This window comes from Callorhinus ursinus, unplaced genomic scaffold (genome assembly GCF_003265705.2).
Source record: "Callorhinus ursinus isolate GAN/ISIS: 27379988/994484 unplaced genomic scaffold, GSC_fseal_2.0 scaffold67, whole genome shotgun sequence".
Lineage (NCBI taxonomy): Eukaryota > Metazoa > Chordata > Mammalia > Carnivora > Otariidae > Callorhinus > Callorhinus ursinus.
This window is the reverse complement of record NW_027397129.1, coordinates 6,279,350-6,401,245: the sequence shown is the minus strand read 5'-3', so window position 1 is coordinate 6,401,245 and position 121,896 is coordinate 6,279,350. Positions and strand designations below refer to the sequence as shown.

Sequence of the window (121,896 nt, the reverse complement as noted above, 5' to 3'; positions counted from 1 at the left end):
TTATGCACATGTATATAGCATGCCCTATACAATTGTAGTTATGTCTAAATTTCTGTACTTTGGCTTATAAATTTTGGGTGTCTTATTTTTCTTTGGAAATAAGGAGTATACCTTCTACTTCATTTGTACCCCACAGAACGTAGTATATATAGTACAATGTAGACCACATAAAATTGCATGTCTTTGGAATTTAAAACTATTGGCTGATCTTAAAAACCATTGTTAAAAATGAATAATTTATTTAAAAATAATAATAGAGAACATCATCAAGTCTACACAACCTCAAATTAATCTCATTTTTTTGCATTTTTATATTTCAGCTATAAATTAATGTTTATTATGATAATTGAAGTATTCCAAAATTCTCAGTTGTCTTCTAAATCATTAATAAAAAAGAAAGTATTTTCAGTGATGCTGCATTTTTAGATTTGTGAAATTGCTCATTCTGTGAAAACTGGTAATCCAAGTATGGCATGTATGCTAATTATCAATTAATGACTGGCTAATTTTAACTCAGTCTTGGGCAAATCTGTTTGTATTTGCTTCCTCAACTATTAAAAAGGGGGAAATGACTCCTGGCCCGCAGGCATCTTGGTAAAGATTTTGCTCTTTGAAAATGCTTTTCTGATGGAAAGTGCCAGACAGATATGCTCATGACCCATTAACTTTGAAGTTGAGCAAGAAGGGGCTAGAGTCAAATGACAGTAGAAGGTGTGACAGATTGGTAGACAGAAATTTTGAAACTAGAACTGGCTGGGACATCAAGGTTAACATTACCCTCTGGCCACTGCTTTTTCTCTCTCCTTTGCCCCTTTTCTCTTTCCCAAGCAAAGTATTGGGGGATGGGAAACGAGGCCTTACCCTTCCTTTAAAAAAGTGGCATACTGCTAGATCCTTGTGGTTTTGGAGGGGGGAAAAATTCCATTTGATTCCTCAGCTTGGTGAGTTCCTATGGTGCCTGTTTTTGTGAATGATATTTATGGATCCCCCTTTCCAGACAATTGCCTTGGAAAGTTATGTAACCAGATACTGATCTGAAGAGAAGACAGACCTGAAGGTTATAAAGTGTTGAATTTGTCCAAAGTTGAGTTCTTGTATACAGGAGGAGAGCCTGGGACCCTTTTTGCTAGGTTAGCTTTCTCCTTTGCTGAGTCTGAGCACTTGGAATATTTTAGTGCTGGCCTGCTGTGACTCACTGCCTGTCCGGCAGCTTAACAGCTGCTTGAGCAAGACCACAATATGTCTCTCAGATAATTTAACATTGGGGCTACGCACAAAAGGACACGTTTTTATGCATCATTTATGGGGACAATTTATCATCAGTCCCTCATTTCCACTTTCTCAATACAGCATAGTAAACTATGGTATTTGAGAATCCTTATGCTTTGTCCTTTCCCACTCCCCAAACCTGATACAATGCCAGTTTCCATCATTGTCATCCATGTTAGACAGATCTGCTCCATTTCATTTGCAGGAAACATTCTTAGCAAACACTTACCCAGTGTGTTCAGCAGCAATCAGGCCATTGATGATGATGTAGAAGTTTATTAGAACATGAAGAGAGGAATTACCTACAAGTAATTCTGGAGTGCTGGCTACTAGGAGCCAAATGCCTCATAGGCAGAAATTCATTGAATAGCATGCATTTATTATATGTTGGCTGCCAGAAGTTTAAGCACTTGAGCTCAAACTTGCTATTAGACCCTCCCCAGCATGCGGGCCACCCACCAGTTGCAAGGCATGATGACACGACAGATAACCCGCCCTCCTTGGTAGCAGTATGGATACGGGTAGTAACCTAGTAAGGGTTCACAGACGCGGCGGCAGTAGCGGTTGCCTCGACGGCAGTAAATACAACAATAACCTCTCTCATCCAGCATGGGGTCAAATTCTATTCCATTTTCAGTCTGAAAGAAGAAGAAACCAGGGTTGGAGGGGAAGGTTCACCAAGAAGAGGCCCACCAAGCAGGGAAGGACTACAAGACTACATGAGTTGGGGACTGATGAGAAGTTAAATTCCTTAGTCTGATCAAAATCTTGATCAAGATTGATTATGAATGAACCTTTTAGGGATTCCATGTTTCTTAAATATTTTTTTTGTTAAAACAATGAACATTCTCCATTTAGTGACTTTGATCTAAAGGGTAGTGAGTTTTTTGAGGGCTCTTTGCTATCCCTCTAACAAGAGTAACATGAACGTAACTCACATAGTCATTTATTGGAAGTTCTTCCTCACTTGCTTGTCTGGCATGGCGGGTCTTTTCCACCTTCACTTGAGGGACCACCCACTGCTCGTTTTGTTCAATGCCTTTTTTTTCATTGGTAGGAAAGTGAAGATCTTCACCATCCTCCTCAAAGTCTTGTAACTCTGAAACTAAGGTAATAAACACAAAGTTGTGATTCACCTGCTTTGCAAATGGTTCTTGAAAGAAGTGCTTGGGGTTATGGTGTTGGGAATAGAGTTTTTCATTGTGTCTTCTCACTGCCATCATTTAGGCAAGCGTGAACCACTTTTCCAAACTCCTACAGCTGCAATTTTAAAGAGATTTCCTAAAACAAATCTGACTATTCTAATGTACACGAACCTATTCTTTGCTCATTTGGCATCAAACACTTACTGCTTTGCCTTACTAGCATCCTAATTTTAAAGATGAGGATGGCACCTGGGTGACTCAGTCAGTTGGGCATTGGACTCTTGGTTTTGGTTGGGATCATAATCTCAGGATCTTGGGATTGAGCCCCGTGTGGGACTCCATGCTGGGGTGTGGAGTCTGCTTGGGATTCTCTCTCTCTCTCCCTTTGCCCCTCCCCCTGCTCACATTCTCTCTCTCTCTTAAATAAATAAATAAATAAATAAATAAATAAATAAATAAAATCTTTTAAAAAATGAGGACAGGGAAACTAGGTGTCTCCCATGATGATTTTACCTATAATAGGTGCTCAGTAAATATTTTTTAGTTCCTGGATTTGATTCGGTGCCCCCTGTCTTCCTCCCTTTCCCCTTCTCTTTCCTGTCTTAAATTAAAAAAAAAAATCTTTCTATTTAGAAATAACCTTACATTTACAGAAGAGTTGCAAAGGTAGTACAGAGTTCCTATATACCCTTTATGTAGTTTCCCCTAATATTATCATCTCACATAACCATGGTACAATTATGAAAACTAAGAAATTAACATTGGTACAATACTATTAAGTAAACTCTAGACTTTATTCAGATTTCATCACTGTTTCCACTAATGTCTTTTAGAAAAAGAATGCTGAAGCAGAAGTTCTAGCATCCAGTCCAGAATATCACATTGTATTTAGTCACCTTTTTTTAAGCTGCCAAAGCTTACCGGTAGATGCCTGCATTGGTTAGAGTGGTCTCTCTTGAGTAATACAGTAATCTAGGCTGTCTAGAATGAGGGAGGCCAGACTCTCTGTTAGCTGGGCAAAATAAGATGTCCAGAGACCTTTGCCTACTTTATGAGCTGACTGGAAGTTGAGAGCTGGACTCTTCTACTCTAGAGCTGTAGCACTCAATCACTTTTATAGTGATTCCTAAAACAGCCACAAAGAAATTTGTATTATAGTGACTGTCCCATCTTCTTGGGGGGAATGCCGCCATTTGACACACAGAATCATTCTTGAGACAACAGGACATTGTTTTGGCTCTTCTCTCCTCTGTTCTTGGGTTGGGTACATAGTGGTTTGAGGAATAGTTTGGTATCCTGACTGCAATGAATATAGATGTGCAAAGAAAGATTAGTTTTTTGCTATCACTAGTCGCATTAGGGTGACATTACCTTTGCTGGGATATTTAAAAGCTGGTCAGCATTAATTTATCTGATATATAACTTGGCTGTAAAAAAATTCCTTCTTCCCTTGGCAGTCAGCATATACAGTTTCATCTAACAAGATATAAGCTGATCATTTGTTTTCTTAGAAATGTAGTCTCTAAATGATGGGAACATTAACCTGTTATTGACTTTAGAAGAAGGAGGAGAAAGAGGAGGAGAAGAAGGCATACCTGCTATTAGAGTGGGATTGATCCAATACATGGTCACATTATCACAAATTTCCAGAATTTTGGAATTCTTCAGAAAGTCTCGGTTTTCAATAGGCTTTTCTGCTGGGACCCAAATCACAGACTGTTCAAAAAAAGTTGTGGTAATTTCTTCATTCTGAGAGAAGTAAGTTCAAGGTAGGGATAGGAGGAGAAATTAATAAAATGAGTGAGACATTATGGGATACTGGAAAACACTCTATTTTGAGCCTGAATAACAATTCCAATCCCAGGGCTGCCAGTGAACTAGCTCTGTTATGTGCATACAGTAGGTGCCCTTGGGAGAGTTAACAACCGATCCCTCTCTGGGGTCTAACAGTAAGGCTGCTTACTGTAACAGGAGTTTTCTCTGCTACCATTTCACTCACAAATAGGAAGGCTATCCATCATTTTCTGGGCCTCCCACTGGGCCATGTATGTTTTAATTGGGTTTCTGGAACCCTGAGTGATTTACATTTGTTTTTGCCCTTTTAAATGGATGTTGTGAGTGCCAGCATGTTTTAGGTTTGCAACTAGGATTACAAACAGGATTTGATCTCAAGCTGAAAAAACTCTCATAGTCCAAGCTCCTGAGATCAATTAAATAACAGCTAAACCTAATATTTGGGTTTTACAAGATTTGCCTGTTAATGGTGGCTAGTTGTAGTACAAAAGATGTCTTTTTTGTCTTAAAGTCAAGTCTCCAGCTTGTGATTTCACTGGCCTTACCATTATTTTACTCCTTTCACTCTAGATGTTTACAGTTTGTCTTACAGTGTTTTTTTCTCATATTATCAAGAACACGGCCTTCTCTTTGGTTTCTTGTATACCTACTTCTTACTCACTTGTTTTTTGGGCCTTGACATTTCCCCCTGCTCTTAATAAGGCTTTTACTTTTCTCTTTGGTTTCTTTCTAGCTTTATGATTTCAGTGTTTTTATTTGTTCTCTGAAATATGGCTTTGTATAATTTTTCCCCTAGTCATTTAAAACTATCAAGTCTTAGCTCCCTTGCCCTTGAGTCTGTAAAGACCTTGGGATGCATTGAAAGGGACTGTAGAAAAAAGGAGGTTGGTATGCTGACTAGCTTTGTTAGCAAAATCAAGGCTATTTATATAACCGCTCTGCATGTTTAGCATGCACAAACCATAGATACAGTGGTGAAAAGTATAGAATAAGAGGGGTTTTGTCATCCAGAACCGCAAACTTATTTCATAAAAAAGTCTGTAGCTTGAATATATATATACATATATGGATTTTCTGAAGGTAAAGTAATCTCATTATCACGAGATAAATACTTATGTTATTTAAAAGATATGGCAAAATTGAGGAATAAATTAGGGCCAAAATGAGACATTAGGGGCCTCTGCCTTTATCTTTTTCAGAAAAATTAATCTTGTTTTAGTTTAGGGCTTTAATTGCTGGCTGGCCCTACTCAAATGTTTACATTATTTTCTGTAAAACGCAGCATATAGTACCTTTTTATCCTCTTGATTTTCCTTTCATCTTACCCTTGTCTCCTGCAGTAATTTCTAATATCCTGGAAGTTGTTCTGTTCCTCAGATGCATTGAATTTATGCTTATTTAAAAAAAATCTCCAAAATTTTTCACTACCATAGGCCTTGAGAGCAGAGCATCATCTTTGGGAAAGCTTCTTCTTTTTCTTGGAAATTCTAGTAACTAGGGCCTGTAATTTTTCTGGCCATAAGGAGACCAGTGGCATGTCTGGGAGAACCAATGATAGCTCTGAGACTTGGGTAAAAGAAAGGATAAAGTGCTCCCTATCCCACCTCATCCCCCACCTGCCCCCAAAATAAGAAAAGGGAAAGCAAAAGATAAATGGGTAGACGAGAATTAAAATGGAAAGAGCTATGTAAGAAGATAGTGAAAAAAAATGAGGGAGAGAGAGAAGAAAGAGGTCTTTACAGTATATAGAGAGACCACTGTGCCATTGCCATAATTTCATTTTAGATTTGCCAGTTAAACACTAAAACAAAGCCAAACAAACCAAACATTTGTTTCTTCTGGCTACAGTGGGAATGTGTTGCCACAAGGTGGCCTTAGTTAGCTAAGGTTTGCCTTATTGCTTCACTGATAGCAACACACTTTAGTTACAGACAGAATATCAGGGAAACATTAAGAGCTTGAAGGGCTTTAGTAATGGCTGTGTTTTAGGCCATAATCCTCCATCTCCCACTAGGCTTTCGGGGGCCATTTAGTCATTGCGCCAGTATCTTAGGTTACCTTACCCTGGCCTGGCATTATGTTTTCAGAGAATTTGTATTACACTGTAGTTCTCACCTTCTTTGCTTTTGCCTTTCCAAGTGAGGTTAAATGCAGATTATTCCATTAGCAGCCCAGCATACAATGGTAAGGTGAATGACCTAAAATTTTTTAAAATAAGTGAATGCCACAGTGTGATAAAGTGGCAAGGATCTCAGGTGGTCTTGGGAGTTTTGTTTTTTAAGACTTTATCTTTAAGCAGGATTGTTTTTGTTCCTCCAACTTACCCCTCTTAACTAGAACTTTGGTTTGGAAGCAAATGTACATAATGTTAAAGGCTACCCACGTATAAAAGTATAGTTGTGCACCTAACAGCATGAACTTTAGTTTTTTGAAATGCCCGAGTTCAAGATCCCAATCTGCTCGTCACTGTGTGACCTTGGGCAAGTCACTTTTTGGTTCTGAACCAAGTTTCTGCACAGGAAAATGGGGATAATGACAGCACCGACCTATAGGGTCATTGTGAGAATCAAATCAGTGTACAGCATTTAGTACAAGATCTGGCACATAGTTAACACCCAATAAATGATGGCTTTTCCTACCACTATTAATATTCTTACATACCTCATCTATTTCCTCCTCTGGTTCAGAAAATTCAGGAATCACTTTAATCTGAGTTTTGATGAAGCATTTTTGAAGACCTACAAAGTAGATGCCAGTGTAACCCTATAAACAGACAAAACAAAACAAAACAAAACAAAACTTCCTGAAATAGCCAAAGTTAATGAGTTCCCTGATCTGTTAAGGCCCCAGGATGGCAAAATCTGAATTCAAAGGAAAGCTTTGTCTTATAAATTAAGTGGAGCCTTAAGGCTATTTTTAACTTGACTAAAATGTTCTAAAATTTTAAGTGTGAACCCTTGAGAGGGGGAATATCCAGCTTACATTTTTAAAGTCATGTACTTCCAATGTTTCATCAGTGCCATTTCCACTTCTGAATATTTCAGTTCTGGTCACAGGATCAATTTCCATGTAAATCTTCTTCTTCTCTCCATTGCTGTAGAAAGTGTGCTCCATGTCATATGTCTGGAATAACAGAGGAAAACAAGCTCTAAGATACTCAGTGTGTCCCTTCATAAGATACTTTAATTGCATAATATTTGGGGCACCTTCTCTTTCTGGAGCCTTTGTGATGAGGTGCCATCTCAGCAGCTTACCATTGGGATTTCTCTGAGACTCAAGATTAAAGTGAGGTGTTTTTGGCACTGGAGCTGATATGGGGATCCCTTCAGAGCCGGTATTTTGTATTCAACCCAAGTTGCTGAACTAATCACTAAAATTCCAACAGTTTTCTTGGCAGCCTGGACTAAATAGCAAATGATATTTTTGCAAACCAGCCTGTAAAGTATTTTCCCCTTATGTTAAACTGATGCTGCTTCTTTAAGTTACCACTTCCTTTCCAAGTGCTCACCCCCTCTCTCCCCCTGAAATTCACTGGGGCTGAGAAAGAGATTTGAACACATTTAGAATGCTTAGGTATTGCTCTTTATCTCCTTATCTATCCAGGGCTTTAATATTGCCCCAATAGTCTTGGTTCTGTCTTTTTTAGAATCTGAAGACCATTCCCCTTGGCCAATATTAGGTAATAGTCTTACCCTGACCTCAATTGCATCCTTTTTCCCTTTCAACTCCAGGAAACATTTATTGCCTTCCCCTGACCTTCTCTTTTAAGGGCTAATCAAGCCCACTCAGTTTATTCCTGAGTTCTGTTTTCCAAACCTAATTCATTTGGCTTCAAGTTCTCCTGTATATAGAATTCAGCAACTGTGTCAAGTGCCCTGCACTAAGTAATATGGTATCTTCCAAGAACAGTGCCTTGGAAAGGCTTCTTATCAGGTCATTCTTGAGTGGTTGCAGCAAAACCCCAGACCCTCTCCGGCCCTCTAAAAGTGACATTTTTTTTTCTTAGGACCAAGAGGACCAGTCCCATCAAGTGTCCCAGTTTAGGAGTAAGCCCATTACCTATAACTGATGACACATTTGTAGCTAGAAACAAACAACACACCTAAAGTAATTCACTACTTATCATAAACCAAGCCAAACCTGATGGGGCCATGTGGAAATCTGTCTTATCCCTGTTGTTAGGATGCCATCTGCTATCATACTCATTTTTCCTTAGGAAAAAAAAATGGGTAAACTAAAATCCTCCTAAAACAAGTCATCTATAGAGCCAAAGTTGCTTTTTAATAATATGGTTCCCAGTGATAGCATTTTAGAGCTTGTACTGGATTGGGTTGTTTTTTGATGTCTGCCAGTGTCTGTGACTAAATGTTAGTTTAACCTGGTCAAATTTTCCCCAACTCAAGTAGAGAAACGAGTTGGAAGGGTTTGTAGAAACAATGTTATATCAAGTGTGAAAAGTCTATGTAGTTGCTGAATAGGAAGAGACAATGTCATTTACCTCCTTGTCTCTACAGTGCCTTGGACAGGGCCAATGCTTAAGTATTGAGTGTACTCAATTAAGTATTAAGTATTCAACATAAGTTTTTCCTACCAATGACAAATTCTCATCTTCATAAAGAGACATTTTGAACATTGGCAATGTCTTTTAAGAAACCATACTTTAAAAGGGGAAAGAAAATGGTATTTACAACCTTCCAGCCACTGCAGAGTTAACTCAGGAAGTCTGACCTGGTTTGTGACAGGTAGCAAACAAATTCCTTTAGGCTTGTTATTTGCTTCTAGTTATAAATATGTCCTCAATTCCAGCTCTGCAGCCAGCTTGAGAAACTTCTACCTATGGCAACAAATTGAACTCTCAGTCGGCCTGACCTAAGTAGAGGACAGAGGCATCTACTTCAGATCTGGTCTTGTCAGATCTCCCAACAGAAGGGAATTTCTTCAGAAATACTATCCACTGTTGAGACAAATATCGACACTACTAGTCACTGGGGGTGGGGTGGGGTGTTTGTTTCATCAGTAACACTACTGATGGATTATTGCATGGAAAAATGAGGTTAGAGACTAGGGGATGTTGGAATGCTGCCTACCTGGGCAAAAGAAAAATACAGGCTGTATTTTCAATCATTAGTAGAAGACTATGGAACCATACTGGTGACATTTAGAATTTCAGTGTACTTCTGTGGAATGAGTTTTCCTGCACTGTTGGCAATGCACTTCATTTGGACACCTTGCTAGATGAAAACTATTGGAAACTGCCAAGCTCAGCAGATCTTGATTACTTTCAACATTCCTTCAAAAAGGTTTTTTGTTTTTTTTTGTTTTGTTTAGTCTTGTTTTTTATTTTGATGGGGGAGAAGGGGTCTATTCTGATTGTATCCACTAACCAGCTTCTTGGCTTTTTTTTTTTTTAAGCAGTGATAGATTGCTAAATGGAGTGAGATCAGAAAGACTTCATTTATATGTGAATCCTGGATAAGGGGTGGGGGTGGAAAGCTATATATTCACCCAGATGGAATTCTACTATCAAAGGTGTCCTTTTGGAACAGACTGTCCTTGTCTAGGAAGATGATGCCTGTGGCCCACTTTGGACTGTTGGGGATGGGTTTGAACAAATCCAGACATACTGTCTCGCCCAGGTCCCTGCGGAGCACATTGCCTGGGTAATGGCTATGCAAGTTCCACTGGCCCACATGAAGACTGAGCTCATGACTTTGGCCTCAGAAATACTTTTCTCTCTACTAAGCTCACTGGCTCAGGGGTTGAGGGTCTTTCTGGAGATGAAGGAATAAATGGTTTTGTCCTTTCCGGGCACTAACTAAAGCAGAGACAGGATGACTGGCCTGAGAGAGGTATGACTGGGCTCTCAGTAGCTCATCTCACACTGCCCCCCAACTCAGCTTTACTTCAGGAAGGACAGAGCAAGGACAGAGTGTGATGAAGAGTACACTTCTGTCAAATTGGCAAATAGGGAAAGTTAATCATTGGTGTTTCTAGGGAACCTAGTTCTTTCCATATCCTGTTCACTTTGTACCTTCTTAGTCCTTCCCCTTCTTCCCATCTCCCTCTATCCCTTTGTCTCCTGTCTAGACATCTAGGAATCTCATGGTGTGCCAGGTCCTTTATGTCAAAGAAGAAATCAATTTGACAAATGATTTCACACTAAGATGATAGGGATGGGTATTTGTCTCTTAAAAAATGAATGCAATAGTTAATTCTAAGGAATGAATTACTAATGATGGATTTTAAGAAGAATGACACCAGGAATAAGAGATATTTTGGAGGCAAGGACATCCTTCCAGCACAACTCCAATAAGTTCCTGTTTTACCCACATGTAGGGCTGCTCTTAACTATAAGGACCAGAACACTGGAGTGGGACAGGGAAACCTATGGAGTGGAATATGACTCAGATGTGAAATGAAATAGATATGTGATTCAGTTCAGGCAGTGAGAGATGTAAGAAGAGCACACTGAGAAAACATGGAGCAAAAACAAACTCATTTCTCTTCCCTGCCCAGGAATTCTTTCCTCAATCCAGTTAAAGCCTCCACTCAGGTAGCAAATGAGCCCTAACATCCCCCTTTCACAATTTTCCCTGTTTCTTGCCTCAGTCTGTGGCAATCTCTGAGAGTAGAAAAGAAAGCTTTTTATAAAAAGTAATGTTGCCAGAGACCTCAGTGTGATGGATCTGTTTTGGGGGCAAGTACCTTTAGCCTTTCCTAAAAGGGATTTGAGGACATTTGGCTTAGGTTTGCCTCTTGAAGTCTGTGATTAATCTAGCTGCTCTTCTGTCCACCTTCATCCTTTACTGTCTGTTTATGAGGTACACTCTCCAAAGGTGAAATACATGCTCAGAATAGCTGGCTAGCAGGTGTTAGGCTGGAAGGAAGGGAAGAGAATGCATTGTACCATTTTATTACCAACCTAGCCTGTGGGAATTAAAGGGCCTCTGGGTATTTCTTTACCAACACAGAGCAGACAGATTGTTTCTTATGCAAAGTTGGACTTCTGCATCTTCAATCACCAGTTCTCAGCCCTGAAAAAAATTGGCATAAGCAGCACAGACATTCCTCTTTTTCAACAAGAAAAAACCATTTCTTTCACCTACAGACTCAAGTTGGCTGGGAAATTTTCCCATACCCACTGTCCCCACCACCCCTTATTCTTAAATGCAACGTAAGAACAGTAGAAAGAATCCTTAGACCATGTTTTAGTCCTAGCTTCAACTCTGCCACTTAAAAGCTGTGTGACCTTGGGCAAATCATCAAGTTTCTCTGGAGTTTCAGTTCCCATCTTTATCTCCCGTGCCTTGCCAGATGCAATGTTGAGTAGTTGGATTTTAATCTGCTGTTATTTCTTGCTCAGATTTGGGCTAACACCTGTTAGGTTGATGATTGGACTGCTACTACCTGTTAATCACCTGGCTGCTTTCCCTATGCAGCCCCAATCCCACTCTCAGTCGCTGAAAGACAGCTCCCTTTGAGGACCCAGATTTCCCTTGCTGGTGCCATGTAAGTTGCTCAGCAAATGCTGCCTTAGAAGAATGAAGGGACTGAATAAGAATGTGCCCACAGTAGCCAGAGTCATGGTACACATAATTGGGGCTGCCTCTCAATAGCTCAGAGCAAAAGTTGGCCCAATGAGAGTTGCTGTTTGTGTGAGGATGGACTTTGCTCCTGCAATGGTTTGCAAGGAAAATGAAATGAAGAGAAGTCTTTTTTAAAATGCCGATGTGGCACCATCTGGAGAAGCTCAGTCCCTCTGCTAAAGAGATTTCAGCTGCAACTCCAACTTTTTCCTTGAGGGTATGAATGCTTCTCCAGACCCACATTTTATCCACCAAACTGCTGTGTAGGAAAGCCCAGGGAAGTCAAGAAGGAGAGTTGTATCAATTGTGTGCTAAGAAGAGGAGTAGAAGAAGAAGAAAGTGGGTCTCTGGCCAATGCTAGCATTAGAGAAACAGGCCCAGGAAAGCTGGATCTAGACTTAGCAAGGAAGTGTTTTTTCTAAGCAAAGGATTTCCAGCCTACAATGATAATTGGGCTTGCAAACCTGGGTAAGATGTCTTAATGATTATTTGTAGTTGAGGTTGGGGGGAGAGGGCAGAAGGCTGCCCACCTATCCCTACCACTTCTCTTCTCATCCTGATAGTATGTAGGAGTTATGAGGATGCTCCCAGTAATCTGTTGATTGCTGTGTGGGCCTTAGGACTTATGGTTTCTAAAGAGCCCTAAAGTCACCAGGCAGTTCCTAGATATGGCAGGAAGGACAGAATTTCATTTATTTAAATTATCATCTTTCTGCCTCATTCTTCAAAGGATTAGAGGGGATAGGTCATAAGGTCTGTGCTGCATCTATAAATTGTTGGTTTAAAGGCTGGGATTTTTATGACTTGTTTTCTCCATGTTGGATTATTTAGCTGGGGAGTTGGCTTCTAATTGTTTCTAGTTAAATGTGTAATGCAGGGAGGTTTAAGGAAGAATGTTCCTCTAGGGAATTGGCTTCAAATATCCCTGAGCAGTCACTGCCTGGAAGTGGAGCCTCATTGTGATGTGCTCTCAAAATCTCTGGGACTGAATAGGTCCCTTCTTCTTGGTTGAGAAAACTGAATACAGAGTTTGATGGTCTGGCTTTCATTCAGCTCAAGTGGCTCCTGTATGTGGTTGTGGGTTAGGGATCTGTAGCCTGTAAGGGAGTGCAGAAGTTACCCCAGAGTTAATCCCTTTTGTTTCACTTCATTTTGATGCCTTTCTGTTTCTGGAGTGTGTGTGTGTATGTATGTATGTGTGTGTGTGTGTGTGTGTGTGTGTGTATGCATGCGTGCACATGTGCTCATGCCTGAGGTGAGGAAAGGTAATCAAGCATGTCTTACTCCCACTTTGGGATCAGGAATCTGGATCTTTTGTATACACCAAGGTGGGAGGTAATAGAAGGAGAGGAACGACTTACTGGCATGGAAATGTCAACACCAGATGTAAGACGTTAAGTAAATGCTGTTTATTTTAAACAGATGTCAAAAACACGAAATAAAAAGGAGATATGATGGAGGCTAGAGGAGCAAACACTAAGAGCTTAGAGGAAGCCCCAGGAGAGCAAACAAATCTCTCTATCCATAAGCACAACAGCATCAACAATTCTGTCCACCAAGGGCCCCATGGTCCCCACAGGTCCCATAGGTTGTAAAGGAAAGTCCAGAAGAGCCTGGATTTTAATCTGCTGTTATTTCTTGCTAGGCCATACTCTTAAGGGGAGAGTCTAATTTGTGCAAGATGCCTGGATCCTTTTCTTTTGCAAATCTTTTTCCAAGACTAATCTGACTACTTTTCTCTTCCCAGGATTCATAAGTCAGCTCTGAGGCAGACTTATTGGCAGTCTTAGCCACTGGAAACATAGATGGTCTCTTGGACTCTTTGGGAATTGAAGGTAGTGGTAGACTGAGGGAAGCATTCACATCTCCAGCTGGTTCTTTAGTTTTCAATGGACCCAGCCTGGTCTTGTGGTGAAGGCCAGGACTTAAATATCAAAGACAATAAATTGCAACTCCCCAATTGGAATGGAGAACAAATAACCTTTGTTCATGGTGGAAAAAGTTGACCTAGGAGACACCTATTGTCTTTTACCAGATTACTTTGCAATAATTTTGTTCATTTCTGAGAATCCCTTTGCTGAAAAGCACATCCCAAGATGGATTACTTCGTGAGAGGTTTGATTCTTGATAAACTTTATTTGGTAGCATACCCACCTCTTCTGTGCATGCACTGACTAGGTTTTACTTTTGGTTTGAGGAATCACAGAATTGTTCCTTATAATGCATTAAAAAGGGAACTGACGTGAGAAGCAAAGATGATATAATATGGAAGCAGAGGGAACCATGGGCCCTGTTAGTGAGTTTGGCACCTTGCAAGATAAAAGCAAGGTCCTACTTAGTCATTTATAGTTGCACTGAGGCAAATAACACTGAAAGTTTATAAAAACACATAAACTTCAAAATAGCATTTGCAGTACCAACAGCTACAATAAAACAAGAAAGGCCATCTGGCCCCATGTTTAGTCATGCTTGTACAGGGGGTCAAAAGGGCTAGCTACCTACCACACTCAGTTAAGTACATTATGACCATGGAGAACAAAAGGGTTTATTGTCCTCTAACTCACCTATAATTGTCTAAAGGATCCAACAATATTCAGTTTGTGGGGCAGCACATTACCTAGGGAATTGGCTAAGTGGTAGCCGAATTGGATTGGAATGCATTTTGGCACTTTTATTCATTTGTTGTTTCCTTCCTGATCTATTTCTTTGTCCACCTTGATAGCCTGAATATAGGTGGATTCTCTAGAAAGAAATGTGAACAGAAAGTAGTTCAGAAGCAGGGCACAGTGCAAGAGATGAGAGAGAGAGAGAGAGAGAGAGAGAGAGAGAGAGAGAAGGAAGGAGAGAGAGAGAATGAGAGAAATGGATAACTATAGGCATTGGGTGATGCCTGAAATCCTTTCTGGGACAAGGTGTAAATAAAAAGGTGAACCAACAAGATGGGCTGCTTTGCTTTTCATTCTCCCTCCTGTTTAAACTTGATGAGCTAGCCTCTGGGACTAAATGAAAGTGGGTGTGGCAATAGCGGTGAAGAATCCAAGGGTAGCTATGCCTTATTTCTCTGTTTTCTTTTGGACACTTGTTCAGTTAATTTTCTATTTTCTCTCCTTTGCCTCTCCTTTTTCATTTATCCATATTCTTTCCTTTCTGCTCCTATCACTCCTTTGGCTCTCAGTAGTCCATGCTAACCCATTTTCTTCTTGTCTCTCATTCTTCCTCCTGGATATATGCCCTTCTCTTCCTACATCTGTTATGAAATAGAAATGAGCATCTCATGATAACAATTTAATAGCAAAAGTAACAACAACCCACATGCAGAGAGAAAATTGTGGCAAAGACAGAAAACCATCTACATACCTTGTAGCTTGTACATTTATTACTTATCTCTTAAATGGAAATTGTTAGCATGAAGGAACTATGATTTTCTTTGGGTCACATCTAAACTTGCCCATCGCATGTGAGTCTGGGAGTAATCATAACATTAAGGTACACTAATATCAACTACAGTGGCCACCTAGGTATACCAAATGATCTTGATATCAGAAGCTTTCTGAGGTACCTGTGATTATTGACTTGTTTCTACCTTGTGGCATTACTATCTCAGTGGGTCAGTGACAATTGTGGCTGGTGAGGAGCCAAAAAGCTCTAGGTTTTTTTTTTTTTAAGTCATAAATACATGTGAAGTCAGGTATGAGAATTGCTTCTTCTGAAGAGGAGTTTGCCGCCTGTCCTCAGAGCAGATGCATTAAGTCAGAAACATAATCCCTGAAAATCCTTTGCTGCCATTTCTGGTGATTTCTTCTTATGTGGTGGTATAATTACTTTCCATCAGTTTCTGCCCAGATAATTGAAAGAAAGATGAAAAGTATTTTTTTCTTACAGTAAAAATTTTGCTTCTAGGAGGAGTCTTAACTTCTTAAAGCCAAGCATTATAAAAAAGTAGGTAATTCTACTCCTATCACTACTAACTGAAATACAGAAAACATATTTTTCCCTTACCAAAATAATTAGGCAAATAAAAGAAAGCAAAATCTTGATTCAGTTTTTCATACCACCAGAAAATATATGCAAAAGGGACTTAATGATTTTCATTTCAGACTAATATACATGTCAAGCACTAATTAAATTCAATCAAACTTAAAACAGAAGCATTAGATATTAATGTGCATTTACTTACTTTTTTGGGTGTCTCCGGCCAGAAGTGCTTGCCCCCCCAAAACAGGACAATTAGAGTTAGGGCCAGGATACCAAACACCAATCCACAAATCTTAAGTGATTTACATATCTTCTTGGATTTAAAAGCTTCTGCCTAAGCAAAGAACAGAGAGAATAAAACAATACACTATAGCTCTTAAAATAGCAAGCCATACTTCAAAGTCACCTTTGATTTCACTTTCTAATGTTCACATTGCGATACGATAAATCTGTGAAACCATGCTTCTGCTCAAAAGGGAAAAAATATGAATCAACTTACATTTAGAATGTGACAGTCCTCACAGTTCTCTGGAGGATTCTTTGCCATGCTCTCTCAGCACACAGTACTCTTTTCCTGCTTTGAGAGGACTGAGAGACCACTGCTGAGGTGGAGTTGCAAGTGAGTCAGCTAACAGATGCCAGAGGAGAAGCTGAATTTATATGGCTCAAATATGTCATACCAGAGCCTGAGGGAGCCCGGGGGGCTCCTGTGCTGCGATTTGTTACAAAGATATACCCATATATGTATATAACTTCTGTGCACAGAATTCCATCCAGAATGGCAAAGACAGAAGGTTATAATGAAAACTATTGTCCTGGGGGTTGGCTTGGAAGGGGACCAAACCTAGGACACATTGAAATGATTTTTCACTATGAACTTAAAATATCAGTGGCAACACATGCTGCACACTCCAGAAATAAGCAAACAAAACAAAAAAGGAATGAAGTCCTGATTTCAATTCCACTTGTTTTAACAAATATTTATTGCAGGGATATTAAATGTCAGGCACTGTACTTGGTGTTGGAGATTCAGAAATGAATAAGGTACTGCCTCCTCTATTATGATAAAGCTCTTTGAGGACTGAGATTAATATGTACTCAACTAATTACAATTAAAAACCGGATTAAAAGACTAATGATAAATTTTTTTCTCTCTCTCTTCATCCTCTCTCTCTGATTATTTTCCTTCCCTGAATTCTCTTCCTCAGTCTGTTCTTTAATGTTAATATTCCGTATGGTTTTATCCTTGATTATATTCTAACTCTATATACTCTTCTTAGATGATCTCACACACTCCTATAAAGTGTCAGTTGCATATCAGTGATTTCTAAATCTGTATCTATAACCCCTTTCTATCTCCTGAATTTCAAAGCATTTGAATATCTTTACCTGGATGTACCTCAGAAACCTCAAACTCAACATGTCCCACATAAAACTCTTCTTTTTTTGAAACCCCCTTTTCCCAACCTACTCTCCTCCATATTCTTAATCTTGCTTGGTGGTTATATTAGTTTTCTGGAGGTACCATAACAAAGTACCACAGATTGCATGGCATAAACAACAGAAATTTATATTCTCACAGCTCTAGAGGCCGGAAGTCCAAGATCAAAGTGTCAGCAGAGTTGCTTTATACTGAGACCTCTCTCCTTGCTTTGTAGATGGTCTTCTTCATGTTCACATGGCATTCTCTCTCTATGCATGTCCTAATTTCTTCTTATGAGGACAACAGTCTTATCGGGCTGTTGTCCTCATAAGAAGACAACATGGACTGTTTCATGTCCAATTGGACATGAAAATGGACTCCATTTTCATGCTTCCGTGCATATGACCTTATTTTTCCTTAATTACCTCTTTAAAAGCCCTATCTCCAAATACAGTTACATTCTAAGATAATGAGTATTAGGGCTTCAACATATGAGTTTAGTAGGGTGAAGGGCACAATTCAGTCCATAACAGTGGAACCATCACCCAACCAGGCTCCAAAACCAGAAAACTGAGGTTTGTCCCTGACTACCCTCTCTTTTTCACATTCCCTTGATCTAATCAGTCACCAAATCTTATGGATTCTAAATTCTTACATCCTTCAAAGCCATTCTTTCCTCCCTATGTTTACCGTTAAAGCTTAGTTTAGGTCTCTAAGGGGTCTCAGATCCAGGCTGTTCTCTTAGGGCCCTAGACCCATGTGTTTCTCTAACCTGTTGGATCTCTTCACTTGGATATTTCATAAGCACTTCTAATATCACACGTCTCAAACTGAATTAATTATCTTCCCTTCCAAACATACTTTTCTTTCTGTATTATCTCCCTCATTAAATGACACGATGATTAGTCTTTAGAATGGAAATCTCCAAATGATCCTTCGTTTTTTCTTTCTTGTTCATCCCCATGCTTAATCAATTATTAAATCCAGTCAATTTTGCCTCTGAATTATGTCTCCAATTCTGTTCTCTCCATTCTCAATTGCCACTGCCTTAGTTGCAACAACTTTTACTGTTGCATTAGAATTCTAACTGGTTTCTTTGCCTCCAATTCATTGCCTTCAAGGTACTCTTTCTAAGATGCAAATCTGAGGATAATCTTTCCCCTGCTTAAAATCCTTTCATGTCTATTCATTGTCTAAAAAATCAAAGCTACTTATGGTGACTACACAGACATTTCATGGTCTTGACTCTGCCTACCTCTCCAGCTTTGATTTTGGACAATTTCTTTCATAGAGATGGAGGAAACTGGGGTTCTCTACTGGGCAGGGCAATGAAGCATGTACATGTGACTTCATCCACATCTTAATGTCTCAAAGAAAAATAATTTTCCAACTGCTGCAGGCATAATTATGCATGAAATTGATTATGTAATTTATGAAATATGTCATGGTTCTATTTGTTTTACAATTCTTAACCAAGTTTAGAAAAAAAGAGAAAGTCATGAGAGTAGTCTCATGGAGAAACCTATGTTTACTATGTTAGATGATTTCCCCCTCCACAATGTTACACTCTGCCTCCAATGCCTTCCTTATACTTTACCCTTTATTGATACTGAGCACCCTCTGCTTTTTCACACTATGGGGCATTTGCACATGCCATATGCTTTGCTTGGATTTCCCTTCCTTGTTCTTTCTTTGTGTCTTACTCATACTTTAAATCTTGCACTTATACTGCATTATAGTTCACTTATAGGTGTTTTTCTCCTGAACAGATTTTGAGATCTTTAAAAACATGCCTTATTTGTTAAAAGTATTTAATTAAAATAGAAGTCAAAGCAATATGCCATGGAAGGATGGAGGCAATGATTAATTCTGATTCAGTAGAGCAGGGAAAATGGCACAAAACACATGGAATTGCAGTAAATTGTTCATTTATTAGCACTGTTTACTCAGTGCCCTAATGTGGTAGGCACTGTTATAGGGGCTGGACATATATTTAGACAAGACAAACACAGTCCCTGACATTATAAAACTCTGAGTCTAGCTGGGGAGACAGACGTTAAACTAAAAGGAAAAAGATCTTGTAAATAAAGAAAAAAATATAAATTATGAAACATGCTAAGAAATAAAAGTTCAGGGTGCTATGAAATCACCTAATTTCAATTGGAGGTGTCAGGGAAGTCCATGCTGAGATGTGTCTTAAGCTCAGACTTGAAAAATGAGTAGAAGTTAGCTGATAAAGAGTGAGGAAAAGATTATTCTAGGCAGAAGGAACAGCACATGCAAATACCCTGGAGCAGAAGAGATCTTGTATTTGAAGAGTAAAAGGAAAATCAGTGTGGTTGTAAAACAGTGAAGGAAGAGGAAAGTTGTCTAAGACAAGGCTGAGGAGATAGACAAGGACCATACCATACAAGATTGTGTCTATTAGGACTGTTTTCGGCTGCATGTAAAAGAAAACAAGATATGGTGGCTTAACAAAATAAGAGGTTTATTTTTCTGACATGACAGCCTCAGTATCAACAGTCCAGGGCTTGTGCAAGTTCTAGGACCCAAGCTTCCATATTTTTATTCTGTGATCCTTTGAGCATGACTTCCATTTTCATGCTTCCAAGATGACTGTTTCACACCCAGCCAGGAAAAGGGAGACAATGCAAAAGGACAAAAGACATGTGACAGCTGAATCTGTCTCTTTCCATCAGGAAAATAGGAGTTTCTCTGGAAGCCCTATCTTGTAGATTTCTGCTTATCTTATTGGCTAGAACTGGGTTGGATGGCCAATTCTAGCTATAGTGGAGTCTGGGGGGGGTGTTTATTTTCAACTCAGCCTATTACTACCCCTAACAAAATGCTGGTTTTGTTATAGAATGAGGCGACATATTGGACAGGCAATTCATAGTTTCTGCCACAAGGGCCATAGTAAGGGTTTGAAGTTTATTCTAAGAGCAGTGGGGTGCACGTACCCCTTTGGATCCCTACATTTGTATCTTTGGGGTAAATACCCAGTAGTGCAATTGCTGGATCGTATGGTAGCTCTATTTTCAACTTTTTGAGCAATGGGAATTCATTGAAGTATTTTAAGCAAGGGAGATGCACAATTCCTTTTTCATTTATTAGCATCTCTCTGACTGCTATGAGAAGAATGAATTGTAAGGAAGCAAGAACTTGATTTTATTTTTTAATTTTTTAAAGATTTTATTTATTTATTTGAAAGAGAGAGTGAGCAAGAGAGAGAACACAAGTGGGGAGGGGCAGAGGGAGAGGGAGAAACAGACTCCCCGCTGAGCAGGGAGCCCAACATGGGGATTGATCCCAGGATTCCAGGATCATGACCTGAGCTGAAGGCAGACTCTTAACCAACTGAGCCACCCAGGGCCCCTGGAAGCAAGAATTTTAAAATGTTTATCAGTCAGGAGATGATATTGGTCTGGACTAAGGAAGTGATAATAATGATGGTAGATAGATTTGGGATATATTTTAGAGGTAGCACATGTATGGTGATAGATTGGACATACAAGGTGAGAAAAAAAGGAGGAATAAAAAATGATTCATGTATTTTTGGTTTGTGCATTTGGGTGGAGTGTGGTGCAACTCACTGGGGTCAAGAAACATGGAGGAGGACCAGTTTGGGATAATGAGTATGGTTTTGGACATGTTGAATTTGAGGTGTGTATGAAGCATACAAAAGATGTATGGTTGGCAGTTGGGCATATGTGTTTGGAGCTCCGAAGACAGTCCCTGGAGTGGAAATATACAGGCGCACTTCATTTTTGTGCTTTGCTTTCCTGAGCTTCACAGATAATGCATGTTTTACAAATTGAAGTTTTGTGGCAACCCTGCATTGACCAAGTTTGTTGGGGCCATTGTTTTCCAATAGCATTTGTTTACTTTGTGTCTCTGTGTCACATTTTGCTAATACTCATAATATTTCAAACTTTTCAATATTATATTTCTTATGGTGATCTGTGATCAGTGATTATGATTCACAAAAGCTCAGATGATGGTTAACATTTTTTAGCAATAAAGTATTTTTTAATTAAGTTATGTACATTTAGACATAATGCTATTGCACACTTAATAAACTATAGCATAGTGTATACATAACTTTTATATGTCCTGGGAAACCAAAAATTACATTTCATTCACTTTATTGTGACTTTTGTTTTATTGCTGTGATCTGGAACTGAACCCACAATATCTCTGAGGTATGACTATAGATTTGCGAGCCATTTGCCTGTGGATGGTATTCAAAGCTATGGGGGTTGATGACATAGTATAGCGAAAGAGTGCAGAATAGAAAGAGAAAAAGGCTCAAGACTAAGCCCCAGGGAATTTTCAGTTATTTATTTAAAAATGTACTTTTAGAATGGTTTTTACATTTTTATAAAAAAGATACTTGCTCATAAAATATGCAAGCAATATAGAAAAGCACAAGAAAGGGGAAAAAAATCCTTCCAAATCTGCAGCAACCAAGAATAACCATTACTGAGCCTCAGTTTCTTTATCTGAATAAAGGAGTACAAAAATAGTACTTATTTATAAGATTGCTGTGATAATTTAATGAGAGAACCCATTTAAAATGCTTATTCTGTTACTTGGAAGATAGTAAACACTTCATAAGCATTAGCTGCTAAGATTAATGAATGTTATTCTGGGCATCCATTTTATTATATAGGATTAATAAATGAATAGAAAAAATTAAATAGAAGTAATATAATGCTATTTTAAAAAGTATGAAATTTTAAAAATTGCTTGAATTGAACAAAAGAAAAATAAATTGAAGTGAAAGGGATTGATATACTTCAGATAAATGTTTCTTCCCTCTCAAAAAATTGAAGTGTCTGAAAGATTATTTTAAAGTTAATATCAAAGATTTGAAAAATATAAAGAGGTTGTAGTCATTATATTTTTATTTCCATTTCAATTTTTGATAGTGTTGACTATTCCCTGGGTGGTTGGTTAAGAGCATGGGTTCTAGAAATAGTCTGCTTAGGTTCAAATCAGTTCTGCAACTTAACTAGCTATAAGGTGGACAAATTATTTAATCCCTATGTGCCTCAGTTTTCTTATTTCTAGAATGGGAATTAAAAAGTGCCTATTTCATTGAGTTGTGAGTAGTAAGAGTTAATACATATAAAATACTTGGTATAGTGACTGGTACATAATAAACCATTATTATAAATATGAGGACGAGCTATCATTATGAAATGTAACAAAATGAGACCCTTTGCATTTCTCCTCCCATCTCTTAATTTTTGTTAGTTATTTTATTAGTTTTACTTTCTGCTCCCCCCCAAATTCTTTAAGTTATTTGGTCTTGGTTCTGTGTTTAAATGAATTCAATGCTTACCTTTAGTCCTCTTATCACAGCTTCTTTATGCCTGAGTTATTTGTTTTGATATATCTCTTGGTTGTCTCTATTTTCTCATTTACTAGTTTTTTTAAAAAGGAGCACTCATAAATGTTGCATTTCTTGAACTTTTGCATGCTTGAGAATATGTTTGTTGAAGGGATAGCATATAAAATTTTTGGGTCACACTTTGGTTCTCTCAAGAGTTTGATATTTGCTCCACTGCCTTTTGGCATTGTGGGTTACATTGGTCCTTTATTTATTCTTTGGCTGGCCAGATTTCACTGTAGAAATACTAGCATTAGAAGTCAGATGATGGGGCACCTGGGTGTCTCAGTCAGTTAAGTGTCTGACTCTTGGTTTCTGCTCAGATCATGATCTTGCCATCGAGGGATTGAGCCCCATGTCCAGTTCTGTGCTCAGCCCGGAACACAGAGTCTGCTTTGGATTCTCTCTCCCTCTTACTCTCCCTCCCAGCTCTCTCTCTCTCAAATAAAAAAATAAAATCTTAAAAAAAAAGAAGTCAGATGATAGAGGAGGAGGAGCTGGCAAATGAGACCAAAGTAGGGTGGCCAAGATAATAGAAGGAAAATACCGAGGTGTGACAAAAACCAAGAAAAGAGTCTTTGACAAAGAAGGTAGTGTTGAACTCTATCAAAAGCCTCTGCAAGGTTGAAAGACTGAAAAATAGGACTTTTTTTTTCATGGGGGGAATGTGAAAGAGCATTGTGGACTGCAAGAATAACATGAGCAAAATTATATAGGTGTATAAGTATGTGTTTGGGGTATGGTAGTACTGAGTAATCCATTGTGGGTAGAATATTGATTGTATGGGAGAAATGAAGTTATAACAGATCAAGTTACCCAGATCTTTTTTTCTTTTAGATTGCCTTCTTTTTCCTTCTACCTCTCCACATAGCTCTTCATCTGGACAAAAGAAAAATGCCCGAGTTACGTTTCTTTTGCTCCATCCTTTAATGTCTGCCACATTTCTCTATTTTTTCTTTAGAATAAAAGGAATTGGATTTTCAGTAATGTTTTGTTCATAAATCAATAAATTCAATAGATCTTGAATATCAATTGGGATTACTGCAGTACATGAAAGTGTAGTGAGGAAGGTGTAAACCAATAATTATAGGCCAGTGTGTGGTGTTATCTTAAAACAGTATAGCATGCTTGGGAACATAGAGGAGGGCACCTAACTCAGCTTTGCAAGGTTATAGGGAGAGGAAGGGGTACTCAGGGCAGGCTTCTAGGAGAAAGTGATGAAGAAATTGAGACTTGCAAGATGAACAGCCAGGTAAAAGTGTCAGTGTAGACAGCGTTCCAGGCAGTGGAAAATCATGGCCAAAATCTTGAAAATGTGAAAAAGAATGAAATTTTTGAGCAACTGAAAGAATTTTAGTGTGGAAGGAGTATTTAATTTTTTTTCTATTATAGAAGAAGTACATCCTCACTGGCAAATAATCTATCCAAAGTAGGAAGTAAAAAAAATCAAAGTCCTCTCCCCACAAGTTCTCAGAAAGAACCACTGGTAAGTTTAATGAGTATTATTCCATAGCCTTTGCTATTCAAGTGAAAATACATGTTCACATATATATTTGTGTGTATGTATATGATATTAGTTTTAAAATATATATATATATGTAATCTTACAAAAAAGTTTATATGTTTGTCAGCTACTTGATCTTGCCACTTAGAAATATATCATAGACAAAGGGGAAGATGGCAATGGAGTAGGAGGACCCTAGGCTCACCTTGTCCCATGAATACAACTATATAACTATCAAATCATCCTAAATACCCCAGAAATTGACCTGAAGGCTAGCAGAACAAACTCCACAGCTAACGGTAGACAAGAGGTCGGTCACAATGAAGAAGGTAGTAGGTGCAGAGATAAGGTTTGAGAGAGAAATGGATCATGGCACTATAGTGGGGAAGGAGCTGAGGTTGCAGAGAAGGGCAAGAGATAGACTAGCAGACAGGGGAGTGCACAAGGAAAACTAATCCCCATAGCAATTGGCTTGGAAATTGAGAGGGGTCAAATTTTGTGAATTCTTGCAACCAGTGGGGCTTAACGCCTGGGTTTAAAGGTCAGCAGGCTTGGCTTCAGGAGAGCACAGAGACATTGGGTCTGCTCTTTGAAAGAAGGCAAGGGAAACAGCCCGTGGTTATAAAGTGTGGAAACAGCAATCTGAAGAATGCCTAAGGCACAGAAGTTATTTGCTTATCTCAGAGCAAGTCCCAGAGAGGCAGCATTCACAGAACGACCCCTACAGGAAAAAAACTGCTGGCAGTCATCATTTCCCTCCCCTACTCCTCAGCATAAATACAGGACCCCCTGTGGGAACAAGCATAGCACTTGCGTGTGCTAACTTGCTGACACCAAGCCCGGTCCCACCTGCTCCAGTGGAACAGCCCTTCCCAGTCACATTTGCCTTAGTCCCAGCAAGGTGGGCCCCTTCCACCAGAAGACTGGCCAAAACCCCTGCCCACACCCTGTCTCCTAACCCAGAAGTTTTGCAGAGCCTCGGATCTGGTAGCAGTGGCAACAGGTTTCAATTCACAAGCAGACCAGAGCACACCTAGTTAAAGCTTGCCACAATCAGGCCAGGGACCCACACACAACAGGCAAAGAGAGCCTCTGCAAATGAGTAGCCTAGAGGATAAAGCAGCCAGGACACAACAGCAGGGCCCATGCAGCACACATTGGAGACATTCCTGGAGTACCAGGCCCTGGGAAACAGGGAATATAATATTATAGGGCACTATAAGACCTCTTCTTCCTAAGGCCATTGCCCTCAAGAACAGAAGTAGCTGACTTTCCTAACACAGAGACTTAGACAAAATGAGAAGACAGAGGAATTTGTCACAAATGAAAGAACAGGACAAGGCCACAGCCAGAGATCTAAGTGAAACAGATATAAGTAATATGCCCTATAAAGAACTTGAAGTAATTATCATAACGATACTCATGGGACTTGAGAAAAGAGTTGAAGTCATGAGTGAGACCCTTAACAGAGAGAGAAGGAATAATACAGCAGAAATAAAAGGCTCAATAAAAGAAATGAGAAACATGCTTGATAGAATGAACAGCAGGCTGAAAGAAACAGAGGAATGAATTAATCACCTAGAAGACAGAATAATGGAAAGTAATCAAGCTGAAAAAGAGAGAAAAAATTATGTAAAATGAGAATAGACTTAAGGAATACAATGACACCATCATCAAATGTAATAACATTCACATAGGAGTCCCAGAAGAAGAGAGAGAGTAAGTAATAATAGCTGGAAACTTCCCTAATCTGGAGAAGGAAACAGATATCCAGATCCAGGATGCATAGAGAACTTCCAACAAGATCAACAAAAGCAGATCCACACCAAGACATATTATAATTAAAATGGCAAAATATACTGATAAAGAAAAAAAAGTTTAAAAGCATCAGGACAAAACAGTTACATACAGGAGATTTTTCGGCAGAAACTTTCCAAGCCAGAATGGAGTGGCTTGATATTCAAAGTGCTGAATGGGAAAAATCTGCAGCCAAAATACTCCATCCAGCAAGGCTATAATTCAGAATAGAAGGAGAGATAGAGTTTCCCAGACAAAGAAAGGTAAAAGAAGTTCATTACCATTGAACTAGTCTTGCAAGAAATGTTAGAGGGGATTCTTTGAGTGGAAAGGAAAAACCATAAGTAAGAATAGGAAAGTAGGAAGCACAAAAGCAATAAAAATAAGTAAATCTGTAAAAATCAGTCAAGAGACTCACAAAATAAAAAAAAAGTAAAGTGTGACACCATATACTTAAAACATTGGGGAGGAGAGGAATAACAAATGGTTTCAAACTTAAATGACCATCAACTTAATATAGACTGTGATATACAGAAGATGTTATATACAAACCTAATGGTAACCACAAATTAAAACCACTAATAAATATGCAAAGAATAAAGAGAAAGAAATCCAAATATATCACTAAAGAAAGCCAGCAAAACATGAAAAAGAGAAGGACAAGAAAGGACCAGAGAAAATCTTTAGACACAACCAAAAAACAGGTAATAAAATGGCAATAAATATATATCTATCAACGATTACTTTGAATGTAAATGGACTAAATGCTCAAATCAAAAGACATAGGGTGAGAATGGATAAAAAATCAAGACCCATCTATATGCTGCCTACAAGTGACTCATTTTAGATCTAAAGACACCTGCAGATTGAAAGTGAGGGGATGGAGAAACATCTGTCACACAAATGGATGTCAAAAGAAAGCTGGAGTAGCAATACTTACATCAGACAAACTAGACTTTAAGACAAAGACAGTAACAACAGCCAAAGAGGGCACTGTATAATCATAAAGGGGACAATTGAACAAGAAGATATAGCAATTGCAAATATTTATGCACCCAACAAAGGAGCACCCAAATACATTAAAAATGGTAATAACAAAATAAAGGAACTAATTGATAATAATATAATAATATTAGGGGACTTTAACACCCTATTTATACCAATGGACAGATCATTTAAACAGAAAATCAACAAGGAAACAATGGCTTTGAATGACACACTGAACCAGATGGCTTTTTTTTAAATAATTTTTTTATTGTTATGTTAATCGTGATACATTACATCATTAGTTTTTGATGTAGTGTTCCATGATTCATTGTTTGTGCATAACACCCAGTGCTCCACGCAGAATGTGCCCTCTTTAATACCCATCACCAGGCTAACCCATCCCCCCACCCCCTCCCCTCTAGAACCCTCAGTTTGTTTTTCAGAGTCCATCATCTCTCATGGTTCGTCTCCCCCTCCAACTTACTCCCCTTCATTCTTCCCCTCCTGCTATCTTCTTCTTCTTTTTTTTCTTAACATATATTGCATTATTTGTTTCAGAAGTACAGATCCGTGATTCATCAGTCTTGTACAATTCACAGTGCTCACCATAGTACATAACCTCCCCAATGTCTATCACCCAGCCAACCAATCCCTCCCACCCCCCACAACTCCAGCAACCCTCAGTTTGTTTCCTGAGATTAAGAATTCCTCATATCAGTGAGGTCATATGGTACATGTCTTTCTCTGATTGACTTATTTCACTAAGCATAACACCCTCCAGTTCCATCCATGTCGTTGCAAATGGCAAGATCTCATTCCTTTTGATGGCTGCATAATATTCCATTGTGTATATATACCACACCTTCTTTATCCATTCATCTGTCGATGGACATCTTGGCTCTTCCCACAGTTTGGCTATTGTGGACATTGCTGCTATAAACATTGGGGTGCACGTACCCCTTCGGATCCCTACATTTGTATCTTTGTGGTAAATACCCAGTAGTGCAATTGCTGGATCAAATGGTAGCTCTATTTTCAACTGTTTGAGGAACATCCATACTGTTTTCCAGAGTGGTTGCACCAGCTTGCATTCCCACAAACAGTGTAGGAGGGTTCCCCTTTCTCCACATCCCCGCCAACATCTGTCGTTCCCTGACTTGTTAATTTTAGCCATTCTGACGGGTGTGAGGTGGTATCTCATTGAGGTTTTGATTTGGATTTCCCTGATGCCGAGCGATGTTGAGAGCTTCTTCATGTGCCTGTTGGCCATTTGGATGTCTTCTTTGGAAAAATGTCTGTTCATGTCTTCTGCCCATTTCTTGATTGGATTATTTGTTTTTGGGTGTTGAGTTGGATAAGTTCTTTATAGATTTTGGATACTAGCCCTTTATCTGATATGTCATTTGCAAATATTTTCTCCCATTCTGTCGGTTGTCTTTTGGTTTTGTGGACTGTTTCTTTTGCTCTGCAAAAGCTTTTTATCTTGATGAAAGGCCAATAGTTCATTTTTGCCCTGGCTTCCCTTGCCTTTGGTGATGTTTCTAGGAAGAAGTTGCTGTGGCTGAGGTGGAAGAGGTTGCTGCCTGTGTTCTCCCTTAGGATGTTGATGGACTCCTGTCTCACGTTTAGGTCTTTCAACCATTTGGAGTCTATTTTTGTGTGTGGTGTAAGGAAATGGTCCAGTTTCATTCTTCTGCATGTGGCTGTCCAATTTCCCCAACACCATTTGTTGAAGAGACTGTCTTTTTTCCATTGGACATTCTTTCCTGCTTTGTCAAAGATGAGTTGACCATAGAGTTGAGGGTCCATTTCTGGGCTCTCGATTCTGTTCCATTGATCGATGTGTCTGTTTTTGTGCCAGTACCATACTCTCTTGATGATGACAGCTTTGTAATAGAGCTGGAAGTCCGGAATTGTGATGCCGCCAGCTTTGCTTTTCTTTTTCAGTATTCCTCTGGCTATTCTGGGTCTCTTCTGGTTCCATACAAATTTTAGGATTATTTGTTCCATTTCTTTGAAGAAAGTGGATGGTATTTTGATGGGGATTGCATTGAATGTGTAGATTGCTTTAGGTAGCACTGACATCTTCACAATGTTTGTTCTTCCAATCCATGAGCATGGAAAGTTTTTCCATTTCTTTGTGTCTTCTCCAATTTCTTTCATGAGTATTTTATAGTTTTCTGAGTACAGATCCTTGGCCTCTTTGGTCAAATTTATTCCTAGGTATCTTATGGTTTTGGGTGCAGTTGTGAATGGGATCGACTCCTGGATTTGTCTCTCTTCTGTCTTGTTGTTGGTGTATAGGAATGCCACTGATTTCTGTGCATTGATTTTATAGCCTGCTACTTGACTGAATTCCTGTATGAGTTCTAGCAGTTTTGGGATGGAGTCTTTTGGGTTTTCCACATACAGTATCATAACTCCTGCAAAGAGTGAGAGTTTGACTTCCTCTTTGCCGATTTGGATGCCTTTGATTTCTCTTTGTTGTCTGATTGCTATGGCTAGGACTTCTAATACTATGTTGAATAGCAGTGGTGAGAGTGGACATCCCTGCCGCGTTCCTGACCTTAGGGGAAAAGCTCTCAGCTTTTCCCCATTGAGAATGATATTCGCTGTAGGTTTTTCATAGATGGCTTTTATGATATTGAAGTATGTACCCTCTATCCCTATACTCTGAAGAGTTTTGATCAAGAAAGGATGCTGTACTTTGTCATATGCTTTTTCTGCATCTATTGAGAGGATCATATGTTTCTTGTTCTTTCTTTTGTTAATGTATTGTATCACGTTGATTGATTTGCGGATGTTGAACCAGCCTTGCAGCCCAGGGATAAATCCCACTTGGTCGTGGTGAATAATCCTTTTAATGGACTGTTGGATCCTATTGGCTAGTAGTTTGGTGAGAATCTTCGCATCCATGTTCATCAAGGATATTGGTCTGTAAATCTCCTTTTGGATGGGGTCTTTGTCTGGTTTTGAGATCAAGGTAATGGTGGCCTCATAAAGTGAGTTTGGAAGTTTTCGTTCCATTTCTATTTTTTGGAACAGTTTCAGGAGAATAGGTATTAATTCTTCTTGAAATGTCTGATAGAATTCCCCTGGGAAGCCATCTGGCCCTGGGCTTTTGTGTCTTGGGAGATTTTTGATGACTGCTTCAATTTCCTTAGTGGTTATAGGTCTGTTCAGGTTTTCTATTTCTTCCTGGTTCAATTTTGGTAGTTGATACATCTCTAGGAATGCACCCATTTCTTCCAGGTTATCTAATTTGCTGGCATAGAGTTGCTCATAATATGTTCTTATAATTGTTTGTATTTCTTGGGTGTTGGTTGTGATCTCTCCTCTTTCATTCACGATTTTGTTGATTTGGGTCATTTCTCTTTTCTTTTTGATCAGTCTGGCCAGGGGTTTATCAATCTTGTTAATTCTTTCAAAGAACCAGCTCCTACTTTCGTTGATCTGTTCTACTGTTCTTTTGGTTTCTAGTTCATTGATATCTGCTCTGATCTTTATTATTTCTCTTCTTCTGCTGGGTTTAGGCTTTATTTGCTGTTCTTTCTCCAGCTCCTTTAGGTGTAGGGTTAGGTTGTGTATTTGAGACCTTTCTTGTTTCTTGAGAAAGGCTTGTATTGCTATATACCTTCCTCTCAGGACTGCCTTTGCTGTATCCCAAAGATTTTGAACAGTTGTGTTTTCATTTTCATTGGTTTCCATGAATTTTTTAAATTCTTCTTTAATTTCCTGGTTGACCCATTCATTCTTTACTAGGATGCTCTTTAGCCTCCATGTATTTGAGTTCTTTCTGATTTTCCTCTTGTGATTGAGTTCTAGTTTCAAAGCATTGTGGTCTGAAAATATGCAGGGAATGATCCCAATCTTTTGGTACCGGTTGAGACCTGATTTGTGACCTAGGATGTGATCAATTCTGGAGAATGTTCCATGGGCACTAGAGAAGAATGTGTATTCTGTTGCTTTGGGATGGAATGTTCTGAATATGTCTGTAAAGTCCATTTGGTCCCGTGTTTCATTTAAAGTCTTTATTTCCTTGTTGATCTTTTGCTTAGATGATCTGTCCATTTCAGTTAGGGGGGTGTTAATGTCCCCCACTATTATTGTATTGTTGTCAATGTCTTTCTTCGCTTTTCTTATTAATTGCCTTATATAATTGGCTGCTCCCACGTTAGGGGCATAGATATTTACTATTGTTAGATCTTCTTGTTGGATAGACCCTTTAAGTAGGATATAGTGTCCTTCTTCATCTCTTATTACAGTCTTTGTTTTAAAATCTAATTTGTCTGATATAAGGATTGCCACCCCAGCTTTCTTTTGGTGTCCATTAGCATGGTAAATGGTTTTCCACCCCCTCACTTTGAATCTGCGGATGTCTTTGGGTCTAAAATGAGTCTCTTGCAGACAGCATATTGATGGGTGTTGTTTTTTAATCCAATCTGATAGCCTGTGTCTTTTGATTGGGGCATTGAGCCCATTTACATTCAGGGTAACTATTAAAGGGTATGAATTTAGTGCCATTGTGTTGCCTGTAAGGTGACTGTTACTGTATATTGTCTGTGTTCCTTTCTGATCTATGCAGCTTTTAGGGTCTCTTTTTGTTTGGACTTCTTTCAATATTTCTTGTAGGGCTGGTTTTGTGTTTGCAAATTCCTTTAGTTTTTGTTTGTCCTGGAAGCTTTTTATCTGTCCTTCTATTTTCAATGATAGCCTAGCTGGATATAGTATTGGCTGCATATTTTTCTCGTTAAGTGCTCTGAAGATATCATGCCAGTCCTTTCTGGCCTGCCAGGTCTCTGTGGATAGGTCTGTTGCCAATCTAATGTTTCCACCGTTGTAGGTTATATATCTCTTCTCCCGAGCTGCTTTCAGGATTTTCTCTTCATCTCTGAGACTCATAAGTTTTACTATTACATGTCAGGGGGTTGACCTATTTTTATTGATTTTGAGAGGGGTTCTCTGTGCCTCCTGGATTTTGATGCCTGTTTCCTTCCCCACATTAGGGATGTTCTCTGCTATTATATGCTCCAATATACCTTCTGCCCCTCTCTCTCTTTCTTCTTCTGGGATCCCAATTATTCTAAGGTTGTTTCATCTTATCCTCTCGCTTATCTCTTGAATTCTGCCCTCGTGATCCTGTAGTTGTTTATCTCTCTTTTTCTCAGCCTCTTTATTTTCCATCATTTAGTCTTCTATATCACTGATTCTTTCTTCTGCCTCATTATCCTAGCAGTTAGTGCCCCCATTTTTTATTGCACCTCAGTAATAGCCTTTTTGATTTCGACTTGGTTAGATTTTAGTTCTTTTATTTCTCCAGAAAGGGTTTCTCTAATAACTTCCACGCTTTTTTTCAAGCCCAGCTAGTATCTTTAAAGTCATGATTCTGAACTCTAGGTCCGACATCGTACTAATGTCAGTATTGAGTAGGTCCCTGGCAGACGGTAGTACTCTTGTTCTTTTAGCTGAGGTGATTTTTTTCATCTTGTCATTTTGTCCAGAGGAGAACAGATGAATGAGAGAACAGAATGCTAACAGGTTAACAACGTCTCCAGCAAATATACTCTATACAAATCAGAAAAGACCTGAAACCAGGGGACAAGAAAGGGAAAGAAAGAAGAGAAAAAAAAAAGGAAAAAGAAAAAGATAAAAACAAACAAAAGCAGAACAAAACAAAAAAAAAACAGAATATGATCAAATATGATCAGACTATTGCATAGATCAGTGCCACACACTAGCTTTTGGGCATATTTTGGTCTGTTAGAAGAAAGTGCCTGCTAAAATTTTAAAGGAAGAAAGACTTATATATGTACAAAATAAGGGTTGATAAAATGAAGGGATGGCAGATGACTGTAAAGATGAAAATTATAAAAGATTTTATAAAAGGAATTGGTAAGATAAGAAGTTGTTTTTAAAAAGAAAGAAGAAGATTTAAAAAGAAAAGGAAAAAAGAAAAAAAAGAAAAAAAAAAGGGAGAGAATGTGATCAGGCAGGAGAATAGAACAAAGCCGTACACTAGTGATTTAAGGTATATTTTCATCTGTTAGAAGAAATTGTATCTCAAAATTTTAAAGAGAGAACAACTTATATATATATGCCAAAAATAAGGGTAACTACTATGAAGGGAAAAAAATATGACTCTAAAAATGAAAAATAAAAAAATATTTTTAAAAAGTGATTGATAAGATGTTGTTTGAAAAAGGGAAAAAGAAAAATTAAAAAAAAAGTTAAAAAATTAACTTTGAAAAACTAATGAATTATGGTAAAAAAGCCATGAATTCTATGTGCAGTATTCCCCTAGCGCTGGAGTTCTCCCATTCTCCTTGATCGGTAAACTTGGTCTTGGCTTGCTGGCTGTTCGTGCTGATCTTCTGGGGGAGGGGCCTGTTGCCGTGGTTCCCAAATGTCTTTGCCCAAGGTGGAATTGCCCCGCCCTTGTGAGTCCGGGCTAAACAAGCTGCTCAGGTTTGCTCTCAGGAGCTTTTGTTCCCTGCAACCTCTCGGTATAGCTTTGGAGGACCAGGGTGAAAATGGTGGCCTCCCAATCTCTGCCCAGAGGAGCTGAGAACTCAGGGCCCCACTCCTCAGTGTGCCCCCAGAGAAAAGCAGTCACTCCCGTCTCCCCGGTCTCCGGCCGCACTCCGTGCTCACCCGGCCTGTGATCGAGCGTTTCTATGTCTGGCACCCAACCCCGTGTGGAGTCTCCAAACCCAGCAGATTCCTCCAGTGTGCTTCCATGCCACTCCTCCCAGGGGAGGAAGGGGAGTCTCCCCGGCTCTGCCGCTTGTTGGGTCCCTGCTGGAGGAGCAGTGACCCGACTGGGCCGCGGATCACAGTCTATGGCAACCCCGAGCTGAGAGCCCGCGCCTGGCTCCGTCTCTGCAGCCGGCTTCCCCGCTCCGATACCTGGGAGCTCTGCCGCACTCAGGCACTCCCGGTCTTTCTGTGACCCCCAGGGTTCTGAGACCACACTGTCCTGCGAGGGTTCCACCCCCCCGCTTAGCCACTGGAGCGACGTCCCTCAGCGGAGCCAGCTTCTAAAAGTTCCAATTTTGTGCTCTGCGGCTCTATCACTTGCCAGAAGCAGCTGACGGAGGCCCCCTCCCCCGCCGTCTATCCTCCCAAATATCGCCTCAGATTCACTTCTCCGCACGTCCTACCTTCTAGAAAGTGGTCGCTTTTCTGTTCAGAGTGTTGTTACTCTTCTTATCTTGGATCTCCTGTTGAGTTCGTAGGTGTTCAGAATGGTTTGATCCCTATTCAGCTGAATTCCTGAGACCAGACGAAATCCAGGTCTCCTACTCCTCCGCCATCTTGCTCCGCCCTGAACCAGATGGCTTTAACAGATATATTTAGTACATTCCATCCTAAAATAGCAGAATACACATTCTTTTCAAGTGCATATGGAGCATTCTCCAGAATAGATCACATATTAGCCCACAAAATAAACCTCAACAAATTAGAAAAGATTGAAGTCATACCATGCATCTTTTCTGACCACAATGCCATGAGACTAGAAGTCAACCACAAGAGAAAATCTGGAAAGACCACAAATACACGGAAGTTAAACAACATGGTACTAAACAGTGAACAGGTCAACCAGGAAATCAAAGAAAAAGTTAAAAAGTACATAGAAACAAATGAAAATGAAAACATAATGCTCTAATACCTTTGAGATGAAGCAAAATTGGTTCTAAGAGGGAAGTTTATAGCAATACAGGTCTACATCAATAAGCAAGAAAAATCTCAAGTCAGAAAACAAACAATAAACAAAACCTAAAACCAGCAGAAGGAAGGAAATAATGAGTAGAGCAGAAATAAATGATATAGAAACTGAAAAAAACAATAGAACAGATTGATGAAACTAGGAGCTGGTTCTTTGAAAAAAATGAATAAAATTGATAAACCTCTAACTAGATTTATTAAGAAAAAAGAGAGAAAGGACTCAAATAAAATCACAAATGAGAGAGGACAAATAACAACACCACAGAAATACAAACAATTATAAGAGATTATTATGAAAAACTATATGCTAACACATTGGACAACCTGGAATAAATGGATAAATTCTTAGAAACATAAATTACCCAAACTAAAACAGGAAGAAATAGAAAATTTGAACAGACTGATAACTAGCAAAGAAATTGAATCAGTAATTAAAAACTCTCAACAAACAAAAGTCCAGAACCAGAGGGCTTCACAGGAGAATTCTACCAAACATTTAAAGAGGAGTTAATATCTATTCTTCTCAAACTATCCCAAAAAATAGAAAAGGAAGGAAAACTTCCAAATTCATTCTAGGAGGCCACCATTACCAATACCGAAACTGGATAAAGACACCACTAAAAAACAGAACTTCAGGCCAATATCCCTGATGAACACAGATGCAAAAATCCTCAACAAAATACTAGCAAATCAAATCCAATAATATATTAAAAAAATCATCTCACCATGATCAAGTGGGATTTATTTCTGGGTTGCAAGGTGGTTCAGTATTCACAAATCAATCAATGTGATACATCATCACATCAATTAGAGAAAAGATAAGAACCAAATGATCATTTCAAAAGATGAAGAAAATGCACTTGACAAAATACAACATCCCTTCATGATAAAAACCCTCAACAAAGAAGGTTTAGAGGGCACATACCTCAACATAATAAAGGCCATCTATGAAAACCTGCCAGCTAACATCATCCTCAATGGGGAAAAACAGAGCTTTTCCCTATGGTCAGGAACAAGACAAAGATGTCCACTCTCATCACTTTTCTTCAACATAGTGCTAGAAGTCCTAGCCACAGCAATCAGACAACAAAAAGAAATAAAAGGCATCTGAATCAGTAAGGAAGAAGTAGAATGTTCACTTTGTAGATGACATGATACTATTTATAGAAAATCCTAAAGACTTCACAAAAAAACTGCTAGAACTGATAAAAGAATTCAGTAAAGCTGCAGGATACAAAATCAATGTAGAGAAGTCTGTTTTATTTCTGTACACCAATAAAGAAGCAGCAGAAAGAGAAACAAAGAAAACCATCCCATTTACAATTGCACCCAAAATAATAAGCTACCTAGGGATAAATCTAATCAAAGAGGTGAAAGACCTGTACTCTGAAAACTATGAAACATTAATGAAAGAAATCAAAGATGACACAAAGAAATGGAAAGACATTCCAGGTTCTTGGATTGGAAGAACAAATATTGTTAAAATGTCCACACTACCCAAAGCACTCAACACAGTTAATGCAATCTCTACCGAGAATACCAACAGCATTTTTTACAGAACTAGAAGAAACAATTCTAAAATTTGCATGGAACCACAAAAGACCTCAAATAGCCAAAGCAATTGTGAAAAGGAAATGCAAAGCTGGAGGCATCACAATTCCAGATTCCTAGTTTTATTACAAAGCTGTAGTAATCAAAATAGTATGGTACTGGCACAAAAACAGACACATAGATCAATAGAACAGAATAGAAGACCCAGAAATAAACCTACAACTGTATGGTCAATTAATCTTCAACAATGCAAGAAAGAATATCCAATTGGAAAAAGACAGTTTCTTCAACAAATGGTGGTTGGGAAAACTGGACAGCAACAAGCAGAAGAATGGAATAGGATCACTTTATTGCACTATACACAAAAATGGATTCAAAATGGTTTAAAGACCTAAATATGAAACCTAAAACCATAAAAATCCTAGAAGGGAACACAGGCAATAACCTCTTTGATGTCAGCCATAGCAACCTTTTTCTAGATATGTCTCCTGAGGCAAGGGAAACAAAAAGCAAAAATAAACTATTGAGACTACATCAAAATAAAAAAAACCAAACTTCTGCACAGTGAAAGAAAGAATCAACAAAACTGAAATATAACCTACAGAATGGGAGAAGATATTTGCAAATGACATATCTGATAAAGGGTTAGTATCAAAAATACGTAAAAAGTTATAAAACTCAAGACCCAAAAAAATCCAATTAAAAAATGGGCAGAAGACATAAGTAGAGATTTCTCCAAGAAGCCATACAGATGGCCAAAAGACACATGAAAAGATGCTCAACATCATTTATCATCAGGAAAATGTAAATCAAAACTACAGTGAACTATCACCTCGCACCTGTCAAAATGGCTAAAATCAACACAAGAAACAACAGGTGTTGGTGAGGATGCAGAGAAAAAGGAACTCTCTTGCCCTGTTGGTGGAAATGCAAACCGGTGCAGCCACTGTGAAACCAGTATGGAGGTTCTTCAAAAAGTTAAAAATAGAATTATCTTATGATCCAGTAATTACACTACCAAGTAGTTACTCAAAGTATGCAAAACACTAATTCAAAGGATACATGCACCCCTATGTTTATAGCAGCACTATTTACAATAGCCAAATTATGGGAGCAGCCCAAGTTTCTACTGACTGATGAATGGATAAACAAGAGGTGGTATATATATAATAGAATATTATTCAGCCATACAAAAGAATGAAATTCATTTGCAACTATATGGATGGAACTGGAAAGTATAATCCTAAGTGAAATAAGTCAGAGAAAGACAAATGCCATATGATTTCACTCATATGTGGAATTTAAGAAACAAAACAAATAAGCAAAGTGGTGGGGGGAAGAGAGGAAAAAAACCAAGAAACAGACTCTTAATTATAGAGAACAGACTGATGGTTGCTGGGGGGAGGTGGGTAGGGGAATGTGTGAAATAGGTGATAAGCACTGGCTGATGCACGGTATTGTTGAATCATCATATTGTACATCTGAGACTAATATAACACTGTGTGTTAACTAAGTGGAATTAAAATAAAAAGTTAAAAATGAAAAGTATATCATAGACATCCTTCCCTATCCGTACAGGAACTCATTCTTAATAGCTGAATGACAATTCATATACAGTGGAATGTATTGTAATTTATTTACAGATTACCTATTGACAGACATTTAGGTTACCTCTATTTTTTTTTAGATTATAAAGAATGTTGCAATGAGCCCACTAGTACATTATAAGTATCTTTGCCCACTTCTAGAAGTATTTCTGTAGGTTAGATTCTTAGTAGGGTATATTATTGTCCTAGGGCTGCCATAAATAACCACAAACTTGGTGGCTTAAAAACAACAGAAATTTATTCTCTCACAGGTCTTTTTTGCCATTTCTTAACTTCTCATGGCTCTGGGCAATCATTGGCATTCCTTGGCTTGTAGATGCATTACTGTAATCTTTGCTTCTGTCTTCAAATGGCCTTCTTCCCTCTGTGTGTGGATCTGTGTATCTCCAAATTTCCCTTTCCTCGTGAGGATGGCAGCCCCTATATTTAGGCTGAGAAAATTACATATCATTTTAATTGTAGTCCTGTTAGTATTTCTTCTGTGAATTGACTCTTAATATCCATAAAAACACACCATTTATAATTGTACAATTCAGTGGTTTTTAGTATATTCGAGAGTTGTGCAACCATCATCACTATTTAATTCCAGAACATCTTCATCACTCCCAAAAGAAACCCTGTACCCATTACTATCACTCACCATTTCGCCCTTCCTCCAAGGCCTGAAAACCACTAATCTATTTCTTGTCTCTATGGATTTGCCTATTCTGGACATTTCATATAAATGGGATTATTTGTTATATGACCTTTTGTGTTTGATTTCTTTCATTTAGCATAATCTTTTCAGGCTTTGTTCATATTGTAGCAGGTACAGCATTTCATCCTTCTTTATTGCCTAACAATATTCCATTGCATGAACATACTATATTTTGTTTATTCATTCATTAGTAGATGGACATTTAGTTTGTTTCCACTTTTGAGTTATTATGAATAATATTGTGATGTACATTTATGTACGAATTTTTGTGTGAACATATGTTTTTAAATCCTTCTGGGTATATACCTAGGAGTAGAATTGCTGAGTCATCTGATATCTCTCAATATAGATATTTAACTTTTTGAGAAACACCAAACTGTTTTCCACAGTGGCTGCACCATTTGCATTCCCACCAGCAATGTATGAGTGGTCAATTTGTCCACATCCTTGCCAGAAATTGTTATTGTTCTTTTTAAAAATTATAGCCATCCAGGTAGATGTGAAGTGGTATTTCATTGTGCTTTTGATTTACATTTTCCTAATCATTAATGATTTTGAGCATTTTCTTCATGTGCCTTATTAGCCATTGTATATCCTTTTCAGTTTCTATTCAAATCCCTCTCTCATTTTTAAATTTAGGTTATTTGTATTTTTATTATTGAGTTGTAAGAGATTTTGTTATATATTCTGAATACAAATCCCTGATTGGACATGTGATTTGCAAATATTTTCACCCATTCTATGAGTGGCCTTATTATTTTTTGATAATGTTCTTTGATGCATAAAAGTTTTAATTTTGATGAATTCCAACTTATTTTTTCTTTTGTTGCTTGTGCTTTTGGTGTCATATCTGACTCTATTGTCAATTCTAAGGTCATGAAGATTTATCCCTATGTTTTCTTCTAAGAGTTTTATAGCTTTAGCTCTTAACATTTAAGTCTTTGATCCATTTGAATTAGTTTTTGTATATGGTATGAGGTAGGGATCCAAATTCATTCTTTTGAATGTGGAAATCCAGTTTTCCCACCACCATTTGTTGAAAAGACTGTCCTTTTCCATTGAATGATGTTGGCCCTCTTGTCAAAATTCAACTGACCCGGGGTGCCTGGGTGGTGCAGTTTAAGCATGCGACTCTGTAGGGAACTTAGCTCAGGTTGTGATCTCAGGGTCATGAGGTCCAGCCCCGTGTCAGGCTCTGTGCTGAGCGTGGAGTATGCTTGGCTTTCTCCCTCCGTCTCCCTCTGCCCCTCCTCTGGTTCTCTCTTTCTCTCTCTCTCTAAAATAAATAAATAAATCTTTAAAAAATTTCAATTGACCATAGAAGTTTGGGTTTATTTCTGGACTCTCAATTCTATTCTATTGGTCTATATGTCTATCCTTCTGCTAGTATCACACTGTTTTAAAATCAGAAAGTGTGACTTATTCAACTTTGTTCTTTTTTTCTGAGAAGAAAAAGCTATTGGTTATTGTGGGTCCCTTGTATTTCCATATAAATTTTAGGATCAGTCTTTCAGTTGTTGCAGAAGAGGCACTTGGAATTTTGATGGGGATTTTTTTTGAATCTGTAGATCAATGTGAGGAGTATTGCATTTTTAACAATATTAAGTCTTCCAATCCATGAACATAGGATGATGTCTTCATTTATTTAGGTCTTCTTTAATGACTTTCAATTATGTTTTCTGGCTTCTACTGTACAGTTCTTACACTACTTTGGTTAAATGTATTCCTAAACTTTTATTCTTTTTTGGTGTTATTATAAATGGAATTGTTTTCTTAATTTCATCGTTGGATCATTAATTGACAGTGAATAGAAATACATGTAGTTTTTGTATATTGATTTTGTATCCTAAAACCTTGCCGAACTTGTTTATTATCTCCAACAGTTTTTTAGTGGATTCTTTAGGTTTTTCAATTATAGGATTATGTCAGCTGCAAATAAAGGTAGTTTTAATTATTCCTTTCCATATCTAATGCCTCTTATTTCTTTTTTTTTGGCCTAATTTTCTTGGCTAGATTTTCCAAAAATCTATTGAGTTTTGCAAATTCAGTTTTAGACATTCTGAAGTAGAGGTGCTCAGGTATCATTGAAGTCAAGTAGATAGTTGGCTATTTATATTAAGAGAGAGATCTGCTCTGGAGATTCAGACTTAGTAGATGTCAAGAGATATTTATTTATTTTTTAAAAAAAATTTATTTATTTATTTGACAGAGAGAGACACAGTGAAAGAGGGAACACAAGCAGGAGGAGTGGAAGAGGGAGAAGAAGGCTTCCTTCTGAGCAGGGAGCCCGATGCAGGGCTCAATCCCAGGACCCTGGGATCATGATCTGAGCCGAAGGCAGACGATTAATGACTGAGCCACCCAGGCGCCCCATCAAGAGATATTTATTGGATCCCTTGAAAAGATAGCCTTGCCCAAGTAGAGTGTTTTTTTTTTAAGATTTTATTTATTTATTTGAGAGAGAGAGAATGAGAGATAGAGAGCATGAGAGGGAAGAGAGTCAGAGGGAGAAGCAGACTCCCTGCTGAGCAGGGAGCCCGATGTGGGACTCGATCCCGGGACTCCAGGATCATGACCTGAGCCGAAGGCAGTCCCTTAACCAACTGAGCCACCCAGGCACCCAAGAAGAGTGTTAAAATGAGAAGAAGGCCTAGAGCAGAGGTCAATATCCCATAAATAATGGGGATAGGAAGGAGATCTAAGGGAAATTGAGTAGTCACTGTCAGAAAGTTGAGTTAAATCTTGAGAGCATGGTGTCATGGAAGTCAAGGGAAGAAAGAGTTCCAAAAAAGTGAGAGCAGTCATTAGTTTGGGGGACACGAAATGTTTTAAATGCTGCTGAAAAGTTTAGTAAAATAATGTCTGGGGTAGATTAGGGCATGTTAAAGTGCTTAAGGAATAAAACTGGTAAAGGTGTGGGCACCTGGGTGGCTCAGTTGGTTAAGTGACTGCCTTCGGCTCAGGTCATGATCCTGGAGTCCCGGGATCGAGTCCCACATTGGGCTCCCTGCTCAGCAGGGAGTCTGCTTCTCCCTCTGACCCTCTTCCCTCTCATGCTCTCTATCTCTCATTCTCTCTCTCTCAAATAAATAAATAAATAAAATCTTTAAAAAAAACTGGTAAAGGTGACAGTGAAGATGCTAAAGACAGAGGAGATAATCATCAACCTATAATTATTTCAGTCAGTAAATACTATCTTTGGATATGAATTATATCTGAATTTTCTGTGGATTGCCTATGCTTTTTGATGTAGCAGAAAACTCACTGTAGGGAACTCTGCTTGGAAGATCTTGTTTTAATGGGCCATGTATAAGTAGGTTCCAGGTAGAAGAGGTCTGATCTTTTCTTTTTTTTTTAATTCAATTAGCCAACATATAGTACATCATTAGTTTTTGACATAGTGTTCAAGGATTAATTAGTTGCATATTACACCCAGTGTTCATCACATCATGTGCCATCCTTAATGCCCATCACCCAGTTATCCCATCCCTCCACCCACCACCCTTTGTGCAACCCTCAGTTTGTTTCCCAGAGTCAAGAGTCTGTCATGGTTTGTCTCCCTCTCTGATTTCTTCCCGTTCAGTTTTCCCTTCCTTCCCCTATGCTCCTCTGCCCTATTTCTTATATTCCACATATGAGTGAAACCATATGATAATTGTCTTTCTCTGATTGTCTTATTTCACTTAGCATAATATCCTCCAGTTCCATCCATGTCAATGCAAATGATAGGTATTCATCCTTTCTGATGGCTGAGTAATATTCCATTGTATATATGAACCACATCTTCTTTATCCATTCATCTGTTGAAGGACATCTCAATACCTTCCACAGTTTGGCTATTGCAGACATTGCTGCTATGAACACTGGGGTGCATGTGCCTCTTCTTTTTACTACATCTGTATCTCTGGGATAAATACCCAGTAGTGCAATTGCTGGGTCATAGGGTAGCTCTATTTTTAACTTCTTGAGGAACCTTCACAATGTTTTCCAGAATGGCTGTATTAGCTTGCATTCCCACAAACAATGTAAGAGGGTTCCCCTTTCTCCACATCCCCAACCAACATTTGTTGTTCTTTGTCTTGCTAATTTTAGCCATTCTGACTGGTGTAAGGTGGTATCTCATTGTGGTTTTGCTGGTGATTCTATGTTAAGTCAAAGCATACTTTGCCAGAGTTTCTATAATTATGCCAGAGTTTCTCAAAGTATGCTTTGACTTGCATTAGAATCACCAGCAATATTTCTAAAGACACACATTGGTTGGTTTAATTACAGACCTACTGAATCACAGTTCCAGGAGTGGTACCCTGGAATCTGCACCCTAACAACTTCCTTGAGATAATTCTTATGCACACCTAAATTTGAGAAGCATGGTCCTGCAAGAGGTGGTCTCTAAAAGTTAGTTAAGCTGACTCATTTACTCCAAAGCAACAGAGAAGAGACCTGCTTAAAAGAGACACTGATTATAGCAACATGAGTTTATTTGGCTACCTTTGGGTACAAGGGTACACAGTCTCATAAAATGTTTGCCAAGTGTCAAAGATTCTGTTATGTTTCCAATGATGTCATTAGTGTTTGGTTAAAATAATGATGCCCATTCTGTGTGTGTTTTTAAGTAATGCCAAGATCTTTTATTGGTCAAGTTCCATTTTTCTATATTCTTCATCTCTTAAGGTCAAGACTCCTTGCTTTTGGCTTATCCTATACCCTTTTTCATTGGTAACTACATCAACCTACAAAAAGAGCAATTTAGGGGTGGAAATTGATCATCTAATCCAAGTCTTCAGGTTTTCTATAAAATGACTGACATATCAAACAATATCTAAGTATATTTCTAGGTTGCTAATAATATTTCATACTTTTCAGCTTCATGACTGTTTGAATTTTTCTTTGTGTATTATCTTCTGTTCTGACCAACCAGTAGTCTCTTTTCTTAATTCCCTATTTACTTCATGTGCTTATTCACAGAATGTTTTCTTTTTATTGATCATAGCATCAAAGAAAGTTGGGACCAAAACGAACTTAGAGATTTTCTGCTTCAACCATTATTTTTAAAGATAGGAAAACTGAAGGCCAGAGTCATGAAACAGCTTGCCTGCAGTAACACAGCTAGTTAGTGACCCAGCTAGTACCAGCACCTGGGTCTTCTGATTCTTTTTCCAGGGTTCTTCCCACTATAGCAGGGATTATTATCCCCAGAGAAGACAAACTAATGATTTTTCATATGTTCTTCAAGTAGACCAAGTCTGGTGTGCAAAAGGAAGAATTGAAGGAAAATAGTGGGTTTCTTTTTAAGTTGAGTCTGTTAAAAAGATTTAACTTTCAACCACTATATTAGTTTTCATTTTTTCCCTCTCTTCTCTGCCAGAAACAATAAAATGACTGCTGTGGCACTGAGACCAAGGCAAGGTATTATACTTAAATCTGAGTTTAAATGATTTACAATTGAGGGGGAAGATTGTCTGGTGTACTGGGTTTACCAGGGTATTTCTAAATGCCACGGACCAGCCATGTGACCCTCATCAAATCACGATGAGGCTCTGTCTCTCGGTTTCTTCATTTTACAGGGAGGATTCTACTCAGAGTGCTTAGACAGAAACCAATGAGAAAGCAATTGCTTAAAAAAAAGAAGTTAGTTATATTCGAGTGGTATCAGCTCTGGGCAACTTAGTGACTGCCTTTTACAAATGATAAGAAAGGTTAATGGACTCATACTGTGGCTTGATTAACATTCACTTTTGAAAACTTAAAAACATCCCCAAGTTAAATAGAATATCATATTTTAAAATGGGAAAAAAATCTAGAGCAAGAGAAGATACTTTTCTTCCTACTGATTTTTTTTTTCTAAATAAGCCTATTGGATTTTACTGAAAGATTCATTAGAAAGTGAACAGGAAAAGAAAGAGATCATTCAAAGAGAATTTGACAAAAAAACAACGACTGTAGGAAGAAGAAAACCTCAGAGAGACATGGTAAAGTCAAGCAATTTGGGTGAAAAGAACATGTGTTGTGTAATAGTAGGTGCCAAAGAGGATGGGGGTGGAAAATAGCATGTGCCTGGCCAAAGAGCTTTAAATTTTTTTTTTTTAACTGAGAACAGTAGGAGATAAACGGGCAGTCTCCAAGGTGCTCTGGAAAATCAATCACAAACATCATCTAGAAGCAGCTGACTTAATTCATTCTATTCCTATTACAATAAATCTGACTGGCATATAAAATTCATGTGCCTGGAAATACTAGCTTGAAAAATTACTTCTGGGCTCTTGCTTGAATTTTTATGTTAACAAAGAAAACTAGGAATCCACTGAAAAACACAGAGAATCCAACTATTTCTTTCTCCAGAGAATATTTCAAAGTCCAGATCTAGCCTACTGTGTAGATAGTAATTAACTACAAAAAATAATTTGTAAATTTTGGTTATCCAAACTGAGGAGGCTGACTTTTTTATATAAAGATACAGAACTTACACTAGGACAGGTATTTGGAGTATTTTTTCTCATACTGGGGGTGGTTTTGTACTGACCCATCTGTACTTTCTAAATCTGCCTCCCTCATGTTCAGTGCTCAAAGGCTGGCCAGGGAACAGAATAAATTGAATGGCCCACCCAGGGGTTGGGCCCATGATTGGGGCCTTATTAGCACTGTGGCTCAGGCAACTGATTCTAATGAAAATTCCACTGAAGTGGCTGTAATGGATTCCCAAGCCTTAAATTAGAGCTACTGAAAAAGAGCAGTATCTTTCACAACATAAGTTTACTATCCCACTGATGAAAAGCAAATCAGAATGGTCATTCTCTTTTACGCATTTGGCTGGTCATTTAGTGGACTCACCACGTACTCTAGAGACTTATATCCCTCAATCCTGGAAAATTTTCTTGCACTTTATATTTGATAATTTCATCCCTATGTTTTCCCTTTCTGAACTCTGATTAGGTGGATATTAGACTCCCAGATCAAATCTCAAATTTTATTATCTTTTCTCTCCCATTATTTTATATCTTTGCTTTTTGGCTTAGACTTTTAAAAAAACTTAAATTTTTAGAACAGTTATAGGCTTATATCAAAAGTAAGTGGAGGGTACAATGATTACCCTGTCCTCACATATGCATAACCTCCCCTACTCTCAAAATCCTGCACCAGAGCAGTACATTTGTTACAAATGATGAACCTACATGGACATATAATAATCATCCAAAGTCTATAGTTTACATTAAGATTCATGCTTGATGTTGTACATACTATGGGTTTTGACAAATGTATAGTGACATGTATCCACCATTATAATATTATACAGAATACTTCCACTGCCCTAAAAATCCTCTCTACTGAACCTATTCATCCCTCCCTCCCTGCTAACTGTGGCAACTGATCCTTTTACTATCTCCATAGTTTTGCCTTTTCCAGAATGTCATATAGTTGGAATAATATAATATGTAGCATTTTCAGATTGGTTTCTTTCACTTAACAATACACATTTAAGCGGTGCCTGGGTGGCTCAATTGGTTAAGCATCTGCCTTCGGCTCAGGGCCGAAGGGCCTGGGATTGAGCCCTGCATTGGATTCCCTTCTCAGCCAGGTGTCTGCTTCTCCCTCTCCTTCTGTCCCTCCCCTCCACTTGTGCTCTCTCTCTCTTTCAAATAAATAAATAAAATCTTTAAAAATTATGCATTTAAGATTCCTCCATGTCTTTTCATGGCTTAATGACTCATTTTAATTTAGTGCCAAATAATATTCTATTCTATGGATGTACCACAGTTTATTTATACATTGACCTATTGAGGGACATCTTAGTTGCTTCCATGTTTTGTCAAGTATGAATAAAGCTGCTATAAACATCTGGGTGCAGATTTTTGTGTGAACATAAGTTTTCAACTCTGCTGGGTAAATATCTAAAAGTGTAATTGCCAGATTATATGTAAGAGTGTGTTTAGTTTTGTAAAAAACTGCCACAGTGTCTTCCAAAGTAGCTGTACCATTTTGCATTCCCACCAGCAATGAATGAGCGTTCCTGTTGCTCCACACCCTGGTCAGCATTTGGTGTTATCGGTGTTCTGGAATTTGGTCATTCTATTAGGTGTGTAGTCATAGCTTATTGTTGTTTTTAATTTGTATTACTTTAGTGACATATGATGTAGAACATCTTTTCATATGCTTATTTACCACTTGTATATCTTCTTTGGTGAGGTCTGTTAAAGTCTTTGGCCCATTTTTAAATTGGGTTGTTTATTTTCTTATAGTTGAATTTTAAGAGTTCTTTGTGTATTTTGGATAACAGTCTTTTATCAGATATGTATTTTGCAAATATTTTGTCCCAGTCTGTGGTTTGTCTCCTCATTTTTCTGACAATGTCTCTCATATAGCAGATTTCCATTTTAATAAAATCTAACTTTTCAATTATTTCTTTCATGGATCATGCTTTGGAGTTGTATCTAAAAAGGCATTACCATACCCAAGTTCATCTAAGTTTCTTCTTATGCTATCTTCCAGGATTTTTACAGTTTTTCATTTTACATTTAGGTCTATGGTCCATTTTAAGTTAAATTTTGTGAAGGTTGTGAGGTCTGTGTCTAGATTCTTCTTCTTCTTCTTCTTCTTCTTCTTCTTCTTTTTTTTTTTTGGTATATGGATGCCCAGTTATTCCAGTGCCATCTGTTGAGGACATTATCTTTGTTCCATTGGATTGCTTTTGCTCCTTTGTCAAAGATCATTTGACTATATTTATCTGGGTCCATTTGTGTCTGTTCTGTTCCACTGATCTATTTGTCTATTCTTTTACCAATACCACATTGTCTTAATTACTGCAGTGTTATTAGTAAGTCTTGAAGTTGCAAAGTGTTAGTCCTTCAACTTTGTTGTCCTTCAATATTGTGTTGGCCTTCTGAGTTTTTTGCTTCTCTGTATGAACTTTAGAATCAGTTTGTCAATATCCACAAAACAGTGTCCTGGGATTTTGATTGGGATTACACTGTATCTATAGATAAAGATGGGAAAAACTGATATCTTGATAGTATTGAGTCTTCCTATACATACACATGGAATATCCCTCCATTTATTTAGTTCTTTATTGATTTCTTTCATCCGAGTTTTGTAGTTTTCCTCATGTAGATCTTATGCATATTTTATTAGATTTATACCCAAGTATTTCATTTTTTGGATGCTTGTGTAAATGATATTATGTTTTTAATTTCAAATTCCACTTGTTCATTGATGATATATAGGAAAGTGATTGACTTTTGTGTATTAACCTTATATCTTGCATTCTTGCTATTATTGCTTATTAATTCCAGGAATTTTTTGGTCAATTTTTTAGATTTCTTACATAGATAGTCATGTCATCTGTAAACAATGGCAGTTTTATTTCTTCCTTCTCAACAGTATACCTTTTATATCCTCTTCTTGTCTTATTGCCATAACTAGAACTTCCAGTACAGTGTTGAAAAGGAATGGTGACAGGTGACATCCTTGCCTTGTTCCTGATCTTAGTGGAAAAACTTCTAGTTTCTCACCATTAAATATGATGTTAGTTGTAGGCTTTTTATAGATGCTTTTATTGAATTGCCCTCTAGTCCTAATTTTCTGAGAGTTTTTATCATGAGTGTTTGTTGGATGTGGTCAAATGTTCTTCTGCATTTATTGATATAGTTTGATTTTTCTTTTTCAGCCTGTTGCTATGATGGATTACATGAATTGATTTTTGGATGTTGAACCAGCCTTGTATACCTGGGATAAATCCTACTTGGCCATTGTGTAAAATCCTACTTACATTGTTGGATTCAACTTTCTAACATTTTGTCGAGGAGTTTTACAACTATGTTCATGAGAGATATTGGTCTGTATTTTTTTCTTGGAATGTCTTTGGTATTTTTACTAGGGTGTTGCAGATCTCTAGAATGAGGTAAGACATATTCCTTCTTCTTCTCTGTTCTGGAAAAGATCATAGAGAATTGGTATGATTTCTTCCTTTAATGTTTGACAGAATTCACCAGTGAACACATCTGGCCCTGGTGCCCTCTGATTTGGAATGTTATGAATTATTAATTCAATTTCTTTATAGATATATGGTGATCCAAATTGGCTATTTTTTCTTGTGTAACTTTTAGCTATTTTGATTTTTTTTTTTTTTTTTTTTTTGGTGGGAAGGAAGTTGCTTTATTCAGGAAGCCGGCAATCTGGGAACATGGTGGAACAACGTCCCAAACACCATCTCCACCAGTCTAGGTGAAGCAGGAAGCTTCTAAAGAGGAAGGTGAGGAAATGATGAGGGCGCTCTGTGTAGGAAGAGCTGGTGCTCCTCAGTTAATCATCGGTCAGCATGATCTGAGCAGACAGGCTAATATTGGTGACGGCTGTTTTCAAATGTGGTCAGATTTGTTCCTTTGTTCCTCAAGGTCAGTGGCTTGCAAAATCTCAAGGAAAGTAGGTTAGTTCTGCTACAAACTATAGGGCTTACGTCGGCAAGCAAGGAGTGCATAGCTTGAGATAAGTTAACCTTTAAGACCAGTGGCAGTGTTGTTACAAAGGTATCCACAGGATCTGTTCCTTCTGATGCTGTGACCATTTGTCTGTTCCATGCTTCTTTTTTTTTTAAATTTTTTATTGTTATGTTAATCACCATATATTACATCATTTGTTTTTGATGTAGTGTTCCATGATTCATTGTTTGTTCATAACACCAGTGCTCCATGCAGAATGGCCCTCTTTAATACCCATCACCAGGCTAACCCATCCCCCTAGCCTCCTCCCCTCTAGAACCCTCAGTTTGTTTTTCAGAGTCCATCATCTCTCATGGTTCATCTCCCCCTCTGACTTACTCCCCTTCATTCTTCCTCTCCTGCTATCTACTTCTTTTTATTTTTCCTAAAATATGTTCCGTTATTTGTTTCAGAAGTACAGATCTGTGATTCAACAGTCTTGCACAATTCACAGCGCTCACCGTAGCACATACCGTCCCCAATGTCTATCACCCAGCCACCCCATCCCTCCCACCCCCGACCACTCCAGTAACACTCAGTTTGTTCCTGAGATTAAGAATTCCTCATATCAGTGAGGTCATATGATACATGTCTTTCTCTGATTGACTTATTTCACTAAGCATAACACCCTCCAGTTCCATCCACGTTGTTGAAAATGGCAAGATCTCATTCCTTTTGATGGCTGCATAATATTCCATTGTGTATATATACCACACCTTCTTTATCCATTCATCTGTCGATGGACATCTTGGCTCTTTCCACAGTTTGGCTATTGTGGACATTGCTGCTATAAACATTGGGGTGCACGTACCCCTTCGGATCCCTACATTTGTATCTTTGGGGTAAATACCCAGTAGTGCACTTGCTGGATCAAATGGTAGCTCTAATTTCAACTGTTTGAGGAACCTCCATACTGTTTTCCAGAGTGGTTGCACCAGCTTGCATTCCCACCAACAGTGTAGGAGGGTTCCCCTTTCTCCACATCCCCGCCAACATCTGTCGTTCCCTGACTTGTTAATTTTAGCCATTCTGACGGGTGTGAGGTGGTATCTCATTGAGGTTTTGATTTGGATTTCCCTGATGCCGAGCGATGTTGAGAGCTTCTTCATGTGCCTGTTGGCCATTTGGATGTCTTCTTTGGAAAAATGTCTGTTCATGTCTTCTGCCCATTTCTTGATTGGATTATTTGTTCTTTGGGTGTTGAGTTGGATAAGTTCTTTATAGATTTTGGATACTAGCCCTTTATCTGATATGTCATTTGCAAATATTTTCTCCCATTCTGTCGGTTGTCTTTTGGTTTTGTGGACTGTTTCTTTTGCTCTGCAAAAGCTTTTTATCTTGATGAAATCCCAATAGTTCATTTTTGTCCTGGCTTCTCGTGCCTTTGGTGATGTTTCTAGGAAGAAGTTGCTGCGGCTGAGGTCGAAGAGGTTGCTACCTGTGTTCTCCTTTAGGATGTTGATGGACTCCTGTCTCACATTTAGGTCTTTCAACCATTTGGAGTCTATTTTTGTGTGTGGTGTAAGGAAATGGTCCAGTTTCATTCTTCTGCATGTGGCTGTCCAATTTCCCCAACACCATTTGAAGAGACTGTCTTTTTTCCATTGGACATTCTTTCCTGCTTTGTCAAAGATGAGTTGACCATAGAGTTGAGGGTCCATTTCTGGGCTCTCGATTCTGTTCCATTGATCTATGTGTCTGTTTTTGTGCCAGTACCATACTGTCTTGATGATGACAGCTTTGTAATAGAGCTGGAAGTCCGGAATTGTGATGCCGCCAGCTTTGCTTTTCTTTCTGAATATTACTCTGGCTATTCGGGGTCTCTTCTGGTTCCATACAAATTTTAGGATTATTTGTTCCATTTCTTTGAAAAAAGTGGATGGTATTTTGATGGGGATTGCATTGAACGTGTAGATTGCTCTAGGTAGCATTGACATCTTCACAATGTTGGTTCTCCCAATCCATGAGCATGGAACGTTTTTCCATTTCTTTGTGTCTTCTTCAATTTCTTTCCTGAGTATTTTATAGTTTTCTGAGTACAGATCCTTGGCCTCTTTGGTTAAATTTATTCCTAGGTATCTTATGGTTTTGGGTGCAATTGTGAATGGGATCGACTCCTGGATTTGTCTCTCTTCTGTCTTGTTGTTGGTGTATAGGAATGCCACTGATTTCTGTGCATTGATTTTATAGCCTGCTACTTGACTGAATTCCTGTATGAGTTCTAGCAGTTTTGGGATGGAGTCTTTTGGGTTTTCCACATACAGTATCATATCATCTGCAAAGAGTGAGAGTTTGACTTCTTTGCCGATTTGGATGCCTTTGATTTCTTTTTGTTGTCTGATTGCTGTGGCTAGGACTTCTAATACTATGTTGAATAGCAGTGGTGAGAGTGGACATCCTTGCCGCGTTCCTGACCTTAGGGGAAAAGCTCTCAGCCTTTCCCCATTGAGAATGATATTCGCTGTAGGTTTTTCGTAGATGGCTTTTATGATATTGAGGTATGTACCCTCTATCCCTATACTCTGAAGAGTTTTGATCAAGAAAGGATGCTGTACTTTGTCAAATGCTTTTTCTGCATCTATTGAGAGGATCATATGTTTCTTGTTCTTTCTTTTGTTAATGTATTGTATCACGTTGATTGATTTGTGGATGTTGAACTAGCCTTGCAGCCCAGGGATAAATCCCACTTGGTCGTGGTGAATAATCCTTTTAATGTACTGTTGGATCCTATTGGCTAGTATTTTGGTGAGAATTTTTGCATCCATGTTCATCAAGGATATTGGTCTGTAATTCTCCTTTTTGATGGGATCTTTGTCTGGTTTTGGGATCAAGGTAATGGTGGCCTCATAAAATGAATTTGGAAGTTTTTGTTCCATTTCTATTTTTTGGAACAGTTTCAGGAGAATAGGTATTAATTCTTCTTGAAATGTCTGATAGAATTCCCCTGGGAAGCCATCTGGCCCTGGGCTTTTGTTTCTTGGGAGATTTTTGATGACTGCTTCAATTTCCTTAGTGGTTATAGGTCTGTTCAGGTTTTGTATTTCTTCCTGGGTCAATTTTGGTAGTTGATACATCTCTAGGAATGCACCCATTTCTTCCAGGTTATCTAATTTGCTGGCATAGAGTTGCTCATAATATGTTCTTATAATTGTTTGTATTTCTTGGGTGTTGGTTGTGATCTCTCCTCTTTCATTCACGATTTTGTTGATTTGGGTCATTTCTCTTTTCTTTTTGATCAGTCTGGCCAGGCGTTTATCAATCTTGTTAATTCTTTCAAAGAACCAGCTCCTAGTTTCGTTGATCTGTTCTACTGTTCTTTTGGTTTCTAGTTCATTGATATCTGCTCTGATCTTTATTATTTCTCTTCTCCTGCTGGGTTTAGGCTTTATTTGCTGTTCTTTCTCCAGCTCCTTTAGGTGTAGGGTTAGGTTGTGTATTTGAGACCTTTCTTGTTTCTTGAGAAAGGCTTGTATTGCTATATACTTTTCTCTCAGGACTGCCTTTGCTGTATCCCAAAGATTTTGGACAGTTGTGTTTTCATTTTCATTGGTTTCCATGAATTTTTTTAATTCTTCTTTAATTTCCTGGTTGACCCATTCATTCTGTAGTAGGATGCTCTTTAGCCTCCATGTATTTGAGTTCTTTCTGATTTTCCTCTTGTGATTGAGTTCTAGTTTCAAAGCATTGTGGTCTGAAAATATGCAGGGAATGATCCCAATCTTTTGGTACCGGTTGAGACCTGATTTGTGACCTAGGATGTGATCAATTCTGGAGAATGTTCCATGGGCACTAGAGAAGAATGTGTATTCTGTTGCTTTGGGATGGAATGTTCTGAATATGTCTGTGAAGTCCATTTGGTCCAGTGTGTCATTTAAAGTCTTTATTTCCTTGTTGATCTTTTGCTTAGATGATCTGTCCATTTCAGTTAGGGGGGTGTTAATGTCCCCCACTATTATTGTATTGTTGTCAATGTCTTTCTTCGCTTTTCTTATTAATTGCCTTATATAATTGGCTGCTCCCACGTTAGAGGCATAGATATTTACTATTGTTAGATCTTCTTGTTGGATAGACCCTTTAAGTAGGATATAGTGTCCTTCTTCATCTCTTATTACAGTCTTTGTTTTAAAATCTAATTTGTCTGATATAAGGATTGCCACCCCAGCTTTCTTTTGGTGTCCATTAGCATGGTAAATGGTTTTCCACCCCCTCACTTTCAATGTGGGGGTGCCTTTGGGTCTAAAATGAGTCTCTTGCAGACAGCATATTGATGGGTGTTGTTTTTTAATCCAATCTGATAGCCTGTGTCTTTTGATTGGGGCATTGAGCCCATTTACATTCAGGGTAACTATTGAAAGGTATGAATTTAGTGCCATTGTATTGCCTGTAAGGTGACTGTTACTGTATATTGTCTGTGTTCCTTTCTGATCTTTGCTGCTTTTAGGCTCTCTCTTTGCTTAGAAGACCCCTTTCAATATTTCTTGTAGGGCTGGTTTTGTGTTTGCAAATTCCTTTAGTTTTTGTTTGTCCTGGAAGCTTTTTATCTCTCCTTCTATTTTCAATGACAGCCTAGCTGGATATAGTATTCTTGGCTGCATATTTTTCTCGTTTAGTGCTCTGAAGATATCTTGCCAGTCCTTTCTGGCCTGCCAGGTCTCTGTGGATAGGTCGGTTGCCAATCTAATATTTTTACCATTTTAGGTTACATATCTCTTCTCCCGAGCTGCTTTCAGGATTTTCTCTTTGTCTTTGAGACTCGTAAGTTTTACTATTAGATGTCGGGGTGTTGACCTATTATTATTGATTTTGAGAGGGTTTCTCTGTGCCTCCTGGATTTTGATGCTTGTTTCCTTCCTCACATTAGGGAAGTTCTCTGCTCTTATTTGCTCCAATATACCTTCTGCCCCTCTCTCTCTCTTCTTCTTCTGGGATCCCAATTATTCTAATGTTGTTTCGTCTTATCGTATCATTTATCTCTCGAATTCTGCCCTCGTGATCCTGTAGTTGTTTCTCTCTCTTTTTCTCAGCCGCTTTATTTTCCATCATTTGGTCTTCTATATCACTGATTCTTTCTTCTGCCTCATTTATCCTAGCAGTTAGTGTCCCCATTTTTGATTGCACCTCATCAATAGCCTTTTTGATTTCGACTTCGTTAGATTTTAGTTCTTTTATTTCTCCAGAAAGGGTTTCTCTAATAACTTCCATGCTTTTTTCAAGCCCAGCTAGTATCTGTAAAGTCATGGTTCTGAACTCTAGGTCCGACATCGTACTAATGTCCGTATTGAGTAGGTCCCTGGCTGATGGTACTACCTCTTGTTCTTTTTGCTGAGGTGATTTTTTTCGTCTTGTCATTTTGTCCAGAGGAGAATAGATGAATGAGGGAACAAAATGCTAACAGGTTTACAACGTCCCCAGCCAATATACTGTATACAAATCAGAAAAGACCCGAAGCCAGGGGAAAAGAAAGGGAAAGAAAGAAAAAAGAAAGTGGAAAAAAAAAGAAAAAAAGATAAAAACAAAAACAGAACAATACAAAAAAAGCAGGATATGATCAAATATGATCAGGCTAGTGCATAGATCAGTGCCACACACTAGATTTTGGGCGTATTTTGGTCTGTTAGAAAAAAGTGCCTCCTAAAATTTTAAAGGAAGAAAGACATATATGTACAAAATAAGGGTTGATACAATGAAGGGATGGAAGATGACTGTAAAGATGAAAATTATAAAAGATTTTATAAAAGGACGTGATAAGATAAGAAGTTGTTTGAAAAAAGAAAGAAGATTTAAGAAAAAAAAAGAAAAAAGGGAGAGAATGTGATCAGGCAGGAGACTAGAACAGAGCCATACACTAGTGATCTAGGGTATATTTTGATCTGTTAGAAGAAACTGTTTCTCAAAATTTTAAAGAGAGAACAACTTATATATATATGCCAAAATAAGGGTAACTACTATGAAGGGATAAAATATGTCTCTAAAAATGAAAAATAAAAAATGTTTTTTTTTAAAAAAGAGATTGATAAGATGTTGGTTGAAAAAGGGAAAAAGAAATATAAAAAAAAACAGTTAACAAAAATTAACTTTGATGAACTAATGAATCATGGTAAAAAAAAGCCATGACTTCTATGTGCAGTATTCCCCTTGCGCTGGAGTTCTCCCGTTCTCCTTGATCGGTCAACTTGGTCTTGGCTTGCTGGCTGTTCGTGCTGATCTTCTGGGGGAGGGGCCTGTTGCTGTGGTTTCCAAATGTCTTTGCCGGAGGCTGAATTGCCCCGCCCTTGTCGGTCCGGGCTAAGGAAGCTGCTCGGGTTTAATCTCAGGAGCTTTTGTTCCCTGCAAGCTCTCGGTACAGCCTTGGAGGACCCGGGCAAAAATGGTGGCCTCCCAATCTCCACCCGGAGGAGCTGAGAACTCGGGGCCCCGCTCCTCAGTGCGCCCCCAGAGAAAAGCAGTCACTCCCATGTCCCCGGTCTTCAGCCACACTCCGCGCTCACCCGGCCTGTGACCAAGCGTTGCTATCTCTGGCACCCGACCCCGGGTGGAGTCTCCAAACCCAGCAGATCCCTGCGGTGCGCTCCCGCGCTGCTCCTCCCTGGGAAGGAAGGGGAGTCTCCCCGGCTCTGCCACTTGTTGGGTCCTTGCTGGAGGAGCAGTGGCCCGACTGGTCTGCGGATCACAGTTTATGGCAGCCCCGAGCTGAGAGCCCGCGCCTCGGCTCCGTCTCTGCAGCCAGCTTCCCCGCTCCGATACCTGGGAGCTCTGGCGCACTCAGGCACCCCCGGTCTTTCTGTGACCCCAAGGGTCCCGAGACCACACTGCCCCGGGAGGATTCCACCCCCCGCCTAGCCACTGCAGCGACGTCCCTCAGCGGAGCCGACTTCTAGAAGTTCCGTTTTTGTGCTCCGCGGCTCTATCACTTGCCAGAAGCGGCAGACAGAGGCCCCCTCCCCCGCTGTCTGTCCTCCCGAATATCGCCTCGGATTCACTTCTCCGCACGTCCTACCTTCCAGTAAGTGGTCGCTTCTCTGTTCAGAGAGTTGTTGCTACTCTCCTGTTCGATCTCCTGTTGAGTTCGTAGGTGTTCAGAATGGTTTGATCCCTATTCAGCTGAATTCCTGAGACCAGACGAAATCTAGGTCTCCTACTCCTCCGCCATCTTGCTCCGCCCCCCATTTTGATTTTTTTTAAAAAAAGATTTTATTTATTCATTCATGAGAGACAGAGAGGCAGAGGCAGGCTCCCCATGGAGCAGGGAGCCTGATGTGGGACTCGATCCCAGGACCCTGGGATCACGATCTGAGCCGAAGGCAGATGCTTAACTGACTGAGCTACCCAGGCACCCTGGCTATTTTGCTTTTTAAAAGGACAATTCCATCTACATTATTTTCCAATATTTTGATTAAATTGCTTATCTTTTAAAAAGGATTCAATTTTTTTTAATTCTCTGAGGATATTAATTTTAGCATTTAAAAAACTCTTTTCTAATGGAAAAGAATCACTTGGAAAACCTCTCTCTCTCTCCTTCACTTTCTCCCCCTCTCTCTCCCTCCTCCCCTTTCTCTCTCTCCACACAAACACACACACAGTATGAGAGCGAGATAAAGAAAAAGAGAGAATAAGAATTCAATAGAATGGTAGAATATAAAGTTAATTTACAGGAATCAATCAATATCTTTACTACATACAAGCAATCCATTAGAAAATACAATGGAATAGATCTTTTTTTTTTGCAACAACAACAAAAAAGACAACATGCTTAGCAAAAAATGTAGAAAGCATATGAGGAAAACATGACTGAAAGACAAAAGTATATCTGAATAAATGGGAAGATATACTCTATCTGTGGGTAGGGAAAATTCACATTGTAAAAATATTAATTCTTTTTAAGTTAATTTATAAATGTAATGCGATCCTAACAAAATGTCAATAATATTTTTCTCTTGAATGGAATTCTAATGTTCATATGGAAAATAAGCAGGTAAAAATAACTGAGAATCTTTGAAAAAGAAAAATAAAAAAATTGGAACATTATAAAGCCTCAAAAGTTAAAAAATATAGTATTGGTGACTGAATAGATGGTACAGAAATAATCCAGAGATATACTAAAATAGATATGGGAATTTACTATAGGACATCTTAGCATTGTGGTATTGATGGAATTTTTGATAAATGATGCTGGAAAAAGATAAAGTTGGATTCATATCTCATGCCACATAGCAGGCTAAACTCCAAATGTATCAATGATTTAAATTTAAGGAGAAATAAAACCACAAGTTACCAAAAGAAAACATGGATGAATTCCTTTATAGTCTTGGAATGGGAGAAAGCCTTTTAAACTATGACTCAAAATCCAGAAGACATTTAAAAAAAAGTTTGAGAAATTTGACTACATTAAAAAAATGCTTCTTTATTGGAAAAATCATTGTAAGCAAAGTAAAAAAAATAAGAAAAACGAAGAAAATATTTTCAATTCATATCACAGAAGAACTTCTCTTTCATAGAAATTGAAAAGGAAAAGAAAAACAATTCTATAAAAAATCGGCATAGGACATGAATAGACATTTCAAAGAAATGCAAAGGTCTCCTAAAAATGTAAAAATATACCCAATTTCTTTCATAATCAGAGATATTAAAATAAAATATTTTCTGACATACCAATCCTTGACTATATTGGGGGTCTCTTGAGATACCATATAAATTTTAAAAGCATATTTCTATTTCTAAAGAAAATGTCATTGATATTTTGATAGGGATTGCATAGAATCTGTAAATCACTATGAGTAGTATTGACATGTTAACAATATTAAGTCTTTCAACCCATGAACACAGATATCTGTCAATTAACTTGTATTTCTTTCTTTCCAGATCATTTTGTAGTTGTCAGTTATAGAAGTTTTTCACCTCCTTGGTTAAGTTTATTCCTAAGCATTTTATTCTTCTTCATGCTATTGTAAGTGGGATTGCTTTCTTATACTTTTCAGATTGTTTATTGTTAGTGTGTAGAAAAACAACTGATGGGTGCCTGGGTGGCTCAGTCGGTTAAGCGTCTGCCTTCAGCTCAGTCGTGGTTCCAGGATCTTGGGATTGAGCCCTGCATCAGGCTCCTTGCTCAGCGGAAAACCTGCTTCTCCCTCTGCCTCTGCTGCTCCCCCTGCTTGTGCTCACTCTCTGACAAATAAATAAAATCTTTGAAAAAAAAAAGCAACTGATTTTTTGTGTGTTGATTTTATATCTTGAACTTTGCTAAATTTGTTTATTCTTACAGATTTCTAGCCATGTGGCCTTTGACATGTTAATCTTCTGTGTCTCAGTTTTCTCATCTGTAAAATGAAAATAATGATAGTATTTAACTCATAGGCCTAATGTGAGTCTTATATGAGGTAATCTGTATAAGCACTTAGTACAGCATCTGGCTCATAGTACTCACTCAGTAAATGTTGGATATTATATATTTTACCTTTTTTCCTTCTTTTTTTTATGTTATGTTAATCACCATACATTACATCATTAGTTTTTGGTGTAGTGTTCCATGATTCATTGTTTGCATATAACACCCAGTGCTCCATGCACTACATGTCCTCCTTAACATCCATCACCAGGCTAACCCATTCCCCCACCCCCCTCCCCTCTAGAACCCTGTTTGTTTCTCAGAGTCCATAGTCTCTCATGGTTCATCTCCCCCTCTGATTTCTCCAAAGGAGAACACAGGCAGCAACCTCTTCGACTTCAGCCGCAGCAGCTTCTTCCTAGAAATTTGGCCAAAGGCAAGGGAAGCAAGGGCAAAAATGAACTATTGGGACTTCATCAAGATAAAAAGCTTTTGCACAGCAAAAGAAAGAGTCAACTAAACCAAAAGACAACCGACAGAATGGGAGAAGATATTTACGACTGATATTATACATTTTAAGTTGTATAGAAAAAATGTAAGTAGGACATAAAACTATATTTTCACAAGTATCATTGCTTAAGATGAGGCAAGGTAAAGAAAATTAATTGATTCAAAGAAAAATCTTAAGTGAACTAGAGTATAGGTTGTAACAGGACATGACAAAAATTAAGAATGCGGTAGATGACTGAAGTTTAGAAAGCCATAGTCCATCGCAAAGATCCCTACCTCTTGAAAGCAATAGACTGTGAAGCTTTAAAATCAGGTTTCCTCCCTTCCTTATTAATGTTTCAACCACCTTAGTGCTAAGTTTTTTTTTTAAGATTTTATTATTTATTTATTTGAGAGAGAGAGAAAGAGAGGTAGAGGGAGAGGGAGAAGCAAGCTTTCTGCCAAGCAAGGAGCCTGATGTGGGGCTCAATCCCAGGACCCCAGGATCATGACATGAGGGGATGGCAGAAGTTTAACTGACTAAGCTACCCAGGCACCCCAAAGAAAAGTGCTAAGTTTTTTTTTTAAAGATTTTATTTATATTTGACAGAGAGAGAGACAGCGAGAGAGGTAACACAAGCAGGGGGAGTGGGAAAGGGAGAAGCAGGCTTCCCGCCGAGCAGGGAGCCCAATGTGGGGCTCGATCCCAGGACCCTGAGATCATGACCTGAGCCAAAGGCAGTCACTTAACCAACTGAGCCACCCAGGCACCCCAAAAATTGCTAAGTTTTTAACAGATCTTCCTTTACCTCAATTATTTGGTATAAGAGCTAGCTTACTAGAAAATGTATTTGAACTGAGAATAAAGATAGAAACCCATGAGTATAACTGCCTCCATACTACCTCCCTCAATACACACACACACACACACACACACACAGATATTGAGAGAGAGAGAGAGAGAGAGAGAGAGGTGCCTACACTGAGAGGGAGAAACATTTTGCTTCCCTGATATTTGATGTGGACAATGTTGAAGCTTTTAAAGTGCTCTGAGACTCCAGACTGGATTAGTATAAGAAAGTGGGATAGGGTCAAGCCTTCAGGTAAAAACAGTAAGAATGAGGCAGGAGCGGGGAGTATGGTGTTCAGAGAGTAGATAGAGATGAGTGACATACAGAAAGGGGAGATGGGGGCTAAAAAAACCCTGTCCTTAATTACTTTTAACTATTTGTTCCTGGAGAGTTTTAAGTGTGTCTGCATAGTTGGGACCTGTTCTATAATTATGATGTGAAAGGGCCCATCACATCACTAATGTGAGGCTCTGTTATCCTGCCCAGCACACTCCTGACTGCTGGATGTCATCTCTGAAAGTACCCGAGTTTTGTGCCTAGTAACTTTATGCTAGTGTAATGTTCCTAAACTGAGTTATTTATGAACCACAGTTGTAACTTTTGCCATATATGCCTACCATCTGCACAGAAATAATTAACATTTATTGTAACTTAATTTTAAATCAGTTACCTTTAAAAAATTTAGCTTTGTCTTAAGCCACAATAGTCTATGAAAACTTGGGCTTAATCAATTGGTTATATTTTTTCTGATACATATTAAAATAAATATGTAAGCATCATTCACAAATCACCTACAACCATCTAGTGTACTATCAGTGGTATGGGTATCACCCTTAGAAAATACTGTGCTAATGGACTATATACTAGGGGATCAAAGGAAGCCTGATATAGTGGTTTGCTAACTAATCATAGGGAGTTCTGATTATCTGGGAGAAACTGGTATCAGAAAAAGACACTTAAAGTAAATGTATATGAAATAAGGGACATTTCATGATGAATAGTGGAAAAATAAAAGGTTTTATTAGTATTTTAGTTTAAAAGTGAAACAATTATGAAAAGAGTTTTATCTTACATTTAACTTAATTCAGATTCAAATTCAACTATTTTCTATTTCTTAAAACAAAGAATAAATTTTTCCTTTTTAGGGTATAATTTTCTGACAAACTTATGTGATTGTATTATCATAATACCCTTCACTTCACATTTGACTTTCATTAAAGGGTCATTTTTGCAAAAATGCAGTTTGAGAGCTGCATCATTTTTTCCAGGGAACTCTCTTGAGCTTTTATTATTCAAATAATTCTCTTTTGAAATGTCAGTGTTATCATCATCCTTGTCCATTTTCTCCTCTTCAATTGTTAACTGATTTAACTTTGCCAGGTCATCATTTGCCAATGACTTTGTGAGTTATTTGACTAGTTCACCAACATCTTTTATATACTTCATATTTCTACATCTTTTGCAAATTTTTCAATTTCATTTTGAAATTTGCACTGTGCATTGTTGGATATTTGTAGTAAATAAACACCATTGCTGCAATGGTCAGGGATAAACACTAAAACTAGTCAAGGAAGATGTTTAAATGGGGCCTAATTTTACAATGCTTAGTTCATTTATGAATATTTTTGGTGTTATGGCCACTTTGGTCCCTACAGTGTAGATCTGATAATGAATACTTGGAGAATAATAAGATCTCTGTATGTACCAATAATTTCCATCTTTATTTAATTAGAACTCTTTTACTGTAGGCAACAGTCAATGATTTCAGTGCCCCAGTGGTATTGATGACATTTTTCAACCACTGGAATTCAATATTGTGGTTTTAATAATATACAAGAAAGAAAACTTGTAATATCAGTGAACCAGACTGACCAAAGATTTTAACTTGAACTGAACCAGACCATGTGCCACTGAGAACCATTGCAAACTGGGCTTGTATTGGTTGATTAATAAAGAAAAGACATTCAGGAAACACAGTAAGGTTGTTATATCAGGCTGTACAATATGTCAAGGACTGTGAGGGATCTGAGACTTTACTTGCATGCTATTTTCATGGATACTTGCTGAAGACAGGAAAGTCCTGGGTCAGAGACAAAGGAGATCACTACTCATTGCACAACCAAGCAGCATGAGCTTCATGTTCATATCAGATCCCCCTTGTCATGCCTACCCTCCCTACCCACAGAGTGATGTAGAGGGGCCTGGATTGAAGCTGTGTACACAGTGGGTTTGCATCACAGCTGAGGAATCCTGCATTTAGGGAACTTGAATCTTTTATAATGGGCTGTACATTAACCTATTCAACTTTTGCTTTCAATGGAAACATTATTTTTATTAAACTAGAGGTTTTAATCACATTTTCTTCACCCCTATTGGTGAGTGAGGGAGTCCTACTCTAGGGTTATGAGATGGCCAAACACATGACACATGACACTGGACAGATGAGATCCACAGTAGTTTATTAGTTAAATATACTCGCAGCCCAGAGGAAGAGAATACCACATGCCTTGAAGGACACTGGGAGTTGCACACGGGAACTGAGTTAACAACCAGAGGCTGTGGAAAGCCAGTTTTGTAGTATCTACAGGACAAAGTGCCCATTGGTTCCTGTGGGAAGATGTGATTGGTTTGTTTGAATAATTCTTCATGATGGCAGAGAACTGAAACCCACTATGCAGGGAAAAGCAGGAACTGTGTTTTATCCCCTTGATAAGAAAGGTTGTATGGCTAGGGGGGATTATCTATGAGAGCAGAGTGGGAGGAAAACTTACACTATACTGGACAATAAACAAATCTACCATTTACTTCATAAGAAGACACTATTTTTATCTTTCATGGATGTTTGCTTTATAAACATTCTTGGAAATATAGTCAGTGCCTCTGCTTGCAAGACATGCAGAAATGAATAAACTTCTCCCAATATAATGTTGAAAGGGTTGAAGAACAAGTACATTTTTATTATGATAGTAATAAAACTAGGATCAGAAGACATAAAAACATCTGATCAATCAAAGTCAATAATTTTGACAACTCCTGATATGGAGGATGAGGCCAAACTATATAAATAAACTTTTTCCATTGTATAAAAAGCTAGAGTAAAATTGCTGTGGAAAGCATACCCAAATCTCTGTATTCTAACTGTTTGACTGTCAACAGGTGTCTTTAATTTTATTTTTTAAAAGATGTTATTTGTTTTTTAAAAGATGTATCTCTCCCACTTTTGGATATTGAGAGAGAGTTCGAGCAGGGAGCAGGGAGAGGGAGAAGCAGACTCCCCACTGAGCAGGAACCCAGGACAGGGCTGGATCCCAGAACCCTGGAATAATGACCTGAGCTGAAAGCAGATGTTTAACTGACTGAGCCAACCGGGTGCCCCTCAACAGGTGTCTTTAATCATTCCAGGGCTGATAGAGTAACCCTAATTTTCTAGTTAGTTGAATAAAATCTTAACTGTGGGAAAAATAATAAGAAAAACAAATCAGAAGCAAAATCAGAAATAGAAACAACATAAGAAAACTCTCTGTTATTTTCTCTAAAGCATGAGAACACAACATGATAACCTCCATCAAATTTCCATTCCTAGCTCAAATACTACTTCTTTTGAGAAGTTTTTCTCATTTCCACATGTAAAATTAATCTTGTCATCTTCTATGAATTAAAAGAATTTTTTTATGACATCTATTATAACAGCTATTACATTCCCTTGTACTACAAGTTTTCTTATATCTTTCACCAGATATGGTTTCTGCTTCCAATCTGGTCAATAAATTTCCATTTCCAAAATGGATTTTTTCTTCACTTTTAAATGTATTTATATATATTTTTAAAAGATTTTATTTATTTATTTGACAGATAGAGACATAGTGAGAGAAGGAACACAGCAGGGGGAGTGGGAGAGGGAGAAGCAGGCCTCCCGCCAAGCAGGGAGCCTGATGTGGGGTTCGGTCCCAGAACCCTGGGACCATGACCCAAGCCAAAGGCAGATGCTTAACGACTGAGCCACCCAGGCACCCCCCCTTTTTTTCATTTTTGTGTCTCTCATAGTTCTCTATAAGAAGTAGGTGTTCAATAAATGTTTGTTGAATATATTAGGACAAAATAAACAGAAATATTAGTATACTATGTGTCTGTGGCACTTTTAAAACTTGTTAAAACTCTGTTGTATTAAGGATTTCATTTGGTTCTCACAGCATCTTTGTTAATAAAAGAGGGCTAGCTTTGTTAACCTCATTTGACAGATGGGAAACCCAAGGCACAGAGAAGGTAAATGAGTTGCTCCAAGTAACACATCTTGTTGGGAATATAAATCAATGCAGCTATTATGTAATTTCAGCATGTTTATTTCCTACCTTTCTTCCCTCCTTTTTTCTTTCCTTCCTTCTTATCTATCTAGAATCTTAAAAATATTCTTCCTTTTGACTAGTGAGTCCATTGATAGGAATTTACCTTAAGGAAGTAATCTGAAATAGATTAGTTTTTATGGAGGGATGCTCATCACAATGGTACTTATAATGGTGAAAATGTGGAAGCAGCTTAAAATACCCAACTAGAGGGAAGTAATTAAGTACCTATGTTACAGCTATACAATAGAATATTTTATTTTTAATAATTTGATGTATTTATTTTCAGATTGTTTTTCTCACATGTATATATGGTTAAAAATAGTAACTTAGTGTTGTGTCAGCATAGGATAGAGATATAGATCCATGGAATAGAATTGAGAGTCCATAAAATTACCTTAATATTTATGATCAATTAATGTTTGACAAGGGAGCCTTGACAATTATCTGGTAAAGAATAGTCTTTTCAACCAATAGTGCTAAACAACCGGATATCCACATACAAAAGAATGAACTTGGATCCCCTACATTACACCATTCATAAAAACTAACTCATAATGGATCATAGACTTAAATGTAAGAGCTAAAGTATAAAACTCTTACAAGAAGGCATAGGAGTAAATGTTCGTGACCTTTGGTTAGGCAGTGTTTTGTTAGATATGGCACCAAAAGCACCAGCCATAAAAGGAAAAGACAATCCGCAGACTGGAAGAAAATATTTGTGGAGTCATATATATTACAAAGAACTTTTATCCAGAACATACAAAGAACTCTTAACATTCAATGATAAAAAAGACAAATAACACATATAGAAATGGCTTAATAAAAACATGAAAAGATGTTCAGCATCATTAGTCAAAAAAAGAAATGCAAATCAAAGTCACAAAGTGGCTTCATACACAGTGGAATGGCCATAATAAGAAAGATAGGTTGATCTATGTGTCTCTTTTTGTGCCAGTACCATACTGTCTTGATGATTACAGCTTTGTAATAGAGCTCGAAGTCTGGAATTGTGACAGCACCAGCTTTGCTTTTCTTTTTCAACATTCCTCTGGCTATTCGGTGTCTTTTCTGGTTCCATACAAATTTTAGGATTATTTGTTCCATTTCTTTGAAAAAAAAATGATAGTATTTTGATAGGGATTGCATTAAATGTGTAGATTGCTCTAGGTAGCATTGACATCTTCACGAAATTTGTTCTTCCAATCCATGAGCATGGAACGTTTTTCCATTTCTTTGTGTCTTCCTAAATTTCTTTCCCGAGTATTTTATAGTTTTCTGAGTACAGATTCTTTGCCTCTTTGGTTAGATTTATTCCTAGGTATCTTATGGTTTTGGGAGCAATTGTAAATGGGATCGACTCCTTAATTTCTCTTTCTTCTGTCTTGTTGGTGTATAGAAATGCAACTGATTTCTGTGCATTGATTTTATATCCTGCCACTTTACTGAATTCCTGTATGAATTCTAGCAGTTTTGGGGTGGAGTCTTTTGGGTTTTCCACATAAAGTATCATATCTGCAAAGAGTGAGAGTTTGACTTCTTCTTTGCCGATTCGGATGCCTTTTATTTCTTTTTGTTGTCTGATTGTGGCTAGGATGTCTAGTACTATGTTGAATAGCAGTGGTGATAGTGGACATCCCTGCCATGTTCCTGACCTTAGGGGGAAAGCTCTCAGTTTTTCCCCATTGAGAATGATATTCACTGTGGGTTTTTCATAGATGGCTTTTATGATATTGAGGTATGTGCCCTCTATCCCTATATTCTGAAGAGTTTTGATCAAGAAAGAATGCTGTACTTTGTCAAATGCTTTTTCTGCATCTGTTGAGAGGATCATATGGCTCTTGTTCTTTCTTTTATTAATGTACTGTATCACGTTGATTGATTTGTGGATGTTGAACCAGCCTTGCAGCCCAGGAATAAATCCCACTTGATTGCGGTGAATAATCTTTTTAATGTACTGTTGGATCCTATTGCCTAGTATTTTGGTGAGAATTTTTGCATCCATGTTCATCAAGAATATTGGTCTGTAATTCTCCTTTTTGATGGAGGGCTCTGTCTGGTTTTGGGATCAACTTAATGCTTGGTTGGAAGGAAGTTTTCCTTCCATTTCTATTTTTTGGAACTGTTTCAGAAGAACAGGTATTAATTCTTCTTGAAATGTTTGGTAGAATTCCTCTGGGAAGCCATCTGGCCCTAGAGAGCCCAGAAATGGACCCTCAACTCTATGGTCAACTAATCTTCAACAAAGCAGGAAAGAATGTCCAATAGAAAAAATTTCTTCAACAAATGGTGCTGGGAAAATTGGACAGCCACATGCACAAGACTGGAACTGGACCATTTCCTTACATCACACACAAAAATAGACTCAAAAGACCTAAATGTGAGACAGGAATCCATCAAAATCCTAGAGGAGATCGTAGGCAGCAACCTCTTTGACCTCAGCTGCAGCAACTTCTTCCTAGGAACATCATCAAAAGCAAGGGAAGCAAGGGCCAAAATGAACTATTGGGACTTCATCAAGATCAAAAGCTTTTGCACAGCAAAGGAAACAGTTAACAAAACCAAAAGACAACCGACAGAATGGGAGAAGATATTTGCAAATGATATATCAAATAAAGGACTAGTATTCAAAATCTATAAAGAACTTTTCAAACTCAACACCCAGAGAACAAATAATCCAATCAAGAAATGGGTGGGAGACATGAGCAGACATTTCTGCAAAGAAGACATCCAAATGGCCAAAAGACACATGAAAAAGTGCTCAACATCACACGGCATCAGGGAAATCCAAATCAAAACCTCAATGAGATACCACCTCATACCAGTCAGAATGGCTAAAATTAACAAGTCAGGAAATGAAAGAGGTTGGCAAGGATGAAGAGAAAGGGGAACCCCCCTACACTGTTAGTGGGAATGCAAGCTGGTGCAGCCACTCTGGAAAACAGTATGAAGGTTCCTTAAAAAGTTGAAAATAGAGCTACCATATGACCCAGCAGTTACACTACTGGGTATTTTACCCCAAAGATACAAATGTAGTGATCCGAAGGGGTACGTGCACCCCACTGTTTATAGCAACAATGTCCACAATAGCCAAACTATGGAAAGAGCTAAGATGTCCATCAACAGATGAATTGGATAAAGAATGTGTGGTATATATATACAATGGAATATTATGCAGCCATCATAAAAAGAAATCTTGCCATTTGCAATGACTTGGATGGAACTAGAGGGTCGTATGCTTAGCAAAATAAGTCCATCAGAGAAAGATGTATCATATAATCTCACTGATATGAGGAATTCTTAATCTCAAGAAACAAACTGAGGGTTGCTGGAGTAGTGGGGGGTGGGAGGGATGGGGTGGCCGGGTGATAGACATTGGGAAGGATATGTGCTATGGTGAGCACTGTGAATTGTGTAAGACTGTTGAATCATAGACCTGTACCTCTGAAACAAATAATACATTATATGTTTTTTTAAAAAAGAAGATAGTAGGAAGGGAAAAGTGAAGGGGGGAATCAGAGGGGGAGACAAACCATGAGAGGTTATGGACTCTGAGAAAGAAACTGAGGGTTCTAGAGGGGAGGGAAGTGGGGGGATGGGTTAGCCTGGTGATAGGTATTAAAGAGGGCATGTATTGAATGGAGCACTGGGTGTTATACACAAACAATGAATCATGGAACACTACATCAAAAACTAATGATGTAATGTATGGTGATTAACATAACATAATAAAATAAAATTTAAAAAATAAAAGAAAGAAAGATAGGTAACAACAAGTATTCATGAAGATGTGAGGAAATTGGAACCCTTATACATTCTGGTATGTATGTAAGATGGTGCAGCCTCTATAGCAAACACTTTGACAGTTTTTCAAAATGTTAAACAGTTTAACCATAAGATTTAGCAATTCTCCTTCTAGTTATCTATTCAAGAGAGATGAAAATGTATGTCCAAACAAAATCTTGCACATGACCATGTTATTCATAATAGCTAAGAAATGGAAAGAAGTCAAATGTCCATCAACTGGTGAATGGATAACCAAAGTGGTATATCCATTCAATGGAATATTATTCAGTCATAAAAGGAGTAAATTACTGATGATGAAAGTGTTCTAAAATTAGAATATGGTGCTAGCTGCACAACTCTGAAAATATACCCAAACCTATGGAACTGTACTTCAAATGGGTGAATTTTATGGTATATAAATTGCATCTTATTAAAGATGTTAATGAAAGCATCATACATATTTTCTATAAAGGACTTTATTCAATTATCAGTTTATTGTTGATATATTTCATGTTAATAAATACATTTTTACAACGTTTAAAATATCTTTATTCCTTACTAATTACAGAAGTAATGCATGTTTATTGGGAAAAAAATCTCAAAGAGTACAGAAATGTCAAACACAGAAAATCAAATTTTTCACATAGTCTTATTATTTCCTTAGGATTCTATTAATAGTTAATAAATGTACTTAATGGCGCTTAGTATTCTGTTGTATGGCTGTACCATAATTTGCTGAGTTAATTCCATGTTATATTTATTTAGCCATAAATTGGAAACAATCTCTAATAAATCACCCCGCTATGAACATCTTTGTGCATACATGGTGGTGCAATTGCCAAATTATCTGGTTAGAGTAAATTCCTACAAGTGTATTTGCTGGTTAAAGTGTATGTGTATTTTTAAGATTTTAAAATTATATACTGCTAAATTTTAGTCCCTCAAATTATACTAATTTGCACCTTAATCAGCAACATTTGTGGAGTATCTGTTCTCTTGTATCTTTTTCCAACCTTGGTTATTATTTTTTTCTTAAAATATTTTTATTAGTTTTGTAGGTAAAAATGGCATGTTATTTAATCTGAAATTATTTTTAAAAAAGATTTTATTTACTTATTTGACAGAGAGAGACACATTGGGATGGAACACAAGCAGGGGGAGTGGGAGAGGGAGAAGCAGGCTTCCCGCGTAGTAGGGAACCCCATAAGGGGCTTCATCCCAGGACCCTGGGATCATGACCTGAGCTGAAGGCAGATGCTTAATGAGTGAGCCACCCATGCGCCCCAATCTGAAATTATTTTTGACTACTAGTTAATTTGAACACTTTTTTCATGATCCTTTGTCTATTTGTATCTTTTTATGAATTTTCTTTTTTTTAATTAAGATTTAAATTTTTTTTTTTATTTGACAGAGAGAGAGAACACAAGCAGGGGGAGTGGGAGAGGGAAAAGCAGGCTTCCGGTGGAGCAGGGAGCCCGATGCAGGGCTTGATCCCAGGACCCTGGAATCATGACCTGAACTGAAGGCAGATGCTTAATGACTGAGCCACCCAGGTGCCCCAATCTGAAATTATTTTTGATTACTAGTTAATTTGAACACTTTTTTCATGATCCTTTGTCTATTTGTATCCTTTTATGAATTTTCTGTTTAACTCTTTGCTCACTTAAAAAATGGAAGTGTTACTTTTTCTTTAAGATTGTATCCAGTAAAACAATATGCAGGCAATAAAAATGTTTTATAAAGAATTTTAATTCTTTTCAATGTTAAATAAAAAACAGGATAGAGTATTGTATGTATTTTATCAGCTCAATTATATAAGATATAGTATGCATTTGGACATACTAAAAAATGAAATCATCTCTAGATGGTGGGTTTAGATACTTTTTATTTTCTTAAAACCTTGTATATTCTCTATTTTCTACAATGAGCCTATATTACTTTGATAATTAAAGAAAAAGATTTTCTTTTTTCTTTCAAAACACAGAGCTAGTTTGTGTCAGAACCAGGACCAGACTCTTCATGGCCCCCTGCTCTCTGCCTTGTGCATCTAGAAATGTGTGGTCAGAGGTAGTAGGAGAACCAAGGGAAGGGAAGGAGAGCTAAGAGTTTCATGGAGAGTGTCAAAGGAAGATAATCTTAATTTTAGGAGATGCACGTTAAAAAAACCCAGAGTTCAAGTGTAATGATATCTGCAACTTAGAAAATGTATGCTGAAGTATTTAGAGTGTCATGATGTCTGGAGAGAAACAAGGGGGCTGGGAGAAGATGATAGGGGAAGGGAGAAGCAGGGAAAGGGAAGGAGGGATGGTAAAAAAGTAGTGAAATGTTAATCTGTGAAGCTAAGTAAAAGCTATGTGGCTGCTCATTGTAGTATTCTTTCGACTTTATGTATTTTATATTTTGAAATTTTTTTAAAATAAAAAAACTTAGGGAAATTGTGAGAAAAAAAAAGGAGGAGGTAATTACCTTGTAAATGTTTTGGAGAAATAAGTTAGGATGAGCCCTGAGAAGAGGCATTTGAATCTAGGGACCAGGAGACCGCAGGAGATCTTAAAGAAATAATGATTTCAGAAGGGTTGAATGGGGAGGGGACAAAGTCAGATTGCAAAGGTTGGCAAATTGAGTGAGAGGTAAGGCAGTAGAGTCTATGGTTGGGACTGCAATTCTGAGAATTTGGGCAATGGAGAAAAAAGAGATGTGAAACTGGCTTGAGAAGCAATAGAATTTTGGAAATGTTCTAACATCATTATTAATTTTCACTTTACATGGGTACCTATTAGTATATGACCCTCTATCTCCCCTCTACTCATAGGCCTTTCCTGATGTATTAAATATTGAATTAGGGAATCAATAAAAAGAAGTAAATGAATAATGTGCACAATGCTACCATCTAGAGTATCCACTGAAAATTACACCCAGTGTTTGCTGTTAATTCAGGTGACTTGCTCAAGAGACTAGTTGGGAGCCTCTGGGTTCATGCGTGTATTTGTGGGTTTGTTGTTTTGTGTAAGACATGTAGGAGGGTGAGAAATATTGTCAGTGTAGTCCAGTGTTTGTGGACTGATAGTTTGATCCCTGAGTGAAACATATAAAATATCTATGAAGTCTTAAAATTTGATTTCAAACTAAGAGCAATATTTTGGCAATGCTTTACCTCAGTAGTGTTTTGGAAATGAAATGAAAACATTTAGAAGAAGAAGAGAAGGTTGAAGACAACCCTAAGTTCAAGAATTAAGGGGGTTATTGTGTTTATCTGGGAGAAAGTTGAAATTACACTTGAAGTTTCTTTTATTCTTCAGAAGTCTTCATCAATCTTTTCAGCTAGTCTGAAGACAAGTGTTACTGGATGATGGTGAAGGTGCACATATGGGAATGAACACTTGGGGAATGGTAGAGTAATTTGGGGTAGGCAGGCACGGGCTCTTGACATGTGTGTAGGATTTCAACAGTCAAAGATGTGTGTGGACAGCAAAAGTTCCAGGCATAGGGAATATTGACAATACAAAGACACAAAAGCACAAGGCACATTTAGAGAATAGAGATCAGTCCTAGAGTATGAAATGCATTAGGGAAAAGAGTGGGAGAGAAGGTGGGAAAGGAGGTGGATTGGCACTTATATGCCTTTCTTCTCTCCCTTCAACCAGAGGATTTACTCCTAAGAATATGGGGGGTATCCTTGTTTTTTGTTTCAAAGGGCCTGATACTTGGCTGGGTACACAGTAAGGGTGAACTTGTCAGAACTAGGAATGAGGGTGAATACTGAGATTTTGCTACTGGAAACATGATTCTGTTGCTTAAAATTGGGCAAGTCAAAATCGCAGCTAACAACCAGAGCAGCACTTCTCAGGCTTTCATATGAATCACCTAAGGATCTTGTTTATGTGCAGATTCTGACTCTATTCACCTGGCTGAGGCGGGGTCTGTGAACTTACATTTCTAATAACCTCCCAGAGATGTCTATGTTCCTAGTCTGGGGACCACTGTGTAGCAAGGATTTGAAGGCTTCCCACACCTAATTCCTTGACCTTTGCAGACTCCAGACTCCTAAACGACTGGGCACAACTAAGGGTTCTTCACTTAGTACAGCTGATGGAAAAGCTCAAATTTAAAGTACCTTGTGAAGATTTTCTGTCACTAGAATTGTTGAGGTATATTTGTACTGATGGCATCTACTCCATGCCATTTAAAAAATTTTTTTAGATGAGTAAGGTTCTGGGGCACCTGGGTGGCTCAGTCAGTTAAGCATTTGACTCTTGGTTTCTGCTCAGGTCACGATCTCAGGGTTGTGAGATTGAGCCCTTCATTGGGCTCCATGCTCAGTGGGGAGTCTGCTAGAGATTCTCTCTCTCCCTCTCCCTCTGTCCCTCCCCCGTGCTTGCATATGCAGGTGCTCTTTCTCTATCAAATAAATAAACTTTAAAAAAATAGATGAGTATGGTTCTATCTGGTTGGACTCAGAGTATAATCTACTCTATTTCTAAAAAGGGTAAGCCTTTATTCTCCAAATACAGACTTACCTATTGATTGAACATCCCTTCAGTCTATATTCCTTGTCTGTTTCCTCCTTAATAATTACAAGCCTATGTTTCTCAGGCTAATAGCTCACACAGGGACCGTCAAACACCAGTCACTGCTATCTTGAAAATGATTATTGTTATATAAATAAATATGGCTGCAAGAACATAAGTTGTGTTTTTTTCTGGGTGCTTATTATTTTTATTTTATTTTCCTCATCCTTTGAGCAGGCTAAGCTGTACAAGCTTAATATTGATTCCTACTGAGTCTTCTTTCCCATCTTGCAAGATGGTCGGTGAAAAAGCTGAGAAGCCAGATACTAAGGAGAAGAAACCTGAAGCCAAGAAGGCTATGATGGTGGGAAGGGTTTTATTTATTTATTTATTTTAAATTTTATTTTATTATGTTAGTCACCATACAATACATCATTAGTTTTTGATGTAGTGATCCACAATTCATGGTTTTCGAATAACACCCAGTGCTTCATGCAGTACTTGCCCTCCTTAAATCCCATCACCTGGCTAACCCATCCCCTCCGCCCCCTCCCTTCTAAAACCTTCAATTTGTTTCTCAGAGTCCATAGTCTCTCATGGTTCGTCTCTCCCTCCGATTCCCCCCCTTCATTTTTCCCTTCCTTCTCCTAGTGTCCTCCATGCTATTCCTTATGTTCCACAAATAAGTGAAACCATATGATAATTGACTTTCTCTGCTTGACTTATTTCACTTAGCATAATCTCCTCCAATCCCATCCATGTTGATGTAAAAGTTGGGTATTCATCCTTTCTGATGGCTGAGTCATATTCCATTGTATATATGGACCACATCTTCTTTATCCATTCATCTGTTGAAGGGCATCTCAGCTCTTTCCACAGTTTGGCTATTGCAGACATTGCTGCTATGAACATTGTGGTGCACATGGCCCCTCTTTTCACTACATCTGTGTCTTTGGGGTAAATACCCAGGAGTGAAATTTCTGGGTCATAGGGTAGCTCTATTTTTAATATTTTGAGACATCTCCACACTGTTCTCCAAAGTGGCTGTACCAACTTGCATTCCCACCAACAGTGAAAGAGGGTTCCCCTTTCTCCACAACCTCTCCAACATTTCTTGTTTCTTGCCTTGTCAATTTTTGCCATTCTAACTGGTGTAAGGTGGTATCTCAATGTGGTTTTGATTTGAATTTCCCTGATGGATAATGATGATGAACATTTTTTCATGTGTCTGTTAGCCATTTGTATGTCTTCTTCAGAGAAGTGTATTTTCATGTCTGCCCATTTTTTGACTTGATTACTTGTTTTTTGGGTGTTGAGTTTGAGAAGTTCTTTACAGAACTTGGAAATCAGTGCTTTGTCTGTAGTGTCATTTGCAAATATCCTCTCCCATTCTGTGGGTTGCCTCTTTGTTTTGTTGACCTTTTCCTTTGCTGTGCAGAAGTTTTTATCTTGATGAAGTCCCAAAAGTTCGTTTTTGCTTTTGTTTCACTAGCCTTTGGAGATGTATCTTGAAAGAAGTTGCTGTGGGTGATGTCGAAGAGATTACTGCCTATGTTCTCCTCTTGGATATTGATGGATTCCTGTCTCACATTGAGGTCTTTCATCCATTTGAGTTTATCTTTGTGTATGGTGTTAGAGAATGGTCGAGTTTCATTCTTCTGCATGTGGCTGTCCAATTTTCCCAGCACCATTTATTGAAGAGGCTGTCTTTTTTCCATTGCATATTTTTTCCTGCTTTGTCGAAGATTATTTGACCATAGAGTTGAGGGTCCATATCTGGGTTCTCTATTCTGTTCCATTGGTTTATATGTCTGTTTTTGTGCCAGTACCTTGGTGATCACTGATTAGTAATACAGCTTGAAATCGGGCAACATGATGCCCCCAGCTTTGTTTTTCTTTTTCAACATTTCCTTGGCGATTCAGGGTCTTTTCTGATGCCATACAAATTTTAGGATTGTTTGTTCCAGCACTTTGAAAAATGTCATTGGAATTTTGATTGGGATGGCATTGAAGGTATAGATTGCTCTGGGTAGCACAGACATCTTAACAATGTTTATTTTTCCGATCCATGAGCATGGAAAGTCTTTCCATCTTTTTGTGTCTTCTTCAATTTCTTTCATGAGCGTTCTGTAGTTCCTAGAGTATAGATCCTTTACCTCTTTGGTTAGGTTTATTCCAAGGTATCTAATAGTTTTTGGTGCTATTGTAAATGGAATCGTTTCTCAAATTTCTTTTTCTACAGTTGCACTGTTAGTGTATAAGAAAGCAACTGATTTCTGCATATTGACTGAACACGAGGAACGTTCCCTCTATCCCTATACTCTGAAGAGTTTTAATCAGGAAAGGATGCTGTATTTTATCAAATGCCTTTTCCACATCAATTGAGAGGATTGTATCGTTTTTCTCTCTCCACTTATCAATGTGCTCTATCACATTGATTGATTTGCGAATGTTCACTCACCCTTGCATCCTGGGGATAAATCCCACTTGGTCATGGTGGATGATCCTTTTAATGTATAGTTAGGATTTTGTTGAGAATTTTGGAATCCATATTCATCGGGGATATTGGTCTGAAATTCTCCTTTTTGATGGGGTCTTTGCCTGGTTTGGGGATTAAGGTAATGCTGGCCTCATAGAATGAGTATGGAAGTTTCCTTCTGTTTCTATTTTTTGAAACAGTTTCAGTAGAATAGGTATTATTTCTTCTTTGACTGTTTGGTAGAATTCCCCAGGGAATCCATCAGGCCCCGGACTCTTGTTTTTTACTGATTATTGGCCTATTCAGGTTGTCAATTTCTTCCTGTTTCAGTCTTGGGAGTTTATAGGTTTTCAGGAAAGCATCCATTTCATCCAGGTTGCTCAGCTTATTGGCATATAGTTGTTGATAATAATTTTTAATAATTGTTTCTATTTCCTTGGTGTGAGTCGTGATCTCTCCCCTTTCATTCATAATTTTATTAATTTGAGTCCTTTGTTTTTTCTTTTGGATAAGTCTGGCCAGTGGTTTATCGATCTTATTAATTCTTTCAAAGAGCCAACTTCTAGTTTTGTTGATCTCATCTACTGTGTTTCTGGTTTCTAATTCATTGATCGCTGCTCTAATCCTAATCATTTCTCTTCTAATGCGTGGCTTAGGCATTGTTTTTTGCTTTTTCTCTTGTTCTTTAAGGTGTAGAGTTAGATGGTGAATTCGGGATGCTTCTATTTTTTTGAGTGAGGCTTGGATGGCTATGTATTTCCCCCTAGGACTTATTTTGCTGTATCCCAAAGGTTTTGGACTGATGTGTTTTTGTTCTCATTGGTTTCCATGAATTGTTTAAGTTCTTCTTTGATTTCCTGGTTGACCCAAACATTCTTGAGCAGAGTGGTCTTTAGCTTCCAGTGTTTGAATTTCTTCCAAATTGTTTCATGTGACTGAGTTCCAATTTTAAAGCATTATGGTCTGAGAATATGCAGGGAATAATCTCAATCTTTTGGTAACCGGTGAGACCTGATTTATGAACCAGTATGTGGTCTATTCTGGAGAAAGTTCCATGTGTGCTCGAGAAGAATGAATATTCTGTTGTTTTAAGGTGCAATGTTCTGTATATATCTATGAGGTCCATCTGGTCCAGTGTGTCATTCAAAGCTCTTGTTTCATTGTTGAGCTTCTGCTTAGGTGATCTGTCCATTGCTGAGAGTGGAGTATTGAGGTGTCCTACAATTAACATATTGTTATCAATATGACTCTTTAATTTGGTTAACAGTTGGCTTATGTAGATGGCTGCTCCCATGTTGGGGGCATAGATATTTACAATTGTTAGATCTTCTTGTTGGATAGACCCTTTAAGAATGATATAGTGTCCTCAATGGAATATTATGCAGCCATCAAAAGGAATGAGATCTTGCCATTTGCAACGACATGGATGGAACTGGAGGGTGTTATGCTGAGTGAAATAAGTCAATCCGAGAAAGACATGTATCATATGACCTCACTGATATGAGGAATTCTTAATCTCAGGAAACAAACTGAGTGTTGCTGAGTGGTGGGGGGTGGGAGGGATGGGGTGGCTGGGTGATAGACATTGGGTAGGGTATGTGCTATGGTGAGCACTGTGAATTGTGCAAGACTGTTGAATCACAGATCTGTACTTCTGAAACAAATAATGCAAGATATGTTAAGAAAAAAGAAAAAGAAGAAGATAGCAGGAGGGGAAGAATGAAGGGGAGCAAGTCGGAGGGGGAGAGGACCCATGAGAGACGATGGACTCTGAAAAACAAACTGAGGGTTCTAGAAGGGAGGGGGGTGGGGGGATGGGTTAGCCTGGTGATGGGTATTAAGGAGGGTACGTTCTGCGTGGAGCACTGGGTGTTATGCACAAACAATGAATCATGGAACACTACATCAAGAACTAATGATGTAATGTATGGTGATTAACATAACAATAAAAAAAGAATGATATAGTGTCCTTCTGTGTCTCTAACTACAGACTTTAGTTTAAAATCTAATTTGTCTGTTGTAAGAATTGCTACCCCAGCTTTCTTTTGAGGTCCGCTGGCATGAAAGATGGATCTCCATCCCTTCACTTTCAGTCTGGATATATCTTTAGGTTCAAAATGAGTCTCTTGTAGACAGCATATGGATGGGTCCTGCTTTTTTATCCAATCCAGAACCCTGTGCCGTTTTATGGGAGCATTTAGGCCATTCATGTTGAGAGTGATTATTGAAAGATATGAATTTATTGTCATCATGTTGCCTGTGAAGACCTTGTTTTCATAGACTGTCCCTGTAAGTGTCTGTTGTATATCACTCTTGGGGTCTTTCTCCTTTTATAGAACCCCCTTAATATTTCTTGCAGGGCCGGCTTCGTGGTCACATATTCTTTCAGTTTCTGCCAGTCTTGGAAGCTCTGCATCTCTCCATCCATTCTAAATGACAGACCTGCTGATAAAGTATTCTTGGCTGCATATTCTTCTCGTTTAGTACCCCGAATACGTCTTGCCAGCCCTTTCTGGCTTGCCAGGTCTCTGTGGCTAGGTCTGATGTTATTCTGATGTTCCTCCCTCTGTAAGTAAGGAATCTCTTCCCCCTAACTGCCCTTAAGATGGTTTCCTTGGCTCTAAGATTTGCGAGTTTTACTATTACATGCTGGGATGTTGGCTTGTTTTCCTTGATCTTGCGAGGGGTCCTCTCTGCCTCTAGGACGCGAATGTTTGTTTCATTCCCCAGATTAGGTACATTCTCAGCTACGATTTGCTCAAATATATCTTCTAGTCCTCTCTCTCTCTCTCCACCCCCTCAGGGATTCCCATAATTCTGACATTGGTATGTTTCATGATGTCACTTATTTATCTGGTTCTATTTTCATGGATTTTGAGTTGTTTTTCTCTGGCCTCCTCTTTTCCCTTCTTGTCTATTAATTGATCTTCTAGGTCACTAATTCGTTCTTCTGCCTCACTTACCCTAGCTGTTAGGTTATCTAGATTAAATTGGATCTCATTGATAGCATTTTTAAGTTCTGCCAGTTCATCTTTCATTTCTGCCCTTAGACTCTGTGTTGCCATTAATTGATTTCTCCATTCTAACTATTGTTTTCACAATTGCTAGCCTGAATTCCATCTCTGACATCTTGGGTATATCTGTATCCATCTGTAAATCTGTGGCTTAAGTCATAGTCTCTGAATATTTCTTATTTTGGGGGTTCCTCCTCCTAGTCATTCTGTTGAGGGGTGGTTGAGGGAATGTATAGAGTCCAAATTATTGACCACAACCCAAGTAAATTGCACTTGTTTTCTAGGGACCTTAGCGTTGCTGGCCTTTTGATCTCCCAGCCTGTCTTCTGGGGGAGGGGCCTGCCATGCTGCTGCTCAGGCAACCCTGTTTGGGCAGAGTTGCCCTCCCCCCTGTGGTGGGGGATGGGCTCAGTGAAAACTGTTTTTTTGGGGCCTTTGTTCTCTGGCGGCTTTCCCTGGCAGGTTTCCACATCTCTTTGAGAGTCAGAGCAGAAGAGACCATTTCCAACCCTCTGCCTCAGAGCAGAGAGATTGCAGTCTGTTCTTCAGTGAGCTCTCCAGGCCACACTATCTCTGTTTCTGTCTGTGCTGCTATAAACTGCAGCGTCCTGGGTTGTGCTCCCCTCAGTAGCACTTCCAGTCCTCACCTCCAGGTCCGGGCACTTCTCTGCCCTTTGAGCTTCTAAAGCTGCCAGCTGTCCAAAGTTCACAGTTGTGGTCCCGCTGTTCAGGGTTTCCCTCTGGGGGGCTGCCCTAAAGTCCTTTCCTCACCGCTACCAGTCTGTGAGTCTGTGCCCCGTCCCCAGCGTGGGAAGCTATTGCTCACAGGTGGTGTAGGATCCCGATTGCCAGGCTCCCTCCCGCTGCTCTTTATCCTCCAATATCTGCCCGCGAAATCATGGCTCCCTGCTTTGTACCTCAAAACCAACCACCTGTGATATTCTGTTTGTAGAAATTCAGATCTATCTTCTTACATCTCAGGCTGATTTTGTGGGTATTCAGAGTGGTCTGGTAGATGTCCAGCTCAGTTCTGGGAACCAGTTGGAATAAGGTCCCCTACTCCTTTGTCATCTTTCCCCGCCTCTGCTGGTGGCAAGGTTAAGAAGGGTAACCTCAAGACTAAAATGCCAAAGAAGGGGAAGCCCCACAGCAGCAGAAACCCTGTCTAATCAGAGGAATTGGCAGATAATCCCCATCAGCTATGTATTCCAGAAAGGTCATGTACAAGAGGAAGTATTCAACAGCTAAATCCAGGTTTGAAAAGAAGAAAGAGAAGGTTCTTGCTACTGTCACAAAACCAGTTGGTTGTGAGAAGAATGGCATCAGAGTAGTTAAACTTCACAAAATGCCTGTGTATTATCCTACTGAAGATGTGCCTTGAAAACTATTGAGCCATGGTAAAAAAGCTTTCAGTCAGCATGTGAGAAAAGTTCAAACTAGCCTCACTCCTGGCCATTTTGATCATCCTCACTGGGTGCCACAAAGGCAAGATGGTGGTTTTCTGAAGCAACTGAGCAGTGGCTTGCTTCTTATGACTGGACTTCTGGCCCTGAAATGAGTTCCTTTATGTAGAACACCGCCAAATTTTGTCATTGCCACCTCCACCAAAATTGATACCAGCAATGTGAAAATCCCAAAATATCTCACTGATGCTTATTTCAAGAAGAAGATACTTTGTAAACCCAGACACCAGGAAGGTGAGATTTTCAACACTGAGAAGGAGAAATATGAGATTACAGAGCAGCACAAGGTTGATCAGAAAGCTGTAGACTAGCACATTCTACCAATAATTAAAGCTGTTCCTCAGATTCAGGGCTACCTCTGCTGTGTTTTCTCCCACAAATGGAATTTATCCTCACAAGTTGGTGTTCTAAATTTCTTACAAGGAACCAAAATTTGTATGGAGCCACAATTGGCCCCAAATGGCCAAAGCAATTCTGAAAAAGAAAAACAAAACTGGGGGCATCACAATTCAAGTTATTTTCAAGTCATTTTACAAAGCTGTAGTCATCAAGACAGTATGGTACTGGCAAAAAACAAACCCACAGATCAATGGAACAGAATAAAGAACCAAGAAATGGGCCCATGACTATATGGCCAACCAATCTTTGACAAAACATAAAAGAATATCCAATGGAAAACAGTCTCTTCAACAAATGGTGTTGGGGAAACTGGAGAGCAACATGCAGAAGACTGAAACTGAACCACTTTCTTACACCATACACAAAATGACATTCAAAATGGATGACAGACCTAAATGTGAGACAGGAAACCATCAAAATCCTAGAGAACACAGGCACAAACCTCTTTGACCTCGGCTGTAGCAACTTCTTACTAGACACGTTTCCAGAGGCAAGGGGAACAAAAGCAAAAATGAACTATTGGGACTTCATCGAGATAAAAATCTTCCACACAGTGAAGAAACAATCAACAAAACTAAAAGGCAGCCTATGGAATAGGAGAAGATATTTATAAATGACATATCTGATAAAGGGTTGGTATCCAAAATCTATAAAGGACTTAACAAACTTAACACCCAAAAAACAAATGATCCAGTTAAGAAATGGGCAGAAGGCATGAATAGACACTTTTGTAAAGAAGACATCCAGCTGACTAACAGACACATGAAAAGATGCTCAACATTACTCATCATCAGGGAAATACAAATCAAAACCATGATGAGTACCACTCCACACTGTCAGAATGGCTAAACATAACAACACAAGAAACAACAGGTGTTGGTGAGATGTGGAGAAAGGGAAAGCCTTGTGAAGAGTTGGTGGGAATACAAACTGGTGCAGCCACTCTGAACAATATGGAGGTTCCTCAAAAAGTTCAAATAGAACTACTGTAGGGGCGCCTGGGTGGCTTAGCCATTAAGCGTCTGCCTTTGGCTCAGGTCATGATCCCAGGGTCCTGGGATCGAACCCTGCATCGGGCTCCCTGCTCTGCGGGAAGCCTGCTTCTCCCTCTCCCACTCCCCCTGCTTGTGTTCCCTCTCTCACTGTGTCTCTCTCTGTCAAATAAATAAATAAATAAATAAATAAATAGAATTTTTTAAAAGAATAGAACTACTGTACAATCTAGTAATTGTACTACTAGGTATTTACCCAAAGGATACAAAAATACAGATTCAAAGGGGTACATGCATCCTGATGTTTATAGCAGCATTATCAACGATAGCCAAACTGGAGAGAGCCCGAATGTCCATCAACTGATGAATGGATAATGAAGATATATATAATGGAATATTACTCAGCCAACAAAAAATGTAATCTTGCCATTTGCAATGACATGGATAGAGCTAAAGTGTATTATGCTAAGAGAGGTAGTCAGAGAAGGACAAACACCATATGATCTCACTTATATGTGAAATTTAAGAAAGAAAACAGATGAACATGTGGGAAGGGGGAAAAGAAAAAAGAGAGAGGGAAACAAACCATAAGAGACTCTTAATGATAGAGAACAAACTGAGGGTTGTTGGAGGGAGGTGGGTAGGAGATGGTCTAGATGGGTGATGGGTATTAAAGATGAATCACTGAATTCTACTCCAGAAACCAATATTGCACTGTATGTTAACTAACTAAAATTTAAATAAATAAATAAATAAATAAAAATTTTTCAAAGAACCTAATTAAATAAGTGATCCATTAAAAAATATTGATTCCTAAAAAATATTTAAAAATATTGATTTTTATCACTGCAAATCTCAGGATTGGTAGGAGTAGTCTCCATGATGAAAATGAAAGTGATGGTAAATTGTTGCACATATTAATTGACTTCCAGTTAATTACACAATACCACATAGCCACATTTCAGCTGTGCTGCAGGGGAGAAAGGCCTGAGTACATGATTATAGTCTTATTGAGAAAGATGTCTTTCTTTAGGGTAAGATCAGAAGTTTTTCCCCAAAAAATATATTTTTGGGAAACGTAGGTCCAACAGTGAGATATTCACACAGTCTGGAATCTGGAAGCAAAGAGAGGCTATAAATTTGACCCTCTTAACCCATTTCCCCAACACTTACCCCCTACCTCTGGCAACCACCAATCTGTTCTCTGTTTAATCCCACTCTTCAGAGTTAACAATTGTTAACAGATTGGTATAAATTCAGAATTTTAATATGCATATGTAAACATATACAATCAGATATATAAATTATTTTGGTTTATAAAAATTGGACATTTTGTATACTTTTCTATGTTTTCTCATTTATCAATATATCATGAATACTTTCCTACATAAATACATATTGATTTCCATCATTGCATGATTCCATAGTATCCCATTGTCAGCCTATTTAACCATTCCCTCATTAACAGAAATTTCATTTATTCCAGTTTTTTCTATATGAATTTATGCTACAACAAATATACTTGTACAATACAAGGTTTTTTTGTAACATAAATTATTAGAAATGGGAATCCTGGGTCAAATGTCTACATACTTAAATGTTGATAGATTTTGTCAAATTTCCTTTTAAAAAAGCTGCTTCAATTTAAACTCTCACTACCAATGTATAAGAAGGCCTGTTTCCTAGAACCCTTACCAATACTGTGTATTTTAATCCTTTAATTTTTTTGCCAGTTTGAAAAAAACTTTTTGCCAGTTCCATGTTGTTTTAATGTGTATTTCATTCATAGCTGGTGAGACAGAGCATCTTCCCATATTTTTGATGGCCATTTATGTTCTTTCTTCTGCAGGACCTATTTCCACCAGAAATTACAGAGGGAAAATAAGACAGGTTTTGTGACAGAACTCTGATAATGAGAAAGGTATGTCACCTATACTTAGGCAGAAAAATAAAAAGATAAGTGTTTCTTTTTATTAGAAGTACAAATATATCAAATGTATCATGATTGTGTAAGACGATAACTTTAGGAAAATTTGGGTGAAGGGTACATGAACCTACTGTATTATCTTCGTGACACTTTTGTAAATCTAAAATTACTTCAAAATAAAAAAGTTTTAACAACAACAACAACAAGTACAAATACGCTTTTTTAAATAATAAAAGCTGAAAGGAAAGTAAAAGATACACAGATAGTCTTCATAGTATATTTCAGAGACACTAAAGCAATTGAACAGAGGAAAACAGAGGAAATAAGGCTACTGAGGAAGCTGGCAGTGTACTTCTAACCATCCATCCATTTGTTCATTATTTGAAAAACATTCAATAAATATTTTCGAGCACCTACAATATGCTAATCACTGGGCATCTGGTGGTGAAAAAGATCCTAGTCTCTGGAGTAAGATTGACTGGGTTTGAATTTTGACTCCATCTCTTACACTGTGATCTTGTGTGAGTTGCTAAATGTCCTTGTGCTGCAGTTTCCTCATCTGTAAAATGCGTATGACAATAGTAGGTACCACATAGGGATGTTAAAAGGATTAAATGAGATTAATGCAAGTAAAGTTCTATGCACAGAATAAGCACCTAACAAGAGTTATATTTACAGTTCTTGACAAATGAATTTCTGCTTCCTACCCAAAATCAACTCTGGAGATAGAAGCCAGAGGGAAGCATAAATTCCAGGGAAAATAGCAACCACTCCAACAATACCACTGTAAAAAGCCCTGGAGATACTGAAAGCAGCCTTGAACTGTTGTGTGTAAAAGGTAGATGGTTGTAGCTTGGTTCAAGGGATGGCCAGAGGCATTGGTGATGAAGATCTGGATCTCTACAAACAGAATATCTCAGGCAGTTGGTTTCGAGGTATGAAGCAGGGAGCCATAATTCCGCAGGCAGATATCGGAGGATAAACGGCAGTGGGAGGGTGCCTGGCCATGGGGATCCTACACCGCCGGTGAGCGATAGCCTCGCACACTGGGGACAGCGCACAGAATCGCAGACCGGTAGCGGTGGGGAAAGGACTTTAGGGCAGCCACCAGGAGGGAAACCTGGAGCAGCGGGGTTGCATGTGTAAACTGGGAGTGGCTGGTGGTTTTAGAAGCAAAAAGGGCAGAGATGTGCCCTGAGCTGGAGGCAGGACTGGGAGCGCTGCAGAGGGGCACACAACCCAGGATGCTGCAGTTTATAGCAACACGGACAGGGACAGAAACGGAGACAGTGTGGCCTGGAGAGCTCACTGAACAGACTGCGATCTCTCTGCTCTGAGGCAGAGGGTTGGAAATGGTCTCTTCCGCTCTGACTCTCGGAAGAGACGCAGAAAGCCGCCAGAGAAAAAAAGCCCCCCAAAACTGATTCCCACTGAGCCCATCCCCCACCGCAGGGGGCAGGGCAACTCTGCCCAAACAGGGTTGCCTAAGTAACAGCACTGGCAGGCCCCTCCCCCAGAAGACAAGCTGGGAAAACAAGAGGCCAGCAACCCTAAGGTCCCTAGAAAACAGGTGCATCTTGCTTGGGTTCTGGTCAATAATTTGGACTCTACATTCCCTCAACCACCCCTCAACAGAATGACTAGGAGGAGGAACCCCCAAAGTAGAAAAGATTCAGAGATTATGACTTATGTTGCAGATTTACAAGTGGATGCAGATATAATCAAGATATCAGAGATGGAATAGGCTAGCAATTGTGAAGACAATAGCTAGAATGGAGAAATCAATTAATGGCAACATCGAGTTTCTAAGGGCAAAAATGAAAGCTGAATTGGTAGAACTTAAAAATGCTATCAATGAGATCCAATCTAATCTAGATAATCTAACAGCTAGGGTACGTGAGGCAGAAGAACGAATAAGTGACCTGGAAGACGATATAATAGATAAAAAGGGAAAAGAGGAGGCCAGGGAAAAAAAACTCAGAGTCCATGAAAATAGAATCAGAGAAATAAGTGACACCATGAAGCGTTCCAATGTCAGAATAACTGGAATCCCGGAGGGAGTGGAGAGAGAGAGAGGACTAGAAGACATATTTGAGCAAATCATAGCTGAGAACTTCCCTAATCTAGGGAATGAAACAAACATTCATGTCCTAGAGGCAGAGAGGACCCTTCCCAAGTTCAAGGAAAACAAGCCAACACCCCGGCATGTGATAGTAAAACTCGCACATCTTAGGACAAAGGAAACCATCTTAAGGGCAGTTAGGGGGAAGAGATTCCTTACTTACAGAGGGAGGAACATCAGAATAACATCAGACCTATCCACAGAGACCTGGCAAGCCAGAAAGGGCTGGCAAGACATATTCAGGGTACTAAACGAGAAGAATATGCAGCCAAGAATACTTTATCTGGCAGGTTTGTCATTTAGAATGGATGGAGAGATGCAGAGCTTCCAAGACTGGCAGAAACTGAAAGAATATGTGACCATGAAGCCGGCCCTGCAAGAAATATTAAGGGGGGTTCTATAAAAGGAGAAAGCCCCCAAGAGTGATATACAACAGACATTTACAGGGACAGTCTATGAAAACAAGGTCTTCACAGGCAACATGATGACAATAAATTCATATCTTTCAATAATCACTCTCAACGTGAATGGCCTAAATGCTCCCATAAAACGGCACAGGGTTCTGGATTGGATAAAAAGGCAGGACCCATCCATATGCTGTCTACAAGAGACTCATTTTGAACCTAAAGATATATCCAGACTGAAAGTGAAGGGATGGAGATCCATCTTCCATGCCAGCGGACCTCAAAAGAAAGCTGGGATAGCAATTCATATATCAGACAAATTAGATTTTAAACTAAAGTCTGTAGTTAGAGACACAGAAGGACGCTATATCATTCTTAAAGGGTCTATCCAACAAGAAGATATAACAACTGTCAATATCTATGCCCCCAACATGGGAGCAGCCATCTACATAAGCCAACTGTTAACCAAATTAAAGAGTCATATTGATAACAATACGTTAATTGTAGGAGATCTCAATACTCCACTCTTAGCAATGGACAGATCATCTAAGCAGAAGATCAAGGAAACAAGAACTTTGAATGACACACTGGACCAGATGGACCTCAGAGATATATGTAGAACATTCCACCCTAAAAGAACAGAATACTCATTCTTCTCGAGCACACATGGAACTTTCTCCAGAATAGACCACATACTGGGTCACAAATCAGGTCTCAACTGATACCAAAATATTGAGATTATTCCCTGCATATTCTCAGACCAAAATGCTTTGAAACTGGAACTCAATCACAAGAAAAAATTTGGAAGAAATTCAGACACTGGAAGCTAAATACCACTCTGCTCAAGAATGTTTGGGTCAACCAGGAAATCAAAGAAGAACTTAAACAATTCATGGAAATCAATGAGAACAAAAACACATTTGTCCAAAAGCAGCCTTACCCCCCTAAGGGGGAAATACATAGCCATCCAAGCCTCACTCAAAAAAATAGAAAAATCCTGAATTCACCAACTAACTCTACACCTTAAAGAACTAGAGAAAAAGCAACAAACAATGCCTAAGCCACGCATTAGAAGAGAAATAATTAAAATTAGAGCAGAGATCAATGAATTAGAAACCAGAAACACAGTAGATGAGATCAACAAAACTAGAAGTTGGCTCTTTGAAAGAATTAATAAGATCGACAAACCACTGGCCAGACTTATCCAAAAGAAAAGAGTAAGGACCCAAATTAATAAAATTATAAATGAAAGGGGAGAGATCACGACTAACACCAAGGAAATAGAAACAATTATTAGAAATTGTTATCAACAACTATATGCCAATAAACTGAGCAATCTGGATGAAATGGGTGCCTTCCTGGAAACCTATAAGCTGCCAAGACTGAAACAGGAAGAAATTGACAACCTGAATAGGCCAATAACCAGTAACAAGATTGAAGCAGGGATCAAAAACCTCCCAAAAAACAAGAGTCCAGGGCCTGATGGATTCCCTGGGGAATTCCACCAAACATTCAAAGAAGAAATAATACCTATTCTACTGAAGCTGTTTCAAAAAATAGAAACAGAAGGAAAACTTCCAAACTCATTCTATGAGGCCAGCATTACCTTAATCCCCAAACCAGGCAAAGACCCCATCAAAAAGGAGAATTTCAGACTGATATCCTTGATGAATAAGGACTCCGAAATCCTCAACAAAATCCTAGCTAATAGGATCCAACAATACTTTAAGAGAATCATCCACCACGATCAAGTGGGATTTATCCCCAGGATGCAAGGGTGGTTCAACATTCTCAAATCAACCAATGTGTTAGAACACATTAATAGGAGGGAGAAGAACCATATGGTCCTCCCAATTCATGCAGAAAAAGCATTTGAAAAAATACAACATCCTTTCCTGATTAAAATTCTTCAGAGTATAGGGATAGAGGGAACATTCCTCAAGTTCATAAAATCCATCTATGAAAAACCCACAGCGAATATCATCCTCAATGGGGAAAAGCTGAGAGCCTTTCCCTTAAGATCAGGAACACATCAAGGATGCCCACTCTTGCCACTATTGTTCAACATAGTACTAGAAGTCCTAGCAACAGCAATCAGACAACAAAAAGAAATAAAATATATTCAGATTGGCAAGGAAGAAGTCAAACTCTCTCTTTTCGCAGACGACATGATAATTTATGTGGAAAACCCAAAAGACTCCACCCCCAAATTACTAGAACTCATACAGCAATTCAGTAATGTGGCAGGAAACAAAATCAATGCACAGAAATCAGTTGCTTTCTTATACACTGACAATGCAACTGTAGAAAGAGAAATTAGAGAATTGAATCCATTTACAATAGCACCAAAAACCATAAGATACCTCGGAATAAACTTAACCAAAGAGGTAAAGGATCTATACTCTAGGAACTACAGAACGCTCATGAAAGAAATTGAAGAAGACACAAAAAGATGGAAAAATATTCCATGCTCATGGATCAGAAGAATAAACATTGTTAAAATGTCTATGCTACCCAGAGCAATCTATACCTTCAATGCCAACCTGATCAAAATTCCAATGACATTTTTCAAAGTGCTGGAACAAACAATCCTAAAATTTGTATGGCCTTAGAAAAGACCCCGAATTGCCAAGGAAATGTTGAAAAAGAAAAACAAAGCTGGGGACATCATGTTGTCCGATTTCAAGCTATATTACAAAGCTGTGATCACCAAAACAGCCTGGTACTGGCACAAAAACAGACATATAGACCAATGGTACAAAATAGAGAACCCAGATATGGACCCTCAACTCTATGGTCAAATAATCTTTTATAAAGCAAGAAGAAACATGCAATGGAAAAAATCCTCTTCAATAAATGCTGCTGGGAAAATTGGACAGCCACATGCAGAAGAATGAAACTCGACCATTCTCTAACACCCTACACAAAGATAAACTCAAAATGGATGACAGACCTCAATGTGAGACAGGAATATATCAAAATCCTAGAGGAGAACATAGGCAGTAACCTCTTTGACATCACCCACAGCAACTTCTTTCAAGATACATCTCCAAAAGCTAGTGAAACAAAAGCAAAAACGAACTTTTGGGACTTCATCAAGATAAAAAGCTACTGCACGGCAAAGGAAAAGGTCAACAAAACAAAGAGGCAACCCACAGAATGGGAGAGGATATTTGCAAATGACACTACAGATAAAGGGCTGGTATCAAGATCTGTAAAGAACTTCTCAAACTCAACACCCAAAAAACAAATAATCAAGTCAAAAAATGGGCAGAAGATATGAAAATACACTTCTCTGAAGAAGACATACAAATGGCTAACAGACACATGAAAAAATGTTCATCATCATTTTCCATCAGAGAAATTCAAATCAAAACCACATTGAGATACCACCTTACCCCAGTTAGAATGGCAAAAATGGACAGGGAAAGAAACAACAAATGTTGGAGAGGTTGTGGGGAAAGGGAAACGCTCTTACACTGTTGGTGGGAATGCAAGTTGGTACAGCCACTTTGGAAAGCAGTGTGTTGTTTCCTCAAAAATTTAAAAATAGAGCTACCCTATGACTGAGAAATTTCACTCCTGGGTATTTACCCCAAAGACACAGATGTAGTGAAAAGAAGGGCCATATGCACCCCAATGTTCATAGCAGCAATGTCTGCAATAGCCAAACTGTGGAAAGAGCTGAGATGCCCTTCAACAGATGAATGGATAAAAAAGATGTGGTCCATATATACAACGGAATATGACCCAGCCATCAGAAAGGATGCATACCCAACTTTTACATCAACATGGGTGGGACTGGAGGAGATTATGCTAAGTGAAATAAGTCAAGCAGAGATAGTCAATTATCATTTGGTTTCACTTATTTGTGGAACATAAGGAATAGGATGGAGGACATTAGGAGAAGGAAGGGAAAAATGAAGGGGGAGGAATCGGAGGGGGAGATGAACCATGAGAGACTATGGACTCTGAGAAACAAACAGGGTTTTGGAGGGGATGGGGGATTGGTTAGCCAGGTGATGGGTATTAGGGAGGGCATGTACTGCATGGAGCACTGGGTGTTATACGAAAACAATGGATCGTGGATCACCACATCAAAAACTAATGATGTAGGGGCACCTGGGTGGCTCAGTCGTTAAGCGTCTGCCTTCAGCTCGGGTCATGATCCCAGAGTCCTGGGATCGAGCCCCGCATCGGGCTCCCTGCTCAGCAGGAAGCCTGCTTCTCCCTCTCCCACTCTCCCTGCTTGTGTTCCCTCTCTCGGTGTGTCTCTCTCTGTCAAATAAATGAAATCTTAAAAAAATAAAAATAAAGTATGGGATACTATTTAAAAAAAAACTAATGATGTATTGTATGGTGACTAACATAACATAATAAAAAAATAAAATAAAAATACAAAAATACAAAAAAAAGAACAAAACTTCTAGAGCCCTATTTCTTTCGCTCCCTTGTGTAACCTTAGTATAATTACTGCTTACCTCATTCATGACAGAAATCAGGGACAATAGCCCAAACTGCCTGTGTCAGCAGACTATGAGTAGATGGGCAATGCAAAAGTCTTACTAGTGTAAGTTGATGAGCATAAGGGTGGACTAACTGGTTTTCCTCTGACATTCATTCCTCCCCTTACCCCTCTCCAAATTCTTAGATCTGATGCTCTGCAACTCTAGGTGACTGACCAGATGAGTTGCCTCATAAGGTGCCAAGATATAGGAGTAACAGTAGTTCTGTGGTATCTGGGACTCTTCACTAGGACTAGACTAGGGCCTGGCCTTTGGCCCTTTTTTGATATACATTTATTAGATGTAGTAGCTGATACCCCCAGGAAACAGGAGTAAGTATACCTAGATTTCTGAGAGGGATGAATGACTACTATAGAAAAGGACAACAAATTGAAAATATATGCCATTCAATGCAGAATTATTGGAATGGATGGGCTAATAATTTAAAATATACAAGGTAAATATACTTAAATATTTAAGGTAATAAGTTAGTAATATGAAATAAAATAAGATAATTTTAAAGGATCAGATGAAAAATATTAGCCATAAAATATATATTGATCTACATATTTACCATTTCTGACACTCTTCATTTCTTTGTGCAAACCTCAGTTTCCATGTCATAGCAATTTACATCAACCTAAAAATATTCTCTTATCATTTCTTTTCAAATATATTTTTATTTTAGAATAGATTCAGATTTATGAAAAGTTGCAAAGATAGTATGGAGAGTTTACATATACCCTGCATTCTGTTTCCCCTACTGTTAACATCTTACATTAGTATGGCACAATTGTCACAACTAATGAACTAATATTGATACATTGTTAACTAAAGTCCATACTTTTTTTATTTCCTTCGTTTTTAATCTAATGTCTTTTTTCATTCCCAGAAACACATTTAAGATACCATATTACATTTACCTATCCTGTCTCTTTAGGTCCCTCTTGGCTGTGATGGTTTCTCAGACTTTGTTTTTGATGACTTTGACCGTTTTGAGGAATACTGGTCAGGTATTTTGTAGATTGTCCCCCATTTGGGTTTATATGATGTTTTTCTCATGATTAGACTAGGTTATGTATTTTTGGGAGGAAGTCACAAAATGTCCTTCTTGTCACATCATATCATGGGTACATGCTATCAGCATGATTTATCACTGATGATATTAACCTTGATCATCTGTCTGAGGTAGTGTTTGTCAGGTTTCTCCACTATAAAGTTACTCTTTCTCCTCTTTTTCCTTACTGTTCTCTTTGGAAGGGAGTTATTTTGTGCAGCCCACATTTGAGGAGTGGGGAATTATGCTTCACCTCCTTGATGGGAGACTATCTACATAAATTATTTGGAATTCTTTTATATGGGAGGTTTATTATGAGTATATTATCCTCCATTTATTTATTTACTAAATCTTTTATTAACACCAATATGGACTTATGGAAATTTATTTTACACTTTGGGTTATAATCTAATACTACTTTATTCTCTTTTTCACATCACTCCAACTTTGGCCCCTGGGAGCTCTTTCAATTGATTGCTGTGTCTCTTTGACATGACCCCATCATTTTTTTTTCTAACACTTCCTTACTTTCTGGTATTACAAGATGCTCCAGGCTCATTCAGTCTATTTCCATTTTCAATCTTAGAGTCTGCCATTTCTCCAAGGAGCCCTGGTTCCTTTTATTGCAGAATGATATTAGAAACTAAGATCTGGGTACTGGGTGTAGTGTTTCTTTTTGTGCAGGTTTGCTGATGACAAATTCTCTCAGCTTTTGTTTGCCTGATAAAGTATTTATTTGGTCTTTATTTTTGGAGGTTCCCCACCTTGGATATAGAATTCTTTTCCAGCTTATATTCTTTCTAACAAGAAGTAAGTACTCATTCTTATCTTTATTCCTGTATATGTAAGGTATTCTTATTCTTCCTCTGGCTGCATTTAGGAACTTTTTTTCTGTATCAATTTCAGCATCTTGATTATGATGTGCCTATACATAATTTTCTTTGTGCTTATACTGCTTGGGTTTGTGGAATTTTTTGGATCTGTGAATTCACAGTTATTATCAAATAGGAAAACTTTCAGCCATTATTTCTTCAAATATTTTCTCTGAACCTCCATTCTGGGACTCCAATTACTTATAGGTTAGACTACTTGATATTGACCCACATATCACTAAGGCTCTGTTCATCTTTTTTCAACTTTTCATCCCCTTCTTGTGCTTCGATTTGGATAGTTTCCACTGCAGCATCTAAAAATGTACTCATTTTCTACAGCGTCTAATTTGCTGTCAATCCTACTCGGTGAAATTTCCATTTCAAATATTATATTTTCACCTCTAATTCTTTCCTTTGGTCCTTTCCTATAGTTCTCATTTCTTTCCTCATTATGGCAATATTTTCCTTTAACCTATGACCTTTCCTTTAACCTTTAACCTTAATATTTTAATAGGTATTCTAAATTTTTTGTCTGCTAATTCCATCCTCTCTGTCATTTCTGTGTCTTTTTTTGTGTCTGATATTTCTCCTGGTTATGGGTCATATTTTCCTGCTTCTTCACGTGTATAGTAGTTGTTTATTGGATGCTGAATATTGTGATGTTTTATTGTTGAGTGCCTGGATTTTAGTGTTTTATCTTAAAGAATGTTGAGCCTTGTTTTGGGAGGCAGTTAAATCACTTCCAGATCAGCCTTAAACTTTCAAGGCTTGTTTGTAAGTTTTGTTATGGCAGGCTTAGGATAGCCTTTACTGTAGGGCTAGGTTAGCTATACTACTAATGTGTGATCATCCTGGGGTCTCTACTTAAGTGCCTGGGTACTCTACAACATTTTTTTGCTCTGGCTGGCTGGAAAGCAAACATTTCCTAGTCCTGTATGAGCTCTGGGAATTGTTCACCTTCCAGCTCTCCAGCAGTTGTTCTTTGCCCATCCTCACTGGAATTTCATGCTATGCATGCACAACTCAGTATGTATCAAAGACTAAAGGGAATTCCTATGCCAATTTCTGTAGTTCTTTCTTTGTATAGGTCTCTCCTCTCTAGTACTCTGCTCCACTAATTATAGCTGCCTCAGTCTCCCTGAATTCTGATCTCTGACCTCAAATCAGCAAGATCACTGTGTTCTGCTTGGACTTTCCATCCATGTGCTGTTGTCCAGAAATTGCTTCTAGGCAGCAAGCTGAGACAATCATAGAGATTACCTCATTTGTTTCTCTTTCAAAAATCAGTCTTGCACTGCCTGTTGTCTATTGTCTGAAAACAGTTGTCTCCTATATTTTGCTTAGTTTTCTAGTCATTTATGGTAGGAGGGCAAGTCCAGTGACAGTTACTCTATCATGAGTGTGAGTGGAAATTCTATTCATAAAAGTATAATAATTGAAATAAAAAATATGACTGATGGAATCAATCCCAGGATAAATTTAGCTAAAGAAAAAATTGGTGAGTTAAAGATAAAATTGAAGAACTTTCCCAGAAGGTAGTAGGAAAAGATAAAGAGATAGAAAATACGAAAGAAAATCCATAGGATATGGAAGATGAAAATAAAATTCCAATATCAAATAAAAGGAGTCAAAGAAATAGACAAAATCAAAAGTAGGAAGAAGTAGTTACTTTAAGAAATAATGGAAATAAATTTTCCAGAATTGAAAAATAATGAAAGACTTAATGTAGTAAAGAGCCATAGAGTGTCAAACAGGAGAGAAAAGGAAAACCTATACTAGATACTCTAGAGTGAACATTAAGAGCATCAAAGAGAAAATTCTGAGTGTCCTGAAAGAACAAAGAATGCACCTACAAAGTATCAAGAATCAGGTAAATCTCAGACTTTTCAATAGCAGCATTAGTTGTAAGAAGAAAATGAAGTATCATTGGGGAGATTAATAGGTGAGCTTCACAGAGAAAAAGCCTGGGAGGGAGGGGAAACCAGAGGAAGAACTGAATTAATTGGTAACTGATTAAAAGCCTCCACAGCTATAGTTTAATGGTACAAAAGTTTTGTGCATATCTTCCAGGACAGAAAATTAGGCATGATTTTCCCCCACTGGATGATCTTTCTCCTCTGGGGTTAAAAGAATAATTTCATCTTGCATTTGTATTACATTTTATATATTTAAAATTATAGTAATACTTACTATCACATTTGGACATTTTTGGAACAGAAAGCTCAAGTGTTACTGTGTTCAAGTAGCATTTTTTGTCTTATTGTATAGACCAGAATGCTGAAACCCATTAAAGTCATGCCATGGATTGCTCACAGAGCCAAACCTAAACCCCTACATCTCTAACTCCCACATTTCTGCTGTTTCTTCAGCATAGTGAAAGAGCATGAAAGCTCAGGTGATCTGGGTGGATTGTCAACTGATTTGTCAAATGGATCTTGCTTAGAAAGGCCTTTTGGCAAGGAGTAGGCATTCTCAAATGAAAGGTAATTGTGCCATCCATGAGAAGGCTGTATTTGGCTTATGTACCATGATTGTCCTCAGCTCTGAGATATGATCCAATAATGAAAAAACATCTCTTTTCCCACTTGGAGTTCTTGTTAGTCATTTATGTGGATAAGGTTTTATTGGATAATTATTGTAAATGTGGAACACATGAAGAGTGGTTCCAATTGCATTTTTAGAGCATAAATGTATGATAATGAATTTCATGGCAACTCATACAAATTTCCTTGTCTTGAAAGCTACCAGCAGGAGAGACATTACTGTCTGTCAGAGAAATGACAGAGAGGAAGAAACCCTTCTAATTTCTCCTTCTTAAATATGAAGTGTCTCTTTCCCATGGAGCTCATAAAAGCCTTTCATGTTGTCAGCTATACATAAGCATTGTTTTTACCAACTACCTTAAGGTTCTAAAAGTATCAGTGAAGGAACAAAAGGACCATAAAAATTCTCAGAAGCTGACTGAACACTACAATCTCAACACCTCCTAATTAGGAGGGGAATGGAATCATGAATGCAGCAGTGTGTCAGCCCTATAGCTAGTCTCCTTTTTGGTAGGGTGATGAGCTTCAGAACCTGCTCCATCAATGTAGAATGTGGTCTCCTGCTTTGTAACTAAAGATGTACTCTGTGAGAATCTGGAAACCCCTGTCTCCACTAGACACACACACACATACACATAACATAACACACACACATACATATACACATACACACACACACACACTCCCTCTCTAGCAGAACCTTCATGCTATAAAAGCACAGCCCTTGCATAGACCATTGAAAATTAAAACAGAAATAAGGACGGATGGGGTCTGAACTGTATGTTAGGAAATTTCAGAGTCCTGTGTATCAAAATTGTAAACAAAACAAATACAAAACCTGATCTAATATTGAAGTCTAAAATGGGAGTTCCAGAGTGCCCTTCCAAAGATTAGGAGCCACTCAATTTGCCCCTAGAAGAAGGGGCCCCAGAAGAACCTTACTCAGAAAAATGTCCCCACATAACTCCACCCAATCTCATTCAGAGAATAAATGCTCCAGAGTATCCCAGGAGATGCCAAGGAAGATGGTGGCAATTGACTGTGAGATGGTGGGCACAGGACCCAAGGGGCATGTCAGTACCTTGGCTTGATGTAGCATTGTCAATTATCACGGAGATGTGCTTTATGATGAGTACATTCTCCCCTCCCCCCATTGTAGACTACTGGACCAGATGGAGTGGCATCTGGAAGCAGTACATGATGAATGCTGCACCCTTCAAGATCGCTCAAAGCCAGATCTTAAAGATACTCACAGGGAAGACAATGAAGACAGTGGGGGCATGCCACCCACAACTTCAAAGCCCTTCAGTACTTCCACCCCAAGTCCCTCACCCACGACACCTCCCATATCCCTCCCCTCCCCAGCCGGAAGGCCCACTGCTTGAAGAATGCCACCATGTCTCTGAAGTGTCTCACCAAGAAGCTTCTGAATCAGGACATGCAGACTGGGAAAAGTGGACATTCATCTGTGGAAGATGCTCAGGGCACCATGGAGCTGTACAAGTTGGTTGAAGTGGAATGGGAACAGCACCTGGCCCACAATCCCCCCAAAAGACTAGCAGCAGTGGGGATGCTGGCAATGTGGGGAGGCAGAGGGAGCATGGCAGCCAGGAGAAACAGGGCTGTGGACCAGTGGACAGCTCTACCAGCTTCACCTCTCTGCAAACTTGAAGTGTGAGGGAGAAAGAGGCTCCACCCTAGACTTAATATCCATTGAAATTTCACCTCAGGTGTTGTTTTCTGTGTCTCGTTAAGTATCCCATGGAAGGAGAAAGCTTCTACATCAGACTCAGCCCTATGCTATTTACCTTTTAAATGGTGCTAAACACAGATCCCAGGGTGTTTGCTCCAGTCAGGCCTTTTGATTTTCAAGGGGCAGAGCATACTGGGAAATGTAGTTTCTCAAACTGCCTTATCACTAGGGTGGCCCCATGTCTCATTTTATGCCTTTTGTTCTCAAGTAATTAGCAACATCCTTTCACTTTCAGAAGTACCCTGGTTGGTTGATCACACCGTATCACAGACTCTGATTTTGGCTCAGAGTCTCCACCTAGTCTGTTTTAGGATATCGCCTCTTCTTCCCTCCTTGACTTACAGAAGAACCATTCCTGGTAAGATTCAGTTCTCCTTCAGGTTGCAAGGCAGTAGAGGTAAGAGAGCATGACTTGGAAATCAACTTTTCTGATTTAGGAAAACAGCCTCTTTCCTAAAGTAATAAAGGATTTATTTAATTTACATCCTACTTGGTAGGTTAAAAAAGAATTTAGAGTGTTTTCATGGTTTTTGGTTACTTTGCTAAACCAAACCTCTAAAAACTCAAATTATTCCCTTGATAAATTTTTATAATGGAAAATAAAATAAAATAAAGCTCCAAATGTAAAAGGTAATTAAAGTGGGCCAAAGAAAATGCACAGGTGAGTCTGAAAATCTTTTAGGAATAGCTAATTTATATGTTAATACCCTTTGCAATTTTAAGATTTGAATTTTATTCTGCTTTACACTTGAAGCAGTGTTTTTTATTTCAATCAGGACCGTTTGGGTATATAATTTATTACTGGATTTAGAAGAAAATGTAAAACTCTTGCAGAGTCTGGCTAGCACCAGCTGAATTTTGTATCTTTCTTTTTAAACCCCAAAGTTGCTTACTTGAGTTACAGGTTAGATTGCCTTTGGTAAAACAATGTAGCTGGCAAAGTTAGTTTTTGGATCCCCCTCCCCCAGCTTCCTTACTGTCTCCAACTTTCTCTTTGTGTTATCTGCCCTCCTCCTTCCCTCCTTTCTCCCCTCCACCTTCCCTTCACCTGTTCTCTTTTTTCCTTCTTATTAATATCTGCTCTGAGGAGTCACTCTAATATAATTATTTATGACTTAGTATGGATTTAAATCAACTTTCTTCCCTCTCATACAGAGCATCCCTCTAAGCTTATCTCCAATTATGAAATTAAAGACTTTGTCTCTTATTAAAGAGATTTCAGGCTTCATCCAGCTTATGGGGAAGGTAGATTTTTGGCCACCAGACCTTAGGCATTTCAGAAATTGATGGATGATTGTACCACTCCAAATACTTAACAGAGGCTAGTACACCTAGTAGCAGTTCAATGAGAATTTGCTAATTGGATAAGTGGTTATCTACCCCTCTTACCAATAAAGCTTTAGCTGTTAGGCCTTTTCTTTGGCTTTTCAATGTATCCAGATTGGTATTGTGGGGCTTGGGCACATTGTGGGTCCTGATATTATACTGGAGTTTGATAATGAAGAAGGTTACAATATTTGAGAAGATTGAATCTTGAAGGATAATTCAATGAGCAGTCACAGGACAGAATCAGAAAGTTAAACAGACATATAGAATCTTCCAGAATTGAAAACTGTCGAAATTGCTGGAAGATTAGATCATATTAGTCATTTGCTGTAAACCTGCTCCGGCTGTACCTTCAAAGAACAGTTTATTTCCTGACTGTCAGTCAACTGTGGCCTGATTAGAGGGAGCAGGATCTGAGGAGGTCAGAGTCTGGGCTCTGGAGTCATTTTTGATGAGTTTTTCTTTTGCTTAAAACACAGCAGGAAAAGCATATGCAAGGTGGAGAAGAGATTTACATGTTTTTTCCTTATTGCTTGCATGAAGCTTATATTTCCATTTAAAATCTTTTCAAGGAAAGCTCTTGGAAAAATTGACCCCTGAAGCAAGCATTATTTAGAGTTTGGGAAGTGGCTTTCTGGCAAGGTGTAGGTTTGAATGTGATTAGCAGACAAACCTTGTGCTGGGACTCTTGGCTTCTGCTGGCTGGCATTCATCCATACACCACCCAGCCTTCTCTGTTTCTGCTACTGCTAGAAATATCCCTGCTACCGTTCAGACATTCTCCAGTACATTCCCAAACCTTCCTTAACTGCATCTCAGAGTGGCTCACCTTCTATGCATACAAACCAATCATTGTAATTTTCCCTAAGAAATTCTGAGAGGAGGAATTGGTGGTTGAGTTGGATGAGAATATTTCTGCTCTAATCACCAAGCCTATCTTAATGATGTAAGGACAATTTCTACCAGCTTTGGGGGAAGAAATTAGAAGAAAAAAGGGGTGCTTTGCTCTCCCCTTGACAGAGGTAATTGCCTTAACTGCTATGCAACTTTTCATTCTTGACCTCTTACACTCCCATTCCTAAGAAACCCCTGAGTTGCTCTCTTTTTTGGCCTCATACTGTTTTTCAATAGGTTAAGGTTACAACTGTTAATACGCTAGGACTTTTGCTCCAGGGCTGTCAAACTGCCCTTTTCAAGTCTGTAAAATTTGTTTAGCAATTAAAAGAGATATGAAATCTCATATATTCATGTAAGTAGCTCTTCCTTTCATGTTTTTGCCTAGCTATAACTGGAGATGTTTTTAAACTACAAGCTTTTCATTAAGTAGAAAATATAATTATTGAGGGGAAGGGCAAGATGCTCCTAGTGACCTGTCTAAAGAATCCCTTTAACTAATGACAACTTCTCTCAAATGAGAGCAAGAATTGAACTGATTCTGAACAATATGAGGGCAGGACAATAAAATCAGGAAAAAATTAAGAATAACATCACTGCCCTAATAAGTAGTTTTCTGCTGTGAAAGCTTGCAAGCACTTTATTTAAGGCTTATTTGGAAATATAAAAGCCATTGCATTCTAGGCTCAGTAAGGCAAAATGATAATGGTGAACAATCTTAAAGATCTTTCAGTAAGAAGAAGGCTTACTGGAATGTTTAAGAATTTGTAGCATCATTTGAAATAAAATTTCATTTAATATAGTTCAAAATCTCATTCCAGTGAGCTTCAAATAAGTATCCATATGACTAATACAACTTTCTTTAACCAGGACCCTTGATTAACCAAACCTTTTTCTAAATCGTATTTTTGCAGAAAGAGGTGTACAGAAGATAATCATGTTCTAGTCTTTTAAAAAATAGCATTTCTAGTACACTGTGGGTTCACTATGGGTTAAATACAATCTTTTAAGTCTTTTACAGCTACATCACTAGACTGGGCTGATGCCATTGATAGTTGGAAAGATGACTCCAAGACCCAGCAATATCTTCAATCTTCAAATATTAAATTTTGTTCACTAATGTAACTTATATACTCTACTCACTAAGGCAGGAAATTGGACTCATAGAATTTCCAGCCATAAATTTTGAAAAATAATAGGGTTTCAGGTTAACCCCCAGGTACCCAGACAAAAAACAGCCACAGTATTTTATTCTCAGACCCAGTGAAAAAAGGATTGGGCATGATGATGTGTTATTGTATTGAAAGTAGCCAAAAATGATTGCTTATGGTTTGGAAATTATTTTGTTTTAGAGTAAATTCGTGGTACTAGAAACTGATCTAGAGTGTTTGTTGTTACTCACTATATGCAGCCACCCAGACCAGTGGGTGACCTTAACATGGTAAATGCTTTAAAATATTTTTTTGTCTAAATAGAAGAACGAGCTGTATCCTATATATTTTTAAGATATTAAACCTATTTTTGTTGCCAGTTGCTCCTGATAATCTGTTTCCTTTTTGTCTTGTACTCCTACTCATTGAATCAATTGAACTTGTTGCTTCAGGGGAAGACAGATATGACCTGGAACAAATGTATCATTGCTCATCCCTGAGTTTCAGACTGCAATTTTTTAGTGCATTGTGAGATAATAGTTTCAAAAGCCAGGCTTTGATGAGGGTAAAGATTCCCTTTACATACTAAGAGAAAAATGTGATGGTGTGAGAATAGTAGTTCAGCATCAGCCATTGTGTAGAGAGGATGGGAGATACTAACATAAGGGAAGTTTCTGCCACTCAGGAAACCAAAACCATTTTGGTGCTTGGAGGATCTTGAAGATACATTTGGGGAGGGATGTACTTACTCTTAAGATGCTTATCCCACACTCTGGGCCACAGAAGGGGCTGGTATTGCTTTTCCTGTTCATAAATCTTGGAGGGGATCACATGGTGCCCTGTATCAACACAAAGTATCCATAGTTGAGTAGAAATGGCACCATGGCATGATAAAGCAAAGAGGTCTGGAGATAGTGTACCTGAAGAGCTGTAAAACAGATCTTAAGTTCTCATGTGCCCTGGTGGGGGATAGAAGAGTAAAGAAAATATAGGTGGCTAAGAACAGGCCTGGGGTTAGAAGAAGTGGATGCTGAGTGCAGGAATCTTACCATCAGAGTAATGGCAAGGTTCATGGTCATTAGCAGTAGCTCCCAACATGATTCCTCAAAAGCCAGGTGGCCCTGAGACACTATGCTGTGGTCATTTATGCAAGGTACACAAAGATCAGGTATGGTTAGAGGCAAACTTGGCAGATGTCAGAAAGGAATCAGAGACCAACATGCAATACAGAGGTTCTTTCTCCAGTGCAATGAGATTATATAAGCTTTCCTCTACACCCCAATGCCATCCTGAGGAAGAAGAGAAGATATTTTGAAGACAATAGAGGCAGCCCTAACAGGAAGTTTGAATTTTAAATTGATTGAATATTAACCTGACAGATACTGGGAGAATTAGGGCTCCAAAACAAAATGAAGTCAGATATAGAACATTAGGTTGATTTTTTTTTGTAACTGAGTCATTGTGTAAATTTGTACTTCCTCTAACAAATGCATTCTCTAATTCTTTATTGACTAAGGCAAGACTCATCTGCCTTTTCAACTCAGCACTGTCTTACTTTTTATTTATTTTCTAAGTCTTCCTTTATATTTATTTTTTCCAGCTCTATTGAGGTATAATTGGCAAATAAAATATATGTACATTTAAGGTATACTGTGTAAAGATTTGATATATGTATACATTGTGAAATGATTACCACAAGCTACCTAACACATCCATCACCTCACATAATTACTTTTGTGTGTGAAAACACTTAAGATCTATTTCTTAGCAAATTTCAGGTATACAATACAATATTATTACCCAAGCTGTGTATATATAGTCACCATGCTATATATTAGATCTCCAGAACTTATTAATCTTATAACTGAAATTTTTACCCTTTGACCAAGATCCTTTACCCTGCTCCCCCTAGTCCTTGGCAACCACCATTCTTCTGTGTGCTTCTTTGAGTTCAAAAGTCTTCCTTTTTATATAGTTACTCTGGGGAAAGTATGAAGGGGAATGAAATGACAAGAGAGAAGTTCTTTATTAAAATGCAGATTCCTCTGGAAGTAGTTACACCTTAAAGTTGTAGCAATTAATACTAAATTATTACTTAACAAAAGAATTGTCCATTAACACCTCAGTAGAGGTTTGGGGGGATAATAAAGACTAGGCAGTTTAGAGAAGGTGGTTAAGAAGGAATTAAGAAGTGGGGCACTTGGGTCTCTCAGTCGGTTAAGCATCTGCCTTTGCTCAGGTCCTGATCCCAGGGTCCTGGGATTGAGCCTCATCTCAGGCTCTCTGCTCAGTGGGGAGTCTGTTTTTCCCTCTGCCCCTCCCCCTACTCATGCTGTCTCCTGCACTTTCTCTCTCAAATAAATAAATAAAATCTTTAAAAAAAGAAGGAATTAAGAAGTAGGTATAGTTTTCTTTATATACCTGAGGTTGCTTGGATAGTATTTATCACTTGGTTCTTAATACACAGGAGAGGACTTGTTATTAAGGCAATACTATGAGGTAGTTAAGAGCACAGGCTTTGGAGTGAGACAAGCATGGGTTCAAATACCAGCTGTGTCATCTTGAACAAGTAACCTAACCCATTTTAGCTGCATTTTTTCTCATCTGTAAAATGGGGGAAATACTGTGTATGGCAAAATTTTGCTGTAAGGAATAAGTGCAATCTGAAAACTTCCAAAATAATATCTGAAATGCAATAGTTGCTCCGTAAGTGTTTGTTCCCTATCCCTTGTCAAACTGTGTTGGATATCTTCCTTTTGCCTCTTTATCCTTTTCTATCCTACTCTGTGTTCTGGAAAACTGACCTGTATAGATTCCATCTCTGGATTTCCTTGTTCTCTGGCTTCCTGGTGGGTTAGATCAATGGAGAGCACTAGTAGGAGATCAGAGGGAGGAAAATGAAGTTCAGGTATTTATTCCTTGAGCTTCCATCCTGCAGGATGCCAAGGGCTGATAAGGTTCCTCAAGGAGGAGTCACAACTCCAGTCAGGAAGTCCTTTCTATGGAAACCTTTCTCTTTCTTTCTGTTGCTCTTTCAGGCCTGAGGTGAAAACCCCCCTCTAATCCCTCCCAATACTTAGTTATCTCTTTCTGTGGTTTACTACACCTTTGTAAATAGTATCTTTATTAAACTCTCCTCAAATTATTCAGTTTGAGCATGCCTGCCTGTTTCTTGCTGAGACCCTGACTGGTACATTCTCTTACCATTTCTAAATATCTATGACAATTAGAAGGAAGACACATGCACTCAGTTTGTCTATAAAGGCCTGAATTAGCTGCCCCAGTCCTTCTTTTGAGATGCTGAGCTCCAATGAGGGGACAGTTTGGTCTAGTGAAAAGAATACACAGCAAAGGGTCAGAAGACTTAGAGCTTTACTTTGGTTCTGCTCTTAACTCTCCGAGCTTGGGCAAGTGATATGGCTCCTCTATAGGTCTCAATTCTTCTGTAAAAGGAAGGGATTGAATCAGATGACTTCAATAGTAACTTCTGGTGCTTACTCCACAGTGACTGAAGCTTTACCTGATAGAGTTGTAGCAGACATTCTGTTTTTAAAAGATTTTTTTTATTTATTAGAGAGAGAGAGCAAGCACAAGCAGGGGAAGGGGTGGAGGGAGAGGGAGAGGCAGGCTCTTCACTGAAGAGGGAGCCCAAGAGGGGTTGATCCCAGGACCCTGGAAAGGAGACTGATGCATCTCCCAATCTTCCTTAAGAAAGAAAAGAAGAAAAACAAAGTTAAAAAAAAGGAGAAGAAGAAGGAGGGGGGATGAGGGGAGAAAGGAGAAAGAACAAACTTTTACAAATGATAAGTGAAGCTTTTAAGTTTCTAATCAATCTCCTTGCCCTCAGATTGGCAGATTAGGACTCTTGACTTCTGAATGATTTATTATGACTTAAAGTCCATACTTACAGCACTTCAGCTTGATTTCTTCACAACAGGAGGCAATGGAAGGAGACAGATGATAGGCAGGAAATAAGACCAGTCACTGCAGAAATGGGAACTTAAATGGTGACTCTTCTATGTGGTCTTGGCAGACGTCAGAATTTTTTGTTGTTGCTATAGTTGTTTGGTTTGGACAGTTTGTGAGAGTAAGGAGAGGAGAGAGGGAGGGGAATATTTACACTCTCCTAGACAAAAAGAACAATCAGGGCATATGGAGAAGCATATAATAGCAAGGAGTGATTTGGAAGAAAGCAGTGAGACTGTGCATTGAGATCTATCATGTTCTAGCCCACTGTGTTGTGGGCTTTATATATGTTATAGCACTTAATCACCACAACAGCTATGTGAGGTAGAGATTATGATAATGTTAAAGAAGAGGAAACAGGCTCAGAGAGTCTAAGAAACTTGCCCAAGTTCACCCAGGTTTATCAGTAAAGGGAAAAACCAACAATATTTGAACGTAGGTTTAGCTGGTTTCAAAGTCTATACTTTTCAGAGACTGCTAAAAAATAAGGTCATGAATTACATCTCATGATTTCAGGGCATACAGATAGTTTAAAACAATTCATTCATGCACTCATTCAAGAAATATTTATTGTGTATCTACTATGTTCCAAGCAATGTTCCATATACTGGGATACAGTGGCGAACAAGTCAGTTGAAATCCCTACTCTTACCGCCTAGGAACCTACCTCTTAGTGAGGGAGACAGATAATTAACAAGTATGCAAGTAGCAAAATATAATTTTCTGGTAGCCATAAGTGTTTTGAAGAAAATTAAATAGGGAGAAATTGATTGTGAGGTGGTCATAGGTGGTTTCTCTGAGAAAGTGACATTGAAGTTCACTCTAGAATGATTCAGAAACTGGTCTATGAAGGCCAGGAAAAAAGGAAATTTCAGACAGAGGTACAGCAAGGAATAGAAGTGGAGCCAGTTTAACTGGAGAGGGAGAGAAAGAAAGAAGGTGATATAGATAACTGTATATTACAATGAAGGATTTGGCTTTTATTCTAAGAATGATAGTGAGCCACTAGGATCCTCAGCTACTTTCTCCACCAGGTCTTAATGGAAGGATTTCCTGAGAATAAACTTGACGATTTAAGATTCCTAATATAAATCTTAGCTATCTCTCAGATAGAATTAATCAATACCTTTCAAGACAAAAACACTTATTAAATGACAATTTGTATATGGCATAAGATTCCAATTCAGTGGTTGCCACCCCATCTGTGTGTGTGTGTGTGTGTGTGTGTGTGTGTAGAGTGTGGAGGTAAGTGTGGTATGCATTACTACAAGATCTGGAATGTCAAGGAGGTGGGTGAGAATACCCACAGACCTCAGCAGTCTTCAGCCCATCTCCTCTCCAACTTAAGGTACCATAACCACTTCTCCTTACTGCTTGTGGCTATTTCTTGGTCTACCTGCCTGAGTCCCTCCTGAATGAAATTCAGCTTCCAATGAAAATGAAGGGAAGATGTTTGCATGTCTTTGAATCTTACATTGGCAATTCCAGTGAATGCACAGGATGTATTTACATGATGCTGGAAGCATTTACATGGTGCTCGAATTACATAGCTTGTGGAGAGGAAATTGTTTATTCAAACGAAGATTGATAGGGCTGATTTGATTTCTTAATTCAACCCAAGACGATGTGATGGTAGGATATGTAAATAATTTGCTCAGTGATGGAAGATTTCATCTTTCTATTAAAAAAATATAAGGAAATAAGGTGGTTGTACCCAGAGGAGGCAATGAGAGGGCTTCTGCTATGGTAGTTATTGATCTGGGTGCTGGTTACATGAGTGTGTTCAATTTGTGAAAATTCAGTGAGCTGTACACTTATGATTTGTGCTCTTTTATGTATATGTTATACTTCAATAAAATTCTATAAAATGTGAACTAAATGAAATGCAACTCTGAAGGCACTTTCAATATAATAAATCCAGGATAATTAATAAACACTGGAGTAGGAGTTTAGAGACTTAGGTTCAGTATAAGCTCTTCCACTAACTCACATGAATAAGTAATAATGCAGAGGTTTGAGATAGCCCAATAAATGACATCTTTTCTTTTCTTCCTCCAGTTTTGAAGTGATAGAGACAAAGAAGTAAAGCAGGCAGAGATCAAAGAGCTTTATTTCTGATGGAAATGCTAGAGAAAGTGATTTAGATATGTTTACTAAGTGGGCTTCTTAATTCTGAACTTCAGAATTAGGCAGAAATATCCGTCTAGAACCAAGAAATTCAAGAAAACTGTAGGTCTTGCTCAGAAAAGGGATTTTATGGCAGCAAATCGAACAGAGCTCATTCCGTCTAAAAGAAGATAGATCTTTAACATGGTCTGTTCCTGCTCCCAAATCTACCAATCAGAATTCCCTCCTCCTGAGAAGGAAAAAATGAGAGGCTGATGAGAGGTCAACAGTGTTATGCTAATTGATATTTCTCCACTTGCGAACATGCAGCCAAGAGAAGGGGTGTCTCCAGCCTTCCTTAACTAGCAACAAAAACAGCTTCAGCCATGAAGATGATAGCAACTGCCATTTATTGAGCACTTACTATGGTGAAGCACAGGGCAAAGTGTTTACTTTGTGTATTTTTACACAAATACAATGTGTATTTTTACATATATTATCTAAGTGCACTCTCACAATAATCTCAGGAAATAGGTATCATTATTACCTCCATTTTATATATGGAGTAACCTACCCAAGTCACATAGCCAGGATTCGAACATAGACTCCAAAAGCCATACCCTTAGACATAGCATTAGCATAGTGAAAGGTAGAGACTAGCATTGGGCTGCCACATTTTATTTTTTTTAATTATGTTATGTTAATCACCATACATTACATCATTAGTTTTTTAAAATTTTTTATTGTTATGTTAATCACCATACATTACATCATTAGTTTTTGATGTAGTGTTCCATGATTCATTGTTTGCACATAACACCCAGTGCTCCATGCAAAACATGCCCTCTTTAATACCCATCACCAGGCTAACCCATCCTCCCACCCCCTCCCCTCTAGAACCCTCAGTTTGTTTTTCAGAGTCTATAGTCTCTAATGGTTCGTCTCCCCCTCTGAATCCCCCTCTTCATTCTTCCCCTCCTGCTATCTTCTTCTTTTTTTTTCTTTAACATATAATGCATTATTTGTTTCAGAGGTATAGGTCTGTGATTCAACAGTCTTGTGCAATTCACAGTGCTCACCATAGCACATACCCTCCCCAATGTCTATTACCAGCCACTCCATCCCTCCCACCCCCCACCACTCCAGCAACCCTCAGTTTGTTTCCTGAGATTAAGAATTCCTCATATCAGTGAGGTCATATGATACATGTCTTTCTCTGATTGACTTATTTCGTTCAGCTTTATACCCTCCAGTTCCATCCACGTTGTTGCAAATGGCAAGATTTCATTCTTTTTGATGGCTGCATAATATTCCATTATATATATATATACCACATCTTTATCCATTCATCTGTCGATGGACATCTTGGCTCCTTCCACAGTTTGGCTATTGTGGACATTGCTGCTATAAACATCAGGGTGTACATACCCCTTTGGATCCCTACATTTGTATCTTTGTGGTAAATACCCAGTAGCGCAATTGCTGGATCATATGGTAGTTCTATTTTCAACTTTTTGAAGAACCTCCATACTATTTTCCAGAGTGGCTGCACCAGCTCACATTCCCACCAACAGTGTAGGAGGGTTCCCCTTTCTCTGCATCTCCACCAACATCTGTCATTTCCTGACTTGTTAATTTTAGCCATTCTGACTGGTGTGAGGTGATATCTTAATGGAGGTTTTGATTTGGATTTCCCTGATGCCGAGCGATGTTGAGCATTTTTTCATGTGTCTGTTGGCCGTTTGGATGTCTTCTTTGGAAAAATGTCTGTTCATGTCTTCTGCCCATTTCTTGATTGGATCATTTGTTCTTTGGGTGTTGAGTTTGATAAGTTCTTTATAGATTTTGGATACTAGTCCTTTATCTGATATGTCATTTGGAAATATCTTCTCCCATTCTGTCAGTTGTCTTTTGGTTTTGTTGACTGTTTCTTTTGCTGTGCAAAAGCTTTTTATCTTGATGAAGTCCCAGTAGTTCATTTTTGCCCTTGCTTCCCTTGTCTTTGGCGATGTTTCTAGGAAGAAGTTGCTGTGGCTAAGGTCGAAGAGGTTGCTGCCTGTGTTCTCCTTTAGGATGTTGATGGATTCCTGTCTCACATTTAGGTCTTTCAACCACTTTGAGTCTATTTTTGTGTGTGGTTGGACTGCCACATTTTAAGTCAGTACCACTTACTAGTGTATCCTTGAGCAAGTAACTAAATTGCTCATAGTTTTCACATCAGTAAAGTGAAGATGTTCTTTCCCTTCTCTGGGACTCAATATCTTTACCTGTGACATGTATAGAGTAGATTAGCACAGTAGTTCTCAAAGTGTGATTTCTGGACTAGGAGCACCAACATCATTAGGAAACTTGTTCAAAATGATGATTGTGCTGAATCTGAAACTAGTATGTGGTCCAGAAATTTGAAGAATGCCCTTTTTGATGGGGCAAACACACCATTTAGTGTCTTGGGAAGGCCTGGAAGTAAGGCTTCAGTTAGGTGTGCCTCTTTACCTCACACTGTGCAGGGTGGCAGGTGAGGGGATAGAGATTAAAGCCAAGCCCTTAGCTTGAGGTGGGAGTTGGTATGGGCAGCAGTAGCTGCCAGGGGTGGCTGGGCTAGAGATGTGGCCTGAGGTTCAGACCTTTACAGAATTAAACTGTGGGACACGGCTAGGAGACCATGTTTTTAGCATTTCTCCTGACTTTTCTGGCCTTCTTACTGCCTTTGCTCTCCCCCCTCCAGCCCTAGGTGGCCTGGGCATTCTGACTTCCTATGTCAGTGAGGTAGGATTTGTCAGAACAGGGCCAGGACCTCAGAAGAAACAGCAGGTAATTTGGAACAGTTAAAGGTCACCTTTTAACTAAAAACATGCCTTTGTATTATATGGCAGTGGATAAAGTCCTTATTAACACCTCAACACAGCTAAGGGATAATATTTGGTAATTATGTGAAAGGGCTTTGACAAGCTGTAGAAATAGAGGGTATTATTATTATGAAGAGTACTGAATCGGACTCTTGGGCAAACCATAGGTTTCCAATAAGGCCAATACAAGGGTTTAGAAATGTCTACACAGTTTTTGCTTCGAAGGGTGTCATTTAACATCTTAGCACAGATTTATTTGCCAGATAAGTAGCTATTACCTTGGCAATTCAAGCAATTCCCTGACAGCATGGGACATGGGATAGGAAAATTTTGCCTGGATGCTGAGGGTGAAGGCAGGAATCCTAGAGGGAATTTCAGGGATTAAGTGATGTACCATGTACAAAGTACCTGGCATGGAAAAAGTACTTAATGAAATAAATTAAGGTAGGAATGTTTGGAAAAGTTGGGAGCATGGGGTACTGGCTAGGGAGGGCAGTTTGGAGGAAGGCAGGAGCACTGAGCAAGTAGTGACCTGGGGAATGTTGGAAAGGAGGGGAAATGAGAAGGGGGTACAAAGGGGTGGAGGAAACAAGTCAATTTGGCTGACTTGTTGAGGACTGTAAGGGCTATTCAAAAGCCCTTGGCATCCTCAGGCTGAAAGGCCTAGGAAGGCAATTAAAAAAGGATGGGTTTGTTTTGCAGTTGAGAGGGTTATTTTAAATCTTTTGAATTTTACTTTAAGCCACCTTTGAAATGTCTATGCCACATAGGTCAGTAACCTGTTGGCATGAGAAATTACATTCTTTTCTCTGGAGCCTCCTGACAGAGTAATAATATATTACAGCAAAATCAAGAAAATTAACATGAATCATGCGGCTTCCTTTTTTAAAGTTGTGCTTAGCTATATTAATGAAACAACATTCAGGCCAGCACTTCCCTCAGGTTGAACAAAACTGGCTGAAACTGGATCAGGGCTCTGTCACTAACTGTGTAACTTTGAGAACTCACATGCTCATTCCAGGTGTACCTTCCTTCCCTAAAGGAAGGAAGCAAATGGCTTCTAAGATCCTGTTTCGGATTTTCAAGTCTTTGGTTCTCAGTAAGCTTGTATGCTTCCTCCTTCCTCCCACCATGGCTCACAGCTTCTCCAGCTGCTTTCAGAAGGTGAGGGAATGCTATAAAGTTTGCATACAGACAGTAATCATGAATGCATAAAAAGGAAAGTAGGCCCCAAACACCAGTTATCATCATCATCAAACTCTGCCACATCCCAGGGAAATAGAGCAAGGGCTCCAGGAAGAAATTATGTCCTGATTCTAGATACAAAAATGTCACATTGTGTGGGCCAATTCCTGCAGATGTTGTCAAGCAAGAGGCATCATGAGACATTAAAAATTCTCTTTGTGAGCTTAGACTGCCAAACATCAGACTTGCCTCTCTTCAGTTACAAACTGGGCTGCAAGCTGGTCCCTTCTTTTTTCCCTTCAACTCTCTGATGTGAGCTGAGGCCAAGGCCAGGGATCCTTGGCCCACTGGCAGTCTTTCACCTGGCCCATTCACAGGACTCTTCCAGAAATGTCTCTACAAAAGTTACAGCCACAACACAGTGGCTTGTTCTCAGCAGGCTGCCTGCATGGCAAATGCGATTTAAAGGAACTCTTCAAATGATTGCTAGGACTTTGTCTGGGAAACTGCATAAAGCTGGTTTAATTGGGAGTGCATACTTTGAAGAGTTTTAAATTCATTTTATATTTGTTCTGCTTTTACCTCTCTTCATTTTTTCTCCATCAGCCCCAACTGTCTTAACTCAGTAGCAGTTCCCTCCCTTGGGACCCTGGTTTCCTCTCTGGCTCTCTTCCTGTCCTCCTCAGCCACCTTCCCAGCTGCAAGGCACTTGGACAGACACCAATGTGTATGGGATATTCTTCTTTATGTCCTGCCTTTTTTCTATGCCCACCAGCCTATCCAGAGCTCCCACAACTTCTGCCTTTCTCTTCAGTCTCATTTTATATATCTTTGGGATTCTGGAAGCATCACTGAAACCACATGATTTATGTGAAAGCCATTTTAGCTTAAAGAAAGAACAGAGTTCACAGTGTCAAGTTTCTGAGTAAATTGTGATTGGGCTGATAAACCTGAAATAAGCTGGCAGGAAAAGGGCTTTCGAATGTGTTTTCCTCTACCTGGAGTGCCTTTCCCAGCCTTCTGAACCGAGCTGACCACTATATCTAGTATTTCTGCAAAGCTCAGCTCAGACATCTTTACCTTTCCTGGGAAGCTTTCAGTGGACACTGCTTTACTGGTCTTGTCCCCCCTCTTATACACCTCTAAAAACAGCTAACATTTATTAAGTAGTTCTTATGTGCCAGGCATTTGCATGTATTAACTCATTTAATTCTCATAATCATTCTTTAAGATAGATACTCTATTATTATTCCCATTTGACTGATAAAGAAATAGGCATTGGTTTAAGGCATAAGTTAAACAACTTGTCAAAAGTAACAAAGTTAGGAAGTGGCAGAACTGGAATTCAAACCCAGGCATTTGGGCTCCAAAGCCTATACTTTACTGTCTCTCCCTTCCTTAGTAGCTAATATAGCATTTATTGCCACTAGTGTAACTATTTGGTTACTTGTCTATATCCACAACTAGATTGAAAATTCTGTGCAAGGCAGGGGGTAGTGTTTTATTCATTTCCATATCCCCAGAAACTGGCGCAGTGTTTGGTGCAAAATAGATGTTCAGTAACTGTTGAATGAATGAATGAATAAACAAATAAATTTTGATCAAATAGAAAGCACAAAGCTTTTGGAATTAGAAAACTTGGATTTGTATCCTGGCTCTGCCTAGCTGTGTGATCTGGTAAAGTTATAAAATTTTTTTGAGTCTTAGTTTCTTCTTTTGTGCAGTAAGAATAAAAGATATTTCAAAGTCTTATACTGACCATTAAATAAAATTATGTTTTTAAAGCACCTAGAACAGTAAAGGTGCTCAGTACATGGTTTCATTCATTCATTCAATTCATCCATTCATTCACTCAGCAAATAATCGTTGCACAACTGATATGTGGCAGGCACTACAATATTTGTTGGTTATGCACACTGAACAAAACAGAGTTCTCACCTTGTGTAGTTATAGTCTAGTGTGGAAGAGGAATGAAAAAATGAATAAACAAGTTAAAAATAAATATATTATATTTATACAGTAAATAAATAGAGTAACTAGAGGGCTGTTTGATATAGAAAGGATAGTCCAAGAAAGGCATCTGAGGGCTGCAGCTGATGTTGAGGTTTGAAGGATAAGGAGGAGCTAGCCAGGTGAAGAGTCAAAGATGGCCATTCCAGGAAGAAGGAAAAGTCAATATAAGTGCCTTGAGTTTAGAAAGAGATGAAATTGTTCGAAGAAGAGAAAGGTGGGCAAGATGGTTGGCATCTAGAGAGTGAGGAGCAGAGAGGTAGAAAAAGAGGTTGGACAGACAGGCACAGAAAGAACATTAAAGGTCTTGCAGTCCCTGTTGAGGATTTTGGATTAATCTAAATGTAATGGGAAGCTTATGACTAGGTTGTAAGTGAGGGAGTGGCTTAGTGTGATTTATATTTTTAACAGCCCACTTTGGCTGTTGTGTGGTGTGTGGTGTGTGGATTAGCAGCCTATTGAAGTAGTCCAGGTTAAAAGTTCCAGTACTGGATCTAGGGTGGTAGCAGTGGAAATGGAAAGGAATGATCATATTTGAGATATCTCTAGAGGTAGGGCCATTATAACTGGCTAAAGGATTGGATATTGGGGACAATGAAAATGGAGGAATTGAGGATGATTCCTAGCTTTGGATTTGAACAACTGGATGGATGGTGAAATAGGAATGTCTGGGAAAGAAACACATTTGGGAGGAAAAACAAGAGTTATACTTAAGACTTAAGTGTTATGAACTGCATGTTTGTGTCCCCTCAAATTCATATGTTGAAGCACTAACCCCCAATATGATGGTATTTGGAGGTAGGGTCTTTGGGAGGTGATTAAGTTTAGCTGAAATCTTGAGGGTGGGGCCTAAGAAGAAGAAGAGAGACCAGAGCTCTTCTGCGTGCTCTTTTTCTCTGCCATGTGAGAACACAATGAGGAGGCCGTCATCTGAAAGCTAGGAAGAAGGCTTTTGCCTGGAGCAGAATCTGCTGGCATCTTGATCTTAGACTTCCCAGGTTGTGGATTTCTCCAGAACTGTGAGAAATAAATGTTGTTTAAACCATCAGTCTATAGTATTTTGTTACAGCAGCCTGAGCTAAGATACATATTATATTTGAAATGCCTATTAGATATCAGAGGAAATGTCAAATACACAGTTAGATTTATGAGTCTGTATGTCATAGGAGAGGTCAGAGTTGGGGGATATGAATTTGAGTCATCATTTGCCTATGGAGAGTATTTAAGATTATGAGAGTGGATGAGATTACTGAAGGAAGAGTACAGATAAAGAAGAGAATAATAATAATAGTAATGGTGTTGTTGATAATAACAAACATGTATATAGTGTTTATTATATTTTAGATACTATTCTGTTTTATATATATTAACTCATTTAATCTTTAAAACAACACCATGAAATAGGTGCTATTATTATTCCTACTTTACAGATGAAGATGGATTAGGCCAATTGCACAGTTTCACACTAAGTAATAGCAGATAGGATTCAAAACTAGGAAGTTTAGCTTCCAAGTCTATTGTCTTAACTATCATGCTTTTATTGCCTCTCAAGAGAAGAGAAGCAGAATTCAACCCCAGGGCTCTATGACATTTAGAGGTTAGGGAGAGGAGTACCCAGTGAAGGAGACTGATGAGGAATAACTAGAAGAGTGTGGTGTCATGGAAGAGAAGAGAAAGAAGATTATCAATAAGGAGGAAATATTAAACCATGTTGAATATTTTTGAGCAGTTCAGAAGAAAATAGAGAGTTTTCCACTGGATTTGTCAATATGGAGGTCACTGGTGCCCTGAAAAGAGCAGTTCTTTCCTTATTTTATTTTCCATGTTCTGAAAGATTCCCCTCTTCAGTTACTATCTTCTTTTGTCAACCTTGATGATACCCTTTAATACTATTAGTGACCTCTTTAGCCATGAATTTCATCTATCATTAGGTATGTGCAATCAGAACACTTCATTTCCTATGGGATGATTTTAAGTAGTGTTTTATATTTAGACTTTTGTCCCATTGTCTTATTTTGGGGTGAAATCGTCTAGCTCCTTTCCTTGATTTTTTGTTTAATTTCTTCTGGAGATATTTTCCTATATCATCAGAAGAATTACATAAGAGGCTCTCTCCTTAGTCCCATTGCTCCCACTTGCTCAGCTGGTTCACTCAGAATGGAAAAAGGGACAAGATTCCTGGCTGTTTCTGAATGGCAAACTCAAGAGCTCTGTCACTAGGCAATTCTGATGTACAGCACTCCTCCCTACTGTTCCTACGCTTGAGTAATCAAGGGACAGTATCTGAAGGCTAAATCTCCCTCCAGCGAGGATAATGATTCCTGCTAGGCAGTTTAGAGTAAGGACAGGTCACATGACCAGTGCCTCTAATTAGCCTCTTGGCAGGCTCTAGTCTAGATTTATTTAGGGCACAATGGTACTTACATAGGGTGTGATTCATTTCTGCCCGTGTGTCTGAACACATCTGAATACATCAAAAGGAAACATTTCCAGATGGAGCCCTCTTGAACACTACTGCCTGGGGAGGGTGAGCAATGCCACACCTCAGCCTCAATAGGACAAAACACTTGGAGTGGGAGCTTCCCCTTGCTCTCTGATGAGAAAAAGCAGTGCCCTAAATAGGATGTCATAAACCCATGATTTCTCCCTCAAGCTCAGGAGAGCAGATGGCAGGAGCACACCAGGGGATTGACAAATGCTTATCACTACTTTGCACTAACTTTCTCAAAACATGTCAACATTGGCCTTCCCTGGAGATCTTAGTCAAGGCATTGCTTTAAAAGGGAGCATTCATTAAGCTGAGTTCCTTAGTGAGCAAGTGTCCCACTTCCATTTGCCATTCCACACAGATTTGGAGCTCTTAGGGGTCAACATGTCAAGGCCCTTGGCTTTCCCTCACAAAAGTATCTTCTTTCTGTAGAAATGATTCATCTTAAATAGTTACCCCAAAGCATTGAGGTATTTAATTTTCTTTGTACTTTGTTTAATTTTCTTTGTACTTCTTTGATCCTTCAGAATCATGGAAACCCCAGAGCATAGATAGAGGAAGGGCTATCATTGGTGTTAAAGACACCAGAGAAAAAGAATGAGTTATAGGAAAGCCTGTGATCCTCGAATAGTAGAATTGACCTGCAGACTGGTAGGAGGGTCATGAGGATGGGAAAGGAGAGATTGTAAAGTCAGCTTGAAAAAGGAAAATTGAAATGGTGAGAGGAGATGTGGGATAAAAGTACCTTCTAGGAATAGAGATGAGGCAGAGGGAAAATGGCCTGTGAGATGATGAAGGCCCACATTATTAAGAACAAGTAAGACACTCTCTGCCACCATCCCTCCTATGGATCTAGAGATGGACAAGGAGAGATCCTCTGTAATTTTATTCCACATACAACTAAAAGCAAAGGAGTGCATGAAGGGAATAGAAAGGAAGGCGGAGAAGCCTTGTCATTAGATCAGAAATAGAAACATCTGAAACTTTCCACTGGAAAAACTTGGCAGGATCAGACCCTCGTGGGACCTTAAAGGAATCTCAGTTTAACTCTTATTGGCCTGCAAAGTGCAAGGGTGTGGTGTGCTTGGAAGAACTTGCAGTCCCGGGAGAGAAACGTGACCATGAAAAGTTTCATATGTGGGAGTTGAAGATGGAATATTCCTCTTTTTGTAAACTACTTCGGACTGGCTGGAAACTTGTGATCACAGTGAAACCTGTCTCGAGGTCTGCTCTTCACCTCTACCAAGTCCCACCCTGTCAATGATGACTTTACCTTCTTTTGATTTTCCAGGGAGAATATCCTTTTAATGCCAAGCAATCAATTTTTATGGGTATCTGCCTGGAATTTAAGTTTAGAGTTAGATTCTTTACAATAAGGACAGTTTATTGGCCAAAGTTAGACCCGACTCATAACCAGCAGATTAGCCAATGTAACAGTTTCAGACTGATAAACACAAGGAGTAATCGACCATGATTTTCCAGAACACCATCAGTGGGTCTGAGCCTCACCCAAAAGGAAGTAGGAGATGAAATACTACTGGAAAATGTTGTCTGGGACCTGGAGGCTTTGTGTCTGCAAAATTAGTTCAAGCCTCAAAATTTGCCCTAGACAGAAAAGTAGAAACCCAAGGAGTAGGATTTTGGGGGTGACATTCCTAAAAATATATCACTTCTCCCACCTACTGGCAGATGAGTAAAATTATTTTAGAAGGTGACAGAGCCTTTCATTCCATAATCTTTTTTGACTCTCCCAATCTTTCTAACAGAGGTCATGGCCACAGTTACCCAGAAGTGTTAGATCCTTTTTCAGAGCAGATTTTCTTAGCAGAAAGGACAGAGTCCAAGAGTACTGCCTGCTTGAAAGTGGGAGTGGTGGGCACTGGGAGAGTGAGAAAGGAAAGATTGGAAATGTGGAAGCCAAATTACTGACTTTACAGTTTTGCTAAGGACGACTAGCCCTTTTCAAGTAAGATTTTTAGGAAAATTCACTCCAAAGCGATGGCGAGATTCTTCTTCAATAACTATTGCTCTCAGTTATTTGACACGTCAGCACTGTGCCTTTGGGAAGTACTAGAAGGACCTCAGATATTTTGCAAGCAAGTTATAACATTTCTGACTTAGCAGTTCTTTGACTTTCCTTGCAAGCTTGATGAACCCTAGAATATTTTTCTTCTTTCAAAAATGCCAATTTCTGATCAGTCTATTTTGATCAAATGTTCCTTTTGCCAAATTATTGTATTCAAATAATCTATAGCTTATTCCCCCAAAACCAATCGATTTGGGGTAAGTTATTTTGTGCCTAGTAGAGACATTGCTAGGGCTGTACACAAAAACACTTTCTAATTAAAGAGACACCTTTGCCTTCCCTTTGATTATAGCAAAGGACAGCTGATCTCCAGCTCCAGGGTCTAGCACACTCTGGATCTCTTGGGCTGCCATCCATCTGAGTTCCTCCTCAGCCTCGGCAGAGAAGATTTACTGCGGCAGCTGGGCAGTGTCCGTGCTTTGCCACAGAACAGCAGATGCAAGCAAGAAAGATGTCTGAAGTTCTTCTTTCTTGTTCAAGTAGACACCACAGACACCTCTGTTATGATCTTTCCAACTTGTTTCACACAAGAAGGTTTTGTCAGTTTTCATTTCAGCTGAGCTGGGATGTACCAATACCAGAGGTAGAGGAATAGCAGATGGCTGGTCAGAGTTCACATGGGTGCAGGGAATATGAGGGTGTGTTTGCAGAATTTTACACTGGATAGAGTGCTTGTGTGGAGGAACATATGCTGCAAGGAGTGAGACTTATGTACTCTTTTCCAAGTAAAACACTCTCAGTCTATTGCGCATCCTGCTAATAGGCTTTAAGTGGCCAGCAGTGCAAAAGAATGTGCCAATGACAAAAGCCTATCACCAGCTCCCAGAGGACACCCAACAATTCTGCATCATCCTTTTTATTAACTTCTAAACAGCCCTGAACTGTTAGCTGAACTGTAGTAGCAACAAGAAAAGGAGATGGAGGCAAATAGCCAGGTTTGTACAGTATTAGGTTAAGTACCGTACAAACTCATCATCAGCAATGCTTCTTCCTGTCCTTTGAGTCACCCTTCCATTAACCTGGTAGAATTATTGGTTCAAGAATAAACTGAGTTGGACTCAAAACATTTTAGATTTTAGCCCATGACGTAGCTGATCCATAAAAATCTCATACACAGTTGAGGCTCAAATCGCAGTTTAATAAACACCAGAAATATTTGAGGATAAGATACTAGGTTAAAAATTACGTGTCATGTTTTATTGGAGTAAAACAGTATTATGATTACATTGAAGGAAAAGTTTTAAAACAAACAAATCCTCCACAAGCCCTCTAACACAGCAGCTATTTTTCACTTTTGCATTTCCCTTTCTAGTCTGCATCCAATTTAATTATTTTTTTTAAAAAATTATATTTTAAATAAAATTATATATATTTAAGGTGTACAACATTGTAATTTGATATACTTATGCATAGTGAAATGATTACTACCGTCAAACTTATCAATATATTATCTCCTCACATAGTTACCATGTTTTTGTGATGAGAACACTTGAAATCTGCTCTCTTAGCAAATGTCTTGTATTCAATTCAGTATTATTAACTATAGTCATCATGATGTACATTAGATCTCTAGACTTATTCGTCCTACATACTGCAACTTGCATACATATTTTTTATATAGTTGCAATCCAAATGAACATAATTTTGTATCTTCTCTTCTCTCATAACATCATATCCTAAACATTTTTAAAATTTTTTTATATCCTAAACATTTTAAATGTCTCCACCTAATCTTCACAGTCTTTTTCAAGTTTTCATTTGAATTTTTGTGATTATAAGAGTAATGTGTATGATTGTAGAAAATCTGGGAAGTATAACAAAGAGTAAATTGGGAAAAGAGCACAATTTCACTATAAAAAGGCAATTGCTAAAAACGTATTGGCCTATTTTCTTCTAGTTTTTTTATAATTGATGTATTTTTCTTTACATAATTGAGATTATAATACATATATGTTACTTTCTTTAAAAGATTTTATTTATTCATTTGAGACTCAGAGATACAGAGTGAGAGAGAGCATGAGCAGGGGGAGAGGCAGAAGGAGAGGGAGAAGCAGGATCCCCGCTGCGCCAGGAGCCTGATGTAGGACGTGATCCCAGAACCCTGGGATCATGACCTGAGCCGAAGGCAGATGCTTAACGACTGAGCCACCCAGGTGCCCCTATTTTGTTTTATTAATATCATGTAACAAGCATTTCCCTATGCCCTTATGAATTATTATTTATGCATAATTTTCCATTGTTTGGAAGTTCCCTAGTGTTAGATTGTTTTTGATATTTCCCTAATATCAGTGATGCTACAATGAGCATTGTATTAGTATAGTACAATATTAGTACTGTATTAATATAATACATTAGTATAGTATTAGTTAGGATAATGCCAACTGCTATAATAAATACACTGACTAACATGTAATGCTTTAAATCAGAGAGAAATTTTTTTCAAGCAATAGATTGAATTTTGAGTCAGGTCATGGTTCTACTTAATGTAATCATTCAAGAATTCAGAGTTCTTCTGTCTTTTTCATTCTACCAGTCCTGATGAAAACTGTGTCACTTGAACACCTATGCTCAGACTCACAGGGAAAGGAAATAAAGCAGGGCACACGTATGCCTACTTTTTAAGAGCTTTGGTCCAGAAATAACACACACTTTTGCTTGATTTTTAGTTGTACAGCCACACACAAGCAAATGAAGCTTGAACATGTAGCATAGCTGGGCAATCACATGCTTGGCATGCTTATTAATATGGAGGAAAGAGAAATGAGATTTTGGGAGATAACAGTCTCTGCCACAAACATATTTGTGCACAAATATTTATTTGCATTTCAGTATTTTTTTCTTAGGATATATTCTTAGAAAGAGAGACTAAATATTCCTTTTAAGCCACAACTTTTTTTCTACAACTGTGTTTATTCTACCAAAATATTGCTCTAGTTTTTTAAAATATTTTTTTATTATGTTATGTTAATCACCATACATTACATCATTAGTTTTTGATGTAGTGTTCCATGATTCATTGTTTGCATATAACACTCAGTGCTCCATTCAGTATGGGCCCTCTTTAATACCCATCACCAGGCTAACCCATCCCCCCAACCCCCTCCCCTCTAGGAACCCTCAGTTTGTTTCTCAGAGCCATAGTTTCTCATGGTTCGTCTCCCCCTCCAACTCCTCCCCCTTCATTTTTCCCTTCCTACTATCTTCTTCTTTTTTTTAAAACATATAATGTATTATTTGTTTCAGAGGTACAGGTCTGTGATTCAACAGTCTTACACAATTCACAGCGCTCACCATAGTACATACCCTCCCCAATGTCTATCACCCAGCTACCCCATCGCTCCCACTCCCCACCACTCCAGCAACCCTCAGTTTGTTTCCTGAGATTAAGAATTCCTCCTTTTAAACCACAACTACCTTACTCCTGCCCTCTTATTTTTTTAAGTCATTTTTTGGCCAACCCAAATGTCATCATTTTTTTAAGAAGGACCTATGACTGATGTATCTCCTGAGCCCTTGCATATATGAAAATTTTTTTATGCTTTCAAATATGAAAGACAACTTTCTTAAGTACAGAATTCCTGGGTTAAAAACTTTTTCCCTTAATATTTCATAGCTATGGTTGCAATGTCTTTCAGCATTCATCCATTCAAAATATTTAAAAAAATTTCCCTAATTTTAATGAGGTATAATTAACATATAACATTGTGTAAGTTTAGGATGATTTGATGTATGTATATATTGTGAAATAATGATTCAATGTATGTATATATTGTGAAATAATTACCACAAGTTAACATCTATCATCTCACAGTTATGAAGATTTTTTTCCTGTGATTAGAAATTTTAAGATCTAATCTCTTAGCAACTTGCAACTATACAATACAGTATTGTTAACTATAGTCACTATAGTGTACATTACATCCCCATTACTTATTTATTTTGTAACTGGAAGTTTATACTTTTTGACCGCCTTTGCCCATTTCTTCCACCACCTTCCCCATCTTCGTCCCACCAACTCTTGCCTCTGGCAATCACAAATCTGGTCTCTATTTCTATGAGGTTTTTTTAGATTCCACATATGGCAGGATTTTGGAGGGCAGAAGGATAGAGAACCTGGGGCATTTATTATTTGTTTCCTTCCTGCCTCTGTATCTTATCTTTGATAATAGCTGCATCCCTTTAGAAATATAGCTCTTATCAGGAGGCCTTTCTTTCACAGTTCCACTTTTCTCATTGAAATAATCTCAAGCTACTTCTGACCTTTTCCATGATCCTGCCATGGATGTGATGATCAAAGTCACAGCAGGAAAGAGATGGAATTCTCAAATGGTTCAACTAGGGATATAGTTTAATGATGAGACTACAGAATTATGGGCGGAGTTAAGGAACCCACAAAGGGTAGTGAGACACCCAAGTGCAGTAACAGTTGGTAGGCCTGAAAGCACAGAGAAAGAGTGGTTACTAGAACCAGGTGAGACCAGTAACTATGAGAAGGGGACTGCCAGATAAGATCATCACAGGTAGAAAAACACAAACATTATCCAATCTATAGAATGGCTGGGGAGAGGAGAGAGTTGGAGGGGAGTAAGTATCTTGAACTTACTCTTGTCCTACCCTCCGATGTCCTACCATTTCCTCCCATTTTCCAAACCTAACTGGAAATTGGAAATCAAAGAAGCTCAGGTGATACAGTCTATGTAGGTCATCCTCCTACAGTACTGCTGGGAAGGCAGGAAATAGATCTGGAGGGACAAATAGAGATTATCAAGCAAAATTGGTTAATATATACATTTAATGTTGTAGTTAATTCTGAGGTTTATTCCTTTGAAATTAACTCATTTTTCTGCTTTGATGCTTATGGGATTTCTTTTTCTTGAAAATTAAAAAATTTGGGGCACCTGGGTGGCTCAGTCGTTAAGTGTCTGCCTTCGGCTCAGGTCATGGTCCCAGGGTCCTGGGATTGAGCCCCGCATCGGGCTCCCTGCTTGGTGGGAAGGCTGCTTTTCCCTCTCCCACTCCCCTTGCTTGTGTTCCCTCTCTCACTATCTCTCTCTCTGTCAAATAAATAAATAAAATCTTAAAAAAAAGAAAATTAAAAACTTTGCTAAGGCTTTTCTAAGTTTAGAAGTGAAGATCCCTCAAATGCAGGATACTTTTTCAATATTTGACTTGATTTTTTTTTTTTTAGTTCAGCCTAATGGGTAGTTAGATAGGCATATCAAGACACATAGAGTTTTAGAGTACTTTTTAGAATTAGAGCATGAACTGGAGGTGTGACCAGAGATCCGGGAGCTGGATAGTCTGTGGTAGCAAAATGTCTCTCTACTGTCTGATTGTAATGATAGCAACTGTGAATATGTTTGAACCCTTAAGGGCCAAAGACTTGGGTAACTGCTTTTTTTGTATTGGCTTATTTAATGCTCATAAAACCCTCAGGAACTAAGCATTATTATTTTTCTTGGTTGAGCAACTGGTTTTCAGGGAATTTAAGTAATTTATTCAAGGTCCAACAGTTGGAAAGTGATCATCATCAAGTTGCTGATCTTCTCAAAGTAGTATTTCTACCACTCAAAGGTGGCCTCAATCTATAGGAATTTCCATTCCCAAGCAAAATAGTTGAATTTGGCTGGATCCAGCTTTGAGAAGAAGCTGTAAGGGTGGAAGTAAACTGTGTTGTGGATCTCTCTGGTTCAGGTTAGCCCTCGTTGTGTTATTGAAGGGCAGTATAGTGGTTAATAGCATAGGCTTTTTAAATCAGACTGATCTAATTCAGAAATTTGGCTTTGCTACTTACTAGTTCTCTAAACTTGGGGAAGTTACTTAATCTCTTTGCCCCTGAATTTTATTTGTAAAATTGTGGTTTTACATAGAGTTGCTTTGAAGATTAAAGGAGTGCTCATATGTAGTAAGCATTCAAAAATTATTGTGACTAATTCTGTATGGCTGTGATGAGCCAGGATAAGCCAATGTGGGAATATAATTGAAATCTTTAATGTTTGGAATGATGCTGCAACAGCAGGGAACCAGATACATTATTTTTTTCCTAAGGAGGATGACTACTGGAATAGTCTGGAAGGAAAAACTAGAT

At 38.5% G+C, this 121,896-nt stretch overlaps 1 protein-coding gene and 2 pseudogenes across 2 annotated transcripts; 2 read left to right on the top strand and 1 right to left on the bottom strand.

Moving 5' to 3' along the window:
* Positions 1-1,548: 1,548 nt before the first annotated feature.
* Positions 1,549-99,944, bottom strand: TNMD (tenomodulin). Of its 2 annotated transcripts, XM_073885909.1 has the most exons (7): positions 99,871-99,944; positions 15,972-16,103; positions 7,191-7,331; positions 6,870-6,971; positions 4,010-4,163; positions 2,208-2,374; positions 1,549-1,907 (listed from the first exon to the last, which is right to left on the bottom strand). In XM_073885909.1, exons 1-7 carry the CDS (start codon positions 99,931-99,933, stop codon positions 1,698-1,700), a joined length of 969 nt encoding a protein of 322 aa, XP_073742010.1. In that variant the 5' UTR covers positions 99,934-99,944; the 3' UTR covers positions 1,549-1,697. The 2 variants fall into 2 exon arrangements, with proteins under 2 accessions (XP_073742010.1, XP_073742011.1); XM_073885910.1 differs by lacking the exon at positions 6,870-6,971.
* On the top strand, positions 72,516-79,587 carry LOC141371304 (large ribosomal subunit protein eL6-like; annotated as a pseudogene).
* On the top strand, positions 94,948-95,675 carry LOC112821071 (interferon-stimulated 20 kDa exonuclease-like 2 pseudogene; annotated as a pseudogene).
* Positions 99,945-121,896: the final 21,952 nt, after the last annotated feature.

Excerpts from the sequence above, each read along its gene's own strand:
- TNMD (XM_073885909.1), bottom strand. The coding sequence starts at position 99,933 with ATGAACAGGAAAAGCAATACCAGCCCCTTCTGTGGCCCAGAGTGTGGG. Across the intron at positions 6,972-7,190 it reads AAGTACATGACTTTAAAAAT|GGTTACACTGGCATCTACTT; the intron begins GTAAGCTGGATA and ends GTCTGTTTATAG. Across the intron at positions 2,375-4,009 it reads CAATCCCACTCTAATAGCAG|TTTCAGAGTTACAAGACTTT; the intron begins GTATGCCTTCTT and ends TTATTACCTTAG.